Below are 144,179 nucleotides of genomic sequence, written 5' to 3' on the forward strand. Positions count from 1 at the left end.
ATCCTTGCGGGGAGTCTGTGTAGCATGCCTGTGTGTGTGTGTGTGTGTGTGTGTCGAGTGTGTGGGTGTGAACACATATGCATGTCCATGAAGTACATGTATCCATGTGTGTGTGTGCAGGTGGTGCAACATGGTAGGAGTCAGGTGGCTGGGGCTGTCATCCCAGCACCTCTGCTGGCTCTGCCTGTGGATGTGACAACAGTGACATTACAGTGACTCCCCACCCTCATCCTTGAGAAGGACGGGTGGTGTTGACTGTTCCAGGGGCCTGGGTCCCTTGCAGTCCACAGGGGCTTCCCATTCCCAAGATCCGAAGGCCTGGTGTCAGGTGGGACACTTCAGCCTGGCCCAAAGCAATGCTTGCAAGGAAGGGACACCTGGTAGAGGGAGGGGCGGCGCTGCTTGGAGATGGCCAAACCTTCCTTCTATCAAGCCACCACCCCCAGACCTCTAATACGACCTTCACTCAGGGCCCAAGTTGAAAGAGTGCCCCATGGGTCCACATGCAAACCAAGCTCCAAGCCAGCTGCATTCCCTGGGCCCAGCTTGCCCCGGCAGATCTGCAGGTGGGCACCACGTGGCCCACACACAGTGGAGCAGGTGCAGGTGCCTACTGTTGGCACCAACCTGAGCCAGACCCCTGACATCACCGCATGTCATTCAAGTCCATCCAGGTACTCGGAGCATGGAGTTTCACTGTCCCCTGTCTGATGAGGGACCTGACGCCCACACCCTGCTCAAGGTCACCCAGTGTGGAGCGGCAGGTGGAGTCACAGCAGCAGGCTCCTCGGGGTGGAAAAGTCACTCCGACAGCAACACCTTTCCTAAGACCCCTCCCCAGAACACAATCCAAGCTCCCTATGAGCAATGAGATCTTGGAGAAGGTCCCCTGTCCCTGAGGTTTGCTGTGTCCTCCAGTGAAAAGCCAAGGGAGTGATGGGTCACAGAGTTGGGATTTGTGACGCTGTGTTGTAAATGATGACAATGCCCTTTAATAACCTTGACCTTGGGGAGAGAGAGCCAGAGCTCTGTGCTCTGAGGCGGAGAGAAGTCAGAGCAGGGGCCACATGTGATTCCTGAGCCCCTGCAGGACACCCAGGGCCCAGGCCTGGGCTGCTCTCCCTCTCACACCAACCTGGCCTCCAGCTCCCCTCCCAGAAGACCAAGGTCAACTGAGGTGCTGCTCACCTGTGACCCCTGAAGCCTGGTCTCTCCTGGCCGAGTTGGACCCGACCTTGACTGACACTCCTGCTCTGCACCCTGCTCACCCGCCTTGCTCTGGGACACCACATATACTCCCACCTTCCCCTCATCGTCTCTATTTCCTACTATAAAACTTTCCCAGTGTCTAGAATCTCTTTAGTCAGAACAGAAAAAGCAACTCTGCTGCCATTGAGCTCTTTCGATTCCGCTACTCAGCATAATCCTAAATTACTCTAATATTTTTCATCCGTGACGGAAAAATACAAAAGGTGACAGACGAAATGTAGGTCATGCCGACTTTTTTTTTTCTGGCCCAATAAAAGTGCAAGTCCTCTCAAAAAAATCTTCCTGGGCAATTATAAATAGGGAGAAATAATGTAAATGTGTTCTATTTGAGATTGGGCCATCGTAATCATTTTAAAGTGGTTACAAGCACATTTCTGAGTAAATCTACCATAAGCTGCCTGGAGTTGGTGTTGCCAAATACAATTCTGAGAAGCCCTTGGAGGGGAGAAGCATTGGCTGCTAAGCAAGTCATCGGCGTGAGATGAGTTCAGTTGGAGATATTCACATGGATGATGCGGGTCCCAAAGAGTGAGGAAGAGGTGGGGCCTGGGGAGGGTATCTCTTTTGATGGTAAACCCCGACTTTCTAACATGTGATACACAGTTCCAGCAGCAGTTGGATTTTCTACTCAGCATCCGTGTGGTCAAAGAAATTAGAACATTTAAACTAGGATTGAGGAAAAGACATTGTGCTTGTAGGTCAGTCCTTTGTTTAACAAGAGCTACGCATCTTGGCAACCCAAGGTCAGCAACCTGAGAAATCCCAAGGCCCACAGCTCAGCTGGATTCTGCCAGTGTCTTCTGTAAAGGGGCTGAGAGTAAATACCTGAGGATTTGCAAGCCAGGCACTTCCATGGCACCCAGCCTGCCCTGCACAGCACAGGGCGGTGGGAAGTCCCCAAATGCAATGCTGTACTCACCCAGCAGCCAGATGCTACCCCACCCGGGACTATGGCCCACTGACCCCGAGGTTGGGAACAGCCATCCATTTTTATCTGTCAATTCAGCATCTTTTACAAATGCATCTGGGAAGGAGAAGTGAATGCCACCTCTCTGCGCTGCTCCCAGGGAGAGACGGGAGAACAATCAAATCACCTTAGCAATTTAGTAAGAACCTGCTGGGAGTCGTTTTCCAAACTCAGTCCTGGTGGTCAGCGGACAGCATGGCCGAGCTGCAGGCAAAGGAGTTACCTCCGCTCCTCGGGGCAATGAGGATGTGGCTTGCCACACAGAGGTGCTGGTGACCCTCCTGGGGTTCAGAAGGCTGGAGCTGTCCCATTCAGGTGCCAGCTGGCCCAGGTCCTGCCAACTGGAACAGAGACACCTACCAGATGGTGCTCCTGGTCTGCAGACCCACGGCTCCATGCTCTCCTCCACCCCCACAGGGCCCTCCTCTGTCTCTGAGTCTCTTCTCTTCTTTTTTAGGTTCAATTAGCACGTAATAATTCTACATACGTGTGGGTACAGTGTGACAATTCGATGCATTTATAGTCTACAATATGTAATGCAAATCAGTGAAGCTGGAATTTCCATCTCTTTAAATACTGACCATTTCTTAGTGTTGGCGGTTCTTTACAGAATACATCATAAATTACTGTCAACGGTGGTCACCCCACTGTGCTGTAACAGTGCACAGTGACACCATTCCTCCTGTGTCCCCATTGTCCAAGCCCCTCAACCCCTCTTTTGTCTGTTCCTCTTCAGTCAGCTCCGAGTTCTCTCTCACACATGGGGGTGACAGCACACAGCATCGTCTCTGTGCCAGGCTTATTTCACTTGACATAATGTACACCGGTTCCATCTGTGCCATCGCAAGGCATGGGACTTCACTCTTTCTCATGGCCTAGTAATATTCCAGGGGGCCATGAAGTGACCCCGAATATAAACTCACATGCTGGAGATGGCAAATAAAAGCTCAGAAACACAAATCCCTGAGCAAACTATGGGGTCACCTTATCTTTCATGGATTTCTCTTATCTCCAGCATTTTTACACCTTGGAAAATAAATTTCCTTCCAATTTAAGCCATTCTTATTTTGCAGTCTATGTGTAAGCAATTAAAAAAAAAATCCTACTTGGTTCAAGGAAGAAGTGTTCCAAGCACATGGACCATCTATGCTGAACTGCAGGTGGGGACACTGTTGTCAACAGGGGTTGTGGGCCGCACGAGCACAGGAATGGTCAGCACCCAGAAGCCCCAGCCACACCCCGGAGAGAACGGAGATGGGGTGCTGCTTTTGTTTCATTCTCTGGGCACCATCTGCCTGATGGGCTGAGCTCTGGGCCTGGAGCTGTGGGTGGCCCACCCCCCCCCTGCACCCAGAGAGCAACCACAGACCAGGGCGCAGAGACGCACCCAGAGATACCTTGAGCCAGCGTGGGCATTTGTACCCCACCCGACTCCAGGCCTCCAGAGCACAGGGCAGCCTTGGCTTTGCCACGTCCCACTATCCTGGGGCTGGGCTTACCCAGAGCCCAAGAAAAAGGTGACATGTGAGAATGAGAAAAATATCATCTATGTCAGAACAAATAGGACACCCTGGTGCCTTCCAGAACAGGTCATTGTAACAGGTTAGAACAAAGCAAGAGAAATCCTGCTGTAGACCTATGTCACGACCCGGGACCAGAGCCCTCTGCTGTCCACCCAGAGCCCTCTGCCTCCCACTCAGAGCCCTCTGCCACCCACCCAGAGCCTTCTGCCTCCACCCAGAGCCCTCTGCCTCCCACCCAGGGCCCTCTGCCTCCCACCCAGAGCAGGGGTGAAGAGGAAAGCCACAGGATGGGCCCGGAGCTGGAGGGGCCCTTGCTTGTCCAGGTAATTGGCTCGCCTGAGAGAGAAGCACGGTGGGGGGGGGGGGGCTTCATTTTAATAGATGATTTTCATTTTAGCTATTTTTTCCCATTACTGATGGATGTTTCTAAATATTGGAACAAATGATGAGCAAGAACCATACTGGTTACTTTTAAAGGCACACGCAACCAAATGGGTAAAACCAATGGCCTTTATCCCAGATCCTGGGACATTAAAAGAAAAGAAGCTCTAAAGAAGGTTCCAAAGAATGGGACTGTTCAAATTGTTTATGGTTCACACTTGACTCTTGTGATAGAAAATAAAATGCTAAAATAACTAAAATCATATTAAAATATTTTTTAGCCAAAGTATCGGGGGAAGTTATTTATTGCACACCCAGGCAGGGTTTGGATTTGGGTCTAAAGTTTACTTTGGAAGGGTTTCTGTCAGCTTCTGTTGAGCCCCCCGTGAGACGAAAGGCCACCTACCCTGTGTCACATCTCCTGGGCCATATCTCCAGGCATCTACCAGTGAGGACCCCCCAGGGAAACGTCTCTTTCTCCTGTCTTCACTGGGTGACAAACTGCAAGAGGAATCTCTTCCACCTTTTGCAAATCTGGAAGGGAATCGGGCATCCTGGGGCGGCTGGGGCTGCCGGGACAAAGCACCCCAGACCGGGGCTCAGATGTCAGCAACGTGTTCCCTCAGTTCAGGAAGCCCTGCAGCCAAGGCCCAGGTTCTTCTGGGGGTGGCATCTGTGGAGGGTGCCCCTTCTGGCTTGTGGAGGACTCCCTCTCCCTGCTCCCTCTGGAGAGAGCAGCTGGTGACTCTGCCCCATCTCCTAGGGCCCCAGGGCCTACCAGTGGCCTCACTACCCTAAATTACTTCATGACATTCCTTCTTCTAGATACAGTCACATTGAGGGTGAGAGCTTTGTCATACAAACTTGGGGGTGGGACAACATTAAGTATATAACAGATTACATTTTTAAACTTCTGGTTTCCTTGGACTTTAAGGTAGACAGCAGGTGGGACAAGCTTTAGGCCTCCTTGCTTGGCACTCTGAGGATGAGCAGTATTCAGGTAGAGGCTACGTGTTAAAGCAAAGCGAGAATTTGTGCTGGGCAGAGCAGGCACGGGGCAGGCACACCCTGAGCAGCCTGCTAGGTGACCACCACGTGTGGACAGTCAGACTCCTGTCACTCAGTCATGATCTGAAATGCCTGCTGTGTCCCCCTAGTCAATACAGTACCCCAGCACTAAGCCCTGGGAGGACGGAAACAGACTCCACGGACCCCTCCCTTGAAACCATCTTGCCTTGGGGCAGGATGTGGCTCAGGGGTGGAGATACTGCCTCTCATGCAGGAGGCCTTGGGTTCAACCCCCAGCACAGCAATAATAATTATAGTAATAATAATAATCTTGCCTTACTCACTTTATATTTTATATTTTTTTATTTATGTCATTCTATCATCTTTTGTCTTTAATCACCCAGATATAAAACTAAGTCTGAAATCTTTGTGATCTTCAGCTCAGCAAATATTCCATAGGTAAGTTACCAAAGCATGATTCCTTAAAAGCAAAAAAAATGATACTCAGTTATAACATAAATTGTTTTGCTTTAAGAAGAACACTTTTAAGAGAAGGAAAAGACAAGCCACAGACTAGAAGAAAATATTTACCAAATGTATTTCTAAAAGATTGGTATAAAGACTACACTAAGAACATTTAAATAATAGGAAAAAAATTCCTACCCAAAATGTCTGGGTAAGGTGGTGCACACCTGTAATCCCAGTTTGGGGAGGCTGAGGCAGAAGGACCGTGTGTTCAAGGCCAGCCTCAGCAACTCAGCAAGGCCCTAAGCTGCTTAGCAAGACCCTGTCTCAAAATCAAAGCTAACAAACAAAAGTAAAAAGGGCTGGTGTTGTGGATCAGTGATTAAGTGCTCCTGGGTTCAAACCCTGGTACCCCTGTATTCCCCCAAAAAAGACTTGTAACAAAAATATGGACCAAATATTTCAATACTCTAATAAGAAGATGCAATTCTGCAGTGAAAAAGATGCTCGTCACCATTTAGGAAAAGCAAATTGAAAGCACAGAAGTGCTGCAGAAGCTCCTTTAGAATGTGGCTGTGACAGCAATGCCAAGTGCTGGGGTGACTGGGTGGCGGAGACCAGGGTCCTGTGAGTGATCGAGGGAGCTGTGGGCACCCCAGGGACGGCTGGCATTTCCCATCAAGCTCACAGGTTAGGGCGGGCCCTCTAACCCGGCAGTTCCACTTTAGACAGTCATGAAGACAAATGAAAACACGTGTTCCCACGAAAACCGTCGGTGGATGTCTACAGTGGCTCTATTCCTGGGAACCCCACAAGAGTTCTCTGTCTGCTGATGGACAAGTGGCAGTTTGTACAGACGACGGAACAGGACTTGGCAATCAGGAGAACCAAGGTCACCTAAGAACGCAGCTCAAGGTGCATTTAGACATAGGAAGAAAGTTAGAATAAAAAGGCCAGTACCCATGACCCCCTGTATGACATTCTGGAAAAGGTGCTGCCATAGGAAAGAGAAACTCAGTGGCTGCAGGGTCCGGGCAGTGGGCCAGAGGTGAGCAGGAATGGGTGGGGGAGGGGAGGGGAGCAATGGCTCTTACACCTTGGTGGCAGTGACCTCACACCTAGTCACATTGGCCAAAACCCAGAACTAGTGTGAACTGGACCACAAAAATAAAGTTACTGTCACCTCCAAAACAGAGCCAATAACAGAGGCCAGGCTACAGAGGAGGACCCTCTTGTGTTGGTCTTGTTGCCCCAACGGCAGCTTAGCCAGTCTCCCCAGAGCCCTTCCCGTCCCACACACAGGTCACTCATGGATGCAAAGCAAAGGGTCATGGTGCATGCTTGGTGCTGGTCCTGTCTCTGTCCTCACGCACGTCGGGACAACGGTGTGTCCTCCTTAAGACCTTCCCTGGGGAATCCATCCTCTTTCTCTACAGCTAGATTCCGGGCACCTCTTGGTTGGGGACTTACCGTCTCCCTCTTGGGTACCCTCAGTGCAACCTGGTAGCCCCCTGGACCTTGCAGCTGCTCTGTTCCACATTCCAGCTGGCTCTCCCACCCATGCTGTTTGCTCAGGCTGCTCTCCCAGGGGAAGGGGCTCAATTCAACCCAAATTTCCAGGGTACAAACAAAACGGAACCAGGAGAAGCCACCGAGTGACATTTTACCTACTAAGCCTATGGTCATAAATATCTTTTAAATATTGGAATATTCTTCCTCATTTCTAGTCTTCCCAGCAAAACCAAGAACTTAGGATTCATGTATAATCCCTGCTGTGTATAAAGCTTGGTTTAATGCAATTATTTTTTCAGTTCCTGTATGATCCACAGCAGAGGCAACACATTTCCCTTCCTTAAGATGCTGCCAGGTTGTGATTCCGTTTACCAAGTCATATTCCACATCAAATATTCACCTTTAGAAATCAGGGAACAAAAAGAACTGACTTTTCCAAGCTCATTAACCAATGCCAGTCTTCATGAATACTACATGTGAATCCAGGGAGGAGACGGCCGTTTGTATGGAAGGAGAGTAAATTTTGCATTCTCTGACATTTAAAAGAATAGTCACAGTATTTATGTCCATAGTGTGCTTCAAATCAGAATGCTTTTTGAGGATAACTCAGAAATGACATTTGCTTATTTGTACTTTTAGGTTTTGTGGCTTACGTGGGTGATGCATAATTCATGGCAGAAATCATTTGGCTTCAGAGAAAGTAATTTAGTTTATCCCTTCCAATGTCACTTCCAGCACACGCGTGGCCAGCTGTGTGGAACGGGGCTGGGGTGCGGATGTGTGTAGAGCACGGGAAAGTGGGACGGGACCTCAATATGATGCTCTTCGAGTGTTTCCATTAATCATTTTGCTCATTGTGGGAGATTCCTGATTCATATGCTCCAGATGACACTCGTTAGTCACAAGCAAATTGAGACACTGACATCACTGGCCACAGGAGAAAGGGGACCAGGATGTCTTTCTCATACTGAAATCTTCATGCTGGTCATAGCATGGAGTACTTGGTGTCCTCTTACCCAAGTGGCAGCTCTTGGAACTGTACTTCAGTTCTCCTGGAGTCAGTTACAGACAGGGAAACCTGCATTTCCAAAGCTGCAGCCTGATGGACAGCCCTCTGTGTCCAGCAGTGCCCAGCATGTGGACAAGGCCCAACACCCAAATGTTTAACAAGACCACACTTTGGAAGACTCCCAGACATGCTGACATGTGTCCCTGGCCCCAAATGACCCTCCCAAGAAGCCCAGTCTGTCAAACCCCACTGGCCGTAGTCACTGAGTTGACTGTGCCTAGAGAGGGGTGCCGATGGGTGGTGACGCAGGTTCCTGCTTCTTTCCTAGGGTTGAAAGACCTGGCATTTGGTGACCAAGGTGTGTCTTTGCCTCCTAATTCTTGCTGCTATCTGGTAAGGAAAGTTACGTCCCAGGAGAATGGCAGAGAAACGGGTTTGGTGGGGGACAGAAGAGGAGAAATCAGTGCTGCCAGGTACAGCGTTAAGCAGCCCCTGCTCTGAGCACAGTAGGGCTCCATAAACCCTGGGCTCGGGGCTGTCCGTGGGCGGTCCTCAGCTCAGCGTCACCAGGGAAGGCTTTGAACTATCTGAAGCCAGGCTGGGGTGTGGCTCACTGGTAAAGCACTCACCTAGCTTGCACGCCCCGCCCCCCAAAATTATTTGAATCCAGGGCTTTCCCTCCAGAGGGCCTCCATCATCCATCTGAACCAGAAGCAGAGCAGGGTGCCTATCACACTCCCCAAAATGGTCCATCCACAAGTATTTGCACTCCAAGTGCAACAGGTACCACATTTATTTTACTTCTTCAATACAACCCAGTCTGGCTCAGCATCACAACACCGGCTGGCAGGAAGTGCAGTCTAACCGTTGGGACGGTCTCCTCCCACCTTCAGGAAGATTGCGATGGCCCTGGGGTCGAGAACGGCTTCTGAAAGAGGATGCTGTGTATGCTCAGGTGACATGGTGGACAACATAGCCACCAGTTCACTTAACAGAAGGGAGAGCGAGACATCATCGCAAGGCCCTCTCAGGAAGGAACGTGGGCTGTGACTTTCTGTCAACTGTCCTTTCCTCTGGACATAATTAAGAGACTGGTTTCTAAAGAAGCAAAGCTGGGTTTTCCCAGAGAGAAAGAGTCCTGGTGCCCAGCTGGGGAGAAGCTCGATGGGAAGGAAGATGGTTCTTGATGAGAACATCCAGGGAGAGCTGTTGACCTCCTATTATGAATTAGATAGAAGGTGTCCCCTAAATTGCCTTTGTAATGCAGGAGGTGAAATGATTAGCTTATAGGAGCTGTGACCTGATCAATGGATTAATCCATTTGATGGGGTAATGATTTGAATGGACTAACTGGGTGCTAACTGTAGGCAGGTGGTGTTTGGCCGGAGGAAGTCAGGTCACTGGGTGTGTCTTTGGGCTTTATACCCATGCCACCGCGCCTCTCTCTCTCTCTTTCTCTCTCTCTCTCTCTCTCTCTCTCTCTCTCTCTCTCTCTCTCTCCCCCTCTCCCTCCCTCTCCCTCCCTCTCATCCCTCCCCACTCCTGCTGCCATGAGCTGACAGCTATCTTCTGCCATAGGCCCTTCCACTATGAAGTTCCACCTCACCAGGTCCCACAACAAGAGAATCCGTCAACCATCCACTGAGCCTCTGAAACCATGAGCCATTTTTCTCTTCTAAGTTGTTCTTCTCCGGTTTTTTGGTCACAGCAGTGAAAAGCTAACCCATCCCCTGACAAAGTAGGTGGCCGTCGGGTTCCTTGACCATGGTCTTAACAAGACAAGAGCTGATTGCCTCTGAGCAGATCCTCTCGCCCCATGACTGAGCAACTAGGAATGGCAGCCTTGGTGCACCAGAGGTGTCCTCAACCACGGTGGACAGTGTGAGGCCAGGGTGCTTCAAGCCCACAGCACTGAGGGAAGATGACCCTCCTAACCACCATGGTGGGACTTTCTGCCAACCAAGATCATGGGATGGACGCCATTTAAAAACATAGGTAAATGTGGCCTTTGTTGTCTGTTGAGTGTATATTCAGGCATCGAGCTGGCGGGGCAGTGCCATGGGCAGAACGTTTTCCCAACACCGCACGTTCATTCAGTAATCCCCAGGACACAAGGCAATACATCTAATGACAGGACCTTGTAGATGTAGTTGAGGGTACACACCCAGGTGGAGAGCTGATCTTCAACTCCCCAGGGGGGGATACACCCAGTCATATGACCCTGGAAGGCAAAGGGCTGTCTCCAGCTGGAGGCAGAACATGCCCAGGAGAGGTCCCATCCAAAGCACCATGGAGGCTCCTTGTGTCACCCAGATGTGTGATGAAGAGACAGGAAATGTGGGTGGCTGGGTAAGCTGAGGAGCTTCCCACGGACACCCCCAGGGAAGCGGGGATCTCAGCCCTGCAGCTCCAAAGATCCAGAATCTGCCAATATCCTGAGGGGCTGAGAAGTCAGCTCCCTCCAGGAGCGTCCAGAGGCAGTGAGCTCAGAGGAAGGAGGGGGGCCCTGGACTCCCAACCCGACAGAACAGCCAGACAATAACCTGTGCTGCTTGATGTGGCTCCATTCCAGCAGAGATGGAAGAGCCACGTAGGGAGGGACACTGAGCCTTAGAACCACCTGCAGGCAGCACAGGAGGGGTGGGCTGCACCCTCCAAGAGGGCACTGCTGCCCGCCTCAAGATCCTTCATCCCTTAGGGCATGTGGGCTGAGCTCTCCAAGCCCTGGAGAGTCATCCTGTAGGAGGCAGAGGGACATCAGCTCAGGAGGTCCCCACCTGGATGATTGGCCTCTGATTCAGAGGAGCGGAGGGGACAGTGGATACAAGTCCAAATCCTGAAATCCAGGGCAGAGGAGGCAAGCACCTTGCGGGCGTCTCCTTGTCTAGCACTTAGAAACAAAGGTTTCCCTTGGTCCACCTGTGTCATGCAGGTATTTCTTCAGAAAAAAATTCATTTTCATTGTTTAAATAGGAAGTAAAAAAAGTCAATTACATGACAAGGACATTTTTAAAGGCTAATTTAGTGAAAATTGTATGAAAAAAGTGTAGAAAATCATTTTTCCCTAGCAGTGTAGATTTGAGTTTTCTATTTATATGCAAATGTTGGATATCTGAGCCTATTTTATGTTTTACAATTTTGAAATATTACCTATTTCATAAACCTTAGATTAATGAAGTCCTGATAGGACAGTGAGGCTTTTGGAAAACAGTTTTAGGAGAAACATTCTGTAATGTAAATTTTTTAACAGATATTTCTTCACTCTGCAAACAGCCACAATGAACATTTTAATTTTTAGCTCTAATGTATTCTGGGTATTTTTTCCCCTTACATTACTCTAAAGATAGTTTTATCCTTTTTTTTAAGAAAAACAATTAAATTTTAAATAAGAATTTAAAAAGTAAGTCCAGTCACTTGGAAGCCAACATTCCAACTTTGCCTGGACAATCTATCAACTTCTACCCACGTAATGACCTTGGGTTTCGGAGGATTTTAGCAGCCCTTCAGTATTTCCCTGTGTTTTATTGGATTGGCTGCATTTTAACTGTATTTAATGGCTCCTGTAGAAAAAAAGTATATAACTCAGATTCTTCTTAATTTCTGGCTAATTGGCTGCTTCGGAGTGAGAAATGGCAAAGCACTTGGGCTGGTGTGTAGGGAAGCCCCAGGGCAGCTGCTGTTTGCAGAAAGTTCTCCTGTCCTTTCCCTCCTTGCTGAGGGGACACCCCAAGCTGGACATGGCCTAGCTCCGGGGGCTGAGTGCTGCTGTCAGGCAAGGCAGAGAGAACGGGCACAGAGACATCGCCTCTAGTTCCTCACATGTTTTCAAATTCTAGCAGAAACCCCAGGACAGCCCTGCTGCCAAGACTGGACCCAAGGACAGGCCACTGTGGCCAGTTAAAGGTGGGATTCTGCAGCCTCTCCAGACAGGGCCCTGCTGGGTTGAACTTGCTTCTTAGAAAGGTAAGAGCACACGTGGTGAGTTCTGATCCATTACTGTTCAATGTCCAGAGAAAAAGTGTCACCATCACTCCCTGGGCCCACGCACAGCCCTCCCAGGCCACCGGGGTCTCCCCAGGCCCTCTGCTGAGTTCGCCTGATGTGCCACCTGCTCAGACCCCTCCCCGTCCTCTCTACAGCTTCAGGCTTAGTGACACTTTGTGCTGGGACGTTCCTGTGTGAGACGGAGCAGAGAAGAGCCTTGGATAGACCTGGGTACCTGGATCAGACTTCAGCTGGTCTTTGCAGGAGGACGTTCCCTGGCCACCTCTAGGGACACCTACTCCTCTACATGCCCCAGCTTGTCTCCCAGGTCCCTTCTCCCTGCACCTGATAAGAAGCGGATCTGAGGTCTCACCAGCCGTGGGTCGGAGGATGCAAGCAGCGGGGTTGGAGTGCTGCCTGCCCTGGGTCCCCCTGTCCCCACAGGGTCTGCCTCAGACAGGCCACAGTGTCTTCCAGGCTGCCCTTTCTGGGGCTGTGCTTCCCTGGGCACTGGACCCCATGCTTTCTTCTTCTTTCCAGGCTTTGACAGAAGGTGACCCCCCGCCCAGAGCAGCCCCGTCCTCCCCACTCAACCTCGCCAAGGAGACCTACCAGATGTGGTCCTCTCTAGAGGAGGGCAGTAAAACAAGCCAGTCAGTTTGTCCTGCATTTTTAGTTATTCCTTAGCCTTTCCAGCAGGGTCTGCTTGTCCTCTAAACAGCAGTGATAGGGAGAAGAGGAGGAAGAGGCTCAGTGGCCACGCCCCCAGGGCCCGGGCAGGGCGATGGCCGGCAGGTGCAGGCTCTGTGCACAGCACACTCATTTTGGCCACCTGGGTGTTTCTGTGTATCCACCAACACCTTTGAAGTGTAAGAGTAAGGGACAACACAGACCCTGGATTTTAGAGCTATAACAGTTAATCGGGGGCTGGGGTATAGCTTGGTGGCAATTGCTTGCCTAGCATGCACGAGGCCCTGAGTTCAGACCCAAAACAACAACAACAACAACAAAACAAGACTTCTTCTGCAGAGGCTTGAAGATGCCCCAGGAGAGAAGATGGGCTTCATCATGTCCACCCAGGAGAGGGGCGCATCCCTGCTTGTCCTTTTAGCTAGGTCAGTTTGGGTGGGAGGATCAAGACACCCCTGTGTCTCTGGGTGCTGGGTGCACGTGGGACGTGGTGCCAGTACCAAGCACAGCCCAGAAGCTGGCCAGTCGATGATGTCTGGGCACGTGGTCCTGAGACAACTTCTCAGAACTTTCCAGAGCATGGTGGGGCATCAGCTGGCCCAGGCAGGCACCTCAGTGGCTTGGACAGTCCCATGGAGCTTTCTGAATGACGCTAACTTCCAAGCATTCAAGAACAAAACCAAAGGTACAAGAGAGTCACTCAACCTGAGGTGTCACTCACCAGTGACACAGCAACCAAAAGCATGAAGGGATGGGCTCTCAGAGAAGGCTGTGATAGACAGGCGGGGATAGAGGACATGCATAGACCTCCTACCACTATGTGAATATCTGAGAACTAAGATACAACCTCACGTTTATAGAAGGTATAGTCCAGCCTACAGTGACCAAGGTTTAGTTTTCCTGCCTCGCTGGAGTAGAGGAGCTTAAAACACCTGCTGAATGGCCTGAAAATAAGGAAGGCTGCCTGCCTCTGTGGGCGGAGTTAACGAAGCTTCAGGACCCCAGGGGCAGCCTCCAGGGGAGGCGGGTCTCCACCCTCCTGCTGGCAGAGTGGGCAGCTCCACCTCCTCCTGCTGGTGGGAGAAGACGGTTTTAAACTGTGTCACCTCCCTATTCTATACCATAACAGCATGATGACATTCGTTAACACCGTGTCAATGAAGCTCACCCAGTGGCCATGGGCTCCACACGCAGCTACCACCTCAGCTGACCCCAGGAGGCTGTGGAATGGCCACCTTGCTCTGTTCATGGAAATGTCATTTAATATTTTTTCTGCTCCAAGATTCAAGCTCTGGGCAAAGCATCAAAGCTGTGGTTGTGTTTATACAAGGAATGTAAATATTAATAAGCCCGAGAGAGAAGGTGGCCGGTGGCAGGTGGGAGGGAGCCCCGGTGCACAGGAAAGAGCAGGGATGTCGGCACCTTGTGGTCACCAGCGGGCCAGAGTGTTGTAGGACAAGAGGTGGCTGGAAGTCTGGTGTTTTAGGAGAACAGGAAAGGCCCAGTAGAAGGGTCAGTGGAGGTGATCCTGCCCTCAGCTCCCTTGTAGAGCTGGGTGGAAACTGGAGATACCCCGGAGAGGGACAACCTCATCCTTCACGGGAGAGTGGGTGGACATCTTAGGACGTCCACAAACGTGGAAGTGGCATCCTCAGCTCATCATTCCACCCAGAGGAGAGCCCCGGGGAACTGAAAGCTTCCGAATTTCAACAGCCATGCTCCAGAAGCAGGAGGTGGGTCCGCAGAGGCATGGACTGGAGCCTGATTTCCCCTGGGCCTCAAGGAGTTATCGTGAGCACTGGACCAACTCAGATGTGTTCGTCCTAAGTGGGGGGGGGGGGGCAGTCCTGCTCAGCTTGACAGGGATCAGCGTTCTTGGAAGCCAAATATGCGTTATTTTTAAAAATACAAAATATTTTAACATTTCTAAACCATGAAGTACCATAAACATTACAAGACTGTTGCCAGCTCTCTGTTTCTACCTCTCCTGTTTGTCGTGCGTGTATTTATTTTGGGTGCTATGGACCTGCATCCCAAATGTACTCACTTTCCATGGAGGAAAAGCTAATCTTCCGTGGTACGTTTCTTTCTTACACTACAGTGTAAAGTTTAGAGTCTGATTTGAAACGATCATCTCCTTCCTGGACGGTGACATTTGGTGCCCTGGGGAGGCCCCCCCCAGCACGTACCCCTCAGGTCTGTGCTCAGGGCAACCTGGAGTGACAAGACAGACTTCCAGGCCCTGAGTGTAACTTAGGTCTCTGCCGGTTCCTAGTTTTGCTGTGAACATTGTTGGGCGAGATTCCTCCCTAAGCACTGTGCATCCTTAGATCCTATGTAGAGAGGTGTTTTGATGCATGCAGACCTCCATGCTCACTGCTGGGGTGTAGGAGCTCCTGGTTTAGCCTGTCCCCTGGCACGCTGTGCCCTGCGGTTGGCATTTGTGTGTTGTGTATGGGGCAAGTCCCGCCATGGTCTTGCCTGCGTGTCCCTGGCCTGGTGAGCGAGCACCGCTCCTCCTCCTGCTTGTCCACCCGCCATCTTCTTGGTGAAGTGTCTGCTCAAGCTTTTTCTCATCATTTTCTTTTGCTTCTGCATGATGGGTGTTTTCAATCTATTTGATTTTTTTGTGTCAGTGTGTTTGAAAACAATCATATATTATGATTAATGTAAGTAATAGTTTTTGTGATACACGAGGTCGGATTCCTTCTTCCGTGTCTCTCAGCCACTTGACTGTGTCCTCTGTCTCTGGACCTGTAGACGTGGACAGGGCAGATGCAGTGGACACAGTGGTGCAGGGCTACAGGTGGCATGTGGCTTCATTTTGTAATATCCTTGCACCCTCTTCCTAAAGAACTCATTAAGGTGCCAGCAGCCCCAACTCTGTGCAAAGCACTTTGATGATTTTTCTCATGTACCATCCCTTCACCTGTTGTGACACTGGACTTCTCCTCATTGATTTACAAGTGTGTGCTATGTACAGGAACATCAGCCCTTTGTCTCGTCATTCTGGGGAGTGTCCCCTGGGGACTGGAGTCTGTCTTTGGGGTCTGCTTGCTTGGATGCTCCTTAACGAACACAGTGCACCTCAGGTGGGGCCCGAAGCCCACATCAAGTCCGAGATGTCAACCTGGCCATTCCTGCACTGGTGGGTCTCTGATAGCTGTGTTTCCCTGGTGACAATAATAACCTCATCCAACAGCAGAAATGGAAATGCAAGTGAACAGGACTTCACGGGGCTCTTTACATAATAGAAAACACTGGAGACCCAAATGAAGAAAGTACAGATGCCCTGGGTCTAGGCTGCTGTCCCTCGTTGAAGTGTGTGCATAAATATCAGAGAAGGAAGCGTGAAGTTGGAAATGAAAATAGATATTGAGCATAAAGTAGCCCCATATCCAGGCTGCTGAACAATCTAAACATTTCTGCATAATATTATCAAACATTGGCAGGAGGGAGCAAGAGGGTCTCGCCACCTCTTCCTGCCAGCCCAGGCCTCTGTGCCCACCACCTGCATTCAAGAGCTCCAAGTACAGGAGTGGTGCCTGAGGGGGCCTGCAGACCCGGAGGTTGGGGGGCCAGCCTGGGCCGGAAGATAAGCCTGGCAAAGGTGGCTGCAGGGGCGGGTCCAGGATGTGTCCTTCACACATACGGGCCCAGGCAATCCTACTGCAGTGGGCTCCAGGCTGGCCGGGCCTTCTCTGAACTTGACTGTGAAGCTGGGGAGGATGCCAGCAGAGGTAGAGCGTCCCTCGTCTGAAACGCTTGGGACCAGAAGTGTTTCTCTTTGGATTTTGGAGGATTTGGGGATTGTTGGGATAGTTACATAGACTTTACGGCTGAGCATCCCTAATCCACAGATCCACAATTAGAAATGCTCATTGTGTCTACCCCAGAAGGGTAACCAGCGGATGATGGAAGGGGATCCCAGGATGGGGAAGAACGAGGGAGAGACAGGAAAAGCCTGTGTCACCTGGATATAATTGACAACGGGTCCTTGCTGGTCCTTGCAATGATGAATGCTTTGCACCAATGGGTGACATTAACAATGGTTCAACTAAATGGGGGTGCATGGAACTTTCTAGTGTTCTCACAACTTTTCTATAAATAACATTATAAAATTATTATGAAATAAAGTTTATTTAAATTTTAAGTCATGTAAGTAACCCCAGGAGGCTTTTTTTATGTTGTTTTTAAGACTTTAATCACATTATTGGCTCATGATTTTTTGTAATGGTTTTAATAATGCACAAATTTAAGCCTGGGTATTATCCTCTGAAGACCTTCTTGGAAACACACCCCACACGTTTGGTAGAAGTTGTTATCATTCGTGTTATATTATGAAGAGTGCACGGTGGAAAACACTGCTAGTTAAACAGGAGGTGCTCAGCTCAGGCATTCACTGAAAAAAATTAAAACCAGCACAGAAAATTAGCAACATGGAAATGTGAAACAGCAAGAACACTTTATCTTATCCCATGGCTACTTGAAATTGGGAGAACCAGTCTTTCTTCAATTTTTGACACCTCTGCCTCCAGCACACAGGATGCATGTCCCTAAATGTAAATGTCACCTGCTGTCTGGCTGGGTGATGTGGAGGCCCTGGGGGAAGGGGAGGAGGCCAGCTCCTCCCTGCAGGGGGCAGGCCTGAGACAGTCCTGGTGCCTGTAGATCCCTGGACCACACTGCAAACACTGAGTAGGCACCTGCCACCTCCAGGCACCAGGTGAGAGGCTGAGAGAAAGCAAAAGTGAGCGGCCAACACCCTACTCTCCTTGCACAAAAACAGGGACAGATCATAGAAAATTGGTACTTCTAGCAAACATAAAGGTGCAGAAGAGATGCCGTGCCCGGGCACCACTGTTTCTGCCCAGCACCTAGTTCCTTGATGTCCCCTCTACTGCTCTTTGGGGACCCACCCCTCCCCACACTTAATTCTTGTGGCCTTAGCAGGCTTGTGACAGAGGTCTTCTAACCCTGAGGCCACAGTGATTGGATTCAGAGACAGGACTGTGACTCCAGATGGCCAGGAAGCTCTATTTCTGAATTTTGTCTGCAGTTATGCAGAAATAGGATGTTCTTTCCACTTGGTTTGCAAAGTCAGCGGGAGATAACCCTGACCAGTCTGGAGTTGTCAGAAGCCAGCATTTGGAGAGAACTTGGAAATAAACCAACAGAGAGACAAGCAGGTCCCAGAGATGGAGAGAGAGAGAGAGAGAGAGAGAGAGAGAGAGAGAGAGAGAGAGAGAGAACCCTGTTTTCATTTGAGTTTCTGGACCCAGCCATTCCTGCAACCAACTAGGACTTTATAAAGCCAGCAGCATCAGCTTGCAAATGCTGGTGTGACCGGCAAGCACAACCTCACAGCTTAAAACCACACGGACATGGCTTGAGCTTCTGGGGGCCAGAAGTCAGGTCAGTTTGGGGCTCAAGTCTGGACAGCCAGGCTGCTTCCCCTCAGAAGCCAAAGGGGAGCATCTGTGTCCTGGCCCTTTTCCTGCTTCCAAAGGCCACCTGTCCTTGGCTGTGGCCCCTCCCCCACCTTCAGAGCACTTCACTCTGGCCTCAGCTTGCACCCTGGCCTCTCCTTTCCTTTGTATTTTAAGTGGACACTCCTGTCTCCTCCCATCAGGATCCAGTGGTTTCACTGGGTCCCCCCAGATCTTCCAAGCCAGCTTCCCCCTGCTGAGAGATTTAACTTGATCCTATCTGCACAGTCTTCCTGGCATCCTCTCAGATCCCAGGAAGTGGGCTGTGGACATGTTTGGGCAGCCTTGACTCTGACTGTTCCACTATTCATGTACCCCTTTTTTTCCTTCTGGTATGAAGCTGGTTGAGTTTAGTTTCCTTGTGCACAACCAAAAAAATAGTGACACATGTTTTAGAGAAAGAAATCACTGAAACCGTGCTGATCCAGGGAGGTCTTTATAGAAGAGCTGGCCCTGAGCTGAATGAAGTATGTGGCAAAGGAGGAGAGTAGATACGTGAGCGTGGATGTGGCAGTGGAAGCTCCACTTAGGTAGGACCTACACCTACCCCGGGGTTCACCTGGCTTCACGCCTCCTTGAAGCCTATGTGTGGATGGTGCTCGTCTTCCGCTCACGTCTACCCTGCTCCAAACACTAATTTAAGCCAGCACTCTTTGCTTGGGGGCCTCTGAAAGAGCCATACTCCTGACTCCCTCATTCCCAGGCATTCTGACTACACAGCTTGGCTTCCAGCTATGGGTCCTTCAATGACTCTGACTGAATCCTCCAGAGCCATCCTCCAGGTAGCCAGGAGTGAGCAGGGTGATGCACAGCTGAACCTGTCTTGCTATCAACACCAGCATGAGGGAGAAGGTTGAGGGTGGAGGGGAGGACTCGGGCCTCTACGGACAAATGGCTGTCAATAAATGTCAGGGATGTAAACTCAGTCCCAAGGCACACATCAGAATGGGCTGCTTAATATTCCAAAAGAGCCACCCATTCAGGAGGTTCTGGGAAAAACCTTCTCTTACAAATGCATAATCATCACAGGCCCCTTCAAAGCAAGGATAGAAGAGATTCATCCACTGATGGACAGTGGGGTACCAGACAGCAATGAGCCCCAAACAGAGTGCATCACAGAGACCAGGGTCAGCATTGGGGGGCATCTGGTGCTCTAAACTAGGTCTTTGCTCACCTTGAGTGTGTGCGTGTGTGCATGCATGTGTGCACGCATGTGTAGACTCATGCTCACCCATTTGACACCACCTGTGTGTGCCTGTCATCCCATGCTGATGTCATTTTCTTCTGCAGGAAATACAGGATAAATTGACAAGGAACACTTCCTACTTGAAAGACAAAGCTTGTCTCAGGGTTTAATGTCTCCTGGGTATTTCCAGAAAGTGTGTTCTTAACACAAAATGCTCTTGAAGAGACACAGTCTGTCACTTGCTGAAGTTACATTTTTTTTGCCTTGGGTCCCTTCCGGGGGTTTGGAAGCAATGCTGGATATCCCACAGGAATCTGCACCTACCTTACCTAAAATTCCAATGCCACCCTTGGAGGGGGGTTCACAAGATGTGTACCTGGCCAATCAGCAGGAGCCATGCCGTTGGCCACAGTGACTGGCTGGAACGCTCATGCAAAAACCTGGTCATGTGCCCCAGTGCTAAGTTCTTCCAAGGGGGCTTTATGCACAGGAGATGTCGTGTGTCCCTTGCTGCAGCCTGCACAGGTTTGTGGACGAGCTTGCCCCCTCCCACACAGGACTTCCCAGAGCCTCCAGGTGCACAGAGGAGGCACCCAAAGTGACCATGTGCACATCTGAGGCAGGTATGCCTGGACTCCCGGGATGGTGGGAGCTGGACTGGGCCAGATGGGCAGGGAGTACCAACACAATGGCATCTCTGCCACTTCTTCTAAGGACCCTGTGCTCCCCACTCCTGCCTCAGGCCTTGAGTGTCCCATCGAGTTACAGCCCTGACTTGGCCATTTCCCACAAGCAGACCTGGCCTGTGAGGCATGCTCACAAGGTAGTGTTACTGTGTGGGCAGTCACCCACTGGCAGTACTGGCCCAGACACACGGCCACCTGAGCTACTCAATCTGTTGGAGATTGAGAGTCAGAAAGGCTCACAGACTAAATTAAGATGCTCAGATTGTGTGTCTTGTTAAAAACCTGTAGCAGGAGGTGAGGAGAGCATCACAGGGTCACTCAAATGCCCCACAGCCATGCTCAACTCAGGAGCAGACACCCAGGTGCCCATCACCTCAAGAACCAGGACTCAAGGATGATTGTGTCCATGTGACAGAGTGACATTCAGCAGTCCAGGAAGGCAGCACTGGAAAGCTCCCGCAGGGGTGAGCTACATGTCCCCAAGGCTGTGACAGAAGCCACGCAGGGTGACCAACTGAGAGGAGATGCTCAGAGCAGCCAAATCCATAAATATAGAAGATAGAACAGAAGTGTCTAGGCTGGAAGGATTGTGGGACATGAGAGTGACTCACGCAGGGAGTGACCAATGTGCCTTATAGTCACATGATGGTGCTGCTCGCTGTTCTGTGAATGTGCCAAATCCCTGGATCCTGCACAACCATTGGCCACTACTGTGGAACCAGAGGGTACATCCACAAGGATGCCCTTATAAGAAAGCAAGAAAGAGAGAAGGTTGACATTGCTGGTGACGGGATGCAAGGGAGAGCCTGCCTGCCTTGGTGTTGAGCAAGAGGCACAGCAGAGGAAAGGGTTCAGGTGAGGGGACACGTGAGCTAGTGCGTGGCCATGTCCTCTCGTGTCCTAGGAGTTTCATAGATGGACATGTTTTTTCTCGGGTATTCGGCAGTGTGCACTTTGGTTGTGTATTCAGAGTGTCACAAATGCCAGCATCCGTTGTGCCCTTGAGGGTTCAGCCTCTGCTCTCCACCACCGTCCATCCTGTGTAAGTGGTGGTCACCCGCGCTGCCTGTGGGACACGCCCACCCCACTTCCCTCCCTCCTCCTCATCTGTTCCCCTCTCTCATTTTCCACATCAGAGTTGAAAAGTCTCACACAGCACAGCCAACACAAGATGCCACTGCTCCTTCCTGAGCCGCAGGTGGGTCTTCAGTGTCTCTCTGATGGAGGGACATTCTGTCATCTGGAAGAGAAGGTGACCCTTGCCCCTGTCCCTTCTGTTGAAGAAGCCTCAAATATCCTTCATCCCTCTCTGTTGATTCTCCCTAAAACTGGAGAGTGGCCAGTGGCCTGAGGGAAACTATGTCCTTCAAATGACACCTGCCAAATGTGACTTCTTCATTGAAGGAGGCCCCACAGATTTCAAAGAGCTTCCTACAAGATCAGGGTCCGGCCACGTGGGCATCTTCTGGCTGGTTCTCTGACCTTGCTGGGTGTCCCTTAGCTTCCGACATGAGACACCAGGCTCTGAGGTGACTGAGGGTCCAATTCATGGGGTAGGCTTTAATGGAGCTGGGTTAGCTGAAAAGTGTTGAGCCCGCCCTGGGTCCAAGAGGGCCATCGTGACACTCAGAGGAATGGCCTTCTGAAGTCCTGACCAGGGAAGAAGCCTGGAACTCCCACCTCTGCTCACTTCCCTGGGAACCAGCACAGACCAGGAAGGCTCACAATGGAAAGGAGCCCACCACGGATGTGTCACGGTGACACCAGTAAAGGAGATGGCATAAGTGACAACCTGACTTGGTCACCATGGGATGGCCATGGAAGGCAGGGTTGTCCAGTGAGCCAAGAAATGCATTGTCTAACCACAGGCCACTCGGCTTCCTCTACGGACGGTCGCGTTTCCACACTGCAGAGGGCACCTGGGATGTTGGCTTGTCCATAAGAACTAGAAATAAGTCTCAGTCTGTGGTCTTCCCGTGGTGGAGACTGTGGAGGAGCGTGGAGGACAGGCACAGCATGGCCCTCTAGGGCCATGGAGTATGTGGACAGACCATCTGAGACCCCTCCCTCTCCTCACTCTCCTGCTGATCTGCCCTCTTCCCCTGGTCTCACCTGGACTCCTGGGTGACCACAAGAGGCCCTTTTTTGTCCTCCAATGCTAAGCTTTTTCTGAGTCAATGCAGAGGGAGGAAGTCTATCAGTTGACAAACTCCCAGCCCCATCCTTCTCTGAGCAGACACTGTCCCGAGGAATCTGCCCTCTTAGAATCCCTCTGAGCAGTTGTCCATGCTGCGTCAGCCACCAGGCGTGGTCCAGCAGCTGCAGGAATCTTCTGTGGCACTGGAGTTGAGGAGCCAGAGTGTGGGGAGTTGCCAGGGGATGAAGGGGGAAGGATGATCCTACTTCAAGAACCCACAGAAAGGCATGGAAGGTTCTGGGCTGCGAGAACCTCAGAATATCCACGCACTCTTCCTGCCTGCAGGAACTCTGTAGGATCTGCGAGGGATGCTTGAGGGACACTGCATCCTGGCCAGAACTCCATGCCCCACCCTCCCTGCCGGCCCTTTCTGGGCTTCCAAGGCTGCCTCCCTTGACCCTGACTTTGCAGAGACCCACACAGGAAGAATCAGCATTCTTCTTTCCTTTGGAAGCCCGGGCACCACTCTCCCAGTTGGAACGCTTGCTGGTCCCTCCCAGTGAACAGGGTTGGGGGACATTTAGGCTGATGGTAACTTTCCAGTAGATTCTAAAGACTGGGATTTTCCCAGTGGGTCCTGGGGTGGGGTGAGAGCAGGTTGTCTTTCAGGTCTGGCCTTCGGATTTGCACTTCTGAGCTCTGAGAATTCAGTTCATACACCAAGGAAAAGCCACAAAGTCTTAGGAATTGTAAGGAAAGGGAAGGTGACAGGAGAGAAAGGGAGGAAGAGGAGGAAGAGGAGAATAAGGAAGAGAAAGAGGAAGGGAAGGCCTTTGATGGGACTGCAGTGTTCTCCTCCTGGACTCCTTGTCCTCTGCTCCCGTCAGCCTCTTTCCCTGCTCTCCCTTCTCAGAACCTCGTGGACTGTGAGCAGGACACTCTGGGCCCAGCTAGCAGACTGTGTCAGCTGTGACACAGGGTCCATAGCTCTGTCTGTGGATGGTGGAAAAGCTGATTCTGGGACTACAAAGAATTTTTTTTTTTTTTGTACCTGGGATTGAACCCAGGAGGACTTCACCACTGAGCCCCATCCATAGCACCTTTTATTTTTAACTTGGAGACAGGGTGTCACTAAGTTGCCTAGGGCCTCAGTAAATTTCTGAGGCTAGCTTTGAACTTGAGTTCCTCCTGCCTCAGGACCCATTTTGGTTTGGTGACATTGCCTTTGTAGGTCCAGCCTCTCTCCTTCAAAGGAAGCTTGTGAGAGCCCTGAGCTTGTACGGCTTTTGTCCTTACATGAAAGGACTCCTGACCTCCAGAACCAAAAGATAATTAAGTTGTGTTGGTTTAAGACACCAGGAGCGTGGCAGTCTGCTACAAATGATAACAGGAGTTGAGCCGCACAGCACCTCACTGACTTGCCTAAAGCCACTCCACGGAGCAACCCCAGGTCCGGCTGGAAAGCCCTGCTCCAGAGGCCTCCCTCTGCACCCCATCCTCTCTGCTCCCACTTGCTACCTGCAGACTTCCCGTGCTAGAGCCAAGCACCGGATATAAGGAGCCCCTGGCTGGCTGGCATCCACCTACCCTGCCTTTGCACTCCGCGATAGGACCACCTACAATTGCCAGATGTGCACCTGACCTTCCCAAGCCCACCAGCTGCCCCAGTGCTGAAAACTTCAGCGCTTGCTTCACCTCTGCTTAGGGGGGAATCTCGATCACCAGGCTGCAGCTGTGACGGGCACCCAGAGACTTTCCCACTCCAAGTTTGACATCTTAAGCCGATAGTGGTCAACATGAAGTGCTTCGTAGCTTCATTTTAAGTCTAGAGCATGGCGTCTCTAACATCCAAGTAGGACGTTAGCCAAGTTCCTGATGCAGTTGTTCAAACATGTGGGACTGGTTAAATTTACAGTGGCCTCGAAGGAGGTCTGGTGTGTGTGGGGGGTAAGGGAGTGGCCATCTCAGGATGGACAGATCACAGCAGAGCTTGACACACATTGTTCAATACATGCCTGCAGACACACATCTGCAGACATTTATTGAACAATGTCATGGCAAAACTTCATGACAGCTTGCACATTCTGGGTTTCTTTGGGGTGAGAAGGGGAGGGTGAAGGGGCTTCCCATCACCCACCTATGTTTTTGGTGGGCAATGAATTAAATTGACATAAGGCAGGGTTGAAGCTTTATGATATCCTGAGCTACAGAAAGGAATAGGGATTGGGGCTTCTGGAGGGGGTGGAGACAAGTTCTCGAGGGTGAGAGAAGTTTATGGTGAATACAGTTTGCCCTGTTGTGCAGATAAGACCTCTCAGGTGACAAACTTTCTCAGGGAAGCCCCTGCCCGACATGGGTACTTGGGCTAATGTAGATTTCCTTCCTAGACATAAATTTTTTTTTCTTTACCAAAAGGCAGCTTCTCAGAGTTACTCCTATGTCTTTAGTTTCTCAAAAGAATTATCTCAAAATAAGCACAGACATTCCTATGTGGCAGCATGTCCTGTCTGTAGCCATGTGGGGGAGTGCGTCCTGCGTCCCACCCCGAGTAAGGAGGAAGCTCTGGAACCAGGCAGTGGTCATGATCACAGCACACTGACCCTGTCCTTTATGCCTTTGAGTTGCTCACTTTAAAATGGTTAAATCAGGAAATTTTACATCATGTGTATTTTACCACAATCAAAATAAACCCAGGAAACCTCAGGTTCTAAACAGAGCGGCAGCTTCTTTTGACTCAGATGATAGGTCTTTCTCCCATCCTGGGTCCCTCACCGTGCACCTGCTACAGGCCAGCCAGTTAGAGACATCTGGGGTACAGAGAAGGGCAGGTCTCTGTTGGGGAGTCCTTCACACCCCAATGGAGGAGAGAGACCATGTCTAGTGGCCACAGAAATGGAGACTTCAGAGAGCGAGTGTTGGAATGACCATAAAACCAGGTGCGTGAGGTAATGTGAGGTGGACAGAGAGGCCTTAGGGCAGAAGGAGAGTGATGGTCCTCCTGGAGACCACAGGCGTCCAGCCCCTCCCAGCCACCTACCCCAGCCCAGGGAAGCTTCAGGTGGGGAGCTGAATTCTCCCTGGAGCCCCAAGAGGGAGGACTTCAGGTCCAGAAGTAGGGAGAAGGCCAGGGTGGCGGGGTGATGTGGAACGGAGCTGGAGAGTGGCTGGTCAGGGGCGTCTGGTCCAGGGGTCTTCCCTCTTTCCCTCTGAACAAGTCTGTCTGCATGAGCCCCTTTGGATAATGCACTTAACCCCAAAGAGTGAGTCTCATCCAGGGAACTTGAGGTTCAGTGACACCCAGTAAAGGGGAGGCTGGGAGGGGAGTGCAGATGTCCCCAAACAAGAGTCATTCATTAGTGGCACCAGCAACTAATGGAAAGAAGGGCTCCTTGTCCTGATGTAGGCCCAGGTGTCAAGGAGTGGCAGTTGGAACTGGCTTGTGGGACAGCCATTCCCTGGTTGCAGGCCTCTGGAGGGAGCAGAATCCAGCAGTGCTCTCCATGCATGGGAGCACGTGACTTTGCCCCGCCCTGCCTTCTGAGGCACCACACATCTGGTCCACAGTGCTCCCTGCAGTGTGCGTCAGGGACTCTAGGGGACCCCATCAGGCCTTAGAGTCTCTCATCCTTTCCACCTCACAGCAGGGGACACAGGCTTAGGGAACCCCATCGCTTGCAAAGTCCAGGCAGCAGACCAGGCCTTGTTCCCAGGCAGGGTGGCCGAGGAGCCCATGGTCTAGGTCTCTGGGTGATGCGACACCCTCCTAATCACTCCCCGGACTCCCTGGAACGCAGGCCGGAAGCCAGGGATGGGGTGGTGTTTCCGTCTGAGCTGCTTCGACAAAGTGCTTTGGGTTCTGGGGGCTGGAAGTCCAAAGCAGTGGCACCTCCAGATTCAGGGACCAGAGAGGCCCCATTCCCAGTTCACAGGCCCGCCCTCTCGCTGTGTCCTCGTTGGTGGAGGGCCAGGGAGCTCCAGGGGCCCCTTTTATAAGGACACTAATTCCACCATGACTGCTCTGCCCTTATGACCCCGTCACCCCATGAAGGCCTCACCTCCACATGTCCTCACGCTGGGAGCTGGGCCTCCACAGGTGGACTTCAGGGGGCACAGACCTTCAGGGCTCAGCAGGTGGGCCCCTAGATCACCAGACTTAGGTGCTTCCCAGTGGGATTGAGGGAACCTAACAAAAGTCACATTTCTTGCTCGCTGACTAGGAATGAGACACCTTCATGTTTCCAAATGCGAATCACTGGGAAGCCGGGAAGAGGATCAGCGGCCAAGAACCTGGCCATGACACCTTCCTGCTGGACTCCTCCTCCTCCTGTCCTTCCTCTCCACTCCTCCCTCCACCCAGTGGTGGCCATTGGTCTAATGACCACTTGGACTCTCCCAGAGTCTGCGAATCCTCTGCACAGGGATGAGGGCAGAATTCTCACCTCCTCCATTCCAGAGGCGATCACTGAGGGCGAGAGTCGAGCGGAACCTGCCCACCTCTTCTAAGATCAGTCATTGGCCACGGTGGCCCTCAGCCCCCGTTGTTCTCCCTTTTCCCCCACTCGAACAATTCTGGATATTCTTGTTTTATCATAAGGAGAGATGAGGATTGGTTAGGGAAAGAAAAGGCGGCTACAAGGAGGAGGGAGGTGAAAATCACTCCTCGTTAGCTGATTACAGTCCTTCTGGATGTCCTGCAGCTGTGCTTCTGTACACAGCAGCTCCAGATTGCACAAGGTGAGAGGAAAGTTTAACAATCATCATAGAAAATCTATTTGTTCCCGGCTGTCAGTGCGGACACCACCCGCCCTCCTCATATCTACTTAACGGCAGGTACTGGGAGTACAGAGCTGCTCTCAGCAGAGGCTTGGAGGCTGTGACCCAGCTGTCCTGCTCCAGGGGTTGCCTGGTGTCTCTCAGGGTCCCCATACCATTTCTGAGAAGCTGACACTGGGATGGGAAATGCGCTGTTGGAGATGAATCTTGCCTCTCAGGACATGGTGGACACCTGCTGGTTTTGTCCCTCTGCCATTTTCCTTGAGGACGACCCCCTCTGCTGTGGTCAGTCCACAAGGGCCAGGAGGCTGATCCAGCATAGCTCCAGGGAAGAAGAAGATCCAGGACCCACAGCCCCAGCAGGGAAATGGATTCAGCAGCAGCAAACACTCAAAGGAGGCCCTTTGTCCTCCAGCTGCCCGGCTGCCAGGCCATCGGGCTGTGAGCCGTGGGTGAGATTTGCATCCTTCACCGAGAGTCTGCTCCCACAGGCCCAGCAGCTAAGCCCAGGCATGGGCAGGTAGTGGCTAAGGCCATCGTTTCTCCATGGTGGCACCTACAACTCGTCCTTTTGCCTTCTGTGTAAAAGCCAAGCCTCCTGCAAAGTCCTGTCCTCTTGGACAGCTGTCCCTCAAACCCCTTTTCTTTTTTTTTTTTTTTTTTTTTTGAGAGAGAGAGAGAGAGAGCATTTTTTAATATTTATTTTTTAGTTTTTGTCAGACACAACATCTTTGTTTGTATGTGGTGCTGAGGATCGAACCCAGGCCGCACGCATGCCAGGCGAGCATGCTATCACTTGAGCCACATCCCCAGCCCCTCTTTCTTTTTTTATTAACCTGTTTTCCCCTCACTGAGAGCAGCCAGGGATGCGGTGTACCCAGCAGTGCACAGGTGGAAGTGAGGTGCTCTTCAGGCGGCTCACCCCCGACTCTCACCCCACTCAGTGAGCACTGGTGCCAATGCCCAGGTGAGCTTGGGTATACATGTGCAAATGGCAGAGGCTCCATCAGCCTGGGTCCCTGAGTAACTGCCTAGAGTTGAGTCCCTGTCCTCCACCCCACACCCCTACACCAACCAGACTTGACCAACAAAATTATAGACATTGGGGAGACAACTGAAAGGACCTTTCAAATGCTACATCCCAGGGGTTGTAAAGAGCCGGGAAGTGTGTTCAGGTTTGCATCTGTGATAACGGCTGAACTCTGCCATTACAGGAAAACCCCACGGGCAAAGCACAAACCAATGGGCATGGCTGTGTGCCAATAAAACTTTATTCACAGAGTCAGGCCAAGGGCCGCAGCATTTTGCCCAGGAGTGCTGCTTGCCCATCCTTGCACATGATCCTCTGCTTTTGCCTCAACAGGGAGGCTGGGCAGGTATTGGCTAAGGCCAGGTCCTGTTCCTGCATGGGGATTGGGGCTTCCCTGTCTGCCCACACACCCAGTGGACAGGGCAGGCAGCTGCCTCCTGACCTCCCTGCCTCCTGCCTGGGGAGGAGGAATCTATCTGGTAGGTGCAATTGCCATTCAAAGCACCCCCCATCCCACCTCCTGCCTCCCCTCTGCTCTACTCTGAGCCCTGTAAGGAGAGCTGAGATCTGGGCAGGGGTTTCTTCCAGAGGGGATGAGAGCCCCTAATTTTCCCACAGATAGGGCCATGGCCTCTGGTCCAGTTTACCTCCTGAGAAAGCAAATTGCCTTTCCTCCCCTGTCAGGCTCCTGTATCCATCTCTCACTTGGTGCCCACGAGGGAGGCAGGGCAGGGGTCTTCTGCTCTCCTTGCTCCAGCTGGGTTTGGCTAACTGGAGGCACCAGTGGGAACAGGGTGTGAGAAGAGGGTAGGCTGGGCTTTCTGCCCTGGCTCACTCCTTGTGACAGCATTTGCCCACCAAAGGCCATAACCCCTCCCTGATGGCTCTGTCCTAGTGACCACTTGTCCCTGTTCCAAGAGCTCCCCTTGTCCTCCTCACTGTTGCTTTATTTCCTTAAACCCTGACCCCACCTGTGTAAGTGTCCCTTTATAACTGCCTCCAGGGTACCTGGCCACTGTGCATTTCTTGTCTGCCAAGAGGAGAAAGGGGACAGAGCATCCTCTCTAATGCCTGCCCCAGTCCCAGAGTGTGGCTTTATATGGATAGAGGATCTTTTTTGCAAGTGCAATTCAGGGAGGAATGGAGATAAGGTGTCCTGGGTTAGGAGGGGCCCTTCAGCCAGCGAGTGTCCCTGTGAGTAACTAAAAGGCACACAGATCCGGGGACAGGCTGTGTGAAGACAGATACCGAGATGGAAGCGTGCAGTCACAGGCAAGGCACATGGGAGCCACCAGGAGCTAGAAGGGGCAGGACAGGCCCCTCTTGAGACTTTGGAGGGAGCTCAGCCCTGCGGACCCCTGGCTACAGAGCTGTGAGGGGGTGCGTTGTGTTTCAAGCCACCTGATTTGTGGAAGCTTGTTGTAGGAATCCCCAAAACAGCAGAGCTCCCAGCCGACTGGGGTCACCTGGTATCTCTGGGCTGGGTTTCTCACCTACGGACGGCAGTGTCTTATCCATAGGTGACACTGATGAAGAGGGTCCCTTTTCTTCAGGATACTTAAGTGTTGTGCTCCTAGGAAAGACTTCTGTCCCCACGTCAGCCCCGCCATCATCCCGCAGCTGCTGAGCCCCCGCCCGGCCCGGCCCAGCCCTGCAGGGAGGACAGCTCTGCTGACAGCAGCAACTTCGCATCTGCTCCAAGACCCCAGTTGCCCCTGCTCCTGTTCTCCCCTGGTTCCAAAGTGTCCTTTTGCTTGCTTTTCATTTATGGTGGCATCTCAGGTGGCCTTGCTTCTGTTCAGAGCCCAAACCAGGGCAAGTCCCATCACAGGACTCTTGTCAGCAGAGCTCAGCCGCAGGGAAGAGCTTCTGAGAGTGCTTGAGACTGGCCCTTTACGGTGCCAGGGCGTCTCAGGGCTGTATGTCCTTCCATTTAGCAAGGACCCGAAGCAAGGAAAGAAGACTTGTAGCAAGTTTCCCAGGAGGAATTCTGTGGAAGAATATCTCCCCTAGGTTCCATGGGTTTAGGACAAAGATCACAATGTAGGAGCCAGGAAACCCACAGACACAGATGATTTTAAAGCTTGTTTCATATCTTACAGGAATTAGTAGCCCACATCTACGCATGGTCTGTTTTACATAAGAGTCAATTCATCTGTCCTGGCCCTTCACCCCGAGAACAGTTGGCCCAAGTTGACCTATTAACTGGGCTGGTGCATGCCATGTGCCACTGCCCCCTCCTCTCCCTACTGTCTGACACCTGTCCTACTGGAAACAGTCACCGAGCCCAGGGGCCTCTCTAGATTGGAGTCTCTGCTTCTCTAACACCTTATCCAGCAAATATATGCTGAGTATGTGAACCAGGCCATGTGCAGGGAATGGGGTGGTCAACCAGGCAGGCAGGGTCCCCGCCTCTGCCCTCGAGGGTTTTCCACTGTGTAGGAAACAGGGTCCTCATATAATGTGACAGGGGAGGGAACTTCAGCCTCTGGAATGCCATCTGGAAGACCCAGGATGGGCACTTGTGTCCTTCTGTGTGTCCACTTTTATTCTCGGTGGCATGGATCAGGTCCAAGTCTGCAGTAAGTTCCTGGCCCCACATTAGCTGTGCTTCATGTTCTTATGTTAAATGTGAAATGACCCTCCCAAGCTCCCAGCATCCTCTTGACCTCCTGACCTCCCAAGAACTAGCTCAGGTTGTTTGTACTGGAAACAGACCTCAGTTTTGGACTTGATGTGTGTAGTTACAATTCTCACCCAGCTGAAACCCTTTCGCAAGCCTCCAAGACCTGCAAACGTAGAGTCTGTTCCCTGAGTCATCCGAAGGCTAAGAAAAGTCCAGTGATTTTAAAGTAATTAATTGTCTGATGTATTTGAAGAAGTAAATTGTCTTAAAGGAACTGAGAGAGCCTTTTAATTAGGGGAGAGCCTGAGTTCACCTAGTGCAGGTTGATGTTCGCAGAACCACCCTGTTAAGTCCCATGTCTATTACTAGAACGGCGTAGTTCTGAAGAGCACCTCAGCCGGAGGACTTAGACTGGATATTCATCACCTGTGAATGCATTTTCCTCTCTTTTTCAGTGTGATCTTCAAGACAATCATGGGAAATAGCCATCTCCACAGCTTTTGGGCAGGTAACATCTTGCCCAGGAATTAGATGTGGCAGTGAGGCATGCCCCTCCCTGGTCCAGTATCAGGCAGAATCCCCACCATGGCCAGGAGGTGTGTTTTCCTCTTCTCATTCCCAAGCCTCCAGAGCTGTGCCAGCTCTTTTCCTCTCCTCCTGGCCCTTGTCTGTTTGGAGACCACAGGGTGGGAGACACCTACAGGTGCCCGGGCCTTGGCACAGAGAGGCCACCCAAGCCGGATTCTGCAGTGAGTCTTTCCACACTCTCACCTGGCTGGAGGACGTGTCCTGGAGCCCTGCCCAGCACTCCCCCTGTCCCTTCGGCTCATGTCCAGTCTCTGGGCTCACAAAGCCACTCCCCAGCTGACTTTGGGAATGTTCTCTCACACTCTGGGCTGCATCTTCTCTGAACTTTTACATCTGCTTTAAAATTGACTAGAAGATGTTCCCCCAGGGACACAATTTTGAGAGCCAACAGGAAAGGAAATACTCATAAGATACACTTTAAAACTCAGAGGTCTAACCTGCTGCATGCACAGGACCCCAAGGGGTACAGTAGGTGTGCTTCTCAGAGGTGGGGACTCCATCAGGTGGCCCAATGCTGTGAGACCAGGGCTGAGGATAAAGGGACCAAGGAAGCTCCCTAAGGTGAGGGAGGAGGAAACAGGAAATGAGGAAGATTCCCCCTGGGTTGTGACCAGGGAGACCACCCAGCCTCCTCTGCCATCTATCACTGTGCCAAAAAATGACCACCAAGTGACCCCCTGGCTGCAAGTCACTCACTCAGGAGTCACAGTCCCTCATAGCAGCCAAAAAGGTCCCTACTGTCCACAACTGGTGGATCAACAAGACACGGTCACCTGTAGCAGGGCGTTGCTCAGCCATGAAGAGAAAGAAGTGGGGCACGGAGGGTCACATGCCAGAGGATTCTTTTCATGTGAAAGTCCAGAAGAGGACAGTCCTTACAGATGCAAAGCAAATTAGTCCCCACCAGGGCCCAGGGCACTGGGGAGAATCGAGGAGTGACTGGGGGTGGATGTCCCTGGGTTTCCTCGGGGACATTAGGAATGTTTTGAAATCAGACGGTGGCAAGGGTGCACACAGCTTTGAGAATCAACCCATAACCAGAGAATCAAGCACTTAGAAAGGGTGAGTTTGGTGGGTATGCAAATTATATCTCAACTTAAGAACAAATTCCAAGCCCCAGGGTTGTGGGTTTGGGGTCCAACCCAGGTCACCTGCTGCCCCGTGGCTTGGGAGGAGAGGGGATGCCTCCTCCCTCACAGGCTTCCATGGAGGCACATTCTGGGGGGCTGGAGTCTGGGGTTGCACTCACCCCAGGAACCACACTCCTCCAGGCAAGGGCCCTTCCCTAGGTGCCATGAGGGAGGAGGGTGGTGGTTGCAGACAGAGACCTGGAGGAAGGCCCTCCAGCAGCAGGATGGGAGGGAAGGGTATTCACGGCCTTCTCTGTGTGTTTCCAGAGACTTTGATTTTTAAAGTAACAAACAGGCAATGCTTAAAAAAAAAAAAAAAACTTAAAAAAATAAAAATAAAAATATGCAGCCAGCCAGAGAAGGGTTCCATTTCCAAAGGGCTCATGTGGTCACCCTGGACCTCCCCGTACGCTGCTTCTGGATAAGCACAAAGACCACTGACTGGCAACCTAAGTCCATCTGCAAGGCTCCATCGGCCAGGGACGTGGCGGAATCCTGGGCAGATGTCTCAGCACACTGAGGACACCCGAGGTGAGGACAGGAGCCCTGGGCAGCTTGGTGCCCTGCCTACCTTTACTCTGCCTGCTGCCTTCTCGTCTCAGCCCCACCCTCCTGCTGGAGCAGGGACAGAACCGCTGGATATGCAGCTGCCACCCTCCTGTGACCTAATGTAGCCAAGTGCATGTGATGGTGGAGGCCGGAAAACAGAGCCTGCATCTGGGACAAAACTGAGCTCTGCAGGAAGCTGGCAGCCCCACCTCCTACTGCCACGTTTTCAGATCAACTCTCATTTGTTCAAGGGACAGCTAGCTGGTGTTCTGTGGAAGTCAGCCTTCTGTGGCTGTGACCAAAAGACCTGGCGGGAACAACGTAGAGGAGTGGGAGTTTATCTGGGGCTAGTGGTTTCAGAGATTCAGTCCGTGTGGGCCGACTCCATTGCTCAGAGCCCAAGGTGAGGCAGGGCTTCATGACAGGGCATCATGGTAGAAGAAAGCAGCTCAGGAAACCTCAACCAGGAAGCAGAGAGAGCCCTGCTCACCAGGGACAAAGTATGAACCCAAAGACATGCTTTGACCCCCCTAGCCACACCCTACAGCCTACACTATGGCCAGTTAATCCATTGGTGTATCAGTCCACTGACTAGGCTAAGGTCCTCATAACCCAATCATTTCACTCTGAAAATTCTCCCGTTGCCTAACAATGTGCTTTGGGGATACACCTCATTTCTAAACCATAAAACCTCCCAAACAGAATCCCCCCTGACAGACCAGGCCTGGCCCTTTCTGTCCTCCCTAGATGATCCAGGGTGCCCCAACCCCACTGAGGGTCTCCACCAGGGGTGTAGGACGTGGTATGAGCAGCTTCTGACCTGCTTGCTCCTGCTCTGGGCTGGGAGAGAGAGGGAGAGCCGCTTCTCCAGGACTGTGGCTGTGGCCACTGCTCCATCCCAGGCTGGACTGTCCTCTGGCCTCCCACTCTCCTCTGCCTGCACATCTGAATTCAAGACATCAACGCCCAGAACAAATCCCATCATCTGCTCTGTGCATCTGCTGGCGAGGCACCTAACCAGGGCAGACAGGTGATGTGATTCCCTGGTGCTCGCAGCCCTCTGAGCAAACCGGTGCTGGCCTCATGTTCATGTCGTAAAGTGGCCCAGCACCCTGACCGCATAGGAACTTGGCTTTCCCCCGGAGCAAGGCCTTTCCACCTTGTGTGTGTGTAATGAACTGGAAGCACTGGATGTGGTGACACAGTCTAGGGCAGGGACCTGGCAAGCCTCTGCCCCACTCCACAGTGCTGAGGAGAACAACCTGATGGCAGGTGGCCCTGGAAAACCCCAAATGGGAGGCTGGGAGCAGAAAAAGCGGCTGTCAGTCTTCTCAGTGGACAACCCTGGTTACTTCTGGATGAGTAGCAAGGTGCTTGGGTAGTCCTTGCCGTGAACTGAGAACCAAACAGACTGGATCTGTCTGGGGAACTGAGCCCACACCTGAGGTACTTAGCGCTCACATAAAGGGCCACCTTTAATTATGGGAAAATAAAAGACTGGAGCCATTTCCAAAGGCATAGATAGGATAAAGCATCTGTTACTCACTGATGGAATGAATGGAGCCAGAGTCAAATCTCTATGGCTTATCAATGGTGCTGCCTGGCAGCATTAATCAGACAGCTGATTAGCTGAATTCAGTGCTGATAAGTGATCATGAGATGCAGGCCAATTGAGAGCAGTGGGCGGGTGCTGCATGGTGTGAGCGGCTGCCTGGTGCTGGCTCTCCTGGTGGCCGGCTTGGCACGGGTCATGCTGTTGGCTCACCATGCTTTGACATGGCCATCAGGAGGCTGGCCAGAGGTTGAAGGCTCTGCTGGTTTAGGTCTCTTATGACACGCTCTAGGTGTGGAGGAACTGTACCAGTGGGTGTGACCCACAAATGCCCGCTAGGTGTAAAACATTCCCCAGGAGGGTCTCAGCAAATGATGCTTCCTCCCCTCTCCTTGGGAGAGGAAAACGGCAGATCACAGGCACTGAATTTGGGGTACAACAGGAGTCCAAGGCCTGCTCTGTTACTCTGATAGCCAATGGCTATCCTCCTCTGGGACCTGGTTTTATCATCTGTGCAGTGAGACAAGCGATCACACCTTGCTGGGCTAAGGTGCTGGATTGAATGACCTGGTTTTCTTCAAGGGCCAGGTATGCACCCCTCTTCTCTCCCCTCCATCCCATCCAAGTTATTGCCTTGAAATAAAGTTGCTGCAGGGCAGCCCAGCTCACGAATACCTGCAGCTCCTGCAAACGAAACCAGAGGAAATTAAAGTCTCAGGCATCATGGCATTCCTGGGGCATCTCAGGCCTTCCTTACTTGTAGATGCAATTAAAACGAAACCAGATAAATCAAGTGGCTGCTCAGGGGCACAGCAGGTCAGCAGCAGAGCAGGGCTCCAGAGCCTGAGGCTTCCAGGTGCTATGTGTGGGTGTCGTAACAGAAAACAAGTGACGTGGCTTAAGTGGCACTGGGATTTACCATCTCATTCATAGAAGGGCATCAGTGCCAGGGCTTAGCCCTTTATGTACGTGGCATCTACAGGGGCCGGAACCAGTCTAGGTGATATGAGCCTAGCTAGCTATCTGCTACAGGGCAGGAGCACACAGAAAATTACTGGAGTGGCCACAGGAGGAAGCTTTGAGCTATATTTCCAGGAATGGAGCCCAAGCCACTCAGAGCCCACCTGTGGGACTGCCCCCCTTCACCCCACCACATCAGAGCTGCTGCCTCTCCTGCCAGGAAGTGGGGGATGGCAGGTGGGCCAGATATGGAGAGATTCATCAGAAGGGGCAAGAGATGAGGCCCTCAGTCTAGCTTCCTAGCGTCCAGCCAGAGCCTCTCCCTGGCAGGGGCTGGGTCTCCTCTTTCTTATCCAGACCCCTGGTGGAGCCTCCCCTGGGACAAGGAGGGTGGAGGGTGGTGGATGTTACTGAATGGCACCAGCACACCCTTCCCAAGATGAAGCAAGCAAACTCTGTGGGTTGAATATGGTCGTCTCCTCCAAACCAGTTTAACCCCCACTGCAGGTATGAGGAGTGTAGGGACTCAATCTGGCTGTAGTGCTGAGGGGTGGGGCCCTGGGAGGTAAGTGGGACTCCATAAGGCCTGATCCACGTTATTCAGAACACACATCATTGTCTTTGGGGATGAATTGACTTATACATTTCTTGAGAGTCTATCTCCTCGACCAGAATGCAGGATCTATAAATGCAGGGCCTGTGTTTTTGTTCAAGCTGGAATCTGGGCTGACAAATGGGTAAGAAATGACAAATGCTTGTTGAATGAATGAATGAACTGTCAAAGGGCAAAACTAATGTTCCCCACTAGAGCTGCTACCAGGAGAAATGATTCAGTGTTGAGAACAACGCCAGCCCAAGAACTTAAAACTTCCTTTTGTGTTCCATTCTTTGCTTTTACCTCTAGTAGGAAGCAGCAGAGTCAGACCTTGCTGTTGAATTTGTAGGATGACCAAAGCTGTTTTATGAGCCCAACATATAGCCCTCATTTCCATGTGTTCAGTAATTTATTATGTATAGGTCTTATTATGTGTAAGGAAATCCTGAGCCAAATTAGTAAGTTCTGTCTTTCATTTTATGTAATATTAGCAATTTGGAATTTAAGCACAAACAAACAAACAAACAAACAAAAGATCTTAAATTGACTCTTTGACTTAGGAAGGAACCCAACACATGTGGAAGCAGCAGGTTTCCTTTTTCCAATAACTCTCCTCTCCTATAAATCATGCTAATTGTCTCCTTGTGCCCACAGCTTGCGAGGAGCTTTGCAATAGCCTTTGAGGAGATTAGTGGTCTCTGATGTTCCTTATGAAATTCAGAAAAGCATCTGGAAGTAATTTAAGTTAAGGAATTAATGATTTTGAGGTTAAATAATACACGACTTAAAACACAGGAAACTCTATTAGCCCATGAACCTTTAGGTTCGCACCTCCATTCCTGTGGATTTACCTAACCAAGATAAATGACCACGTCATCCCTCAGATTTGTTGGATCTGTATTTTGTTTGATTGATTTTTAGAAGACAAATTAAATGAGGTCCCACAGTTAGACTAGCAGAGGGGGAGCTCCCTGTTTCCTAGGTCTACTTCTGCAGGGATGAGAAAGACAGCCTCTGGGATGCTGGGAGGCCTTGGCCCAGTGTGCAGGGCTTTGTTACAAAGCAGAATGGCCACACAGTCAGGTGGGCTTACCAGATTGAAGGTCATCTTCCCTTTTTAAAAATTTCCCCTTCATTTTGAGTGGCTACATATTGTGTTGTGTTGGGTTCAATTTCCTCTTGTTTTGTTTATTTGCAGGGTGGAGTCCTTAATCCAGGGACCACATCTGGCTTTGCACAAGAAGAGCAATGTTCTGTGCCAAAAGGAAAGTCAGAGAGCAGGGGAGGGGCAGTTGTTGGTCTGCAAGGGAGAGCATGGGAGGGGAGGCCCCAATCCAGGGCTTTTATTTTTTGTTCCTATTATGGGATAGGAGGGAGAGAGGATGAAGCAGATTCCAATCCCTCCGTCAGAAATAATGGGAGATGTTGAATTTCTCCCTGATGGCGGGAGGCTAGGAACATCTAAATGAAAAATATTTATTCTCCAATGACTTCCAGGCAGAAGAAGAAGAAGGAGAAGGAGAAGAAGAAAATGTGCCTTTCATTTTAGGAGCCCTATGTCTACTCCACGACTGCTCCCCACTAGCTAGGCACTGATTTGGGCAATTACCAGCATAATCCACTTAAAAAATCAAGTCGCTACTCCCCAGGCCTATGAGAACAGACCTATTGGGCATGGCCCGGCTCCCCAAGCTAAAAGAGAAACAATGAAGCATCATATGCTGCAGCCTGGGACATAGAATCTCCAGCCCCACAACCCTGCCCCCAGCAGGGAGAGGCTCCAGGGCTAGGGGTGCTCCAAACACCTGGCTCCATCCCCAATTTCTCAGTGTGTGAGACTCATATTCCCTTGAAGCTGATTTGAAGGACCTTTCTCCTTTATCAATCAAGGACTTCTTTCTTTCATTTCAAAATTCTTTCCTCGAGGGCGGGCGAAACATAACACAGTCGTCTTTCCTTCTGAGGTTGGTCTGAGCTCACCTAGGGTGAAAGCCAGGAGCCCAGGGTAGGTGGGGACCACCCGGACCAGGGTGCTTTAGCTGGTGCAGGACTGGGCCAGGTTTCCAGTCTCAGAACCCATCGCCTTTAGCCCCAGACACCAGAGGGAGCCAGGGTCCCGCCCTCTCTTTGCTTGCACCTGGTGGAGGGGGAAGCCCCAGAGTCCATAACTTGGCAGAGACTGCTCCAGGGTCCCACTATGCGCGAGGGGAGCGCTGGGAAAACCTGAGAGGATGGAGAACAGGTCTGGAAGCGGTGACGAGGACAGCCCTTCCAGGTCCGTATTCGCAGAGAAACTGTTCTTTCAGGACAAGCGTGGGGCACGCGTGTGGCGGCAGCAGCGAGCTGGGTTTTGTTTTGTTCCCCCCCTCCAACAGTTAATAAAAAACACATTCGGCGCGGTGTGCGAACCCAATGGCATGAAAGGATATGCAGTGAAATATGAGTCTTTCTTTCGACCCTTCGCCCAGTCCCCTTCCTGAGGCTGCCGGTGCCTGGTGTTCTCCACGCACCATGCTACACCTACGCGCATCTGTGCCCATCTGAGTTCCTGCCCTGCGCTTTGCTTTCCCACTAAATAATGCTTCTGGGAGATCCTCCTCGGCAGCCCCAGGTGACTTTTAAATCCAGATGGCTCCAGATCTCAGAGCTAAAGCGGGGAATAGCTTAAAGTTGACGTTGGGGTGTGACGACCACCGGCCCCGCAGTGATCACAGGAGGCGGCGACCGGAGGGTCCAGTTCCATCCTGCGTACAGGGTGTCTGGGCCGGACACTGCACGAAGGCAAGCGGCCGCGAACACGGTGTTTCGCGGTGATTGCGTCGCCCCCTGCCCTAGTCTCCTCTCGCTTTCCCTGCCTCCAGGGTCCTCCCCACCCGCAGACGCGCTCCTGGTCCCCGCCCCCCGCCCTCTCTATTCATCACGGGTCGTGGGCGGGGTGGGGGCGGCGGGGCCGGGGTGGCTGGGGCGGAGGGGCGGGGCCGGGGGGCGGGACCGCCGGGCAGCGGCGGTGGCGGCTGAGGCGGCTGCTATGGAAAAGTTGTCCCGACCCCAGCGCCAGCAGCCGCGGAAGCCGGAGCGCCGCGGCGTGAGTGGCCACGGGCATGGAGCAGCCGGCGGGGTCCGCGGGCGGGCGCTGCGCCCCGGGCTGGCAGCGGGCAGCTAGAGCTGCCGGGAGCAGGATGCTCTCCGAGGGCAAGGCCCCCGGGCCGGCGGCTCCGCTGTGCTGGGCGCTGAGCCTGGTGTTGAGCGCGCTGCTGGGCAAAGGTAAGAGACGGAGCAGGCCCCAGGCGCTGGCTCTGGGGCTGGGAAGAAGTGCAACCTCAAATCTACCCCATCGCAGATCAGAACTCTCCCGCCCAGCGTTCCCGGGCCAGGCTGGAAATGCATTGGTAGAGACAACTTGCCAAAGCAGGGTTTGTTTTTTTTTTTTTTTTTGTTTTTTGGTGCTGGGGTTTGAACCCAGGGTCTTGTGCATGCTAGGCAAGCACTCTACCAACTGAGCTATATCCCCAACCCAGGGTTTGCTTTTCAAAAGTCATTACTCACCACACTGTCTGAAATTCCAGAGGAAGCTGCTTTCCTGGAGGGGACAATTTCCCAGACCCGCCAACTGGGTGTGTTTGTGTTTTACTTGTGGTTCCTTTCTCCAGACTGCTCCAGGTGAATGCAGTGGTGCACATGGAGGGTGTGTGTGTGTGTGTGTGTGTGTGTGTTTGGGGGGAGGGACTTTTTTGTTTTATTTGCAAGAGCCAACACCCAGAAGCCTGCCCTGAATTCTGCTATTAGCTTGAGGTCCCTACGTTTCTAGGACTCAGTTTCCCCAAATGTAAAGTGGTCATTGGAAATGCCCTTCTCTGCATTTCTGACCGGGGTCTTTGGGATCAAAGGACCTAATGCACAGAAGGTGCTTCCTGGAGGGCTCTGTCTGGCTGGGTTGAGCCAGAGCAGAGCCCTCTTTCCCTTTTCTTCCCTATGTCCTTGAGAGGTCTGAATCAGGTGAGGACTTCATTTGTGTTTTTAAAACAAGTTGTGGGCTTTTCCTATTTAAAGCCTGCATTCTTGGTGTGTGTGTGTGTGTGTGTGTGTGTGTGTGTGTGTGTGTATCTGTGTCTTTTACAGGATTTCACTTTTGATTTGGAGTAGCAATTGCTACCGACATGCATGTAGAGGGGTTAGGAGCAGCTATTTAGTGGGCATACAGAGCCAGAACCAGCAGTGGATGGGGGTGGGGTGATGAACATCACAAGCCAGGGAAGTGAGGATCTACTTGCTGATTTCTGGAATCCTTGAGACCCACTGGTCAATGTTTAATACCAACTATATGTTTATTTTCAACTATGGATTAAGAAGCTTTGCAATTTGTCAGAGCTCAGAAAATACATAGTGGTTCTTAGAAGTTTCCATAATTAGGACAGTTTTGAAAGAAAGGAATCTCTTCTTAAGATTTAAGACGAGTGAGTTGAGGCAAAGTATCTTTGAGCTGGGGGGTTTGATACCTGGGGCCCTAAAAAGCAGGTGGAAGGGCAGGTGGCCTGGGGGTACTCAGAAGCTCGTGAAGGTGGTTGGTCACCTGTGAGGCACTGTCAATGTTATACAGGACCACAGTCTGTTTTCTGAAATCCGGGGACTAAAAATGTTTCAAGAGCTAGGATTATGGATTTCTTTGAATGGCAAGATACAGAGTAGAGACCAGGCTGCACATTCCTAGCAGATGCCTTCCTGTGCTTGGCTCGCAGTGGTGCCCTTCTGTGGTGCCCATGGGTAAGCTGCAGGAAACACGAGTCTCTGTCACAGATCAGGGTGAAGTCCCCGCAGAGCTGAGATGCACTTTGGAGCTGGCCATCCAGGGAATTAAACACCCACTGCCAGCCAGACCCTTGCTTCGTCAGCACTTTGGGAATTGGGGGTTTCTGAAAAGGGATTTGGGACCTGTTGCAGGTGTGAGAAGGACAAGGAGGTTGCTGGGGTGGGAGGTCCTCCTCAGCTTGCCCAGGGTCCCACTGGCACCAGGGAACGAGCTCACCTTGCCCTGCCCACACTTGATGTGTGCGCAGGACACCAAGCACACCCTTCAATCCCTTCCCATCCCTCATGGTGGAACTCCTGTGGCGTTCCAGCTTCCTGGAGCTTATTTTGTCTTCCTGGAAGCCATTCTGATTAACTGTCCTGCTCCGGCGGGTGCCAGATCTCTCTTCTAATCCGCATCCCTTGACTAGTGCTCCCAGGTTCCACAGCCTGCAGACAAATTCCATTTTGCCCCCATAATATTTGCAAACACTAAAATAGGCTCCTGACATTTGAAAACAGGGGAAGTCACATATACAAATCAGGATTTCCACCATATATACATCTATCAAGGCATCTTGTTGCGCTCCGTAACTACTTGCAATTTTATGTATCAATAGAAAAGATTGGATTCTTAGTTCACTAGAAGTTGCATGCAAAAATGCCATCAGATACTCTTTTGGCTTCTGCCAAGGTGGTCACATAAATGATATTCTTGATCCTGAAAAAATAATCAGCAATTCCAGCTTCCCTTGAAAGTGCACGTACCCTGCTATCCCCAGCAACGTTCCCATGTAGCTTCTTTGCATCCGTGTGAGCAGGTATGTCCCTTTCTGAAGGTGCTTATGCATGCTTCTCTTCCCCCACTCACCTGCCTGGTCCTCATGACCCACTGTACACTTGATCACGAGAGTAGCCAGAGTCAGGCAGGGAAGAGCCTAAACTCTCTAGTTATCACCGGCAACAGCTTAAGTGGAAAAGAAAGCCTCTGGATATTAGAAGTTGCACACATCTGCAGGCCTGAAGAGCAAGGTTAATAAAAATGAGTCCTTTCTGTATTAATTGGAGTAAAGGGAAATATTACTGAATTAATGGAATAAAGGAATGGCTGATTGACAGACATTTTTACAACCATCTACTTTGTTTAAAAGCTGGGTTTATTAAAGTGTGACTGCATAGGGTGAAATTCACCCTTTCAAGTGAGTTTTGACAAATGTACCATCCTTGTGCATTGCACAGAGTGTAAATGTGGCACAATGGAGATATAATGCATTTCCATCAGCCTCAGAAGCTCCTCTGCTCCTGGGTAGTCACCTCCCTCCTCTACCACAGCCCCCAGCAAACCCCCATCTCTTTTTGCCCCTAGACTTTGGCCTATTCCTTCAAGCCAAAAAAGGGGTGGTGCAGTAAACATGCTGTGAACATTCACAAACAGGTTTTTAACATTAATGTGTTTTCATTTTTCTTGGAATTTCTAGGCAGTTTGGTGATTGCACTGCAAACTCATTTTAAAATGTGGTTTGAATGTTTTTCATTCTTTCTAGGCTGTGAATAAATGTCACAGCTGTTTTGTATCTTCATCAGCACTTGATATCATCATTTTGTTTGCTTGATTTTGGTAGATGGGCAGTGGGTATTTTGTTGAGATTTTTAACTTCACTCCTGACAGTGGTGAGTATTCTGACTTGTGTTTAATTGCCATTCTTATTATTGGCAAAATGTGTTTTTCAAACATTGTGCCCATATTTTATTGGTTGTTTATTTTCTTATTATTGACCTTTGAGGGTATTTTGTATATTATGGCTGCAAGCTCTTTATCAGATTGTGTTTTACAGACATTTTCTCCCATTGCATCTTTGGAGGAGCAGAGATTTTAAATTTTAATGAATCTAGTTGATTGATCTTTTCTCTTAATGATTGTGTTTTTGGTGTCCCATCTAAGCAGTCTTTGCCTAACTCAAGGTCAAAAGGATTCTATATATTCCAATTGATATGTTTGTTCTCTTAGTTACTGAGAATGCTTATATCTCTGAGTTTGGCTTTGTCTATTTAAATTTTATTCTGCTAACTTTTGCTTTGATTATTTTGAAGCACTGTACCCTCTGCATTATTATGTCCTTTGGTTGAATCACATCCATCAGTATAACATAATGCCTCTCTTTATTCTTGGACATATTCCTTGCTCTGAAGTCCATTTCAGATATTAATGTGGCTGCCTCAGCTTTCTTTTAAGTAGCGTTTATGTTTCCTTTTTTTGTTTTAGTGTTTAGCATCGACCTTTGCAGAAAGCACACAGTCCCAATGGAAACCCATTCACTTGTTCCTTCAGTCTGATGGTCTTTGTCTTTTAATCATTGTGTTTAGACCATTTATATTTAATGTGATTATCCATAGATTTACATTAAGACCCAACATTTTGGTCATGGGTTTCTTCATGTCCCATCTGTTCTGTATTCTTTGCCCCTCCTTCTTCTGCCTGATTTTGGACTAGGTGTTTTTGTGATTCTATTTTATCTCCATGATTGGCTCATTACTTAGAGTTCTTTTTAAGTTTTAGTCATTGCCCTAAGGTTTACAAAGTGCAGTTTTAATTAATCAAAGCTTATATTTGAGTTATGTTATATACAGGAACCTTGAAAGTGTATATTCCCAGGGCTTTTTCCTGTTCATGTGATTCTTTTCAAGCACAAACCTTCTTACATCATAGGCGCGGCTACAAGAATTGTAAATTAGAGATTATTTGTGCATAATTATAAAAAAATTAAAATCACAGTTACTTGGCTTGCACTTGTTTATGAGTGGGCACTTCTGATATCCTTGGAATCATTTTCCCTGCAGGATTTTATTCTCTCTTCTACCTGCATAGTGAGTTCTCTCGATTATGTACCCTAGGGATTGAGAAGTTGATGCTTTCAAGAAGAGAAGACAGGTGATGTCCACCCCAGCTATCATGGGAGTTAGCAAAGTCTCCGAGACAATGAGTTCCAGCTACTCTCCAATGGGGTGATTTCTCTTCTTCTGCAGTACACATACATTCTTTAATTAATGATCTTCATATAGGTGTGTTCAGACCGGCACACTTGCAGATGGCTGGCTCCCTAGAGCAGCCCCAAGGTTCTGTGTAGAAGACCCTTTCTTCTCTCTGTAAAACACTTCTTTCTTTCTCAGCAAACTTTGTGCGCTCAGCAGTGGGGTGAGGGTTTGCTCATGAACGAATGGGGTGGGGGGACCACAGTCTGTGTCAGAGAAGCAGAGACTTCATTTTGAGTCTCTGTTCTGCCGGTTCCTGGGTGAGTTGGTCAGAAGTCTTTGGTTGTTAGCAGCCAAAACGTCGGAGGGCCACCTAGGAAGGAAGTCCTCAGGGATGGGGATCTCACCATCACACTGCAGGCTGGAGGGCCAGGTTTCCTGAGAGGAGAGTCTGCCTGCTGGGGGTTGCTGATGCCTGCCTTCTGCAGGGCACCCTGACTGATATGGGGCTTCAGTAATTTTATTCACTTTTATGCTCAGTTTGTAGATTCCAGAGAGAAGGAAGCTCACAACCTTGCTGAACCTCAGAAGCATCTGGAGAATTAAAAAAATAAAAATAAAAATAAAAAACACCAATCCTTAGACCTGCCCCAATGTGGTTGAGTGGGGATCTTGGTAGCAAAGCAGGGAGTGGGCGAGGGGAGAGTGGATCACTTTTGATCCTTTTAAAGATCTGGGAGTGCTTCTAAGGAACAGTCGGGTATGACCAGGTCACAGGTTCTTCTCTGTCTAGAAGAGACAGCTTGATAGACAGTCCCCCCCATTTCCTATCCAAGGAAAAAGGAGAAGTGCTCTTACCTAAGAGGCCGGGTGGTCGCTGGAGGCAAAGCCCAGGATGCCCTTCCCACTGCCCCGGGCCTGCTGGACAGTGGGGACCGTGGTGGGGGGCATCTCTGCTGAGCCCCAGGTGCCCTTCGGTCAGGTGAGGCAGCTCACAGTGAGCGGGTGGGCTCGCGCTCCTGGTGCAGTGTGTGGGTTTTCCAGGGCTGTGGCGCCTGGCAGGGACCACATCAGGGCAGCTGCATGCAACAGCGAGGCCCAGGCTCCAGACTTGGCAGGCCCTGTGTCTCCCAGGGGGATCCGCACTGCCTCCTCCAGCTCCGGGGCTCCAGGGGCCTTTGGCGTCTGGCTGCATCTCCCCAGCTGGTCTTCTCCACATGTCCCTCCCCTCTGTCTTATAAGGACACCTGTCATTGGATGTGAGGCCCCCTCTCCTCCAGAAAACTCTCTTCTCCATAAAAGTCACAAGGAAACTGGCAAACACTGTCAAAATAATGTTTCCTGGGCTCTGGAGATGCCCCAAACACTTGTATGACTGGGAGAGCATTTATACAAGAAATAGAGGGCCAGGTCCTGGTCAAACATAGAGACCTTGGAGGGGCGCAGCATTGGACCTGGGGCTTCCACAGACTTGAGCAGAAAAAACTTGTTCTGTTTTTGATGGTGGATATTTAGCAGTTTCCACGATCAGATCATTGTTTTGATGTAATATTGGACGTGGTAATTGCTCTCTCTGTGTGCCAACAGTACATATGTACCTACTTTAGGATTTTAGAGAGGCTTAACTTATTTACATTATTTTGAAATTATCTTTTCAAGACCCCATCCCAGGCTGGGTGTGGTGGCACACACCTGCAATCCCTGTGGCTCAGGAGGATCACAAGTTCAAAGCCAGCCTCAGCAATTTAATGAGATTGGAGGCAACCTTATGAAACTCTCTGTCTCAAAATAAAAAATAAAAAGAAAGAGTTGGGGATGTGACTCAGTGGTTAAGCACCTCAGAGTGGAATCCCTTGCACCAAAAAAAAAAAAAAAAAATCCCACATCGAGGAAAGAACACATGTCTAAACAAGAGGTTGACTTACCACCCTATTGGATTGGGCTGTCACCTTTCCCACGTGTTCCTTATAAATTTGATATTTTCTCTTGAAAATTAGCTATTATTTGCAGGTTTGATATCACTTCAAAGAAAATCATGTATAAAATGGTACTAAAACTCGAACTATCTTGGGAGGGTTGTTGGGGAAGCACAGAGGATGATTATTTGCATGCCAGTCATTTAGAACACCGCCCGTCTCCTAGTAGCTCAGTCTCAGTGGCAGCTGTGGCTGTCATTCAAGGCCCGCCCCCTCTCTTGCCCCTCTCCTGGTTTGGAATGGAGAGTGGGGGGCCAACTGAGGACACGGAGTGTGGGACCTGCCTAGTGCATGGCCTGAAGCAGGGACTGAGGAGAGGAGTGATGGGTGAGGGCCTGTTGGACCCTCCTTGGGAGCTGAGCCGATGCGGTGGACTTCCACTGCTGAGCTGAGTTGTGCAGCCATGGCTGGCTGTCTGCTTGGCCTTCCTCTCCAGCCTGGTGTGGAAGTAGCTTCTCCACCGTGGTCCCTGCGTTAGCCTTGAGGTGGCTTTTTAGCTCATTCGTCGAGTGAACATTCTGAGCTCCACTGTAGCAGCTGCATGGAGGGCTGTGCTCATGGCACCTTCTGCCCTGAGGTGGGCACAGATGGTCTGTTCAATGTCCATAAGCTCCTTGTGGAGTAGGGGCTTGTTTGTCCCTGTTTGCAGACCAGGGAACCTCTGCATGGGAGGTAACGTGGGGCAGAGGCTTCCCAGACTGTGAGAAGGCTGGATTGTGCAGGGGACAGAGAGAAGGGGACAGGAGAAGGACAGGGAGGTGGGCAAGGCCCAGGTGACCCTCCTCAGTGAGTGGGACCTTACCTTAAGAACAGTAGGGCACTTTCCAGGAGTTTTGATCTGGCAGAGAGATAGTCTGGGTTGGAGATCTTGAGCCCTGTGAAGAGAGACCCAGGGAGAACCCCGGGGCCAGCGTAGCTGTCCAGGCCAGAGGCGCTGGGACGGCAGGGGAGCTGGGAGAGGTGACAGCAGGAAGTTGACAGATGGAGATGAATTAGGAAGACAGAACCCATGAGCCCCCAGGGGTCATCAGGGTTTGCAGGGGAATCTCTGAGGTCGCGAGAGGTGAGGGAGGGGCCACGGTGCCCAGCCCAGGTGTGCAGAGGTTTATGATGTGATGAGTTCTCCTTTGCTCTTTGTGCTGTTGTCTTTCTTCATTTGAAACAAAAATGAAGCATGTGCTCCCTGTGTACTAAGCGTGTACTAAGCCCAGAACAGGCAGTCACTGCCCAAAGGACTATCAGACAGAGCCCTGGAGAATGCTGGGGAGAAATCCTGTGCCGGTGTGAGCCTGACAGATGCAGGAGGTACAGGGTGTGGGAGGAGGTGGAGGAGGGAGCAGCTCAGTTCTCCTGGAGAGGCTGGGTGCCAGGAGAGGGTCTGGCTGCCAGATGTGGCCCTCAGTCTGGCTGGACCCCACTCTCACATGGCTGCATCCCTGCAGGCTCTCAGGGCAGAGGCTGTGCTGGCCAGCCTCACCCCGCTCCCTGTTATCCAAGCTCACTCACCGGCACCTCTTCTCTCCTTCAGGACACGGAGGTTTTGAACACCGCCATTCTCACCGGAAAGCCCGACTCGGTCCCTGTCAAAGTCATGGGGATTCAAGAGGACGGTTCCGTGGTGGATGTGTCAGAGGCTGTGGAGTGCAGGTTGGCCGATGAGGACATCGTGAAGGTACGTGAAGGCTTCACCTGTCTCCCAAGTGCACGTGGCTATCATGGCTCACTGTGCCCAGCCTCCCAGATCTGGTGAGCTCCCTGTGCTCCTAGGGTTGTGGGCCAGAGTGACCTCACTAAGCAGCAAACAGCTGAATCAGAGACACCTGGGTCAGACAGCATCTGTGGGTGACCGAGCTGCTCCCCTCTGCCAAGCCTGAATCTCAAGGGCAAATCTGTGCCCACGCTCAGTTCTATCTCCCTCCCCCTCCTCCCTCTCTTTCTTCGTAGGGTGCTGTTGTTCTCTTAGCATCAACAGTCCCCATACCATCTCAATTGGTACCAACTCTCTGTGCCCAATCATTTTATTTACTAAATATATTTTCTTTAACTGCCTTGCTGTTTTGGAGTGGCTGGTTGGCGTGTGGTGTTAATAAATGCCTCCCTGTTTCAAACTTAAAAGCAGATTTGGTCTCATTACAGGATGATAAAACGCATGAGCCTGATGTTCTAAATTTTTGTTAGTAACATTAAAATAAGTGGCTATTAAATTTTTTAATAGCTCATCCTGTGCTACCTGCCTTAATTTGAATATAACCTGAGGCATATAGCTCAGTTGGGGAGTCTGTCCAAGGGACATTTTTACTGTGTGCTTCATTCTAATAGCTACACTTCTGACTCCAAATTCTGCCGGGAAGTAGCCCATGTTTTCAGTTTTCCACGGTCTTCACAGGGTTCTCTTTGAACTGCTAAATTGGGTGTTTCTGCCCATTTTTTCTGAGTACGTTGGTTGCTGCTTCTTTTTGCAGCAGAGACCTGGGGAGAAGGGACTTCAGTCTTGAGGACAACCCTTCCTCCTCTGAGTGCAGAGAGAGGCCTCGGACCCACTCTGTCCCCATGTTTTAGGAGAAGACGTCAATGCCCAGCCCTGCCCTTCCTCGCCTTCTCCCAACGCTGGTTCAGACATTCAGCAAAACTGTTCATGGCCAACAGGAAGGCCTTCCGTGGTTCCCCAGGGAGAAAGGGTCACGGAAGGGTTTATTTCTCCTCAGTGCGACCTGCGGGAGGCTGTGTCTTGGTCTAGAGACAGTTTAGTAAAGAAGAAATGGTGTATTTGTGAGATCTAGTGAAAAACAAGGAGTCTGTAGGAAACTCAAGCTTGGTGTCGGTGGTTTCCTGCGCTTGGAATGTTAATTCTCCATGAGAAGAAAGCTGGACCAGCTTAAGACCTGGACACACGGCCCTGCCTGGTGCCTGGAGATGGAATAAGCCCAGGCCTTACCTTCTCAGCTCAGGGGACGAAGTACTCGCAGGAGATCATGTGCATGGATGAAAACATGGTCCATGTGCCTTTGGCCACACACACTCCTCACCCTCCCCTGCCTTCCAGAAAGCAGGAGCAGACACTGGCAAATGGAGATGGCTCCGTGTGCTTATGCCATCATGGACCCAGACAAGTGACTTCCCTCAGTGGGTTCCTTAAGTCCTCAGTCCCCTCCTGAGAGACTCCTGTGGAGCCCCACACAGGATCCTTGTTCTCCTGCCTGGGGAGCTCCAGTCGAGGGAGGCCAGTTCAAGTTCAAGTTCATGGATCCCACTAAAAATATCCTCTGTCCCTCCTCATAGATACAGTTTTGGAAGAGGACAGATTTTGCCTATTGCAGCCTCATGAAAAAGCAAGTTCTTTAGCAAACAATTGTTTACTCTTGGTGTGAAATGGAGCCCACAGATCACCAAACTCAGCCCTGCAGTAGGACAGGTCCTCTGGCCGTCCCTGCTGCCCGTGTCAGTGGGCCAGACTTAATTAGACAGCTGTGATGCACAGGCTGTGGCTTTACTCTTAATGTACGTAGTCATTTTGCTGTGACTCCAAGATGGATGGAGGTGTACACAGAGCCCTGTGCTGGCCTCAGCCTCAAACCAGGGACAGCCCTGGACATTGGCACAGTTGTTAATACTCTCAGGACAGCCCCTCAATCTGTGGGGCTGCTGCTCATCCGCTCCTTCACATCACAGGGAACACCATGGGGCCCTAAGGATGAGTTCGCTGGGTCCCCAAAAATCTTCATGCACTGGGAGTTCAGTGGCCTGAGTCTGGGATTGAGATGGCAAGGAAGTGGGTATCCAGGAAGATGCAAATTATGGCAGTCTATAAATTAGCTTCTTCAACCTGGGATGGAATGACTTTCAAAGGACAGAATCTGAAGGCATAAATATTTTAAAAACCTGGGACCTGACCCTAATTGGGCAAGATTGGAGGGTATAAATGTCAAGTTTTAAGTCACCAATTACTCTGAAGTTAAAAATAAAGAAAAGTAGGGGATGCATCTTGAGAGTGTGTGTGTGTGCGTGTGCATGCGCACCTGTGTGTACGTGCATTGTGTACGTACATGTGGCTGGCTAGCTTTTATTCTTTAATCATTATGGTCATGTAAAAGTGGACAAATTGGCACAGAAATTTGGATTTCTAGTTTCTAATGAAACTAGAGATCATGTGGTCCTGGGCCTTGGGTCCACATAGGCCGCACCTAGAGTTGAGTAGAGGAGAACCTTTGTGTAAGGCCTGCATGCCCCTCAGCTCACCACAGTCCCCACTACTCCCTCTTGTCTTCCCCAAGGAGGTGGAGGGACATTTGCCACCTCAAGTCATACTTAGGAGGCTGGCTTTCTGAACTTAGATTTTAGATGAAAGTGAGTTTTTTTCTCATACTGTGGTCTCAAAAAAAAAAAAAAAAAAAAGAGAAAGGAGCAACACATGATCTACTTCATTCTGTCATCCTTCAGGCCCTAAGAGGGCACCGGAAAATTGGATTGTGTTCTGCCAAAGAATGTCTGAGTGGCCAAGGGTTCTTGAAATCAAATCACAGGAGGAAAGACTACAGCAAGGGCGAGTGTTTAGCCTGGTGATGAGAAGAAGAGGCCCCAGGGTGAGGTGGTGACAGCCCTTTTATGTCTTTCAAGGGCCATCATGTGGAAGAGGGAGATTTGTGCTTTTTGTATTCCTAAAGTGGAAGTTAAAAAAGACCATTTTCAGTTCAGTGTAAAGGAAGAACTGCAGAGGTGGTGAGTTCTTTGGTTAGAAGCATTCAGACAAACAATAGGGTTCAGATCTTAACTCCACCTTCCTTACCAGACCTTTGGCAAATCTCTTAACTCCTGTGAACTCAGATCCTTATCTACAAATGGGGATGATAAAGATATGGTGGAAAGTTACCTTCTATAGAGATTTGTTTTAACATCATTGTGTAAGTAGAATGAACCACAATCAAAATAGTACTGGAAAGCCCCTTAGAGGAGACCTGGGCTTTTGGAAGTTGAAAAGACAGTTGATTAAAAAAATGTTTTCCTTGCTTTAAGCCACAGGCAAAGGGCAAAGGTTAGTTTAAAGGAAATGCTGGGTGAGGGGTGTGCCCAGGTAAGCTGGCCTTGGGCAGCTGCCTTTTACTCTCTGTGTCTTCTGGTGGAGGTTTCATCTGGTGGCAGCCCAGCTGTTCTGAGCATGTCTAATTGGATTGCTATTTGTTAGATCTGTGTGATGAATTTGGGGAATAATTGAATGAGAATGTATGTCTACAGGAAGTCACAAAGTATTTGAGCCATCATGTGTCAATGTTGCACTGATAGATGTGCAAATTTAGATCCATGCGCATATGCACGTCCATGATCACATCTACAAATCTTAACCTCTACTTGGTTGTAGGGCCACAGTATCTATGGCTGTGTGTATGCTGTTCCCAGCCCTGAGCACAGTGTCTGGAACAAGTAAATGTTGGTTGAATATTCAAACAAATGAATGCTAGGGATTACTGGAGGTGGGAAGAGATACCATGCATGAGTGGCTTTCTCGTCTTTTGGGGGCATCTCCATCGAATTTCCTGTTAAGTGCGTATAGAGCCCCAGGAGCTACCAAGGTGAAGTGCATGTAATGTGTTCCCTTAGCAGTTTTCAACAGCTCATGAGTATTAAGAGGCACCATTGGTTGAGAATTTATTAAGTGCCAGGTACTACACAATAAGGACATTAGTACTGTTGACTCACTTCATTTTCACACGGACCTTTAAGCTAGGAACTATCAGGGCCTGGAGTTTGAACACGAGGAAACAGCAAGTAGAAGGGCAATGCCACTCCTTGCGCTCTAGTGGATATGGGGGTAGATCCCTTCCAGGACCCTCAGACCCACGCATCCTGAGTGTCACTCTAATGTCATGTACCACACTGTGTGGGTGAGGTGGCAGGGACAGTCAGGGAGTCACTTGATGATGGCTTACTCTGGATCTATGAAGGACCTGTTTCCACCCACAGCACCTGGAAGGTGTGTGTGTTAGTCCCTGTGGTTGCTGTAGCAGGTCACCATGAACTTGGTGACTACCCATGGTTCTGGAGGTGGGAAGCCTGCGAGAGGCTGGTAGAGCCACCTCCTCCTCCAGCTTCAGAGGCAGGCTGCCTTCCCAGCTCCTGTCCTCCTCCATCTCAAAGTCAGCAGTGTGACGCCTTCACCTCTCCCCATGGCCCCTGATCCCATCACCACGTCCTCTTCTCTGACTGCAGCCCTCCTCTGCCCCTCACGAAGACCTGCCCAACAACCGCCCCAGTCTAGGTCCTTAAAGGCATCTGTGACATTCCTTTGCTACACATGTTGCATTCTTAGGGCTGGTGTCACAAGTTATACAAATGCGGTGACTTAACACATAGAAATTGTTCTCTTGGAGGCTGGAAGTCTGAAATGAGGGTATTGGCAGCCCCACTCCCCCATCGACTCTGGAGAGGGTCCATCCTTGCCTTGCACAGCTTCTGGGGGCTCTGGGCATTCCTGGGATTATGGCCTCCTCAGTTTAATCTCTGCTTCCCTTGTCACCTCTTACCTGTGTCTCTGAATGACCTTACTTTCTCATACTGGTGCTTGTCATTGAATTTGGGGTTACCTTAATTCAGGATGATTTCTTCTTGAGATCCTTTAAGTTTACCTCTGCAAACCCCTTTTTCAAAACAAGGTTGTGTTTCTCTGAACTTGCAGTTGTTTTGTGTCAGTGGATTGTGGCTTCCAGAGTCACTAAGGCCAGTCGAGTTTCTCAGCAGGAGATGAACTTGTACATGCTCCCAGAGAAATAAATATAAGTTCATGCAGATCTCAAAATGGTGCCTCCAGCCTGTGGCTGCTATGAGTAAGTGTCTGGCCTTCAGGTATCAGCTGGACTCATAATAAGGAGATATTAAAAGGCCAATAACAGAGCACTAACACGTGAGAGCCTTACCTGCCCAGGAAAGGTCTCGTCTCCACAGGTGACCTGGGAGGGGTCAGGTCAGGCAGCGGGTGTCAGAAGAAACAAAGTCTGCTGCTGAGCAGCCTGTGGGCTGCTGGTCACCAGACAACCTGGAGGGCCTGGTCAGCACCTTGGAGAGCAGCCTCACTCTGGGGATCACTGTATCCCTCTGAGGGCTTCCAGGAGTTTCTCTAAAAGGCTGGACTTTCAGACAGGATGGGCTGAATGATGGTGTGTTCTCAGGGGGACCCTTACAGAGATGACATCACTGACAGACATCTCACCCTTCAGGTGTGAGGGGTGCTAGTCAGGGCGGTAGGTCTTGGGCTCAGGCAGAGCTAAACTGTAGGCTTGGGTTGGTGTGGATTGTTTCTGTTGTTGTTGCAGATAAAAGAACGCCCGAACCAATGGCCCCCGGCTAATGCTAATTCTACTTGGAAGAACACAGAGAAAAATTCCAAAAGAGGTTGCAGGCCATCCTTTCTCCTTTAGCAATGCTTCACAAAAATTCCTCCCAGATCCGTGGTTACTCTATTTCTGGCATGAATTTCCCTCCTTCACATGCTGCCAGGAGCCATGCAGCTCAGAAGAAGTTGTCAGGTGGTTTGGATGTTATTGCCTAATTTTGTCCTTCTTTATGCTGGTAATTTGGACTTTCATTGTTCCATTCTAATTGGAGATGTGTCATATATTTCCTGTTGGCCAGGGATGGGCACTGCTGTGTGGGGAGCCATTCTGACACGTGATTGGGTGACTCCCGTTAAGGGCCTGAGGCGCTCTGGCTGTGTCGGAGCTATCCCGACCCTTTCCTGATGAGAGAGCCCATCCGTGTGGGGGTGTGCGTGACCACTGACCCTGGAGACCCAATCACTGACCCTGACCTTGGAGTGCAGCCCCCCCTCAACCTTCATTGGATGGAATTCTCCCCTGAATCTCTTGTCCCCCAAATAAAAGGCTACTCCCCGGCGTGTTCGCTCTCTCTCTCTCCTGCTAGCCCAGAGTAATCCTCGCTGCCCTGCTGGGCGGCTGGAGGCGGGAACCAGGGAGGCGAGCCGTCTCGGACCTAGCAATGTAAAATAAGATACTGGTTTGTGTGTTTTATTTTGATCTCTTCTAACTAACTTAATGCCTAGAACCTCATTAATGAAACCACTGCGCAGGCCGCGTGGTAGAATTGGCGCCCAACGTGGGGCATTCTGAATTAGTTAGATTGAGTGGGAGCGCGCGCTAAAAGGATAAGTGAAAGAATAGAAAAGGAAAATAAGGAATAAAGATAATGATAAGGAAGAGGTGACATTTGGGTCACAAAAGTACCGGGAGATATTGAAGGAAAGAGACGTTAAATTACTTAAAATGGGAAATTCTACTTCTTCGGATAAGGAAATGTATCTGACTATTTTAGACAGTATAATTAATCAGAAAGGAAAACAGATAAAGAAAACTCAGTTATTACAATTCTTAAAGATTGTAGGTGAATATTGTCCTTGGTTTTGTGACCAAGAGTCTCCAAATTTACTTACTTGGGAGAAATTAAGAAGGAAAAAAGTTTGTCTTTTGCCAGAGTTCGCAGCCCCCTGAAGACCTTTTAAAAGCCATTCAAGGAGCTGTTAAGTCTATTCAAATGGAAAATCAGCCTGAGGCTAAGTTAATTTCCTTTCGTTTGAAAGCAAAGGCACTAAGGACCAAGGTTAGAAATGTGAACTTAGACTCGCAGCCCCATGCGGAGAATTCAGATGGCACAGATCAGCCCGCTTTCTCGCCGCCGCCGGCATTTCCTCCTAGCGGGAGCCCAGGAATTCCAGGGGAGGTCGCACAGTGTGACGTCATCACGCCGGCCATGGGGGCCGCCATCTTTAGATTTACCGAAACAAAACAAACAGTTTCCATGCCCACCATGGGGGCCGCCATCTTTAATTTTACTGGAGCGGAACCACAGTTTCCGTACAAACACCTAATGATTTTCAAGGCTTTTAAGAGAGATATTTCAGCCTATGGGATCATTACAGCCAGGACTTCCCTCCCCCACAGCCATTCCTTTAGATTATAGCTTGATGGTAATAGATTTAAAAGACTGTTTTTTCTCTATAAGGTTACATCCTGAAGATTGTGAAAGATTTGCTTTCATTGTCCCAGCAATTAATTTTAAGGAACCTGTTAAAAGATACTGCTGGAGGGTGCTTCCTCAGGGAAGCTACACTGTGCCAAAAATATGTTGACCAGGCAATAGATCCCATTAGAAATAGCTTCCCTGATGCATACATTATTCATTTTATGGATGATATACTATTGGCTCATATTAATCCAGAAGTACTTTCAGAAATTTTTACTTAGTTAGAGACTTCACTTACAGCAATGGGTTTATGTATAGCTCCTCAAAAAATTCAAAAGGTATCTCCTTTTCAATATCTAGGTCAGATAATTCAGGGAAGTACAATCCGTCCTCAAAATCTTCAGATAAGAGTTAAGGAGTTACGTACCCTTAATGATTTTCAAAAACTATTAGGAGATATTAACTGGCTAAGACCATCCTTAAAGTTAACTACTTCTGAGTTAAGTCCTTTATTTCAGATATTACAAGGACATCCTTCTCCAACCTCTCCACGTCAACTAACTTTAGAGGCCAAGGCAGCCTTAAGGAAAGTGGAAATTGCAATTAAAAATGCACAGCTTACTAGAATAGATCCTAAAGAAATAATGTATTTATTAATATTTCCAACCGAGCATACCCCAACAGGAGCCATATGGCAAAGATTAGGAGTTATTGAATGGATTTATTTATCCCATTCCCCTCAAAAAACATTAATTCCTTTTCATGATTCTACAGCTCAATTAGTAATTAAAGGTAGAAATAGAATTTTACAATTAATTGGATCTGAGCCTGATATCATAATTATTCCATTTTCTGTTCAACAGACTAATTGGCTTTTTCAAACTTCTAGTTCATGGCAGATAGCTTTTGCAGATTTTCCTGGCCAAATAGATAGCCATTATCCTCGTGATAAGATTGTACAATTTGCATCATTAACATCACTTATTTTTCCAAAGATTGTACGTTCTTATCCAATAGAGGAAGCTTTATCGGTGTTCACAGATGGTTCCAACTCTGGTAAGGCAGGTTTCTTCAGCCGTGTTCACACAGAGGTAATACAAACTTCTTATACTTCTGCCCAAAGGGCAGAGATTCAAGCTCTGATTTGTGCCTTAGATTATTTTTCAAATGAGCCTATTAATATCTATTCTGACAGCTTATATGCAGTCAGAGTTACCAAAAATATTGAAACCTCAATTATTGGGTTTACTTCATCACAGGAGTTATTTGAATTATTTCATAATTTACAAAAGACAGTGCTAATGCGAAAGTTCCCATGTTTCATTGGACACATCCGTGCTCATACTAACCTTCCCGGACCCCTAATTGCAGGTAATGACAAAATTGATAAATTAGTAGCTTTTTGTCAACAGATGTCTTCGTATGACTGTGCACTAGCTTCCCATTCCTTGCATCATCAAAATGCTTCTAGCTTACGTAAAAAATTTAGTATTACCAGAGAACAAGCTCGTCAGATTGTAAGCCAATGTTCTAAGTGTGTTATTCACACTCCATCTCTGCCATCAGGGGTAAATCCCCGTGGATTAAAACCAAATCAGATATGGCAAATGGATGTAACTCATATTCCTCAATTTGGTAAGCAATGTTATGTGCATGTCATAGTGGACACTTATTCTAGATTTATTTTTGCCACAGCACGTACTAAGGAAAATACTCAACATGTAATTTCTCATTGCTTAGCAGCTTTTTCCGTTTTAGGGTGCCCTATACAGATTAAAACAGATAATGCTCCAGCTTATGTAAGCTCTTCTTTTCAACAATTTTGCCAAGAGTTTAAAATTAATCATAAAACAGGAATTCCTTATAACCCCCAAGGTCAAGCCATTGTAGAACGAGCTCATTTATCTATTAAGCTTCAATTACAAAAATTAAAAAGGGGGAATAAGATAGTGACTCCCCAAAATAGCCTTAATCATGCCTTGTTTGTTTTAAATTTTATAAACTGTGACACAGAAGGTCACACTGCTGCTGAGAGGCAAATGTCTCCCTCCGTGACAGGCCCCTTAGGCAGAGTTCTGTGGAAAGATTTACAGACTGGTCAATGGAAGGGTCCAAACCCGGTAATAATGCGGGAAAAAGGCCATGCTTGTATTTTTCCAGAAGGTGCTTTCCGTCCTATTTGGGTACCTGAACGTGCTATCAGACATGGAGGAAATAGAACCCAGACTCAAGCGACTGAGGATCGACCCGGAGGAGCCACAACCCAGAAGGAGGAGATATCGGAAAAGGACGAAGAAAGACCAGATTGAACCAGCCAAGAAGCTGATTTCGTGGAAAGATGTAAAGAAATTGACAACCCAGGCTTCCCAAATACTTCGACGCCTAGGAAAGAACAGGACCCCAGTCTTGATGGTAGCAACAGTAATTGCCCTACTGGGCTGTCAGGTAAAAGGGAATCAAGTAGACACTTATTGGACATATTTCCCAGATCCACCCCTGGTACACCCAGCTGTGTGGACTGGAGAATCTATTCCAGTATTTACTAATGACTCATTCATGATGGGAGGATTTACAGATACTCATATTACTCCCAATCATGTGACTAGATTTAATTATTCTGGCTACAGTGCCCAATTACCTTTGTGTTGGTCACATGATAAACATGCTGGCTGTCTGAAAGTATCATTTGAAGAAAAGACAGCGATTGGTAAACCTAGACTGACAAATAATTCTATAATTGAGATTGACACCTTTCCTAAATGGATGGATTGTGTAAATACCTTTCCTGTACAACATAAGGTGTCTAAAGCTAGTGGGCATATTTTAGACTGGTCTCCAATAATTGATAAGAGACAATTACGAAGAAATTCTGCTATGACACCTGCAGGATTTGTTAGTAATATTTTGACTTATAGTGAAGGAGGTATTCAAAAAGATATTTGGTGTTTAATTGCTGCCTCAAAATATTTACATTTTACAGATAAGCCTTTACCAAAATTTGTCGGCAAGAACTGTAAAGAGGGATCTTGCTATGGCCTAAGAGCCTGTGTCCAATCTCCTTATGTTTTAATTATTGGAAATGTAAAAGTTAAATGGATAGATGATAGATATATTGTTACTTGTAATAAGTGCAACCTAACCAATTGTATTTCTAGGTATAATGGAGGAAAAGGAGTGCTGATACTTCATCAGCCCTCTTTTGTTTTATTACCTGCTAATATTTCAGAGCCATGGTATGCTGATGCTGGTTTACAAGTCCTGCAGCAAATTCATGCCCAGCTAACAAGACCTAAACATGCTATTGGAGTCATAATTGTTGGAGTTTTAGCACTGGTCTCATTTATTGCCTCAACTGTCTCTGCATCTCTGACATTGTCTCAGAATATTCAGCATGCAAAATTTCTTAATAATTTAGCTCAAAATACTTCCAAGGCTCTGCGTAATCAAGTAAATATTGATGAAAGGATTGAGACTAAATTAAACGCCTTAGAGGCGACTATCATAAACATTGGTAATGAACTTTCAGCCTTAAAATTTAAGGAAAGGCTTAAATGCCATGCTAATTATAAGTATGTATGTGTTACAGCTGCCAAGTACAATGCTTCTCTCTGGGATTGGGAGAAGGTTAAAAACCATTTATTACGTATTTGGCAAAATAGTAATAATAGCTTGGATATTCTGGAACTTCATCACCATATCCAAGACATTCAAAATAATAGAGCTGATTTTTCAGATCCTTCTTCCTTGGCTAACCAAATATTGAAGGAGTTAAATGGATTCAACCCTGGAAATATTCTTAAACACTCCGCTTGGTACATTATTGGATTATTCTCTTTGCTGTTAATTCTCTTTTGTATTGTAACTATAGGATGGCGAGTCTTCCAATCAAGAATCCAGGGACTCCAGAGAGTGAACCGCCACCTCATTGTTAAGAAAAGAAAGGGGGAATATGTGGGGAGCCATTCTGACACGTGATTGGGTGACTCCCGTTAAGGGCCTGAGGTGTTCTGGCTGTGTCGGAGCTATCCCGACCCTTTCCTGATGAGAGAGCCCATCCGTGTGGGGGTGTGCGTGACCACTGACCCTGGAGACCCAATCACTGACCCTGACCTTGGAGTGCGAGTGCAGCCCCCCCTCAACCTTCATTAGATGGAATTCTCCCCTGAATCTCTTGTCCCCCAAATAAAAGGCTACTCCCCGGCGTGTTCGCTCTCTCTCTCTCCTGCTAGCCCAGAGTAATCCTCGCTGCCCTGCTGGGCGGCTGGAGGCGGGAACCAGTGATGCGAGCCGTCTCGGACCTAGCAATGTAAAATAAGGTACTGGTTTGTGTGTTTTATTTTGATCTCTTCTAACTAACTTAATGCCTAGAACCTCATTAATGAAACCACTGCGCAGGCCGCGTGGTAGACTGCTGCCTTCTCAACCTTTTGTTCCTGTCAGCTTAATTATGATTTCAATATTAATTAGATCATTTGTTCTTCTCTGTCTTTGGCATCTCTAATTAAGAGCTAACATCCTGGAATTGTTTCTGCGTAATTCAAAGAGATCTTGGACAATCCCGCATAAACCTGCACACCTCTGCCTTCACTTGCCAGGACGTATGCCTGTGCCCCCTTTCCCTCCTGGGGACCCTCATCTGCTCTTCCCTGGCCAGGCCTGCTTGCTACAGGGTTAGGGTTTGCTGGAGACGTGGGGCTGTGACTGTGCTACAGATTTCAGGCCTGGTCAGGTACAATACCTAGTGTCTGGTGTCTCCTGGGGACATATTTATTCTGTGTTCAGTAGGAAGGAAGGGAGCCCTCCATTGTGCTATGGTTCTTGATTCACAATTTAAATCTGCATCATGCAGCTTTGGTGGTAGGGAGGGTGTGTCGGCTTCACTGAGCTTCCAGAAGAAACTCAGAGGAGCTAAACAAAGTTCATAAATTAACTGGATCACAGAGCCGTGAGACCCAGACACAGACAGGCATGGTCCAGGCACAGAGGCCATGTGTTGAGGCTGCGGCCTCCCTCTGCCATTTTCCTGTCTAACAGCTTCATGACCACACAGCTGACACTCAATGAGCTGCCCATGTTTAAATGGAGAGTTTGGTACATTTTGATGGTTTTGTGGGTGCAAAATCACCACCCAAATTGGGGCAGTGATATCTTTAGCCTTTGATCTTTCTTCTTGCTTCTTTATAATCCCTTCTCTCTCGCCCCTCTCCATTTGTCCCGTGTAATCACTCCCTGACAGTTAATTTTTATTTTCTGGAGTTTCATATAAATGAAACAGTAAAGTATGTTTGTTATCTCCGTCTTCATTGCCCCTCTTATCTCTCTCTCTCTTCTTTCCCTCAGTGTATTTACTTGAGATGTATCCTTGCTGGTATGTGTCTCCATAATTCTTCTTTACTGCTGAGCTGTATTCCACTGTGTGAATATATCACAGTTTGTCCCCGTGGATGGACATTTGGGTTGCTCCTGGTTGGGTTTAATGCTGCTGGGAGCATTCATGCAAGCTTTTGTCTGTCATTTCTGTCACTTCAAGCAGTCATTTCTCTAGGAATAGAAGAGTCGCACAATACACAGAAGCACATGTTGAACTCCTTAGGAAGCTGCCAAATTGTTTGCTGAAGTGGGCGTGGCATTTGCTTTCCTGCCATGGGTATCTGAGAGTCCTGTTACCTCCACAGTTGTGCCAGCACTTGGTGTCACCGTCCTGTTAATTTTTGCTATTCTGATGGGTTCAGAGAGGTGGGCCATATTGGTTTCAGTTTGCATTTCCGGAATGATTAGTGCTATGGAATGTCTTCCCACATGCTATTTGACACCTACAGATATTTGGTAGAGTGCTGCTCAAATTTTTTGCCCATTACAAATTTTTAAAAATGCTTGTGATTGACGTTATAAGGTATGATTTGAGAGACTTCATCCCAGACTTTGACCTGTCTTTCATGATCTTTCATCTTTTGAAGAGCATAAAATTTTCACTTGGTGAGATCCAATGTATAATTTTTTCTTTTATGAATTAAGCTTTTGCTGTAGAACCTAAGAAATAATTGCCTCATCCATGTTCACAAGATTTTTCTCACATATTTTTCTAAATTTTTTAAATAGTTCAGCTGGTACATTTAGGTCTGTGATCCATTTTTTGAGTTAATTTTCGTGAATGTGAGGAAAGGGTCTAAATTCTTCTGTTTAGCATGGATTTTCTGGTCGTCTCAGCACCATTTGTTCTCTGTCATTGAAGACATTCTTTCCGGGTTGAATTATCCTGGAGTCCTGTTCTCTGTAAAGAGAGCTTTATTTCTGCCTTTCTTGTCTGGGTGGCTTATTGTCTTGCTTAATCACCCTGCTAGGCTTGCCTGTAAAGAATCCCTCACAAAGCCATGACCAAGTGCATGAGTGGGTGTCCTCCCTCAGCCCTGATCCTGGGGAGAGGACGCTCTCCTGGCTCCAGTAAGTTTAACTCTAGCAGTTTCTGTTGCTCTGCACACGACTTTCATCGAGTGTGAGGAATTTTCCTTCCAATCCTGTTTGTTTGTTTCTGTGTCTGTTCAGATGACTGCATGGGTTTTGTCCTTTGTTCTATGTGGGGTTATAAGGCTATTTCTCAGATAAAAAGAGCTTTGAAGTATTTCAAAATTCTTTTTTCTTGATAAAGTGGGAGATGACAGCACCATGGGCCAGCTCTTTTTGGGTTGTGTTTTAATTTTTATATCTAAGTTAAATTCTTGTTTGTTTGTTCCTAATTCCATAGGCGGGTGGGGGTGTTGCACCAGTACTGTCTTTGGTTATTTAACAACACTGAGAAGGAAACGCTCTGGGAGCCGGTTCTTTGGTGAGCTGACGAGCTCCGAGTTCCCAGGGCAGCAGACTTGTTCAGCGGTCACCCCCAGCTCCAGCTCCTCCCTGTCACCTGGGGAGCAAGCGCGGCTGGGGGAGTGCTCAGATGGCACCATGGATGTGCCAGAGGGAAGGCGCAGCAGGAGCTTGGTGTGGCCCTCTCCTGAGATGCAGGGCTCCCTGCTTGGCTCTCTCCCGTGGTCGGCGTCCAGTGGCCCTGCTCCTGGTGGACTGGCTGTGCAGCTCCTCCCCTCAGCCCTCCGATGGGGCAGGACACTATCCATCCAGCTCCTCAGTGCATCCTGGTCACCTGCCACTGATCCTGGCACCAAGCAGCTGCTCCACAAACAGATGCTGAGTACAGCCTCTGGCCACTCCCTGGGGCCCGAAGAGGACAGCACTGCTGTGGAAGAGGGGGGGCTGTGTAGGTCTAGACCTACTCAGCCTTCACTCTCAGGGGATCGTGGGAAGGCTGCTCTTTTAAAAAATTGGTTCTTTTTAGTTGAACACAACAACAGAATCCATTCTGCATAATTATACAAACACAGAATGTATCTTATTCTAGTAAGGAACCCAATTCTTGTGGATGTGTGTGACAGTGGAGTCCACGGTAGTGATTTCATACACGGACACAGGAGAATCATGTCACACCCATCCCACTGCCTTTCCTTTTCCCGCGCCCCTTCCCTTGCCTCCACTCCCCTTTGTGTAATCTACAGACTTCTATTTTCCCTGCCCTTTATTGTGGTTTACCTTTCACATATCAGAAAAAAACTTTCAACCTGTTTTTTTTTTTTGGGGGGGGATTGGCTTATTTCACTTAGCATGATATTCTCCAGCTCCATCTATTTACCAGCAAATGCCATCATTTCATTCTTCTTTATGGCTAAGTAATACTCCATTGTGTATATGTACCACACTTTGTTTATCCATTCATCCATTGATGGACACCTAGGTTGGTTCCATAGCTTAGCTATTGTGAATTGAGCTGCTCTAATCATTGATGTGACTGCATCACTGTAGTATGCTGATTTTAGGTCCTTTGGGTATAGACCGAGGAGTGGGTCAAATGGTGGTTCCTTTCCAAGTTTTCTAAGGAATCTCCATACTGCTTTCCAGAGTGGTTGCACCAGTTTGCAGTCCCACCAGCTGTGTATGAGAGTACCTTTTCCCCCATATCCTTGCCAAAATTTATTGCTTGTGTTCTTGATAATCTCCATTCTGACTGGAGTGAGATGAAATCTCAGTGTGGCTTTAATTTGTGTTTCTCTACTTGCTAGAGATGTTGAACATTTTAAGTGAGCTTCAGAGCCTGACTCTGTAAAGCCTCGTAGGTACTGGGCACCCACACATTTCTTGTGCATGAGTTCATGCAATACCGTGCTCACAGTACCTGAACCCCACAGTCAGTCACCCCACCTGAAGTGAGCACAGGGAGCCATCTTGCCTCTGAGCAGGGCTCTCAGGCTGCTTTCTTTGGTGCTCCTTGACTTCACCCTGAGCACGCCCTGCTGATCTCCAGGGTGGGCTCTTCTCTCCCCCCTCTTAGACTGCACATTGGCCATTTTAAACATACCAATGAGATTGTATGATTCTTACCTTCTGCAGATAAAGATGTGTCCTCTTTTTCTCTTAAATATCTCAAAGGTCTACAGAGAAATTCACTCATGTGAGGAACTAACAAACCTAAAAAGAATGAAAGACTGGAACTCCTTTTGCAGCCAAGGTCCTGGCACCAAGGAGATGCGAGGAACATAGATGAGAGATTCTGAGACTCTCACATGCTTTCCCCAAATACTCAGGGAGTTTGGCTCAAGCAATTTATTAGTGCTTTATTGATGTTTATCACTAGACTGTTATGGACTCCTGGAGGTGATTGCTGCCCATTCAGCTGGTGAAATATGACTTCTATCTCAGTGGGAATCAAGGGTATGTGCTTCCTCCAGGAGCAGGTGGAGTGGATTATGTGATCTCCTGTTCACAGACCCAGGCTTCTTGCCTACATCCCATTGTTGAGAGGAATGGGCTGTCAGTAGTAAGAGACCACTTCTCACACACACAATCTTCTTATCTTTCTCTGATTATATTGTCTCTCCCCTGCTCTTGGTTTGTCTTCTAGTTATAATAATGAAAGACCTGAGGCCAGGTAACTTTATAAAGAGAAGAGGTTTAATTTTGCCTCATGGTTCTGGAGGTCCAAGGTCAAGGGGCTCTATCTGGTGATGATCTTCTTTTCAGCAGAGTTCTGAGGTCATGTGGTCAGAGACAAAAAGCACACATAGAAAAGTTGCTATTTCAAGTAGAGGTCACAGTAACCCCTTTGGATAACAGGAATTGTGCCTCTATGAGAAACATGCTCTCCTGTCCAAACCCAAAGAACAGACCAAGAGACACAAAGTATCACAAACAGTGAGGCTTTACTGACAGTCCTGCAAGCCTGGGTGTCTGGGGGCGCAGGCACACCCCTGACTGTTCCAACCAGCATTTTGTCTCCTCGAGGTGCAAGAGCCCTCCCCAGCTCCTCAGTGTCTGAGAACTATGGGGTGCACAGTCTTCCTGAATGTCACCTAGGTTTTACTGTCCCCTATTGGTTATTTTAAGGGATGTACCTGGAGTTTCCACACCTCCCTTTGCTTTCCTGGGCAGGAAGGCCTTTCCGGGATTGATCTGTCCCATGTGGGGTTTATCCCTGTTGGTCAGCCAGGCCTCCCTCCACCTCCTGTGAGTCGATTTGTCTTGTCTCCTCACTCAGGCATCAACTGCTGGTTTAATCATTTGCTCTGTTTCCTCTTTGGCTGGTTTTCTTATATCCTCAGTAATTTTGCGTTGAAGGCTAAATCCTGCATTCTGATAATGGACCGTGGGACTCTCTGCTTCTACCTCCACTGCAGAGATGAGGAGACCAGTGCTCACAGAGGTCAAGTGTCCAGGCCCTGCAGGTTGAAGGAAGGCACGGGAAGCTGGAGCCCAGGTTCGCCTCACTCCAGAATCCGCACTTCACCTGTGTGCTGCCCACACAGATGTGATCTGTAGAATTTAGGGAAGATTTAGTGAATCCGGAGGATGCTAAATTGGGAGGGGGGTGTCTGGGGTGCAGGGCGTGGGAGGGCACAGGTGAGGCTGGAGGACATCGTGGTGAAGGGTGGTGAAGGGTACTGAGTGAGTCAGAGCCCTAGAGAGAGATGTCGGCAGCATCGAGTGATCAGACTGCAGTCCTGCATGGAACCCGGACCCCTGGTCTGCTGAAGGTGGAGAGAGCGTGAGGCTGCACAGGTGGGTGGCATAGGGAGGGCCACTGCTATTGAGGTGGAATTACCTGAGGCTGGACTCAGAGGTGACACCTCGTCATTGAAATCCAGAACATGGATCATTAATAAATCAATGACCGTCCCCAACCCATGACAGTTCAGGGCCCAGGCCCATCGACAGCAGAGCATGGCTGTGGTGTCCTGGCCAGAGGAGGCCCTTCTGAGGCTGCCAACAGGCGCCACCCACAGCCTGCCTGAGTGGGATTCTGTACGGAATCTTCTGAGTGAGTCAGGGCAGATGGGCGCGGGAGCTCGCCAAGAGTCACATCTATAAGAATAGAACCAAAATAGTGCAGGAGAAGTGTCCATGAAAAGCTTCCTTTGAGATGTGCGCTCTGCCTTGGTAGGCATGCCGTGGGGAGGCCTGGTCCACCGTCTCCTGAGAAGGAGCTGAGCTCTGTGTCTCAGGAGGCGGAGGCAAAGGTGTGTTAATCAGGACTGTGGCTCCGAGTGGCTCTGAGTGGCTACGTCCAACTTAGTTCCCCCAGTAGAGGGGTGTGTTGGTGTCCCAGCAGACAGTGGGAGGCCTGGGTCTTGGTGATGGCAGCATCCAGAGAACAGAGCTGCTCACTATGCCTTCTGTCCCTATTACCATGCAGGGACTTTCTCCTTCCAGAGCAGCTTGTCCACAGCCGTTGTAGCCTCAGGTCACATCTGTATAGCCTTGTAAGGAGGGAGGAGAAGAATCTTTCACCCTCCCTGTTCAAAACTTTTGAGGAAGTGTCCTGGCCAGTTGAGAATGATCCAACTCCTCAGCTTTGTGCTAGGGCCAGTGGTGGGAACCGGGCTGGGGTGGGATTGGGGGCCAAGTGGTGTGGGCATCCTCAGGGAGCCGGATGGACGTGCCTGGGTCACCTGCTCATCTTGCAGGCAGGATCTTAGGACAAAGGAAGGGGCTGGGGTTGCTGGGTACATCAACAAGACAAGAGCCCCTCTGCAAACATTTTTGTTTTAGAAATTAGAAATTCAAATGTGTTTCCAGACCTAACTGATGAGTCTGGGAAATCTGGAAATACAGGCAATAGTCTAAGTTACCAATGGCTCCCCTCAGCACTCACGTGTGGGGGACAAGCAAGCTCAGACAGGGGCTTGAGCCTCCTTGTGAGCAGGGGGAAGCTTACCTTTGTTCTTGATGGTGATGGAGGGCTTTACCAGGTAGTCTGAGAACAGCCAGGTCCTCTTGGCAGGAGAAGGCAGCAAAGGCAGAGATGCAGGGGAGTAGGAGACCAGATGGCCGTGAGCCTGGGAGGCAGGTGGGGGCTGGGTCGGGGTGGCCACTCCAGCCACGGCAAGGAGCCTAGGACTCTATCCTGTCACCGATGGAGGACGTTATTTTATTAAGTGAGAATTTTAGAAATTAACTGAAAATGAGGTGATTTTGGCAACAGAGAGAGGGATGAGTGAAAGGGAGGAAGGGTCCTTGAAGAATCCCCTTCATTTCTCCAATAAGAACCCTGGAATGGTTCAGACCAGTGAGAGACTGGGCAACGAGGCTGAGCGGATTCAGGGTGAAGAGGACCTTGCCATCCTCGTGGTCCACACTTTTCTTCACCCCTGCCCAGTCCTGCCCAGTCCCTCTCTGCCATCTCCTTATTGTCACCCATACCTTTAGCTCTGGTTGACATTGTGATGTTTATGTGCTGACTTATTTATTGTTGGTGTTTGGGTATTTGCTGTTCCATGTCCCACATCATTCTGTGAAAGGACAAAGTATCAAACATCTGATCAGGTGCTTATGGGGCAGGGTTTTCATCTTGCCGGGAACTGGTGATGTGAGGGGACATCTCCCAGGAGCACCCACTCCCAGAGGAGGCAAGGTTCCCTCCCTGAAGTGGGTGCCGTGAACAGGGAAGAGCACTGTGGAATGTCATGCCTGGCCCTTGGGGGGCAAGCTTTGCTTCCTAATCATGACTGTGGTCTCATGAGCTCATAACCAGGTCACAGGAGAGAGGCTCGGTGACAGATGCTCCTGAGCCTGTCATGCCTTCTGACCCCCTTGGACCATAAGGACAAAGGCACATGTGCAGATCTGTTTGAGGGGTGGGGAGAGGTGGTCAGCCACTTGAGGGAGAGTACAGTTTGGCCTACAGATGACACAGTGGGAAACACTGCTTGGGTGGTCTTTGGCTCCCTTGAACAAGGTGTCAATCACCGTGATAAGGAAGCGGCCAGTGTGCCAACTGCGTTCACTTAATTAGACCAACACAGGAGACACCTTTGGGCATCTTCCCAGGGTGATATTATCTTTCCCCCTTTCTTTCTGGTAATTGCTTCCCTCACTTCTCCTTGCACTTGTGGGCTGGCTGATCGCCATGCCTACCCTGTGTGACCTGTCCCTGAGGAGCCAGCCTAAGGGCCGCTCACCCCCTGAGCAGGACCCAGCACACTCTCCCTCCCAGGAATTGAAGTAGTCAGCCTGGGCTTCGCTCTAACAGGTGAGGTCCCCATAAAGTGTCTGCCAGTGCCTGGAAGGACACGGCCAGTCCTGCCACAGAGTGAGAAGGGGCAGCTGAGAAGCCAAGAGGCAGAGAGACGGGCCAGGGATGTTTCCTGGTTGCAGCTGAGGCTCTGCCACTTTCCCGCCTTAATATGACCCACCCCCTCCCTTCTCTTCTCAGTGGAGCCTGTGCCTTGTAACCTGTGTGTCCTCACTCACGTGGTCAGAATGCCTAGTGGTCACTGAGCCCTCCACTGCCCAAGCACTTTCCAGGCAAGACAAGCTTTGAGGTCAGTGCTGATTCCCTTCAAGGTGTGCAAACTGGGGACAAAGGCAGAGGACTTGCTGGCCTCACACCCCTCCACCTCCACCCTCAGGAAGAGGCTTCTCCATGGCTCTCTCCCCTGCCCAGGTGGCTTCCCAACACTTGGTCAAAAGCCCGCTGCAGCTCGTCCTGCCCCAGGTCCCAGGACCACAGACACTAGAGCAGCAGGAACTCTTAGAGGTCACAGGAGGGCCGGGGGACCTCATTTCCCAGAAGCCCTCAGCAAACGCCTTTGCATGCCATTGGCTAGCACTGAACCAATCACGAGGCAGGAGGGTGCCCCCAGGAAACCAGCATCCTGTGTTGTGTGTTACTATGGCCAAGGTCACCACAAAGTTTGATGTTAGCTGTGGGTTTTGGCAGGTGTCCTCATCTGGGCCAGGAAGCCCCTTCTGTCCCTAGCTTGTCATCCCTGACACAGTTGCTTTTAGGTGTTGTCAAGTGCCTTTTTTTTTTTTTTTTTTGACTGAGATGCTGGTGCGCTTCTGTTCCTTATTGGTATGGGGCACTCCCTCAGTCAGTTTTCTGATGTCACTCCAGTCCTGCGTTTCTGACAAATCTGACCTGGCCATGGTGCACAGTCTTCATATAGATTGCTATATATTCCTGGATCCTGTTGGCTATTTTCTTGAATACTTTTAGTTTTCTTTGGTTTTGGTATCAGGCTAAAAGTGGCCCCATGAAATGAATTGGGAAAGATTTTTCTCTTGTATTATTTGAAAGAGTTTGCCAAAGGTTGGTGTCAGTTCTTTAAACATTTGGTGAATTCGCTGAGATGCCACCTGGGCGTGGGCTTTTCTTCCTGTGATCACCAATACCACCTGTGCTTATCACAGGACTGTTCAGGTTTTAGGTTCCTCCCCAAGTCAGCTGTAGAACTTGTCCATTTTTTCAAGTTTTTCTGATTTGTTAACACACAACCATTCATAGTGTTCATCTGTATCCCTTTTTCTTTCTTTAAATGTCGTAATAATGTTCTCTCTTTCACTCCTGGTTTTAGTTATTTAGGTCTTCTTTTCCTTTTCCTTTGTCAGTCTAACTAAATGTCTATTTTTTATTTTTAGTTGTCAATGGACCTTTATTTTTATTTATTTATATGTGGTGCTGAGAATTGAACCCAGGGCCTCACACATGCTAGGCAAGCATTCTACCACTGAGCCACCACCCCAGCCCACCTAATGTCTATTTTGTTATTTTTAATGTACCAATTCTTTTCTGTGTGTATTTTCTCTATGTTTTTCTATGATAAGTTTCACTAATTCAGATCTAATGTTTATAATTGCTATTTCTTCCTAATATATTGACAGTTTTACTAATAACAATGTCCTTTCTTGTTAGAATCGACTTGTCTCCCGTTGATAGCTGCTGTAGGCTTCATAGAGTGGTGTGTACAGAGCTCCTTCCTTTGCCCTTTTCCCCTCCACCTGGTTCATCTCTGGACATAGGTGCCTCTGCTGCAGGCATCACATAGTGGGACCTCCTGTTTCTGTCATGTCTGATGATCTCTCTCTGTTGGGCTTTCAAACCAACTCACAGGAACATTCTATTGATATATTTGATCACCTCTTCTGTACACTTTTTGCATATTATTTTCCTATTGTTTTTCTCTCTTCCACTTTTACCAATTTCTTTTGCACTAGCTGAACACTTTCTAGTGTGATATTTTAATTCTTTTAATGATTTTTTAAAACTACTTTAGGGTTAATTTCTTAGAAGTTGCTACAGGATTTCCGTACACATCTTACCAGATCAAGTTGAGATTTTTGTAGTAATAATTCCTTTGAGATACAGAAGGATTACTTCCGTATAACTCTTATCCCTCTTTGTGATATTATTATTTTGTATATTAAATATGTCATAAGCATACCAGTGCATTGTTACTACCATGTAATTTATGACTCATATAGAAGCTTAGAGCAGGAGAGCAGGTCCATAATTAGATAATTTTAAAATTAACCTCCTTATTTGCCATCTTGGCTTGCTCCTTTGGTTTGTTTCTGTGGCTCCAGCCTTTGGTGTCAGACTCCCACTCCGTGCAGCTTTGCTCATGCCTACCTCCTTTTTCCTGTTATTGTTCATCATATTACATTTCTACATGGTTTGGGCCCAACAGTACAATTATATACATACTGCTTGAGGTAACTGCTTTTAAAATCAGTTTAAAGTAGGAAAACAAATACGCATTTATAGTCTTTTATAATTAGGCAATTACTTTCAATAGTATTTTTAATGTGGATTCAAAGTACCATATAGCTAACTTGCTCTCAGCTTGAAGAACTTTCAGAAATGTATTTATTTTGCATTCATTTTGAAATAATCTTGCTGCCTATAGGATTCTTGATTGACAGTCCCTTTTGAACCTTTTGGATGGTGTTCCTCAGCCTCTGGTTCCATTATGTCTGATAAGTCAGGTGTTAATTTGAGTTTCCTTTTTGCATAATGAATAACTTTTCTTTTGATGTTTGTATTATTTTCTCTTTGTCTTTCAAAAATTTTACTGAGATGTGTCTGAAGGTGACTGTCTCACTGTTTACCCTGCTTGTTGTCGAGTTCTTGGATGTGTGGTGTTTTCATCATGTTTGGATGGTTTTAATCATTATTTCCTCAACACTTCCTGCTCCTCCCCTTCTCTTCGTCTAGCATCTTGGTCCACGTCTGTGGGTGAGCTCAGTGTTTCTCTTCCACTGTGTTCACTTTTCTCATCATCTTTTCCTTTGTTCTTTGGGGTATAATCTCTATCAATCTCTCAGCTTGGCTGCTTCTTTCTGTCTACCTCATCCTAATTTTGATCTTCTCTAAAAGATTTTTTGTTTCAATTTTTGTGCTTCTTTTAATCTCTGGAATTTATTTTTCCAAAAAATATTTTTGATTTCTGATATTTTCTACTTGTTATGACATTGTCATATTACTATCCTTTTACTATTTAAAAAATATGATATTTTATATGTATTATTTATAATATGCAATATATATGTTTATATATTGTATGATATACATTTTCCGTATTTTTAAATCTTAGCTAAGATCGACATGTGAGCTCTTATAGGAAGTTTCTGGCACCTGCCTTTCCCCCTGTGGGTGGGTAACAGTTTTCTGTTCACTGTGGACTGTATGTTTGAGTCCTTCCATCAAATCCACGTGGCGATGCCCCAACCTCTGGGGCATAATTAGGTTTAGATGAAGTCATACAGGTGGGACCTTCATGATGGGGCTCATTCCCTCCAGCAGAGGAGGAGGACAGACCCTCCTCTCCTCTCTGCATGCCCCAAGGCCCTGCCTTGGGAGGAAGGTGTGCGCACAGTGGGAGGCAGGGCTGGGCAGGCTGGGAACACTCTTTCCACCCCTGCAGTCCCCACGTGTGCCAGCACTGTGGTCTCAAGCTTCTCACCCTCCAGAATGGTTAGAAGACAGTGAGGCTGAAGTTTCCCAGTGGGTCGTATTTCCTTGTGGCAGTCTCAGATAAGACATGCTTCTTTTCATGTCTTGTGGTTTTTCTTGTTGTTACTGAAAACCTGCTGTTTGGGGTGATACCCTTGATGGAGCCCTAATCCAGGCTTTGTTGTTGTTTGCTTGTTTGTTTATTTAGGACCTGTAATTAGGGCCTCTCTTCCCTCCCGTGTGGGGCTCCTGCTGCTCCTCAGAGGGCACAGCCCTGGTCATGCTCAGAGCCTTCTGGTAGGACAGTGGGCTCAGTGTGCTCTTCCACTGTCTAGTACTTGAAGTCTCTGCTAAGCTGTCTGAAATTCAAATTGTGGCCTTGCAAATCTATCTATAGATGTTGCTTCAGCATTTCTTCAAGCCTGGCACATGTGCCACTTCTGGTATGGAACATGAGACTTGGTAGGACATAAAATAAATAGCTATCGGATTGTTTCTAAAGTACCTCAGGAAATGATGCATTTAGTGCAAGGAGACCACCCCTCACAGACACCTGCCTGCTGGGGGCCAAACTGGGTGGGCAGAACTGAACTATTACTGGTCGTTCCCAAACTGAGTGAGCTGGGGAGACAGAACCAAGCTGTGTCTGTGAAAGTTATGAACCTACAGCAAGTGACTTCCTTCTGGGATCCTTGGAGGGACGGGGAGGTTGAGGGTATGGGTCACCAGCAGACTTCCTCCTGCTCTCACTTCAAAGCCTCGCTGTCTGTCTTTCCCAGTGGGAAATCAAGTTGTTTATGATGTGGAGACATGGCCGAGTGGGTGACCCCACCACACAGACAACCGAACTTTGGGAGACATGGCCTGAGAAGCCATTGGCTCAAACCTCACAGGAACTTAAGTTTCCCTTAATCTTGAGACTTTACAAACACACACTCTGCTGCCAGGTGCTACAGCTGCATAGATGGTTTGGGCCTGACCCTTAGCCTCAATGGTCACGATTTAGAAATGTTCCTTTAAACGTGTGTGCAAAGTGGAATGGGGACAGGAGAGTGAGGGCTGACAGGCCATAGTGACTTCCTGGAGCAGGTGGTGTTGGAGCTGTGTCTCAAGGGATGTGTAGGAGGCTTGCAAGTCATTTACAGTAAGAATCCCTGTAGTTTCACCCCAGGGGCTTCTTCTCAGACCAGCCAGAACCAGGATTATATCCAGGATTCAACCAGCACTTCCCATGCCAGAAAGGGCTCAGAGTCAATTAAGGGGTGGATTCTGATGACTGACTGGGCCATCTGGCCAGCCCGAGCACCAGGCTTTCCTCTCTGACCCTGGTTGGGGTCTGTTTTCCTGGACCTCCCCAGAAATCTTCACTGTGAGTGTGAACGTGGGTGTCCAGACTTCTCTTGGCCCTTCCAGGTGTCTAGCGTGGGCCTTTCTATGACCTGGAGTAGAGGGTATGAGGCTACGTTCCCCCTTTTCCTAAAATCTCAGAGATAAAAATTCTTAGCTTCTGATTTTTACAAGTTCACAGTTCACACTATTCTTTTTGCAAAAGTTTCTTTTCTTAAAAAACAAAACAAAAAAAAAAAAACAACTTTCAGTTAGTTGTCGTGGCACACACCTGTAATCCCAATGGCTTGGGAGGCAGAAGCAGGGGGACCACAAGTTCAAGGGTAGCCTTGGCAACTTGGCAAGACCCATCTCAAAAAATAAAAAAAAAAACAAGCTAGGGCCCTGGTCACAACTGTGCAGGATGCTAGCAGCACCATGTGCTGCTGGGCTTAGCAGGTGGACACTGTCTTTCCAGGCACGGAGGGATGCATGTGAATATGGGGCTCTCATACAAACCTATATTGGCACTGCATTTTAACTATTCCCTGTGAAGGGATAAAGTGCTTAAATGAAGACATCCCATAGACAAGTACATGCTAAGCTTTGTACCAAATCCTAACCTTGGGCCTTGGTTGTTGGCATAGTCTTGATAAGGGGCACCATTTTGGTAGTGCTTGTTTAAAAAGGTAGAACTAAGCTTTGCTGAATGCAATTTGAGTAGCTTTTTTATTTCTTCCTTTTTTTTCCTCTATAGAGGTGGTCCAGTGGTGGGGGATGAGGGACAGAGAGTCTCTTTGGGCAGGAGATGTCATGGGCATCTCAAATTAATGTGAGCAGCAGCCCCTTCTTGTTGTTTGGATGGACCGAATGCAGCCAGCAAGACCTGGGCATCTCCTAAGCACAGAGTGCACATGTGATTCTACAGTGAATAAAGCTCATCAGCAGTTACACAGAGCCAGGAACTCAGGGAGTGATGGATGGAAAAGAGGCATTCAGGGTGACAGGAATATTCTGAGTGTAGGGTGGGTTCATAGGTATATACAGAATCAAATTCATAGGACTGTACCCTTTAAACATATGCACCATATTAATTATAAATTATATCTCAGCAAGGTTGGTTAAAGGTCCCCATGTGTGCATTTAGGTCTTGCCTTTTCCCATCAGCTTATGGTCCTCTGGAGGCAAGGCCACATTTTCCTTGTGTGGGGTGCAGCAAGGCAGCAACACACTGTACCTAGGAGGCCTCTGATACAGACCCCAGTGTGAACCCACACTCTGCATCTGCCTGTTGTGATCACTGGAGAAGCAGCCTAACCTGGGCCTCAGTTTTTCCATCTGTAACATAGGGACAAAACACCTCATATACAGAATATTTGGAGAGTCTAATTGGTATGATTCTAAGTAAATCTTTGAAAATAATTGTTATGTAATAAAAAATTCATGATAGCTACTATTATTCCTTTTTATTTTTTGGCAAAAATTCAAGGTAAATTAAATAGTTTGGGATCTATTGTACCTTAGATTATACTTTGCTAAACAGTAGTATATACAAAGTGTTTGGTTCAGATTTCAATTGACTAGGTTTTTCTTTTTGTCTGTTTTGGTATAAAATTTCAATATATTCTGTGAATTTGGTGAGCAACATACTACCTGATTCTGTAGTATTCTTTCCTTCTAACTTAGTGGCACAGTTCTTGGGTTGGGGGAGGTGTCATAAGGAAGAGGTTTAATGCACAGTCTCCCATCTCTAACCAATGGGTCGACAATTTGGCAAACACAGAGGACTGGTAATGCAGATGAAATTCCTGCTGCTTTCCTAAACAGAAAATGAAGGAAATTATGTCTTACAAGATTCCCAAGGAGATATCTTTACATCTGGAGAGTCCCCTTTGGTCTCTTTTATTCATGACTAATGTAGTTGCAAAAGTGTAATTTGACAGTAAAAATATTAACCTCTAAAGGCAAGTTTCCTAAGATGACATTTACAAGCCATTTTACACATGCTTATAGATTAATGTGACACAAGTTGTCTGTTTCCAATCCTGTCCTCAGTTCTTCTTATATTAGGATTGATAGCATTTGGTTTTCAATGTTCCTCTTGGGGCTCAGACAGCCTTGAAGGTATCATTTAGAAAAAAAATGATGGAAATCTGACTGATTTTTATCTCATCATAAATTTCTCATCAGTTATCTCCTAAAATTCGTCTGCCCCAATACACATATACTCTGTGTAATTTCATATATAGGGATCTCAGTTCCTAGTAAAAAGGCCAAATTGACCCCTGGGACTCCAAGGTCATACACGTAACAGCTTTGTGTTTTCTTACCTACTTTGTGTCTTCTCACCATGTTTTCTCTAATGACCTTTGAAATTACTTTCATTTTTCTTTATGCCATCAGCATGAGATCTTTTTAAGTGCCCCTGTTTCCCTTTCACCAAGACACACACTGCTTTTGGTGATGCCTGGGAGGAACAGGTCCCAGAAGAACCGGTTGTGACCTGGTCACACATTCAGCATCTACTTATTGAATGCTTTCTAAGCGCCCTGCACTGTGCCAGAGGAGTGAAGAGGAGACAGGTCCACGTCCACAGGCAGATTACCTTCAGGTGGAGTCCAGGGATAAGAATCAACCAGGAGCATTCCAAGAATACCTACTGAGAAGGAAATGATGTAGCATAACAGAGCAATCTGGTGCAGTCTACATAATGTAAATCATGCAACAATACCAAGCTTAAAGAAATCCAGTAGTGTGTACTCAGGGGCACGCACAGCAAATTAGAGGAATGTGGAGTAACATAGATGGAGAGGGACACCAGAAGGGTACAGGAAGTTTGGAGTGGACAAGCCTAAAGGGAGGCCCTCTGAGCAGTGGCCCTTGAGCTGGGGTCTTTGGCATGATCTTAGTGGTGACCATGAACATGGTCTTCACAACGGTGAAGGTCTTCAAGTCTGCCCTTCCGGCAGAGCCGGTACAGCAGCCTCTCCGGGTCAGGGCCCAGGCAGCACCTGGGTTCCTTCCATCCTTCCCAGCTCACAGTGCCAGGCCCTGGCCAGCTCCCAGGAGGTTCTTGGAGCCTGGGGCAATCCTCCTGCATTTCCATGAGACAACATCCGGTCGAAGGATGGGTCACTTCCTGAGTGCCTTTGTGAAGGAGCCCTTTCCCAGAATCCCTAGCGGGCTTCTCACACGACATTGGCCAGGGTCGTACCACGTGCCCCTTCCTAGCCAATCAGTGGATGGGGCAGCGAGCCCGAGGTGGGCGGAGCGCCGTGGTCTCCTGAAGAGAAAGGAAGCCATAGCGGTGTTAGAACTCAGGAGGTGCAGGCCGAGGGCTGCTGTGTGGTGAGTGGCCTGCGGGGTCCTGCCTGTGTGACCCCGAGGTCTGCGGACAAGGTCCACATGGGAAAAGCGGTGGAAGGACGCAGGGGAGATCGTTGCCTGTGAGTGGGGAAGCGGCCCTATGCCTCAGGGGATCAGCTGACTCTGTGTGGCCTCAGCCCTGGGCAGCACTGGGCGTGGTCCTCCCCGACCCCCTCATGAAACTGAGCATATGGCAGCCTTTTCGTGCCTGGATTCTGGACAGGTGAAGTGAGCATCCAGACCCCTCAGGGAGTAACGGTGGGGCTTGTTGTGTGGAGCGGCAGGAAGGGCCCACAGTGATGCCCTGGGCAAAGGCGAGCTGCCCCGCAGGCGGTGGTCCTGTTGGAAGTGGTGGTGAAGTGACAGGGAGCACTCAGCTGGGGGTGTGTGCGTGGGACAGGTGACTCAAGAGTTTTCAGTGCAGTCTATGTTTCCACCAGTCACCACAAAAGTCCTCTGAATGTTGCTTTTGGGGTTACAAATAATTTTTAGAAAGCGTGAATTTACAGATACAGAACCCATAAGTAACAGGGCCAGCTGTAAATTGGTGATTCCCTGGAGTGGGGAACTCTGTTTTTTGTATATCTGATATGGCCCCTGTATGTTTTCACGTATTCAGATGTTAGCACTCAATATGATAAGCCATATTAAATGAGCTGTTTTAGTTGAATCACACAAGGATGGAGAACATACATTTTTAAAGGGTATTTATATCCTTGGAGAGAAAAATGATAATAACATACAGAACTGCTAAATTCTTTTACTCTTTTACATTTTTAAATAATTAATTATTTTGTCCATTTCAGTTGTACATCGATTCCTGAAATACAAGGCAGGGTTAAATCTGCACATGCTCTGAAAGTGTGCAGAATCACTGCATTATGATTTCAATTCTAATGACAGAAAAAAACTCTCATGGTTTCCAAAGATGAAGTGTTCCTGGCAGTGAGATGTGGTTCAGAGTGATCCAAAGTGGAATTAGTTGTGGGTGGGAAGTAGTTGACAAAGAAGAACCAGAATTTTTAATAATGTAGGAGAGTTGAGGTCTGTACTCTAAAAGGTAGATTGGGAAAGTCCTAGCAATCGGTGACAACTACTTGCATCAGGCAGAAGGTGAGGGCAGAAGGGAACCTCCTAATATGTGCACTGCAGCCTTCTGATTGGCAGGGAACCAATGGATTGGTCTGCAAGGCATGGGCAGACTACATTCTTTTGCTCCAGAGGAACTGTTCTTCTTGAACCTCCACTTGCCCCAGTGTAGTGCTCCCATGGGAAGAGGGTTTGCTTTGTAATAGGACTTCTGTTACCATTCCTAAGTATCTAAATGGATGGCAGCCAGGTTTAACTTTGAGTCAGCATCGTGGGATTTTAAAGTAAGAGCATGACCCTCCATTCCATTTTTCTGCTCTAAACAGAAATCATATTCTGATTGTTCCCTTTCCTGGGTACAATAATGCAGATTTAAGTTCTTCATTCATGCCCCCCAAAATAGCTGATTTTTTTTTTTTGCTCTTTATTTTCTCCCCTTTAAAAAAGTAAAACAGAGAAAATGGGAAAGTATTCTTTTTTCCTAAAATTTGAAGAAATGCCCTTTTCAGCTCAAACTATAATTATGGGGCCAAGAGACTTGTTAGCTCCACTGTCTACTATCATCTTTTAAAGAAATACTTAAAATTTGTTCTAATTAGTTATATATGATAGTAGAACACATCATACATAAATGGTTTATATCTTCTCATTCTTCTGGTTGAACATGATGTAGAGTTATATAGTCATGTAATCATATATGCACATAGGGTTATAATGTTTGATTCATTCTATTATCCTTCTTGCCCCTCCACTCTCCACCCTCTTCACTCCCCTCTGTACTATTCCAAGTACCTCCATTCTTCCTTAGCCCCCACATCCCCTTATTGTGAATTAGCATCCGAATATCAGAGAAAACATTCAACCTTTGGTTTTTTGGGATTGGCTTATTTTTCTTATCATGATATTCTCCAGTTCCATCCATTTACCAGCAAAGGCCATACTTTTATTACTCTTTAAGCTGAGTAATATTCCGTTGTGTTTCCATGCCCTTCTTTCTTTATCTGTTAATCTGTTGAAGGGTACCTAGGTTGGTTCCATAGTTTAACTATTATGAATTGTGCTGTTATAAACATTGATGTGACTGCATCATTGTAGTATGCTGATTTTAAGTCCTTTGGGTATAAACCAAAGAGTGGGATAGCTGGGTCAAATGGTGGTTCCATTTTAAGTTTTCTGAGGAATCTCCATACTGCTTTCTGTAGTGGTTGCACCAATTTGCAGACCCATTAGGAATGTATGAGTGCACCTTTTTCCCCACATTCTTGCCAACATTTATTGTTGCTTGTATTTTTGGTTATCGCCTGAATCATCTTTTAAAAACAGTATTATTTTAATTCTATAAATTCATGTGTACTGTGTGATAATTTATACTTTCATAGAGAACATAATGTTCAAATCAGGGTAGTTAACATTTTCATCTCAAACATTTCAAACTTTAAATGAACACAATAATTGTACATGTTTATGGGCCACAGTGTGATATTTCAATACATGTATACAGTGGGTACTGATCAAATCAGGACAATTAATATTTCCATTTTCTTCTCACTACCTTATAATTAGGGCCTTTGAGCTTTTCTCTCTGGTTAGACATAAAACATAGTAGGTCATTGCAAAGACTTGTCCCCCAACTCTTTTGTAGAGCGCCAGAATTTATTACTGCTATCTAACTCTTTTGGTACACATTATCCCATCTCCCACTACCCACCCCTCAACACTTCTCAGCCTCTAGTAATCACTGTTAAACATTTAGATTAACTTTTAAAAACATACATGTATAAAAACATGGAGCTTGACTTATTTCTCTTAATGTAATACCCTCTAATTCCACCCTCTTTGCTGTAAATGATGAAATATCATTCTTTTGTGGCTGAATAATATTCCATTATATACAACTGTGTGTATATAGCACAGCTTCTTTATCCTTTCATCCACTGATAGCATCTGGGTTGATTCCATATCAGCTGCTGTGAACAGTGCATCCATGAATGTGGGTGGCAGGTATCTCTTATATGCTGATATCATTTCCTTTGGAGATATACCCAGAAGTGGATTATGTAGTAGATCTACTTTTAGTGCCTCCATCTGTTCTCCATATGACTGTATTAGTTTGCATTCTCATCAATAATGTATGAGAATTTCCTCTCACTCACATCCTTGCCATCATTTGTTTTTTGTTTTCTTTTTGGTGATGACCACTCTAACTTTGGTGAGATAGTATTTTTTGAGTCTTATGGCCCTGATGGCTAATTAAGTTGAGGGATTTTTTTCCCATGAATTTGTTGGCCATTTGAATTTATCCCTTAAAAATGGACATGCAGCCCAGTGGAACAGAATAGATTCAGAAATAACCCTATGTACTTACAGGCAAATGATTCTCAACAAAGGTGCCAAAAACATATGTTGGAGAAAGGAGAATGTCTTCAATAAATAGTGCTGGAAAAACTGGATATTCACTAGGAGGAGATTTAAATTTGACCTCTATTTCTTGGTATGAAAATAAACTTGAGGACTGGGGTTGTAGCTCAGTGGTAAAGCACTTGCCTGGCATGTGGGAGGCCCTGGTTTCATCCCCCATAACACAAACAACCACAAAAAATGACAATGAGAACAGAATGGGTAAGAAACTCAAATGTAAGATCTGAAACTGTGAAACCACAAGAAGGAACCAGAGTAAACATCTTGTGGGGCAATGACATTTTTCATAAGACCCCAAAATACAGGGAATAAAAGTAAAAATAGACAAATAGGATTAGTCAAACTGAGAAGCTTCTATGCAGCAAACTTGCCATAGAGGGAAGAGACAGCCTTCAGAATGGGGGAAATTTTTTGCAAATGATTAATGTGACAGAAAGTTACTATGTGAAATATACAGGAACTTAAAATACTCAATAAGAATAGCCACATGAGCAACAACAACATCAACACAAAGTACTCCACAAATAACCCACTGTGATGCCAGGGCAGATTTGTTGCTCAGAAGAGCAGATTCTGAAGAGAAGGGGACTTTGGACTACTCCATTCTGACAGGGCAGAAGGGGACTCCAAAATGACCCAGTTGCTCTCTGGCTACCTCTGCATTGCTTTGTGGACCAGGGTTACTCAGTCAGGGTCACTGTGATTTCAGCTGATCTTCTAGTTAGTGGCCTAAGTGAAATACACTTATATATTCCCTAAGATGATGCTGATGTTGTGAAGTGGAAATGACAAGGTTCTTTCTCTGTGACTGGGATGAAGGGTGAGAATTTCGTTTTAATCTACGGTGAAGTATCACATACAGAAAGGTGATTGGTGGGTGGTTGGAGGCCTCCTCTTCCTCCTCAGGGAGCACATTTATATTAGTACCATTTTGCAGGGGAGGGTGGTAATTTGTCTCAAATAACTTGGAGGTTTTCCCTGGGTGTGGAAGTTGGTATTTCTGATGTCACTCTTGAGCCAATCACCTGATGATGCTTAGCAGGCAGTTGGGTTCCTGGTTCTGAGGCCTGGAGCAGAGGTCTGAGCTGCAGCTCCAGATTGAGGTGAAGAGAGGAGGAAGGGAAGTGTCAGGTTCTAGTTGGTGGCTTGTCAGACTGGCTGTGTGGTGCCATCACTGGTTGAGTTGTGAGCCTTGCCAGTGCCCAGTCGGATAAAGACTTTTAAGAAAAGAGCTCTGCTAAATTTTTTTTAAGTTTTTTTTTTTTTAGGTGGACACAATATATTTATTTTTTTTATGTGGTACTGAGAATCAAAACCAGTGGCTCATGCATGCTAGGCAAGTGCGCTACCATTGAGCCACATCCCCAGACCCAGGTCTGCTAATTTTAACCAAGATTGATTTTTGGACTTTGACTTCTGGAACTTCAAGATAATAAGCTTATTTTGTTAAGTTAAAAAAAGTTGTCAGACCTCTGGCCAGTTATGTTGTAGTCTCAGTTTCTTCATCTATAAAATGAGATTCTGGCCCCTTTGCAGTTTTGTTATTCTGTTGTGAATTGATGGTTTATTTTCTGTCTCTTCTTCATGACGTGATGCCTACTCCTTCCCCTTCCCTCATCTATATGTTTTTCCTGATGGGCCAGGAGAACGAGGCAGCAACATTTTATTTGCTTATCCTGAAGATGTGAATTGAAATGGAGCCTTAAATTGTCTAATTCTGAATCTGTGAGTGGATCAATTAAAGGGGGAGCCTCCAAACGCCGAGTCAAAAGACCATGCTAAAATGCTACATCCTTACCACTATTCTGCAAAATTATTGTTTAATGGGGCAAAAATAATTGCATCTATGTTTCTAGCACATTTCATGAGTGCTTTGCCTCATGGATTTATCAGGATTTTAAATCTAGTACAAAGCTCTCTTGATTTTTCAGAAGATCCTCTTTATGGCTTGAGTTAAGTATGTTTTTATGTAACAAAAACCTTTTGTGCATCTTCTAATATGGTGCCAGAGTGAAACAAATTGCACCTGGTGTTTTATTGGTAGTGGTTTGAGTTCATGAAAAAAGGTAAGATAAAGAAAAAGCACATCGCAAAAGCAACAGAGGTTGTGTAACTCCATTAAATTATGTTTACGGGTTTACTTATCAGAGTTTTGTAACAAAATGGTTTTTTTTGGAGTCTGTTTATCAGTATTTGTCACTAATTAGTGCCTACAAATTACCCTTTATGGGAGTCATGTTCTTGCGGTCATCCTGGTGTCTTAATAAATCAGAGCTGTCATTGCTCACGTGCTTTGCTATTGTTAGGTTTTGCTTATGCTTTTCTTTCTGGTGCATCTCATGGTTCTCTCTCTTCCCCAAAGGTTTCCAACAACTGTGACTCCATTTTCGTGAATGGGAAGGAAATGAAAAGTAAAGTGGACACGATAGTGAACTTCACCCACCAGCACTTCACCTCCCAGGTGGAAGTCACTGTCTGGGCGTCCCGACTCCCCTTGCAGATTGAGATCTCAGACACAGATCTAAGCCAGATCAAGGGTTGGAGGATCCCAGTGGCCTCCAACAGAAGGTGAGAACCATACCACAGTGGGTTACAGTGGTCTGTGCTTGGGGTTCAGATGAGTCTGACTTGGGACTCACTCACATTTTAGTATTAACACCTTTTAGAGTAGTTGTGAGGATTCAGTGAGATGATAGGTGTGCCTAGCATGGGCCCTGGCATGGGCTCAGCTGTTTTCCATCCCCATCTCACTCCCATTCATTCTTGTGTTCCTCTTCCTTAGTCTCCCTGCTCGTGGATGTTGGTCATTTCTCATGGACACAATGCAGGGATTAAGACTGTGAGCTCTGGAGTGAGGCTGTCTGAGTTTTAAACCCTGGTTTTCCCACTTAAAGCTCTGTGAACTTGTGTCTTCACCTGTCCATTCCTCAGTTTATTTATCTGAATTGAGAATAATATTACTGAAAAGTTGTTCCAAGAATTCAGTGATGTGATGCGTACTTCAGTAGACAGAATTCTAAAGATGAACTGCTTGCTCTCCAAGATTCCCATCACCAAACACTGATCTGATAGGGTGGTGAGGGGACTTCACAGAAATAGCTACAAACAACTGATCAATGGAGAGTACCTTGGTGGGCCAGACCCATCAGATAAGCCATTTGAGAGCAGAACATTCTCCATAGCCAATACATAGGGTAAGTGGGAGGGATTTGAAGGTGTGAACATTTGGACAGGGTGTTGCTGGCTTTGAAGATGGACTGAGCCACATTTCAAGGAGAGAGGGTGACAGTATTTAGGAGCTGGGAGTAGCCTGAGGATGCGCACCAGTCAGAAAATGGGGGCCCCAGTCCTTCAACAAAAGGATCCAAATAACCTGCAACAACCAGACAGATCCTAGAGGTGGGCTCTTCCCTCACATCTGCTCATCAGAGTCAAGGCCAGAAACAGGAAAGGAAAGGCCAAGGTTGGCCTGAGTGGCAACAGGGAAGGTGGTGATGGCACTTAGAATGTGAGAGGAGCATCCTGGGGAAATCATTCACTGCACAGACAACTGCAGGGCTGATAGAAATCTAGATTTCAGAATGCTGCCACTGAGGGCCTGGAGGTAATTGAGGAAGGCTGATCCTTGCTAGGAGGCCACAGAGTGCTCAGCAGAGCTGGGTACTGCCGGTATGTGGAAAGCAAGTGAGGCTGGCTGTGGCTGAGGAGTTGATGGGTGTGCACCTTGGAGTCTTCTTGCTACGTTTGGTAAAATGCAAGAGGAGAGGTAAATGGAGGCAGGACTGATAAAAAGGAACAGGACCTGAGGATGTTGAAGTTTTTAGCATCACTAGATGGCCAGCTATGGGAAAAGCAAGAGACTCCCTGTTGCAAAAGTGGACCCTTCAGCAGAGGCCGAGGATGGGACTCAAGACTCTTCCCTGAAACCCGAAGGACAGGCCCAGAGCTGACTGCCTGTGTGGCTTCTTGATTTTGGCCCACCCTCCACCTCTTCTAGGGCTGTGCATTCTGCCTTTTGGGCAAAACTAGCAGGGAAGGAGTGGGCACCCCATGGTATCTGAAACAGATCACCTGGGCTCCAAGCCCAAGTTGTCATTAGAGCCAAAGCTCAGAAAAGCCCATCAGCACTTGTTCTCTAAAACAGAACAAAGTTACTAAAACAGGTGTTAGTGGGATCCAGGGTTTTCTGTCATAATATTCAGAATGTGCAGAAGACAATTGAAAATCACTTGTTATACCAAGCAGGGAGAAAAAAAAAAACAAAGCTCTCAGTGAGGAATTTCAAATAGCCCCAAAACAAAACAAAACAAAACAATTAGAAAATCTCAGAAAGCACATGTACTCATCATAAAGAAGAAGATGTAAATCATAGGACTAAAAAAGAGAGTTACTGTCAGTGGGGCTGTAAGAGGATCAAGTCAGTGGAAGACAGACAAAAGAATTTACTCAATATGAGTAAGAGAGAAGTAGGCTGGGAACAAGCGAACAGAGCTTCAGGCACTTGTGAACAATTACAAAAGATCTAAATTTCTGTAATTAGAATCTGAGGACAGGAAAGGGTATAGGGATGAAACAGTATTTGAAGAAATAGTGGCTGAAAACTTCCCAAATTTGACAAAAGACACAGCTTATGGATTTGAAAAGTTGGGAAATCACAAAAGTGACAAATTCAAAGAAATCCATGCCAAGGCAAATCATAATTAAGCTTGTGAAACTTAGAAGACAAAGGAAGAATCTTAAAAACATCCAGATATTACACTAATTTGAATGAGGATGAATTTCTCACCTGAGACCAAGGAGGCCAGAAAGACGTGGCACATTTTTCCAATGGTGAAAGAAAAGAACTGTCAGTCCTGAATCTATATCTGAAAAAAGTATTCTTCAAGAATGAAGGGGAAATAAAGGCATTCTTACATGAAGAGAGACAGAATTTATTTCCAGGAGACCTACCCTCAAAGAAAGGCTGGCGGAGCTTCTCCAAAGAAAAAGAAAATGATAACTGAAAAAGATTTGGAACTTTGAAAAGGAAAAAGGAATGACAGAATCAGTAAAAGTTAAATAGGATAGAAGTCTTCCTGAATTCATGAATTTCTTAAATTATATTTGTCAATCATATTTGGTTGAAACAAAAACTTATGACCTCATCAATGTGGTGCTTAAAGTACATAGAGGAAGTCTTTAAAACAATTGTTTGTGAAAGCAGGGAGGCCAAGGAACCTAAACGGAATTAAGGTGCCTGCCTTCCAGGTGGTCAAACTTTGTTACCAGGCCAAAATAAGTTATGCATGGAGGTTATTGCTCACCCATGCATGCATACAGGCACAAGTGACTCTAAAGTTGGTGATATCTGAATGAGCTCTGTGTGTGCCAAGGCCAGTTGCTTGGTTTTGGTATTGTCTTCTCATTACAAAGATAGTCACTTTGCAGTACTGGGTAATGAGTGTATGGGATCTCTCCATACTTTTTTTTCTTTCAGTGAATTTGTGATTATTTTAAAATATTATTTAAAAGTTAAAAGAATTAATAGAATACAGTTTATCTTAACCTAATATAACTGTTTTGTTTCAATAATTCAGAACTTCTAAAAGTTCACGTATTTACTGATAACTTTTATCATACTGCCACCTTTTAATGAAGTGTAAAATATACTTTATAATGCACTTCTTTCAGTTTTATCCACTTAATTAAGGGGAACTTCTCATCACTAGCACAAAAAAGACAGCTGGTATCATTTATTATAAAATAAATTGTATCAAAAATTAATACAAAGAAAACAATGTTGTAAATTTCTGAGTAGATGCTGTCTCTCTGTGTGTCTTTGTTAAGTATCAGGACAGCATTTAAAGACTTTGTAGCACTGAACAGAAACAGTGCTGGTGATATATTCTGATGGACTCAAAAATAGAATGGGAATGACTTATCAGTATGTCACAATGTTTTTAATGCTGTGTCCCTTTCCTTCTGAAGGCATCTCTCTTACCCATAAAGATCTTTACTTCTCGCTTCAGGAAACTGGAATTGCTGGTCACAGTGCTGGTTCAAGGAGGCAGATTGACCTATTGTGAATAACACATATTTCAGAAATCAAATGGAACTGGATGCAAACCTGCTAGTTAGCAGTTGACACATGTTTTAGTCAGTTTGCGTCACTGAGATCAGAAGACCTGACAAGAACAACATAGAGCACAACAAGTGTATTTCAGCTCATGGTATCAGAGGTTCAGTCCATGGTCAGCTGACTCCATAGCTCTGGGCCAGAGGTGAGGCAGACCATCATGTCAGAAGGGCAGGGAGGAAGAAAGCAGCTCAGGACATGCTAACCAGGAAGCAGAGAGAGCACCACACTCAGAAGGGACAAAATATAAACCCCTAAAGCCTACTCCCAGTGACCTGCCTCCTACAACTATACCCCACTGCCTACAGTTACCACCAGTTAATATATATCAGTGGATTAATAGGTCACAGGTCTCATAATCTGATTTTTTCACCTCTGAACATTCTTTCATCGTTCTGTACATGAACTTTTGGGAATGCCTCAGATCTAAACTATAACACACATGTTAACCACCATGAGCCTTTTGTCACAGCCACAGTAAAGATGCGGTTAGTTGTAGAGCCAGTGAGGATGCACACAGGGACAACCAGATTGGGCTTGGCCCTGCCTCTGCACATGATCAGTTACGTGGCCCCTTTCTTATCCACATGATCAGGATAGCAGTCCAACTTCAGTCTTCAGGTTTTGTGAGGAATGAATGAGTTAAACGTGTGGCTGTTGTAAAGTCAGCTGTCATCGTGGGGAGACTAGGCCCATAGTAGGTGTAACAACAGTACATAGGAATTGCTGTCGTTTCATCCCCTGATGTATTCCTCCTCGCTGGTGGTCACAGACTAGGCAACAGCCATGAATCAAAGTCCTCTCCTATGAGGCCACAGGAGAGGTTCTTCTTTAGGGGAAGGTTCTGGAATTGCAGAACCAGAGGATTTCTCAGGGTGGGCTGTGGACAGATGGAGAGCATGTGCCAGGATTGGAGGAAGGGCCAGAGCCTTGGGGAAGGAAAGCAAAAGCCAGGATGGGCGAAAGGAGAGATCCACTCACAAGTTTTATCAGTAACAAACGAGCAGCTTTGCTCCCAGAGCAGTACTTGTGGGTGAGGGCAGGATGTGCCAGGGGAGAGCGCTCTGGCACCCCAAGGGCCTAAGCAGGAGGAAGCTGCTTCTGTGGAGTCCACTGGTCTAGGCCAGTGAGGAGTGGGATATGAGAGCAGGCCAAGCCCACTGGCTCCTGGTTTATCTTTGCAGTTCCTAAGGGGCTTTCCCAGTGTCTTCACACCTTGATGTCCTTGGTCCTTGATTTTTATACTCCCAAAGGGGAGGAACAGGCAGCCATTCTTATTTTCATTTCCAGCATGAGGTACCTGAGCCCATGGGAGAGCAGAGAACCTGGCTCAAGGCCCAACAGGGAGTGCAAGCAGGAATCCAGACAACTCCTCTGTCTCAGGACCTCGCATTTCTGCTTCAGAAGCCACAGTCTTACTTCATTCCCACATGGGGAATCGTATTTTGATGCCCAGTTTCCAGAAGACAAAGAGCAGAGGCTCCATTCCTGCCTGTCTGGTCTGGAGTCTCCTGTGGCAGTGGACCAGGGAAGTCAGGGTGCACTTGCTGTCCACCTTCTAAGTGTGAAGCAGCCTGTGTGGCTCACAGTGACTGCTGAGAAGGTATTGAATGATTTAACTGCTGAAAGTTGAGTGAATCGATGGATGAACAGATTTGGCCTGAGAAAAGCCATTTTATTTCACTCTGCAGAATCACTTGGACTCTAAACCAGAGGCACATGACACTCATTCCCGACAAGGACCCTTACTCTGTTGTGGTCTGTTTGTGTTCAGGCCCACCCGGGAAAGCGAAGACGAGGAGGACGAGGAGAAGAAGGGGCAAGGCTGCTCCCTGCAGTACCAGCATGCCCTGGTGTGCGTCCTCACCCAGTTTGTGACCAAGTCATCTGACTTGGGTCAGCTGACCTACATGTTGGGCCCAGACTGGCAGTTTGACATCACTGACCTTGTGACAGAGTTCTTGAAGGTGGAGGAGCCCAGAGTCGCCCAGTTACAGGATGGCAGGACCCTGGTTGGTCGGGAGCCGGGAATCACCACTGTTCAGGTACAGGGGGTTAATGTTTTGCCACCTCTCCAACACCACTCCCTGCTGATGATGCAGGCAAATGCTGCCATGGAGGGGTGTGCCCATGTGTGAGGGTGATTGTGCAAATGTGCAGATACCGAGTCTGCCTGTAACAGAATCATGAGAAGCAATAGAGTATTCACCAATTTTAATAACCTAAACACATTTTGTATTTTAGAGAGGGTTGAGAAAATGCCTGATCTGTTTTTACCAGAGAAAGCTAAATGAAACACATAGTGTAAGTCACCCTTTTCCAGATATGACACTGTGTTTTTTTTTTTTTTTAATCTGTACTAGGAGGTGGTAGAACCTCTGAAAGCAAATTTCTCCTGAACCTTGACATTTAACCATTTAGCTATATTATACCTTTAACAGTAGGCAAAGATTTTTTAAAGCATGTATTTGGCTATAAATCACAAAGAATCCATAGTTAAAAGCTCTCTATTTTCATCATACTAAGAGTAAAATAATTTCTGATTTTGGCAAGATTAAAAAAGAAAAAGTCACAGCTTGTTTTATTTTTGCAAATTTAAAATGTTACTGCTCATAGTTAATTATGTCTTATTTTAGGTGTTGCCAAAGTTAATTTTCGACAAAGTTGAAGTAAATATGTAACATTCTATATTTGTGTCTATTCTGTGTAATATATTACCACCAATTTAACATTTCAAGACAACAGTAGTTTATTAAGTTATATTTTGTGGGTACACAGTCCTGGTGGGTGGGCTGGTTCTATGCTCAGGGTTCCTAAGGCTGAGATTCAGGTGCTGGCTGGGCTTGGCCCTTAATCTTGGAGTTTTGGGAACTCATTGGCTTTTAATCTCATTCAGTTTCTTGGAAGAACTTAGCTCTCTTATAGTTATAGCACTGAGGTCACAGTTTCCTTACTGTCAGCCAGGTGTTGCCCTGTCCTTTAAGAGGACCCCTCCATTCCTTCTCACATGGTCCCTTTCTCATTAGTAATGGCTGGATTCAGTCTTTCTCACACTTAGAGTCTGAATTCTCTTGATACCAGCTGGGGAATGCACTCTGCTGTTAAGTGTTCCTGTATAATTCGGGGAGACCCTTGTTTTAGAGCCAGCTCTGCCATATAACAGTGTGCTTTCTCATTGTGTTTGAGAAACACACTTAGAGTGCTTTCTCATTGTGTTTGAAGGTTAAGGTCAACATTTAGGGGGACTGTTCTAGAAATTGTGCCTTTGACATATTCCTGTCCTGGTTTCAGTCTCCTATGGTTGCACATTAGATAGTAAAGTGGTAGGAATGGCTCCTTAGGACATGACTATTCTCTGCCCCACTTTAACTGTTCATCCAGTTATTCCACAGTGGTCCACACAATGATCATATTATCCCATGATTGTCATCTAACCTGCCCATTGGAAGGGATGTGAGCAGGAGAAGAGGGCTGAGCACCATTTCCTTCAAAAGAGTTGACCACAGGCCACTGCTTTCAAAGCCTGAATGTCAGTTGTTGGGAAAGCACTACTCTTTGAGTGCTGAGTACCAAGGCAGGCAATTTGAGTTATTGCCTCTAACTTAAAACAAACTTATCTCAGGAAATACACTGTTGTTATCATGGCATGAATCCCAAGAAAGGAAGTGGATTAAGGTGACCTTTATAAAACTCCTTCAAGTGCTAAGTTTAATTGGACAATGGCAGGATACCTACGTAAGCAGTCTTCCTGTGTGCGCTCTGTAGAGCACTGCAGAGTCTCCCGAGGCCCCGCCAGCTCCAGGACTTGAAATTGTCACGTGGGCAGAGACCGCGCTTTCTCACTTACTCCCCAGGTCCTCTTACCTCTCTCTGACTCCATCCTGGCTGAGAAGACAGTGATTGTCCTGGATGACCGTGTCACCATTGTGGAGCTGGGCGTGCAGCTGGTGGCTGGCTTGTCCCTCTCCCTGCAGCCTCACAGGGTGGACCGAAGGGTCATCGTCTCTACAGTGGCTGCCCAGGATGTCCTCCGGGCTCCACAGCAGGTGAGAGCCTGGAGGCCTGTGCCCTGGTCCATGGTCAACTCCTCTCCAGGTCGTTTTGTCCTACACAGAGGGTCAGCAGGGTCTCGCAGTCCCTTGCTGTTCTTGGAGCTGCTCTCTGCATCTCCCCCAGCACATTGGGTCTAGGAAAGTGTGTGGAGACGGAGGCTGATTTCCTCTGCCATTTGTTCTCCAGCAGGATAACCTGTGATAGGCACAGTCTGCTGTTGGACTGTGAGCTGAGGGCCATGTTTTTTTACCTTGGCCAAACCAAATGGGTAATTTTTGATACTGCATCTTGCTAAGTTGCTGAGACTGGCCCTGAACTCATGATCCTCCTGCCTCAACCTCCTGGTTGGCTAGGATTACAGGTGTGCATCATTGTGCCTGGCTGTTGCAAATCATTTATAAAGATAACCGAGGCACTGGGCCGTTCAAGCAGTCCAACTTCATAATCCATCGTTTACCAAGAAATTTACCAGAGTGTGTTTTGCTTCATCAGCATTGGCTTCCTAATAAAGAAGGTTCAAAGCGATATTATCTTTAGCAGTAGCCTGAGTAGTTGCACCTAAAATTGATTCAGATAAATTGCCTGATCTTTCAAAGTGTTATTAGAAAGGTCAAAGTCAAATTCTTTGATATGGCATGCAGTAAATTAATTTACACTTTAGTGCATTCATGAAAGCTTATTATTTATTTCTCATACCAGTGGAGCTCCTGCAGATTATTGATGCCAGTTCAAGGAATGACAAGAACTGGTAAAGATTATAAAACGGAAGATTTTTTTCTACATATACTTAAAAGCGTTTATATAGGAAATCTTGCTTATGTTGTAAATTTGAAGGGAGCTGATCATGCTTTGATTTCGTTTCCCTCAGGAAGCCATAGTCAGTTCTTGGATTTTGTTCAGTGATGGCTCCGTGACACCTTTAGACATTTATGATCCCAAGGATTTTTCCATAACTGTCTCATCATTGGATGAAATGGTGGTGTCTGTCCAGCCAAACTTGCAGTCCCAGTGGCCCGTTGTGGTTGCAGAGGGCAAAGGACAAGGGCCCCTGATAAAGTTGGAGATGATGATCAGTGAGCCTTGCCAGAAGACCAAGAGGAAGAGTGTTCTTGCTGTGGGTAAAGGAAGTGTTGAGGTCAGGTTTGCACCAGGCATGGAGGAGGAACACCGAGGAGGCAGCAATGACATTGAGGGCGTGAACCGGGAATACAAAGATCACCTGAGCAACTCCATAGAGCCGGAAGGGAGCCAGGAGCGAGTAGTCCAGGAGTGGCTCCAGCGTGGGGGCCCTGCTGGCCCAGAGGACAGGACCAACAGGAGCACAACCCTGCCACTGCCTGGGGAGGGGAAGGACAAGAAGCTATTCAAGAGTGGTGGTGCAGACGCCTTCTCCAGCTTCCCCACCCAGGGGAAGTTTCCAGAATCCAGTAACCCTAGTGACCTTACAGTGGCCTCCAGGGACTTGACAGACTTGGAGATCGGCATGTACGCCCTGCTCTGTGTCTTCTGCCTGGCCATCCTGGTCTTCCTGATCAACTGCGTGGCGTTTGCCTGGAAGTACAGACACAAAAGGCTTGAGGTGAGCGAGCAGGGCAACATCCCCCACTCCCACGACTGGGTCTGGCTTGGGAATGAGGTGGAGCTTTTGGAGAACCCAGTGGACATCCCGCTCCCCTCGGAGGAGTGCACGACCATGATAGACAGGGGGCTGCAGTTCGAGGAGAGGAACTTCCTGCTGAACGGAGGTTCCCAGAAGCCCTTCCACAGTCAGGTGCTCAGACCTTCTGACTATGTCTATGAGAAAGAGATGAAAAATGAACCTGTAAACTCTTCTGGCCCGAAGAGGAAGAGGGTCAAGTTTACTTCCTACACCACCATCCTCCCTGAGGATGGGGGCCCGTACACCAACTCCATCCTGTTTGACAGTGATGACAACATCAAGTGGGTCTGCCAGGACATGGGGCTGGGGGACTCACAGGACTTCAGAGACTATATGGAAAGACTGCAGGACCAGATGTAAACTCCTTTCTTATGTTGTATTCACCTTTATGCCTTCTGTTTTCTGATCGGTGGAGCAGTGAGTCTGATCAGCAATAGGGTGACTTCACAAAGCTGAGTTCGTGGAGGTCTGGAGGGAGCCCTTTCTAAGCATGTTTCAGAGGCCTGGAGAGTTACGTCAGCTGGGTTTTAAGCTGGGAAATGCCTCTAAAACAGCTACATGTAGGGACTGGAGGAATTCTAAGACAACAGTTTTGCCTGCAGCCTGGTACCAGCTCAGTGCAGGTAGAGTAAACCCAACCCCACAGACATTGTTAGTCATCTCATGGTGAATGGCTGTGTGTAGTGAGGAGAGATTTGGATGATGATTTTCCTGTTCCTAGACCTTTTAAAGAATAGTGGGCAGGTACAGCCTGTGGCCTGGGTTTGGACACACATGAGAGGTGACTGAATGTAGCTATCCTTATTTGTTAGGAGCGCTGCTCAGTATTTTTATATACATTTCCACCTGCACCTGTTCCTTTGACCTCTGGAATTTTTTTTGAAACACGAAGAGAAGAAATTTCAGTCTTTGAGATCTGTGTGATTTACAAATGAGTTTTATTCCCTGGGATTTACCCCGCGTCACGTCATTTCCTGGGTCTCCATACAGGATGTCAGGTTTTTCAAGTTTTGAGCACTTCTTTCTTTAGTGACAGCATCTAAGAAGCTTATTCTCACTTTCTTTTTCCTACCTTTTGCTGTTGAACTTTCTTGTGTATGACTGGGACAGGGGTTTTGCTTAAAATGTTGATATCCAGTGAGGGAGGGTCATCTCTTTACATTTTTCTATGTGAAGTTTAAAACAACTTGGAGGAAAGTTGTGAACACACACATTTATTTTTGTCTTCTGTTTGCTAAGAATCCTGGGGCGCTCCTGGGGTACACTGCTGAGGGCAGAAAGCCCCTAGGGAGCAGTGATTATGCAGGTTCTTTGTAGTCAACACAATGTACCATCCAAACTGAATCTAAAGGTAGAATCCATCTACATCTGCGCTGAAGGGAAATTGCCCAGGAAATAGCTTCCAATTAAACTTTCCATTTTACCAGAAAAAAAAGAAAATTAAATGATGTTTCAAGTTAGCAATACATATAAATTATCCATACAATAACTAACTTCACAGGTGTGCATTTGTGGGAAAAGCAATGGGTTCCCCCCAGAATTCACAAAAATAAATGACTGTTCCAAAGCCCAAGAAGCAGCTATTATGAACAAACTATAGCTATTGAAAAATCAAAGTGCTAAGAGGAAAAAAGTGATTCTTGTATAATTTTTAAATAAAAATATTTAGAATCATCATGAATCATCATCTCAAAGCAAGAATTTCAGATTATCAAAATGCGACATTTTTATTTATTAAGATGCTATAGGTGGAAAAGCAGACAGTGGACTAATCTGTCTCATTATGAGTTAACTGAGCCATTTGCATCCCCAAGAAATGGAATTTGAAAGGCCCAAAGTAGGAGGCACATGCAGCAAGTCACCCTTACTCCCAGTGGCTGACAACTGAGCTATTCAAAAGAGAATTGTTTTCATTCAATTGCTCTCTTATTTTAGATTCTCATGGATGGGAACTTGACAACTCAGCCTCTTCTAGCCATGAAGCAGCAGCCAGAAATTTCTCCTATATCTCTTGCATGCCACAGACAGGGCTGAAATTGCAGGTGGTATAGTGGTGACCTCAGAGGCTGGTATTGGATTGGTTTTATAAGTATTTAAAATGGCACTTAAGAGCTGAAGCCAGGGACTGCAGAGAGCTTCAACTTAACTGGAGAATGAAGCAGAATACCTAGGCCTTAACTGCAAAAGGAGTTTGCAGGACAGCTGGCGCCTTTTAGGAAGAGCTCCCTGGTTAGCCAGTGGCCTTTCAGAGGGCTTAGTGGGAAGGTAGCACAGAACAACTGTGAGGACAGAAGAGAGTTCATGCCTGATGGACGCACAGCCAAGCTATCCAGGAAGTCTGGCTCCTTCTAGGAGACGTTTTTAGTTCCATCTTCTTTTGGAGCTTCAATATCAAAGAAATAATGGAGGTCCTTTTCTGAAAGTGAGGAGTGTGAACTGAAGGGGAGGAGTTTACTCAGCAGGCTGCCTCCCAACCACTGGCACATCGAGACTTTGGTGGGGGCATAGTTTGGGAGGAATTGCCATTGTTGTGGGGAGCATCACTAAGGAACATACAAATCGGAACCTTTCCTGAGGTGGGGACATGGGGCAGGGACAGAGTGCAAACAGGGAGTATTGGGTTGTGCCAGATCAGCCTAAATGGAGCTGGAAGCTGACCATGATCGTGAAGAAGCTTCTGGTGGACAACACAGACTCACCCAGCATGAATCAGCACCCATATAGTCACCTGTGCTCCTTCACATTAGAGTTCAGTTAGTTCAACATGGAGGAAGTCAAATGGAAGGTCATGGGAAAGGGTCCCTTTTACTATATAATATCCACTCACAAACACACACACATATGTATACGTGTGTGTGCTTGAAGCTGAAGAGTCAAACGTAGACCATTTAGTGGGACTCAAGAGTGACAGTTGTTTTCAACTGTGGCATGGACACCTTTCATTGAAGTATTTTATGTTCCTATTTACTGCATAGTATAAACCATGGGTTAGATCACCTTGTTTTCCAGCTAGTCAGCCACAGCTATTAAGCACTACACCTCAAGGTACCTAAACCCAAACAGGAACAACATGAACTATTAAGCCTTGAACTCCAGTTTCCAGTCACCATGCTTTCACCTGTCTTCATTCTCTGGGTTTTCATGGTTGAGATATTCAGATCCTGGGGCTTGATGAATAACCTAGCCTCAGGTTGTCAAGGGCTGCCAAGTCCCCTTTTTCCCCATAGAGTGGCATGCTCAGACTCCTCCTGAGGGAGGAACCTGCAGGCTGTGGACATTGGTCGCAGGCAGGGAGCTTGAGATGTGAGCTGAGGACTACGGGGCTTGGAGCAGTTGAAGATGTGCAGCCACTGTCTCCAGGTCCCAGTGTTCCTCTTTCAAGTTCAGAGTACAGGGACCAAGAAGCAGCTGCCAGACCAAAAAGCCTGCTTTTAAACATAGGTGTGCTGCATTTGAGAGAGCAAGAAGAGGAAGAAAAAGATCCAGCAAACCCCAGAATACTCTGTGTACCAAGAGAAGGAACATCACCTTCCTAGCTGGTGCACACACTTGCCAGGGTAAATTCCCAGCCTACAATAATCCTCCATATCTACACAGAAAGTTTCGTTTTATGCACATGAATGCAGTGAAAACATGGATTGGTGTTTCTGTTCCATCGCCATATCTGGAGATATGTACTTGCTGATTTTTAAGTTTTAAGAAGTCCATCTTTGTATAAATTGATCAGCTTTTTAGAAAGGGATCTTTCTAATATTGGCAAATTGAGACCATAGTAAAAGTTTTGTCAACAAAGATCCATTCAGTCCACTGAGGGTGGCTTCATCTGAATCCTTCATGCCACTGGCACCATTGGGCTTTCTACTCTAATCATCTTAAAAACGATCTTAATTCTCCATTCTGGTCTCTGTAAATTACACCTCAGATGGTTTATAAACTTAGTAACCTTCCTCTCAATTAAAATTATATATGTGTCCTGTGATGTACATCACCTGTATGTAAAGGGACAGGTTGGATGGTGGAAAAGCTATGCTGAAATGTGGATATCAGATATTTTTGTATGTAATATAGACATTACACTGAAACTCTGAGAGGTGTATCAGAATGAACACATTTTAAAATAAAAGCATGCACAACTGTAGAATTTAAATGTATAGACCTCCAACTCAAAAATATCTCAACTGATGATGGGAAAAACATTAGGACCTGACATTGTGAAATGCATTGAGTTAGGAATTCTGGCCTTGAAAGGACGTGGCTCATGTTGGCAATATTGATGAAAATTGCTGGAATATTTTGATTTTACTCTTCATTACTTTTGGATCTTTCCTTTTTTCCTGGAAATATTTCAGAAATAAAGTGACTTCACTTTTCCAGCATAATGGTATATTCTAACCACAGGGTAATTCATCGTTTTTAACATGAAAATAAACATTTAAACATTCTTCAATTGTTTCATTATTTTACCTACATGTTCCTTTTCTAATTTCAACTTCTATATGATTGGCTATATTTATAGATACATATATTTTTCTTTTCAGCCAGAGATTGTAACATCCTTGATGATGTAATGAATGGACACCAAATCGAAATATTCCCTAAAAGTCAAAGATGACTTTGAGATTTAAAATTTTTCCCATTTGTTTTCCTGACAGGCTGGGGAAACTTTCCAGATGTCTTACAAAGAGGACTCATTTCTCATGTCTCTGTTGAGGGTCAGACCACCTTGAAATCAGGGCTAAAGTGCAAGGTGCAGTGGGTGTTTGGTAGTGTGATAACTGGCCACCCTCTGGCTTTCCCTGGTCAGTGACTTGGTTTTGTGGATGTATTTGGGCAGTAGCTTTGCATGGGCTTGAGCCTGGATGCTGAGGATCCAGACAGAAGCTCTAGAGATGCAAATGAGACATAGGACAGCAGGGGCCTCTGCTTCGAAGATGAGGTAGCTGGTTCATTTGAGGGACTGGCGGGTGTGTTGGCCAAGTACCTAAGGCTGCAAGTGCATTTCTTGAAACTGCCAGTGTTATCTTTGGCACTTTGGCAAATACTACCCATTGTTCTCAGGGTGCATTTGAGTGTCTCAGGCAATAACTTGGCATGCCGTAAATGTTTCATGCCATACCTGGTCTCTCATCAGACCCTTCAGACCCCCCTGTAAATGCAGGCTTGTGAAATCTAGGCTGTGAGGTAGCTGGCTTGTGAAATCTAGGCTGTGAGGTAGCAGGCTTTCTTGCTTATTTATAAAATGTTTGGCTCATTTGGCAGCAGATGAGCCAAAAAACTTTGCTAGATGTACAAACCTACCCCCATCAGGATTACTTTTCAGCACTTGGGTAATTGTTACCCACTAACAGCTTTCAGAGCCTCTTTCTCCTTGAAACATGGGAAGACTAAGCCACAGAACCCAGATATCTTGTCCTAGATCTCAGTGTGTCCGTTCACAGTTTATATCTCAAAAAGAGAAGGAACAAAAAGAAAGTTTGAAATGAGATATGTAATACAGGGATCACTTTGTATTTAATTTTTTGTGCATATGAGCACAAAATACAAAAATGTATTTCAGTTTTTTAAAATATTAAAGTCCTTAATACTTGTTAGTTTCATTATGTCTTTATACAATTTGGATAGGTAATGGAGTGTTTTTGTTGTTTGCTTTTAGACATTTCTAAAAGTATAAAATTAGAGACATCTAACCTGTGGGTTACAGTGTTTACAGACTGTTCCATGGTTCAAACAAGTAGGACACCAACGCTTTCCAGGTGGAAATTCAAGTTCATTCAGGGACATTATCTTCCCAGTTTAAGGAAGCAATAATGTTGTCAACTCAATGCTGAACAACCTTTGTGTTCTATGAAACGTCTTCAAAATTTCTTTGGCTTTAATTGCTCCTCTTGGTCAGTCGTCCAGATGAAACATTGTCATTGTATGTTAAAGACTGAATCTCGTTAAGATGCTGCAGAAACTGAGAAGACAATGGCTTTTTCATACATCTCCACCACCCTCTGCAGTGATACACTTTAGAGTTGAATGCTGCTTTGGAATTTGGGGTCTGTGTGATGCTGAATTTTTTTACCTGTTCGAAAATATTATGGTCCCTTCTTCATATCTGTAGTACTTGATCCCAGGTCCCTGCGAAGTTACAAAAATCTGAGGATGCTCAAGTTCTTTATGTAAAAAAAGGTATAGGTATAGTAGGATTTGCCTAGAACCTATACAACCCTCCTGTAGAGTTGAAATGATTTCTAGATTACTTATGATTCCTAACACAATGTCAATGCTATGTAAATAGTTTTTAAACTGTACTGTTTAGGGAATAATTACCAGGAATAAGTATTCATGTTTAGTACAGATGTATTTTTTTCTGAATGGGTTGATCTGGGTTGAATCAGTGGATGTAGAAGTTGTGGATATGGAGGGCCATTGCACTTCTTCAGGATGGCAGAACTCACTTTTGACTTGGCACTTCTTTTTCACTTCCTTCTACCAAAAGAGCACATGGGGTTTTCTACTTTCCATTCGAAGGTTGGAGCTGAAAGACCTACTACTTTACTGTTACCTCTCCTGTAGGAATCTGACTCACTGAATGAAATAGCTTATGTTGTATTCACTTCACTCCAAGATGCTTCCTTAGAGAATGTCTCTTTTCTCCTGATCACAATCACTTAGGGTCTCCATTTTTCCCGTGTATATTCCTAAATGGTACAAGCATTTCCATTCCATGAACATCGTGGGCTGACAGGAAGCACACCACTCCTGCACTCAGCATCCATATTGCCAGTCTCCATGGGACACATCTGGAAACGTGCAGTAGACCTTCCACTATCCCAGTTCTCCTGTGCAGTGAAGTGTTCCACAGTCACCAGTTAAGACACCAGAAGATGCCAGGACTGGCAGATGTCCCTCCTCTTAGCACAGATCCAGTGGCTTCCTTCCTTAGTTGTCCTTCTCTGGAGCCTTGCTTTGGACTTACAGCAAGTGCGACAATTCAGAATTCAGAGTGGATTCTGAGAACAAACCCGTTGTCCAGGGCTCCATTACGAGATATTCTAGGCCTTCTCCACACATCGTTGTTGGTTTAAGCAAACATCAAAACTGAAAGGCAGGATCTGAGAGTGGAGAAGTAAGGAAAGAAATGCTTGAGCTCAGAGGAAAAGACGTGAGATCCAGTGAGAAGCAGCACACCCACACGCTGAGCACCATCCTGCAGGGCCACGCTCTCAGGGGGCAGCCACATGTCTTCTGTGGCCAATCATTTTTACAGTGCTGCTTCTCTGTGATAGAGGTCTAGAGAGCATGGTGTTACCTAGAGATTTAAACCTGTGTCCCCCTTGTCAGGCCCAGCCTCAGATGCCTCTTGTACAGGTGGACCCTTGACTGTAGACCATAGTGAGTGGCCAGACACATTGGGCCCAGTCAACTGTACATTCTGGGTGGTTTCCAGGCAGCAAACAGAAGAAATAATTTTTATCTGGCATTTGGAAGAAAAGGGTGTTATCCCTTACTTTTCACTTTTCTGAAATTGGATTCTTCATGCCAGATATTTATGAACAGAGCACGCTGTTATCACCCTGTGCTTCTCTGACTCTTGGTTGTGTAATGTATTTATCCATTTCAATACCCATGGCTTTCAGTACAACCTGTTGTGTATGTTCCACAGTGTACCTCACCATACCTGTAAAGGCACTTCCAAACATTTTAAAAAGAAGAAATAAAACATGTTGGATGATTTCTTCTTATAGTAAGACAATTAATTGGTATGTTCCAGGAAAGGATCTCTTCAAAAAGACATTCCAAGGAAGATACTGAGAAATCCTCAAGTTGTACATAGAGGTGGCCATAACTACATTGTCATAGCTGTCATTGTCATGGACATCTATTGTCTGAGACCCTAAGAGTTAGAGAAAATAATGACTTATTTAAGTCTGAGAGAAAGATTCCAGGAGAAACAGGCTGCCCTTGAGCTCCAGAGAAAGTCTCAGGAACTTGTTGAGTCCAAGTCTTGCTCATCACTGACATTCCCAAGTGGCCCTGAGTGTCTATAGCTAAGACAGGCAAATTCAGTTCTTGGAGAAGGCCAAGAAAAGTCCCTATTTCCATAAAGCTTACAAAGTTGAATTTTAATGAGAGAAAAACTTTATTCAAATGTGTCCCTGCCAGACAGGGGCTGTTAGTTCTATGTATAAATCTGGAGACACTGGAAAACTCACGCAGGTGTCAATTGCATTTAACTCAGGAACAACTAAAATACTTCTGTACATCGTGCCTCCAGGGCTCCACACATGTAGCCAGGGAAGGCACCCTGCTGTGCCACACTCCTGCCCTGTATTGACAGTTGGTTCCAATGTCTGTTGCCTGAGCTGGAGTCTGTAGAGAGGACCAACTGTGTGGGAATTCATTCAGCTTTAGAAATACCCTCCACGACAGGGTAAGGTTGATGTCAGGCAGCTGTGGCATGAGCACTGTGATGTTCGCAGGTTCTACAGCACTTGTCAACAGCAGCATGATGAGCAGTACTCTACTGTTAGAGAGGAATTTACCGAACACCTGTGTGGTCGTGCCAAGGACAGTAACTTCCAGCACCGAGAAGGGCTGGCCAGCATACGCATGCTCTGGGCCCAGCTCTCCTTCGTAGAGGTGAATAAACTTAAGAAGGCAACATCTTCAAAAAGTTTGGTGCCACTTTGGAGCAAGGGTAATGTGCAAGTGAGTGTCCCTGGGGTCCTGAACTTCCCATGAGCACTCTTCTTGGCATCGGAGGTCACATGGGTCCCTGCTGCTGACAATGTGGCATCATTGTCAGGTCTGCTGCATTTAATTATATAACTGGCCCAGGTATAGAACACTCATGTGGCATTATACAATTGATTTTTAAAGCAGTTAAAATTGGAGAAGAGATATGCATTATACTATGTTTATAAGCACCTGATCACCTTTTCCAATGCCACCTGTCACCTGTCACCATCTGCTTTCATCCTGAAGGACTTACTTTAGTATTTCTAATAAGGAAAATCTCCAGCAACAAATGCTCTCAGTGTTAGTTTCCTGGGCTGGCTTTATTTAGTTTTCATTCTTGATATTTTTTCTAGCTGTGGCATTTTGGGGTGATAGTTTTTCTCATTAGTTTACACGCCATTCCACTCCCTCTTGGCCTCCACAGTTTCTGATGCAATAGAGCGTGACCTTGTTGTTGTTCCCTGGTATATGAGGAGTCATTCTTCTCTTGATAACATTTTTATTTTTATGTCAGAGTGTGGATCTCTTTGCATTTACCTTATCTGAAGTGTTTTGAGCTTATCAGGGGTTTAGATGAATGTTTTCTATTTTTTTTTTTAAAGAGAGAGTGAGAGAGGATAGAGAGAGAGAATTTTTAATATTTATTTTTTAGTTCTCGGCGGACACAACATCTTTGTTGGTATGTGGTGCTGAGGATCGAACCCGGGCCGCACGCATGCCAGGCGAGCGCGCCACCGCCTGAGCCACGTCCCCAGCCCCCGAATGTTTTCTATTAAATTTGGGAAGTTTTCAACTGTTGTTCTCTTAAAACTTTTCCCTTTCCTGCCTATACTCTCTTTGTATATTGGTGTATTTAATGGTTTCATACAAGCCTCAGAGGCTTTCTTTTTCTCTATTATTTTTTCCTCTGTGTTCCTTGTATTTCTTGGATTACATAATCTCTATCAATATATCTTTTTCACTGAGTCTGTCTTCTGCCAATTTCAACCTGTGGTTGGGCCTGTTTCATATATATATATATCTCCATGTATAATAAGTGATATGAATAGCAGCACAAGGAGGGTTAAATGAAGGGACACTGCTAACAGTTCTGCATCATACATGAAGTGCTCTATATCTGTGCTATTAGGTGATAAATAGTGATCTAGGATAACACTGAAAATGCAGCAAGGTATATTGAATAAGGTCATAGAAGAGAAAAATTGGAACGCCAAATAATACTTGATTAATATGAAGAGTTGTTTGACAGAAGGGGAAAAAAAGAAGAGGTGACAACTAGAAATCAAATGACTGAGGCCCACTCTGTCAGCATGTCAGGATTAATAGGAAGAGAGCCATCTGAAGTTCATAAGAGACATACTTTATTTTTAACATTTGTTCTTTTTATATATACATGACAATCAAGTGTGTTTTGACATATTATACATTTATGAATATAACTTATCCTAATTAGGATCTCATTCTTGTGTGTTGTACATGATGTGGAGTTTCACTGGTCATGTATTCACATATGAACATAGGAAAGTCATGTCTGATTCATTCTACTGTCTTTCCTAATCCCATTCCCCCTCCCTTCCCTTTATTCCCCTTTGTCTAATCCAATGAATTTCTACTTCCCATGCACTTATTGTGTTAGCATTTACATTTACATAGCAGAGAGAACATTTGGCCTTTGGCTTTTTTGGATTGGTTTATTTCACTTAGCATGATAATCTCTAGTTCCATTTATTTACCAGCAAATGTCATAATTTCCCAGCACCGTTTGTTGAAGAGTCTATCTTTTCTCCAATGTATGTTTCTGGCACCTTTGTCTAGCATGAGATAGCTGTGTATATGTGGGTTTGAAGAGACATCCTTTAAATGTGAAGAAACAAAAAATAAAAGTTTGAAAGAAGATATAATACTCAACACAAATAAGTTTTCCAGTGTGACTAGTCATATATCAGATAAAATAGACTTTAAAAAAGAAAGGTCATTACCTCAGATGGATACCATCATCATCATCATCTTTTCCCTCCTCCCCTCCTGCTCGTCGTCCTCCTCCTCCTTCTTCACTATCACCACCACAACATCATGGTCAGCTTATTGATATGAAAATCCTAAGTGGACATGCACTAAAAATAGAACTTCAAATTAAATGAAGCAAAAATAGCAGAACTGAAGGGAAATTTGAGAAATCTATCTATCTATCTGTTTGGAGATTTCAACACTCTTATCTCAGAACTGATAAAAATACGAAAAAATAAAAATATAGTTAAGTGGAACTATGCCAATCATTTAAATTAAAATATATAAGACTGTATCCAATAACTGAACACAGAAGCACCCATAGAAAAAAATTCTCCCAGATAGAAAATACATTGGGGCATGAAACCAGTCTCAGTATAACATAGAAGGTTACATTCCCCTGGCATCTGTTCTCTGATCCCATTAAAAGTAGATTAGAAATCAACTGAATAAGACAGGTGCGTGGCACATGACTGATCCAGTGGCTTGGGAGGCTGAGGTAGGAGGATCACCAGTTCAAAGCCAGCCTCAGCAATTTAGTGAGGCCCTAAGCAACTTAATGAGACCCAGTCTCAAAAAGTAAAAAGGTCTGGGGATGTGGCTCAGTTGTTAAGTGACTCTGGGTTCAATCCCTGATTCAACAACAATAAAAACTGAATAAGAAAGCTATTTAGCAAATTTCCAAATATTAGAAATTAATCTGCACAATTCTATGGAACCCATGGGTCAAAGAGGAGAATAAAAAGAATCTTTAGAAAACTTTTTGTACTGAATCAAATTGAAAAATCAGAGTATATCAAACTTTTGTAAGATGGCTAAATATTCATGACATATTTTCATTAATTATGAATGAAAAGCTTATTAAAGCTGATAATCTATATAGGAAACAGTAAACTATAGCTCACAAGACAAACCTGCCAGATGCCTGTTTTTGCCAATAAAGTTTTATTGACACAGAACCATTGTCACACATTATATAATGTCCATGTCTGTTCTTGCACACAATGGCAGAGGTGAGTCATTGCCTTAGAGATTGTGTTGTCCACAAAATCTAAAATATTTATTATTGGGCCTTTTTTAGAAACAGGGTTTGATCTTGATCTAAGCCATCACCTAAGGAGTGTGTAGAAGAAGAGCAAATTAATACTGAATTGGGTGAAAATAAGGCATAGATAATGAGTGGGCACACATGGCCAAAGTTTATTTCCCCAAAAGAAGTCATAAAATCAACAAATACCTAGTAAGACCAATGAAATAAAATGCACATTATGAATAGCATTACAAGAAGAAATTACTACAGCTCTATAAGCATTCATAAGAAAATTTTATGAGTAGCTTTATGCAATAAAATGTGCACTTCAGATAAAATGGACAGATTCTTTGGAAGATGCAACTTAGCATCAAACTTGTCAAAACTGAGACAAGAAGGGATCAAGGTCTGCATGGACCCAATCAATTAAATAAAATATTGCTCACAAAGAAACTTAAGGGCTTGATGTCTTCACTCATGAATTCTGTCAAATATGTAAGGAAGAAATAGTCTTCTTAGGGTTGGGAGTGTTGCTAACTAGTAAAATGCTTGCCTAGCACACAGGAGGACATGGCATTCATTCCCAGCACTTAAAAAAACAAAACAAAATGGAAAACTATTATCCTTAAAGACATGCTGTGAAAATGCAGAGGAGGAGATACAGTTAGGAAGCCAGTCTTAATGCTAATATCTGAACCAGACCCTATAATATAAGCAATGAGATACAAGACTAATGCATAATGAAGCAATTTCCATATTCTAGAAATAAAAAAAGGAAAAGAAATTTAATGAATATCATTTACTGTATCATTCAAAAACAAAAAAAAAAATACTCTATAATAAATATAAGAAAGTAAATATCTGCCAGTCATTAGAACAGGACAGTGTCTTGAAATAGATCCACTCCTCTTTTATGATTGTTTGATTTTGGAATACAGGAGTCCTGACAATTCCATGGGTGTTAAGGAAGCTTTTTTATGATATGATGCTGAAAAAGTTGATATGCATGTGGAGAAAAATGAAATTTCACCCTTAAGTCCCACCATACATCATGTCATAATGAATCACAGACTTAAATGTAAAATGAGATTTATAACCTTTTGAAGACAACATAGGAGAATGCATATTTTTTAATCATGGGGCAAGAAAAAGTTTCTTAAGACAAAGTCAATTAGCATAAAGAAAAATTAATAAATTAGACTTCACAAATTAAAAATCTATGATTTAAAACATCCTTAAGAAAACACATGGGCAATCCACAGAAGGGGAGAAACTATTCTTAATTCAATACTGTTATCTAAAATGAAAGAACTACTGCATTTCAATAAAAAGGCAAGCAGCACTTTGAAAAGTGACAGAAGAGTTGAATAGAAAGTTCCCAAACGAATAAAGAAAGAAAAAGTGTCCCACTGTCTTTGTCATCGGGGAATGGAAATTAAAGCCCTGGCAAAGTCCCGCCACACACCTCTATTGTGCATAACACCCAACGCTGGTGAGGGCATGGGGGACCAGCACTGAGGCACTGTGGGAGGCTCTACAGTACTGTCGCCATCTGGGAAAGGTGCTGTCACTTCCTGGCTCAGTTAAACAGATACCATGTTACCTAGGACAACACTCTTTGGCTTTCAGCCAGGGGAGTAAAACCACAATGGAGACGTGAGCAACGTGTTCCCAGAAGCTTTATTCATAGTGGACAGAAAAGGAAGGAGCCACCCAGATGGCATTAGGAGAACGACAGACAGGAGCCATCCTCAAGTGGTGAGAGGAAGCTGGCTGCCCCATGCAGCTTCGCAAACTGCAGGAGGGTGGGTGGCCCTGGTAGTTTTCATGGCAGCTGCGGGCAAACCAGTCTCCAAGAATGAACAGCGAGCATGCCTGCCTCCACCAGGGCCTGTGCTGACCAGGAAAGGTGCCTTCATCTAGACCTGGGACTCACTGTGTAGGTGAAGGCTTTTTAAAAGCCCTCAGAGCTGTGCCCTTAAGATGTGTCCATCCACTGAAAGTTGCACTCAGCATAAGTCATGTCACAAGGAAAACAATCCTGGAAGGTACCTGGAAGATACCCTGGAAGGCCCACCCTGTTTCTCTCCCTGCACTTGGGGCAGAGTCCTGTACCTGGAGGATCAGCTCCCCCTGCCTGCCCCCAAGGACACTAAGCAATCAACAGGAAGACTCTGAGGGGAGGTTCCTGTGACCTTGGGCCAGAGGACTGTTGCTGGGCTACTGCAGGAAGAGTCTACATGGAGAAGCAGAGGAGCCACAGGCAGTGACGAGACACACACGCCCCCCTCCAGACACCCCGACCTTCTTGCCCTGGACCATGGGTGCAGAATGTGGGTGACTGGCTTAGCTTCCATCCTCTGGGGTCCAAATTGCCAGTTCCAGCTTGTGACCTCTGCCCTTAAGCATCCTTACCCATTTGTACCTCATGCTCTTCACATAGAAGTGGTTGGACAATAAGTGACACCTCCTTATTGAACCTGGCGCCCTCTCTCAGTCCGCTGACAATGCTCCCCTGGTCCCCTTGGTCAGATTCCAAGCAGCACAATCCACAGGGTTCCATGTAGCCCCAGCAGGGGACTGGCAAGCAGAGGCAGATCCACAGGGCCCCTCAGTGCTGGCCGCCTCCCCATCACTTCCAGCTCCTGGAGAGTTGGGCAGGTGCTCCTGGTGGTGCCTGAAGCTAGTGACCAGGCCAGTGTTGCTCTGCAGAGGGTGGCAGGGCCTGATGTCATGGTCTCTACAGTAAACATTCATTTTAAGGTGGCAAAAATGGTAGCCCAGTGATTTGTGCATGAGTTAAAAGATTTCATGAAATTCAAGACCAGCGTCACCTGCTTGCAGAGCTTGTAGAGACCAAGTCTCCCTCCACCGAAGTCACCACTCTCAGCCAGCCAGAGACTCTGTGTTTGATGGAAAGTAATACAAATCTGAAAAAGTCCATCTCTGAGAATAAAGCAGACCTTCTCCAAATAAGAGAATGCCGCACTTGCACTTTTCATTTTAACTGTTGATGGCTCATTTGAGGATGGCTGTCATCCCAAGAAACAAAAGCCCCCAACCCTAAGGGGTCCAAGCCCAAAGGGGCCTCAGAGCCCCGGAGGGTGTTAGGGGACACTGGCCTGCTTTCACAGGAGCCGAGGGGGAGAAGGAGAGGATCTGGGTGAATAGAAGATGGGTCTGCCCAGCTTCTACTAGGGACTCTGCTGAAGACGTCACCTGCCCTCCTTGGGGAAGGTCCCCAGAGGGTGACAACTGGGAGTTGGACAGAAATGAGTCCAGAAATGGAGACCACCTGGGCCACATGGAAAAGCTTCTTCATAGGAATGGAAGTGACAGCCAGGCTGAGGGGTTTCCTGTAGAAAATCCGATGAAGGAAGCACTCAGCGACCCAAACTCTCCCAGCTGGGCTTGCCTCTCTGTAGTCAGAAGATGCAGGGCAAGATGAGCATTGAAACCAGCTGAGGAAAAGGAGCAGGAAGTGCAGGGACAGCACTTGGTGAAGCTTCCCGGGAGAGTGCACGGGGAGGTGCACCATTTGGGGATAGAGATGAACCTTGCATGTACATGAAAACATCAGTTCCTGAGAAACTGATGTGACTCCATTTTTGAGAAACCAGCCTCTACCTCAGAGCAAAGCCTGTCCAAGGAAGCGGGTGTGACCCTTGTCCTTGGAAAAACCCACAGAGCACTCCTAGGCACATACCCACCCTGCTGAGTTGTTTGTCTGCAAATAACAGGAGAGATCTGCCACACCAGGTGTCCCTGACTCAGTCAAGCTAGGAGAGGACCCATAGCAACCCCCTAGCAACCACCAATTAGCATGAGACAGGGAAAATACCTGGGATGCCAGATGACCCCCCAGTAATTTATGGTGGTTGATAACGTGTTGGGAAACCATGTAGTTCAGCATGTACACCCCTCGTGGCCTAAACCAATCAGTTCAAACGAATCCCCCTCTTGTACTAACCAATCACCCCTACCCAACTAGTTCCCGCCAGTGAATGTGCTAATCAGTGTTCAGAGTTGTTGTTTGACTTTCCCATGGTCTGTGATGATTTGCTGTGTGATGTTGTGACTCATAGAGTATCCCCCCAAACCTATAAAATCTCACAGAGCAAAGGACCGGGGCTCACTCCCTGGGACCACTGCATCAGGAACGGTTGTGAGTCCAGGCTCAAGCTTGCAATTAAGACTCTTGTGTGATTGTATCGGATTCAGCTCCTGGAGGTCTATTGGGGTCCCACGAACCTGGCATTACATCCCCACCTCCAGCAGGTGCAGAGGTCTTAGGAAGGGAGGAGTCCCTCTTCCCAAAGCCAGATCCTCTAAGAGGAAAGAGGCGGCTGGGGCGGGCCCGCGGCTCCATGCCGTCAGGCGCTGTGTGACATGGGTGAGCAAACACACACACTGGAGGTGAGTGAGTGGCTTAAATCTGAGCTTTCATCAAAGCCACTTATGCCCCTGCTGTTCCCAGTACAGGGCTCAGCAGAGGCCAGGCAGGGGACCAGGGCATCCCTCGTATATTCACACACAATGAAAGAGGAGGGAGAGACAACGAGGAAAACTCAGCATGGTGACTGCTGGGTCTGTTCTTCCATTGCCCACATTCAGTAGAAAGATGTTATCTTTCATGAAAATAATCTGTAGACACATGATCTTCTTTCTTTTGTAAAAATTCAAGGTTGGGTTTGGCAGTAGGGAAACCAACACTTTAAGAACATGGTGACCATCTGTGTTGAAGTATACTGCCGCCCTCTCTCTAAAACCAGGTTTCCAGAAATTGACACTCACAGGAGGGTGGCGTGGCTACTGTCCAAGGAGTTCATATCGTGTCCAGATTCTCAGGAGCATGAGGTTAGTACTTCCAGATGGTTGCTTAGTGTCCTCTCTCTCTGGGTTGGGAGCTTCAAGAAACCAAGGCAGTGAGTGTCTGGTGCTGAAGAGCTCTTTTTATTGTCCTTTATTTTGATTGACAATAACTGAAATCCATCAACAAGCAAAAAACCAGCGTTTATGGATAACTTGTAATAGAAAAGTCAGAATTGTGCAGGGGACGGTGGTGCACCCCTAAACTTCCAGCAGCTCAAGAGGCTGAGGCAGGAGGATCCCAAGTTTAAACCAGCCTCAGCAGCTTAGTGAGGTACAAAGCACCTCAGTGATTCCCTTTCTCTAAATAAAATACAAAATATAGCTGAGGAGATTGCTCGGTGGTCAAGTGCCCCTGAGTTCAATCCTTGGTACCCATCCCCCACAAAAAAGTCAGGGTTGTAATTTCAGTTATAGTTTGATCCAGCTGTTTAGACAATACTTTTAGCCATTCTCTTGCACTTTCTCTGTGCCTGAGATATGTTATTCTCTGCATTGACTTCATTTTTCAGATAACCTTTGTGCACATGGTAGCACATAAAAGATACAAGTTGATTTAGACTTACAGTCTGTTAGCTCATAACCACACATACCTGGAAAAAGAGATGAATGAGGAAGCTTGTGTGCCTGGGAGTTTCTGGCAGCCATCTTGTGATCATGAGGCATACTTGGGATATAGTCACTGCAAAGAAGAAGACAAGAAACAAACACACCAGGTCTGTGGAAGTACTGTCAAACTGGGACAAAATGTTGTGATTCTTTAAGTGAAGCAATAAATTGCCTTTAGTTTTTAAAGCCATTTTGATTCCAGTTTTCTATTATTAGACATTGAAAAATTTCAAACTGAGACTAATGAGCCTGTTTTTATGTACAGCTGAGAGGATTTTAAAGAGTACATTTATTTGTAAGGAAGAAACATAAGAAGTGCAAACAAATTTTTATTGTTACTTTCATCAGCAGCTTGATTAACTTCCTTCTTAATGTCTTTCATTGCACTGATGAAAACTCCTACTCCTCCCGCCTCAGACTAAAGTCTCATTTAAAACACTCCCTGGAACACCCCCCGGGGCTTGATCCTTGTTGTGACCAGGGGGTGCAGCATTCTGTAAGGTACCGGCTTTACATCCAAGGAGGATGTCATTAAAACAGGGTGGAAATCATGAGCATGGTTGAGACCCCCCCAGAGCCTGGGGGCAGAGGCAGGTGCACCCCCTGCAGGGCACAGCAATGCTTGTGCAGCCCCTGTTCAAAGGGATGAGAAGACCTTAGGTGTGGAAGGAGAAGTGGTGCCTTTCTCCTGTGGCCTCTCAATTTTTCATGGTGGTTTTTTTAGCTTGCTGTTTAGTGTTTTTCTGAGTCAAGAAAACTCAAAATCTCCAAGTTATTGGCATGAATCTTGCAGTCGTCTTGAAGCAGTTGATGCCAGTTTTAAACGCAGCGCCCGCACACGAGCCTGGGTGCAGAACCCCGACGTCTGAAAGTCCCCATTTCCTAGCTGGGAAGGCGCGTGTCCTCTGTTCTCACTGGAATGGTGTCAGCACTGCACAAATGGACTCCCCCGTTTCTTTCACTTCCTGGTGTGACGCCACCTGCCGGCCAGCTCGGCCCCAGCCTGCCAGTGAGCAAGGGGGGCTGTCCAGAGAAGCACCTGGCATCGTCCTCTCCGTCTCCTCCCTGGCCTCACGGCAGCCTGAACAGTGACCGATGCTCCAGGAGAGCCCAAGGCAGGAACGGGCCAGGCAGCTCTTTGGCTGTCATGGCTCCTAGGATGCTGCTGCCTTCTTTTTGCATTCAAAGCAGCTGCGATTAGGTGTCAGCGCCTGTTGGGGCAGCTGAAGCATCCCCTCCTGGGATGCACCTGAAGTACTCACTACCCATCCTGCTGGTCCCCGAGGCACCCTGCCAGCCTACCGTGTGTGCTGCAGGCCCTGCAGGTGACAGGAAGCCAGGAGGCCACCTGCTGTGGCACTCTGTGCTCCTGCACTGCCCTCTGCCCCCAGACTACGCTTCCAGAGCACAGGTCCAAGTATTTCAAGATGGTGAGCGCAGCGCAGCGGAACAACTGGGGGACCCTCTGGGCACAGGATCTCGGGTACCTGTGAGGCTGGCACTATCTGCCCAGAGTCAGAGGACAGGAGGCTGCTGGGATTTCATGGACACATGGACACAGTTCACAGGACTGGAGGGAGGCTGTGTGGGGACTCAGGGGACAGAGAGCTGTTGGTAGGGTCACCAAACCAGTGCTTGTCTGCACCCTCCTGGAAAAGGTGAGGGAGGCATCTTTGATGTTCTGTGGACTGTGGGTAGAAGCAGGATTCTCAATCCAGACTTGGTCCTTACTTGGTGCTGCGTGTGGGGGGTAGGGGACTGACCTCTTGGACTCCTGTCTCCATCTGTATCTGGAGAGAGCAGGTCAGACTGTGCAGCTGCAGCTGAGAGCGGAATGAGGCAGGACCAGGCGGTGGCGAGATGAGCTGGTCCTTCTTGGTCCTGTGCTCAGTGTCAGCCAAGGCAGGGACTTGAAGCAGGGTCCTTAGGCAGGTCAAGGTAAGTCCACCTGCCACTGGTGGCATCCTGGCTGACCACATGCTTGAGACCCAGGGCCTCAATGCTGCAGAGCCATGGACCAACTTTGGGCCTTCAACTTCACCCGAGGACCTGCGTCTCGCACTGCCACACCTGGGAGGGCATTTTCAGCTTTGAACATCTGAACACGCAAGATAAATTGTCCTGGAAAAGCTGCGCTGCCAGCGTCAACGGCACCATCCCGGCTGTTGGGTCCTCTTCTCATTTTGAGTTTGAGGAGAGTGAGGCCTGGACACTAGAATAAAACGTAAAGGCCAGGTGGCAAGATAGTCGGGATTTGAGCCCATAAAGGACATGCAGCCACTCTTCTTGCCCCGTGTCACTATGTCACCATGTTCCCCTTGGTTTCTGGAAAGTCTACTTATTGCAGAGTGTATCAGAGGGTGGAGTGACATGTGGTGGTCTCACAAAGCATTTCACATGATGTCCCTTTCTGCAGATTCAGGGGTGCAAAGCCAACTTCCTGACAACAGGGAGAGGATGCACTTCATGCTGACTTGGTAGGAGGCCAAGGAGAGATGAAGGGCAGCAACTTGAAAGTCACGAGTGATCTCTCCTCAGACTATGGCCCATTTGGGGGATTCTCCGGGCTGCACCTTTGAGGAGCACCTCTGTTTTGTACAGTGAGTCCAATTCTGCTTTGGGTCCACAGACATCTGATGTCCCATTATCCCTTCCCCTGACCACCCACCCCCCTGACTCACTACTGGGCATCTCCTCCAAGCCAGCTACTTGTGGGCAATAACTCATCCCCATTAGAAAATGTGAGACACCAAAAAGATCAAAGCAATAAATTAGTGAAGAAACTACAAGTATAAATAAAACAGATGGCCCTTATTGACTTTAACAAACTGATGAATTTCTTTCCCCTTGAAACAAGGGCAGTCCATATGGATTACCTGGCAAGTTTTGAAATAGAAAACACGGTCATTATTCCAGAATATCAGGTTAAAAACATTCTTAGGAAACATGCAACCTTGTTAATTATATGTTATGTTTTTCTTCAAACTGGAGTGAATAACAGAGTGACATTCACTGTCTCACACTAGATTTGTTACTGCGCTGCTCTTAACAATCACACGTTTGTGTTTTATCTGTAATGTGCTTTGATCTGCCTCAGGCTGGTTGGTTTCTGTGTGAGGAAGATACCTGCCACAGCAGGCACAGCAGGTCACGCTCAGGCTTTATCATGAGGAGCTCACCAGGCCCTCACGTGCTGACACCCAGGAGCTTCTCTCGGTCTTTCCTGGAGGTACAAACCACACCATCACTGCATTCTTACCATGGAAATTTCTTGTGCCACCTTTGCTTTTGAGCTTGATGGAAGGCACTGACCCTACGCATTGTAGTCTCTGCCTCAGAGGTCCTGGTGATGCCCTCTATCTGGGGATGATGATGATGATGACAGCAATGGTGATGATGACAATGATGGCGATGGTGATGGTGGTGATGGTGGATATGATGGACATGGTGAAGGTGGTGATGGTGGTGATGATGGTGGTGATGATGGTGGTGATGGTGGATATGATGGACATGGTGAAGGTGGTGATGGTGATGATGATGGTGGTGATGGTGATGATGATGATGATGATGATGATGGTGGTGATGGTGGTGATGGTGGTAGTGATGATGATGATGGTGACGATGATGATGATGATGGTGATGGTGGTGATGGTAGAAATGGTGGGTGGTGGTGCTGATGATGGTGGTGATGATGATGACAATGATGGTGATGGTGGTGGTGATGGTGATAATGATGACAGTGACTATGATGGTGATGACAATGATAGTGACATGATGGCGATTAGGATGATGGCATGATGATGATGATGACCATGTGGTGATGATGAGTGGCAGCAGCTGAGACGGAGGAGGTCATTTGCTCTCTCTCATTGGGCAGAGTCCAGCCTCGATTCTGTGGCCCTCAGCCTTGGTCATGTGACCTGTTTCACCAGTGGGAGGAGAGTGGACAGACAGAGGATTCTTTGGGAGGCACGAGGGGACTCCACTTATACCCGTGGTTTCTGTTGGAAACATACCCTCGCATCTCAGCTCTCCAGAAACAGGTTTGAGTGGAGGGAGGGTCTGTGTCACTGGATGGCGTGTGCTGAGTTCCTGTGCTAGATGTTGATTCAGGATTTGTCCCAACAAGCATTTATTGAGCATCTCTGTTCTAGGCATTGGGCATAGAATGTACATGGAGCTTGTAATTTTGAGGAGGGAGAGAGTAAATATAGGGTAGGCCAAGAGGGGTAAAGGGCAATGTGTGGTCACAGGAGTGCCCGGTGGAGCCAGGGCTGGGAGGGGGAAACCACCAGACTATTGAGCAGCTGGTCCAAGCAGGACCCAGGAGGAGTGAGTGGGCAGTCCATGGGGTAAGTGGGGAAGGGAAGGTTCTAGAGAGGGAGAAGAGGAATGGCAAGGGCCCTGAGGGACATAGCAAGCTGACCACGGGGGACAGTCATGAGTGAGGAGGCCAGGAACTCCAGGCAGGGGCTCTTGGTCAGCCATGGCAGCCATGGTGGCTTGGGAGGGCTGCAGATGACACTGGCCATTCTGAGTATATCTGCCCACCATGGGTGTCCCTTCCTTATAGCACCTGCCACTTCTGCTCAGGGTCAATCATCTGATTTATTAAGATGAGTGGCTCTTCAGTTACAATCCTGTGGTATTTCTGGTGAGATGTAAACTGGAGTGTTCGGCAGGTAGGACTGATAGCTACTGGACTAATTACTTTATGGATGTGTGTGTGAGTACTTATTGATAAAAGTGTACATCAAGACTCCCTGGAGAACATTATCCTAGAGAACTAATGTAGACATTGAAGTCTGAGCACTTTGCAGCTGGATAGTGACCTCCAGAGCTCCCCGCCGCCCCCACCTCAATGATGGGGGACTTTGAGGAGTGTTGAAGTGACTTTCAGTCTGTTGGCTGGCTTGGCAGCAGAAAGGACGAGCATCACTGAACCCCTCTGAGGTGGATCTTGCCTCCCAGGTGAGGGACATGGTGCTCCTCTTGCATGGCTGCCCTTCCATTCTTTCCTCCGCATTGGGAGGCTTCAGTGCAGAAAACATGTCGTCTCTTTCCTAGTAGCTAGATGCCAGCTCAGGTCATAAGTCAAACCAACAGCCATTTGTGCCATGAAGAATAACAGTGATGGATTCTTTACACATGTAAATATATGCTGAGCAATACGTTGGAGTTATAATTATAAGATGCTAGAAGAAAATGAAATTAATATTTTAAATATCATGCCCTGTTTAAATGGCAGTTAAGCTTGTGGCTGGATTGGGAATCAGCACATTATTTCCTTCTGTTGTGTAAACACTCATCAGCCTGTGATGACATGCTGTAATTAGTGAGGACTTGAGGAAAATGAGATTTTCTTCACTACCTGTAGCTTTAGCTCATGGGATCCTTGAGGCCGATTGGGGCAAATCTTTGACTACAGGTGTCCCTTTACCACCAGGTAAGTTGTTGGAGCAGCTGGGAACAGCTCTCCCTAGCTCGGGGGTAGAGTCTAATTCTAGACCTGGATAATTAGGTCAACAGCCAGATCTAATTGCCACCAAATAGCAGAATCAAGTTCAGGCTGATTAGCGGTGCAAAGCCATTATTTGGTTCAATGAAAAGTGCACCTTTTTTTTTTTCAAGAGCAGCAGTGGCACACCAGAACAGTGCGTGGGTGCTCGCTGTCCAAATGCTGTGTCCTGACCCACTGTCCTCTGCCCCGAGTCTGGACGTGAGCATCACGCTCAGCACCTCTGTGAACCCTCACACCCCCGCCAAAAGGAACTGCCACAGCTAGAGCCATGCTGCTCCAGCAGGGAGTCAGATGTCTCTGAAGGAATGCTTCAGGCAGGTCGATGAGCCCTGCACAGGTGGAAGGTGTGACACAGTGACTAGTGACCATGCTTTTGGCGCTGTCCCTCACCAGTGGGGTTCTATTGCATGCCCCAAGTCATAGGTGAGGTGGCCTGGCAGCATCCTTTGAAAGATGGGAGCAGTGTCCCCAGGATGGAGCCTGAGCTGCAGAGGCACTCAGACCCTAGGTGGCACCCACCCCTGCCTCAGTGCACACCGGCAGCCACTTGGGGGCCCCTGAGAGGCAAGAGAAAGGGCAACCTTCCAGCTTCATCTAAGGATAGACACTGGCACTCACGGCAGCGCCAAAGCCATGCAGAGACCTCTGTCCTGCGCAGAGCCCACCCTGGAGCCACAGGACGCTGAGCTGAAGGTCACTCCTGAGGACCCCAGGCAGGGCCAGCTTGCCTCTGGATTCACCCATCTGAGGGTGTGGGAGCCATGAGCAAGTAGGATGGGGTACTGGGGAGAAGCAGCCCCTTTAGTAAATTCTCTCCAACTTCTCCATCCAGGGTCTGTTGTTTGTTTTGGTGCTTGTGGTTGGACAGAGAGAGACTGATGGAGGGAAGGAAGGAAAGAAGGAGAGTGACCCAAGGAGAGGCCACCACCACAGAGACCTCTTCGCCATTGGCCACAACATCGCCTTTTGCTGATGGTGCTGCCTTTGCCCTCCTCCCGTCCCGAGAGACTGAAGAGCATGGGCCCCTGCAGGTGGCTCTGTCTATCTGCTCAGGGCAGCCCTGACTGGCCCCGGGGAGCTCTGTAGCATTGTAGGGAGACATCGGCCCCTGCCCCCATTTTCCCACGCCCCTGAGTGAGCCGAGAGGCTGAGTCTTCCAACCGGGGGCAGCTGGCACTGCAGATGGGCAAGCAGAGGGCAGCACTCTAAACAGGGGACAGTAACCCAGGGCTCCTGGGGACCCATAGCAGGGAGTGAGCCCAGGAAGCCCACGGCGATGGCAGGGAAAGTTGATTAAGTGACAGCTCCTTTGCCACATTGAGCTGCTGAGCTGGGTCCCGCAGCAGATTGCATGGCCAGCATGTCTGGGAGCCCAAGGTCTTCTTCAGTGTTTGCATCTGGGGACATTTTGTTTTCCTCCAGTTGCTCTTGAAAACTGCGGGCTTGGTGTGAGGAGTACTACTCCAGTCTGCCTGTCCTGATTTCAGCCGGTGCGGCCCGATGCTGTGTGGACTGGCATTCACCTCTCTGCACCATTCGGGAATGCTTTCCTGTAATGAGGCATTTAATGATGAGCACAGTAGCAATCCCAGTGTTTGGCTCCGACTGCGGTGTCTTCCAGTAAATAGCCAGAATAATAATAAGGAGCATTTTATTCAGGGGTTCCAGGGCCAGCCATGACCCTGAAGATGTGCCGAGTGTTTCTTCGGGTTTCCTAATGACCATCTTCCATCTCCACAGGGTACAGGAAGCAGAATGACCCCCCCTCCCCCTTGAACGCTACTGTTGCTTGCTCTGTGACATTGGGCAGGTCAAGGACCTCTCTGTGCTTTGGTTTCATAACCTCTGAAAGGAGCAGTCAGTCCAAACCAGAGGTGAATCGTGATCATGAGCTGAATATCTTTTGCAATTCTCCATTTCCGCTTTCTTCTTTAGGGCAGAGAGACTGGCCCAGTGAAATCCATGTCACACAGCCTGGGTTCTGCAACCGTGACCCCGCGGCCAGTTTCCTTTCTACTCGTTCTGCCCTCTCCCCACCTCTTGCTCGATTGTGTGAAGCAAAGTATAGACATTGTATGGCTTTGTTTGTAAATACTTACTTAGGCCTTGGAAATATTCTACATATTGTCAAAGATCATTTAACTGCTCAGATGTACCTGTACTCTCAAAAAGCAGTCGGCACTGCAATTTTCCCAAATGCATCTCAAGAATCCCCTTTCCCAGCTCTTCCTCCCATCAGGGACACCAGGAAGCCCCTGTTTCCCCACAGCCTGGTCCTAGAGCACCCTGCTAGGGAAGCCCCTGAGTGTAGTGTCAGCTGCCGGGAGGGAGCATCTTGCACATGTAGCATCCATTTATTTTTTGGTCAGTTCTTGTGCATAACTCTTGCCCATTTTCCCACGTGGGCCTTGGTGTCTTTCTCCTCTTCTTTTAGAAATTCTTTATGTGCTGAGATGAACCCTCTTCTCTGATGAAAGTTGTGTCTTCTCTCAGTTTGCATTTCTGATTATCTTAGTTTCAGAGGAAATTTTAATTATCCTTAAATTTTGTGTAGTTGTCAGTCTTTTCGTCTTACTGCCTGTGGAGTCGAATGGAGAATATTTTACCTTTTCCTAAATGGTAAAGAATTCACCCTGGTCTGGGGATTAGTTCCCTTGGAAGGGTGCCTGCCTTGCATGACAAGGCCCTGGGTTCAATCCCCAGCACCTGCCTCCTCAAAAAAAGAAACTTCACGGTATTTTGTTTAAATACCTGCATCACCACCACCTTTCCAATCCTTATTTCCACTTTATGTTGTCTTTTTAAATTCTCTGAGCCCGGACACCACCCCAGACCCAACAGCAGAGCAGAGCAGAGTGGACAGGCCTCAGGGCTTTCCCCTTAAGGAAGCTCCCATTCCTGTCCTTGGCACAGTGTCCCTGCGGAAGGGGCTCCTGCCCTGTGCATGAAGCCCAGCAGATGATTTCAAATGCTCAGGCTGCCAGGACGCCCAACACAGGACAAAGAAGGGCCACAGGTGTGTGGACTTTGATCTCGGGTGGCTGGGACGCCTGGCGGTGGAATGTCACTGATGAGGAGGTGGGCAGGTGACCTTGGGGAAGTGCATTACTTAACAGTGCATGGGAAGGCCAGAGGATCCACTGGAGATTTCAGGCAAACAGGAGGGAGATGTCCAATTATTGAAGGCCAGAGGGACAGGAGAGTCGTATGTGCTGCGTGTCACACACCTGTGGAAATGGAGAAGACGAGGTGCTCTGCTGTGCCTGAGGCACAGTCGCAGAGTTGAGGACAGGGTTTTGTCCTCGATCACATCTGCCTCAGTGCCCAGTGCCTGTGAGGCTGCGGCTGTGCTGAGCTGGGCTGTCTTCTCTGTGGCCTTCCACTGTGGTGGCCACGGGGGTGGGTAGGAGGGTCGGGTGGCCTCAGGCGTGGGTGTCTCTGAGAGCACTTCCTCCCTCCCTGCTGTCGCTCTTTGCAGGACCCTGGGCAGCAGCTGGGAAGATGCCCTTGCCTTTGTTTCCCAGGTGGGGGTCCAGCAGGTGACGGCTATGCAGCATGAGCTTGCACCCCAGGGACATGCTGCTCCTCTAGGGCTCAGGAGGACAGGGACCCCTCTGCCCTGGGTGCAGGAGCGCCAGGCTGGAGGCTCGGGGCAAGGAGGGGGGATTTAGCTGCTCCTTCTGTGTCATTCTGAGGTGCTTTAGCTGGCCTGGGGGCTGGGGGAGGGTTCGGGTATGTAAATTAAAGAAGCCCAGAGCCTTCTCTGTGTGACACCAGGGCCTCATACTGAAAGCTCTTGTAAAAGCCACCAGCACCCTGGGCTTCACCCCCAGCCGCAGGGGGAGGAGGAGAGGCCCCAGGGCTGGAGGGCTGGAGCGGGAGTGGAGACCAGCAGACTCCCAGGCAGGGCAGGGTCCAGCATGCACAGATGTCCCCCAGCAGTGCCCTTAGACAGTCCCCTTAGCAGGATGCCACAAGCTGGAGGAAGAAGGGCCCCAGAGCACGATACCATGAGGCTTCTTGGGAGGTTTGGGAAGGAGTTCTGAATTAATTCCAATTCCACTTGAATGACGAGCACTTGCTATTTATTTTATCCTCAAGCTGCTCGTCCATGAGCAAGTGGCTCCTCCTGCAGGACGCCGGGTGGCAGCGGGGTCTGTGGGGGGAAGGGGCAGCAAGAATGTTATTTTTAGCTCCCATTATTGGAGGGGACACTGTAACAGGAACACTGGGTAGTTGTCGGCTACTCCGGTGAAGAATGGCCGGGTGGCCTTCAGCTCTTCCCCGTCCATGGTGATTCACTGCTGTGACAGGAGAGCCGCTAAAACCTGGTCTGTTTAACCTCCCAGATGATTTGACCTCAGTCCGTCATGGGGCTGTGCTTTAATGCCATCTCTACTGCCACCTATTTTAGAGAGGAGGAGGAATGAGGGGGAGGGCAGAGGTGAAAAGTAGCTGCCAGATGACTTCTCTGTTTCTGTGACCATGCTAGGACACCATGCCCAGTGGCCTCTGTCCACTTCTCATCCCTGGGGACTGCAGGACATGGCTGTTCTTAACTGTTCTTAACTGCAAGAAAGACTGGGAGGGGTCTGTGCCATCAGCTTGAGCAGAACTCAGGTGTTGTCATTGGAAAGAAGGGAAGAGCTGCTATAGGGAGAGTGACCGGCTGCATCTGCCAGTATCCCCATCACATAGATGAGGGGACTGAGCTTTGGGGACTTCAGCTATTTTTCAAAGCCACATAGGGCAACTGGATCTGAGTTTTTGTGGGCCTTAGGGATGGCCTCACCCAACTAATAGGCTGGGCCCAGTGAGCAGGTCCAGGTGGCTGGAGCAAGGTGGGGGATGGTAGGGCCCTGAGGGTAGAGGAGGGGCTGGGGACAAGTTCCTCATGGCAGCGGGACTGCAGGCTTGGGTGTCCCCCAGCAAGGGGCAGCCAACTGCTTCTCACAGATTGTCCAGCTGGGGTCAGAGAGGATGCAGGGGTGCGGTCTGAAGGCCTCTGTGGGCAACACGGAAGCGCAGTTGGGTCTTCATTAAGAGTTTGTGTGACTCCTTTCAGAGTCCCTGCTGGGAAGCCTGGGGATAGGGCAGAGGAGAAGACTGCTCTGCCTCTGTCCACCGGGCGGGAATCCCGGTGCCCCCAGCAGGTCTGCTCTGGAGGGCCAAGGCTGGGGGTCGGCATGTGGCTGGAGAGTGAGGGGCATCCAGCATCTCCTGGCCAGGGGTGGCCACTGTGGAGGGGCCTGGTGGTGCCACCTGTAGTGACCACGAGCCAGTGTCCAGAAGGTCCCAGCACAGCGTGGTCATGATAGCCTGCCGGCTCAACATCTCTCTAACACAATGAGGGACATTCTTTTCCCACAATTTCCTGTCAACACAGAATCCCACAAACCCCAGCGGTTCACTTGTCCTGATTTTGAAAGTCATTATGGTTGAGACGGGGCAATATGAGAGTTGATTAAGAAAATATTTGTGACCCAAGAAGGAGTGCCCAAGTGAACGTCACAAATGGGACCAGTGGGCAGCTGCTGCCAGCCCTTCAGGAGGAACAGTGACTCGGCCTGACAGAGAGGGACAGTTGCTGAGTTCACAGCTGAGGCTTGGTGTTTGTCCCGTGCTTAGATGGCCTCTGCGTGAGTCCGGCAGTGATACTCTGTATGGATTTCACCACCTCCAACGCCTCAGTCTGCTTAACAACCATGGAGGTGGGCAGAAGGGAAATTGCCACCAGAAAAGGAAACTGGAGGTTGTCTCCTCAGTGGGCACCTGTCTCATGTGGCTCTCTCGAGACCTGCCGACTCTTCTGGAAGACTCTATCCTCCTCCTTTGGCTCGGAGCCTTGGGTCTGAGATGGAGAGGACCAGGAGGCATGCCCAGCCCGAGGGGCAGACTTGTGCTGTTGCCTGTCCTGTGCTCTTGCTGGTCCTGGGCTCAGCTTCGGATGCACTTCGTGAGTCCATTTCTCCCTGGCTACTACCCATGGCCATACCTGGGGCCTCTGTCTCAGTCCTTCAGGCTGCCATAATCCTTCAGGATTCAGAAACAACAGAAGTGTGTTTCTCAGAGCTTTGGAGGCTGGAAGTCCGAGGTCAAGGCCATGGCAGATTTGGTGTCAGGTGAGAGCCACGGACAGCTCATGGATGGTGCCCGCTCCCTGTATCCTCACTCAGTGGGAGGCTGGACAAGTGCTCTGGAGCCTCTTTCATAAGGCACGACTCCCGTTTGTGAGGGCTCTACCCTCCTGATTTGGGTCACCTCCCAGAGTTCCTCCTCCTGATGCCACCATCAGAGGAATGAAGATTTCAAAATCTTAATATTACGGGCACGAACATTCAGATCTCTGTGGCCTCCAAACACCAAGGAAGTTCTCCTCCATAGTGGAGGAATGCAGAGGGCCACTCACATAGGTCTCCTTGGCCCTGGAGCTGTGCAGACAGATGCATGGCCCTGCGGCAAGGCCTGATGTGCACCAGAACTGGGCCCCGGGGCCAATCACCCAGGGCCCACAGTTTTCTAAATATACAGCGTCTTACACTGACTTTTTACAAGTTAGCATTTGTCTTTTACTTAATTTACCGCTTTTCCTTAAGAAACATCTCAAGATGAATCACACATCACAGACATAAATGTATTAGCTTATGGCTTTATCTGTCATTATAATTCTATATTTCAAGACAAAAATCGATGTGCCTTGAATCATGACCTTGCATACTTCAGCTGGCTTTCAGAACCAGCAGGGACGGTGGCAGCGATCAATGTGACATGTTGACGTGGCACTGGAGTGCCGCAGTCTTGGCTGGGCACAGAATCACGAGCCACCACACAGCTTTGTAGATTCAAACAGCAATTCTTTATTCCCGAACTCACACCGGCCTCCACACACGTTCTGGGGCAATCCCAGTTCTGCTGCCACCCAAATCAACTACTCCATGAGGCTTTCTTCCCAAAATGCTCTCTGAATCTCAGGAGAACTCAATGGGAGCTCAGGCAGCAGGAACGCCCTAATTCTAGCAGCAATAATCCTCAACATCGAACTTCCCTAAAATCCAAGGTCTTAAACTGGGAACGCCCTTAACCCAAGGACCGGGATACTTCCTCAAACCTGAACAGCTCTAAACCCGGATCCGCCTTGGTCTTTGAGCAAGGTCACCTTACATGCAATGTCAACAGCGAAATCATTAACATGGGGTACGCTAGCAAGGAAATTTTGATGCGTCATTTCTACTTGGTAATGGCCCTCAGCACTGGAGCACGGGCAGACGTGGGGTCATTGCATCGCTCACTGTCCACATGCCAGTGCACATGCCTGGGAACATGCGGGGATTGTCTGGGGGTGCAGGCAGGCTGCAGAGGGAAACAGGCCTGATTTCCAAATATGAAATAAGCTGAGGGTGTTTCTTGGGAAACAGGATGATTTTGTGTGACTTTGCCTTACTCTGGTGCCACCATTCTCAGGCTTCACTGCTAGGATCTGGGTTGTCCTGGAGACTTTTAAAAGTCCCAGATCTTCTCTCTTAACACTCCCCTTGAGTTTCCAAGTTCTCAGTCTTTGGTGCAACACCCCTTTGTGGCCACAGCATTTGTTGACTATTTAATGTTTTTCTTTAAAATATGCTGCTTAAATCCATGTTTTAAATGGGTACCACTTGGACACTAGGAATGCAAAACAGTATAATTTCCTATCAGTAGAAGATAACTGCTACCAGGGAGCATCACACTAAGGAAGGCCTGATGCCACCAGGTCCATTCTGAGGGATGTTGGTGTGAGTGGGGAAGGGGCTGAAGGTCCTTGCGAGCTGAGACTCCCCTTAAAGTATCAGAAAGTCTGCGAGAGATGTGCTCAGGGAAACTCCCCTCCCTGCACCATGCAATGGTATTTACAACCTAATAAAATGACACCAAAACCATCTGGACTGTCACCTAAAATTCTGTCTTTTGTCACCAGGTGATGTGCTGCACAATTTGTGGCTGACATTGGATCTGTGTTCAGTGGCCAATTCTGGATTTGCTCAGATATTAAGCAGCCACATTTTGCCCAACCCTCAGTCCGGGGCATGGATCACAATTGGTTTAACCCACAATTGGTCTCATTACAACTTAGCTCCAAGATGCTGGTGTCAGGGGCTCTTGAGGGCTGCAATCTTCTTAAGGGAGATATAGAGTAAGTGAAGCAGGTGCCAGAGCCATCACAACATGGAGGAGGGGGATGGACCAAAAGGAGGGAAAACAAAATAAATTTTAGGTGACTTTTCCTTCCTTTTTTCTTCATTCGTCTGTTAAATATTTAATGATCACCTGCTAAGTACCAGGCACTTTGCAATCCCAATCTGGATGGACGGCTCCCTTGTTTTCATCTTTCGGTGGTGTTTAATTCTGCTCAGTGATGCTTTGCTGCCTAAGGTCACTTGCTCTCTGGAACCTGAAGCCTGGGCTCTCTGGTTGATGCTTCACGCTCTTCATATGGGAAATACCGTCGGCGCCAAGTGGAGTCTTGGACAGAATGAAATGACAGAAAGGAAGGAAATGGACATCCCCTCCCTCCTCATCTCTGTTAGTTCAACCCAGCCTGTTGTCCCTTTCCTAGAAATTAGACCTCAGTGGCACCAAGTCCTCTTGCGTCAATGATGCCTCCCGAAGATGGTACCAGGATCAGGTGGTTATGGACCTGTTATGATGGGTGGTCATGCGCAGGGGAAGGGGTAGCCTCTTCTGAGAATTTTTCTTTTCTATTTGGGTGTCACTTCCCACTGCTAATTAGCAAAGTGACCCAGCAAACAAGTTTCTATGGCTTAAATATGATGTGTTGCCCCAAAATCATACAGTTTAACCTCAAAAATCTTATATCAGTGGTAAGGAGAGGTAGAGACTGGATCTAGCTGTGGTGTCTAGAGGTGGGACCTTTGAAAAATGACTGCATTACATAGGTCATCAGGGTGGAGTCCCCATCATTGGATGCTAGTGGCTGTATAAGTAGGGGGTAGGCCACAGACCCAGGGATGCAAGCAAGCTCCTGCCATGACCATGTGCAGCCACAGGGCCCTTGGAAGCACTTGAGCCATGCTGGTGGGACTTCCAGCCTCCAAATTGCAAGCTAAATAAAAAACTCTGTTTTTAAAAATAAAGTAGCTGCCTCACATATTTTGGTACAGTACTTGTTTATTTTCCATGAGCAAATGCCTTGTTGATTAAGGTTTCCATTCTGGTTTAGAGGATGAGAGTGAAGAGCTGCGTGTGCCCAGCTCTTCTCTACATGCTCATGGAGGAGGTGAGCACCATGCCAGGATCTCCACGTTTTCTAGGATGGTTATCCTGCTCAGTTTACTGACTTTGCTGCAGAGACTTGTGTTTGAATGCAGCACACACACTGTAGAGATTTTAACATCATGGGGTTGGCCTCTTAAAGTCTCTCATTTTAAAAGATTAATGATACACAGAATTAGAGAGGGAAACATACTGAAGACAAATATGTCCTGATTAAAACTGCCCAGAATTCGTGGCTGGGTCACATACTAGGCTCTCAACAGAGCCCAGTGCAAACCTGTGATGCTGGCTCTGTGCTCAGGCGTGTGGGGAGGCTCTGTGCAGGGAGGGCTCCTCTTATCCTGCTGGAGGGGATGGGGCTCTGCAGGCCTAACTGCACATCAGCCCCACATGAGCCCCGACTTCCAGTGTTGCAAGGGAAACAGGGCGAGCTCAGGATGGAGAGCGACCCTGGGACAGAGAGTGACCCCAGGACGGAGAGCGACCCTACCAGTGGAATTAGATGTTAGTTCACGGCTCCAGCGCACCATGGAGGCAGGCATGGGGGGGGGGGGGGCTGGGAAGAGAAAGAGAGAAAGGAGCTACAACTTCCTGGTTCATCTGCAGAGGTCACAGACATAGGTGGCCCTTGATGGACTGAGGTGGGTGTGTTTCTGGCTGAGGGACAGGGAGTGTTCCAGAGATACCACGGGAATCCGTGACTGAAGCCAGTGCCCCTCAGGCCTCAGTGCCAGCCACACCATCCACAGTTCTTCCTACATACTTGATTTGAAGTAGTCCTCAATTCCCTGGAAGTTGGAAAGAATCACGGGTCCTGTGGACACTTGGCTCAGCCTCCCAGAGCTGGCATCTGGAATGACCGTGCAGAACACCAACCAGGTGGTCAACGTCAATGTCATCTGGCAGCTCGTTCCCTGTCACCAGTTGGGTGTGCACGCTGCATGTGCTTAACTTAGCTTCACAGTCCAATTGGATGTCCCCATGGATCTTGCTGTGGCGGCCACACCAAGGTGTCTGACCTGTCTGACGTTCCTTTGAGTCACCCCCTAGAGTCTCAGCCCCTCTCCACCTACCCGGATCCCTGGTAGCCGCCGGATCTGTCCCTACCCCTCCAAGCTATGTCAGTGGGTAAATATGTTATGTAATGGAGCCACATAAAGTGTGCCCTCTGAGACGCCTCGTTGTCATGCGCCCTGGATGTTGAGCTCGTCTTGAGGATCAGCAACTCCTTGGTCCCCCAACTTACATGAACCCCAGCTTCTTAAATCCTTCTTAAATCCTCATTAGAGGAGTGCAGGTGGCTGCCTGGGGTGCATTTTGAGGCTGTTTGCTGAGCCTCCAGATCTCTCCACAGCACTTGAGATCTGGCATTGGCCACTGCAGCAGGACGGGCCCGCGGCCTGCAGAGGGATTGCAGAACTCGGCTAAATGGGAATTTTAGCAGATGAAGACATGAAGAGCCACCACGTGGTGGTCTAAAGTGAGAGAGGAGTGGACACGAGGACATGACATGTAGAGTCAAGAAAAATAGGCAAGCGCCCCCGTGAGCCCCAGCTGTGCCCAGAGACCACTTGCTTCCCCCGCCACCAGAACAAGCTGGAAACCACCCCAGGGTGTCCCCTGCCCACACCCCGTGGAGTCTCTCAAGTGCAAACTCATAAGCTGACATTATTTGCCTGAAGCCTTTATTCCATGGGATGTATCGATGAGCATTAAACAGGAAAATAAAATTAAAATTGTGTGAAAGATTGAAGCCATCGGCTACTAATGAGAGACATCTGCCTCTTCCTGGTTGTGCCTTTACCCAGTAGGCAGATTTTTTTTTTTTAAATAAGTTAGTAACAAGGTTAAAAAAAAGGGGGGGAGGGAGCAAAACAAACCAGAAATGGTTGCCGGTGCTCTAGGAAAATGGACAGAAGAAGGCAAAATTTTGTCTTAGAAAATTTGTGCTGAGGGAAAAGATCTGCAGTTCTTTCCGTTTCCCGTGGACATCTTTGCATTTTAGTCTTGCAGACGCTCCGCTTGACTCGCCTGGGCTGCCCTTCCTTCACCCGACAGGTATAAATTGAGCTTCTCCATGAGCTGGCGCCATGTTGCTGCTGAGCCACCTGGGTGACCAAGCCAGACGCGGCCCTGGCCCTGGGGAGGCAGTGCGAGAGGCTGAGACAGGCAGGAATTACTAAGGGCCACCGGTCCTCACTGGGCACAGGCACCTTTCTAAGGGCTTTTCAAACACAAACACTTTTTAAATTCCCTTGATAATTCTAAGAGTTAGTGACTGTCATTATTTTTGTCCACAGAGCATGCATGAGTGACGAGGCACTCAAGCATGTTGGCTACCTGCCTACACCACCTGGTTTTGTGCTGGGTGCTGGGATGCAGTGATGACAAGTCACTGCTGTGGGCTGAATTGTGACCCCTCCCTTCCCTCTGCTTATTACCCTCCAAAACCTCCATGTGGCTGTGTGTGTGAGACAGTGGAATTACGGTCCAGGGACCGGCAAGCCTCTGTCCCCTCTGCCTTCTCAGAAGTTCAATGGCCAGCACATGGGCAGCCCCTTAATGAACCTTTGGGAACTTGCCAGAGCTGCTTAAAGGGACACTTAGAGAGCTGTCAACTCATAAGTGTCAAGAAGCGGCCACTTAAAGAAGGAGGAAGACACTGGCCTGCAGCTCGGGCTGGGCATGATTCTGCCCTGTGGGTTTTATTCAGTGGTTTTTTTTAATTAAGGTGTTTTCTGTATACAGGGCAGTTTCTTTGTACGGGCTGTGTTCTGTTTCAGTTAAGGACAAACCTGGGCCTCCATCACCTGCCTCTTTGTCACAGGTCCCCAGGGACATCCTGAGAGCTGAGCTTTCAACACAGGGACCCTAGGGGACAGGCAACACCCAAGCTCCTGCCTGTGACAGGATCAGGATCATTTCAGCTTCGTTGATTGGATGAATCTGGTTTTAGGACCATGGGAAATTATATGAAGTAGGGGTCTCTGGTTTAAAGTTACAGAAGTGACCCTGAGTCAGCTTAACTGAGCTGCATGTCTATCAAAGGAGCAGGCTTGTCTGCTGGGCTACAGGGGGGAGCTGTGCCCATGTGAGAAGTGAGGCTCTTGGCAGACATGGGGCCAAGAGGTGTCCTTCTCTGTGCCTCTCATCCCCCCCTCCAGTGGTCATGGCCAGACCACCTCGGGGTCACCTCCACACAGCAGATGGAAGGTGATTTCCTGCAATGTCCACCTTTGTACTGATGACCTTGCCTGGAGCAGTTCCGGGCTGGAAAGCTGAGCCATGGTGGTGTTTTCCTGGTTGCGTGAAGATGACACCATGGATGAAATGTTGTCTCCAGTCTTGAAGTCAACAGCTGTCATCAGAGTGGGGACAGGAGCTGTCCATGATTCAGACACCCTGACTATTGCCCAGGGCCTCCCAGGATCACAGGCCCTATCTCAAAGCTCAGAAAAATTAGGGTCAAATGACACCTTTTAGTCACTGCCCCTGCACCTGCACATTAGTCATGTGATGCTCTTTTCTTTTCTGCCACTCCCATGCCACTCTCCACAATGGCATTCCTAATGCCATCACACTGTCCCCACCTGTGAAAGGGTGTGGGGGACAGAATACTGTCCTGTGTCTCTGCCATGATGTCAGGTTCTTCTCCCGTGGGGAACCCACAAGCACCCCCTTATAGGCTCCAATGTGATAGAGAAGGGGTCCCTGGCTTTGCTGGTTGTGTGCACTCCAGACGCAGCGGGTGGCTTCTGGGGTGGGGAGCAAAGTGCTGATGGTCCCAGGCCTGGGCACACACTTGCACCATCTTTAAGAGACACTTTCAATAGACCTCCAATTCAGAGTTTGATACCTACCAGTGAGACAGAAAGGGAACCGAGGCTGAGCACAGGAGAGAGGGACAAACCCAGCCTGGAAGGCTGAGAAGGGACGGTGGGAGGGAGGCTAGTGTGGCTGAGGTACACTGTGGCCATGCTGAGGGGTCCGTCTGCAGAGAGGGCTGGGTATTTCTGGCAGGTTCCCAGCACAGGTTCAGATCCTGGGAGAGTGCAAAGCAGCACCTTACTTGGAGGTGTGACACCACTGCTTTCCATGGGACCAGGGAAACCCTCTCACCTCCTCTGCCTTGGCTGCCTTCTGTCCAGTCCCCTGGCTGTGCTCCTTGGAGACAGTGCTCAATGTCACAGAGATAAACCTGCTCCTGAGTGAGCTGGTGGGCAGCAGTATGTGCCTGTGGGTCCTGGCACCCAGGTGGACTTGGGGACTTCTGCTGGTCACTGAACAACACTGTACCGTCGTCTATTTGGGACGTGATCTATCACTTGCATCCAACTTTAGAAAGCCGAGGCCATTATCTTTCTGTAGTAGCCTTCAGATAATGGCTGTACAATGATTTCTGTTCCTGCATTGCTCTGGGAGAGGAAAATTTCTCAGCAGACATTATTAAAAGGCTTTTAATCCATGAAAGCTTAACCAGCCAAACTTGTTAAGAGCACCAGGGCCACCGCTCGGCCGCCGTGCCCGGCATCTTTATCCAATAGCCGCCATCCACTGCAATGAAGGTTGCAGATCAAAGCTGATCAATCAAAATTTTTTCAAATCTGTTTCTGCCAATACCTCTGGACGTTCATAACCTCTTTATTGCCTTCTCCTCCTTTGAGAGCTGAACGAGGGGATGGATGTTCTTTTCCCTCCAGAGTCCCTGAGTCCTCGGAGTCGAATGCTTTGTGTTCTCCCTCCACACACAAGGGTACCTTCAGCAGACCCCACAGGGCTGGTCAGGAGCTGTGGGAAACACGAAGCTCCTTTGTGTGTTCAGAGCTTTTCACATAATAGAGTTTCTTATCCGGGTCTCCAGTTTTGTACCTGGTTTCTTATCAGGAAGAGGAATTTCACCCCACTTTTGGCTCTGAATTACAGACAGGGGTTCACACACAGGTTCCCAAGATAATGACAGAATGACAATAATGGTGGGCACCTGAGAGTGTTTTTCCATCTAATTTGCACACCCGTCATGCCACAGGCCGGATGCAGAGCCAAGTGCTATCCTTGCACTGTCTCCTCCAGGGTCAAGGGTGCCCAGGAGAGGTCACATCACTGTGGCGGGGACTGGCCTTTTGGCCGTCAGAGGCAGCAGGCCCAGCTCTGGGGGTCAGTCTGCATTTCACAGGCTGAAGTGCTTCCTCTGAGAACTGGTCAGCCCCAGAGGGGCAGCCTCTCTTCAGCTGGAAGGTGGGATTTCAGGATGGTGACACCACAGTACGCAGTCCACTTATGCAGCACCTCAACAGCAGTGTACAGAAACCCTTGATAGGTAGGGTCAGTGAGCAGAGAGTTCAAGAAAGTCAGATATAGTGGCTTCCGGGTTAGCTGGGACCCATTCTTATAAGTGACAATATTAACTCCATCAGCAGTGTGACCAATTTTTCTTTAATTTTTTTTTTTTGTGGCCAATATTTCAATCTTTCAATATATTTATTTCAGTTAATGCCATTGGAGGAAGTGGTAGGAGATTAAACTCTGGATTAAAATGAGAATTAAATTAGGAATTTTATCCACAGGAAGGATCCATTATAAAGCCATTTAACAACCTTTCCTGCAGCCGTGGGAGGAAAGCACTCTGCTGCAGGGGTAGAGGAACTCTCTAGACTCACACACATGCACATTCAATCACATATTAGAATCAATGTCAGATTGATTTTCCGCTTGTTGGCTTAATACAGGATAAAGCAAATGGCCCATAAAGAAGAAGGAAAAGGTATTGTTCAACAAGAAAGTATTTAAATATGCAAACATTTTGATAGTTAATAGGGAAGGTGATAAAATGGATTTGATGCATATCTTGACTGAGGGTTCACAAGACTTTTGTAAGAATTTGGGTTAGTGCTGGTGTTTAGTAGTTTCTTCTCTTGCCTCTGGGGCCTGTTTCCCTGAGGACTCTCATGAATTAGCACCAACATTCTTACAGATATTAGAGGATGTTGTGGCTGAGATGAAACACCAGAACTGTAGATACCTAGTGCCCTGAGGTGGGGATGGTGAGCCTTTTCATGATTCCAGGGTTTTTCTCTTAAATATTTTCCTTTTCTTTTTGTAGCCAGGAACAGCATTTTGTATAGAGCACGTTGCTTCTGGAGGCCAGGTGCCTGGGAGTCTCAGGTAAAACCCCCTTGCTGGAGCCAAGGATGATGTCCAGGTCTTGGTAGCCGTGGCCAATGGAAGTGAGTCATAGTGCAGTTTCTCACTTAAACCAGGGGAAGCCAGTCGGCTGGGACAGGCTGGGCAGGAGGCAGCTCCTTGGGGACTGGGGCAGTCAGCTGTCTGGGAGAGGCTAGGCAGCAGGCAGCTTCGCAGGGATCAGGTTCCTTCCATTTTAAGGCCCTGCCCTTTCCCAGGGACCCGGAGCTTTCGGCTGGGCTTGCAGGGCCGGAGGTCAGTGCTGATGGGTCACCTTTGGCCCTGCAGTGGGGTCTGCTAATGCTCAGCCATTATCCGTTCCCTCCTCTTCCTGGGGAACCTGCTTGGCCCCTTTGCAGCTGCCCACTAGGACCAGGGCCTGCTTCTTGCACCTGAGGTGAAGGCAGAAGTGATGCGTGTCCCCTTCTGATGAGGTGGCCCTTCCCTTGCTCCTTTGGAGGGGGACCGCAGGGGAGTGTGAGGGTTCTGAGGTGGAAGAGCCAGAAGCCACCCAGAGCTTAGGCTGCTGTGACAGGGCCTGCAGCTCGCCAGGTGGCGTGCTGGCCAGGTGCACAGGTCACAGAAGGGAGGAGATTCACCCAAGTCCCACCCAGTGCTGTCTCAGATGAAGCTCCCAGAGCTGGAGTGAATTGACACTTTGAGGGGGGTGGGCCCGGGTGTGGGGCTGGAAGGGACGTGCATTCTGGGGGCTGGGGTAGAGCTCTGTGATGGCTGTGTCTTTGCCCAAAAGTAAGCTGACATCCTGCCCCTGAGGACAGGACATGAGCTGATTTGGAATCGTGTTTTTGCAGAGTTCATTAGTCAAGGTGAGGTCACAGTACAGCAGGGAGTGCCCAGATGCAGGGTGACCATGTCCTTACGAGGGGCTGGTGGGTGAGGAAGGACACACGGGGCCCTCTGAGGATAAAGGAGGAGGCTGGAGCCAGGCGGCTGGGAGGGAAAGGCTTCCGGGTCTGTGGGTGCCATTGGAGCTGGGAGGGCACAGGAAGGTGCCTGGAGATGTCCCAGAGCATGGCCTAGGCACCTGGCTTAGTCTTTCGGCCTCCAGGACACAAACGATGGGTCTTTAAGTCACCCAGAGTGTCCAGCTTTGCTCCAGCAGTCACAGGGAGCAGAGGCTGCCAGTGTGGCCATTTACAGGTGCCCAGGCTGGCCAAAGGTGGAGGTATGGCCACCCGGGGGTGGACCCCAAGGATTACCTGCAAGAAAATCACCTATGGGAAACTGGGAGCTGCTAGGATTCTGAACCGATGACCTGAGGCTTTCATGAAAACCGCCCCCAGCCAGCCCTACCAAGTGGCGCCCAGCGGTAGCTGAGAAGAGCCTGGATATGGAGGAAGGAGTGGAGGGTCATACTGAGGTCTGCAGGCGCTAAGCACTGTGGCCTTGTCCTTTGTCTTCCCTGCCTGTCCCTTTGGCATGCAGGACCTCTGCCTGGCTGAGTGTTTGGCTCAGTAGTTTCCAGGGCAATCTGCAGCCATGTTCTTGGGGTTCCTTTGCCTGCACACCTCGGCCACATGGGTTGGCCCTTGAGGAATCCCCTGGCGCCTGCCACAGTGGCTGTGGCACTTCCAGGTCTGCAGATCCCCGTGAGCGATGCAGGTGGAAATCAAGGAAGAGATGCTCTGTTTTGGGTTTTGCTTTGAAGTTTGAATTTTGCTTTTTAAATTTTTTCTTTATTAGTGAATCAGAGTTAAAAACAATAGTGGGCTTCGTTTTGCAATAATCCCACAAGCAAGGAAGATAATCTGCTCCACCTCAGGCCCCCAGCCTCCCCTCTCCTCCCTCCTCCCACCCAGTCCCTCCCTGCTTCTCTTCCATCTGTTTATTTATAGTTTATTTATAGTTTGTTTCAACCTTTAATAGGAAGCGGCACATGCTCATATTTAGAAATCGCTTTCTTCATCCCCTTCCCACATCTTTATTTCTGAATATTGGCCTTTTCAAAAGTAAAGGATGCTCAAACATTTCAGATTTTTTTTTTTTTTTTTATAAAAGAGTTCCCCCTCCTGCTCTGTGCTTTCTCTGTTCTCTCCTCTGTGGCCAGAAGGTCAGGGTCCTCCAAGGCCACCAGGGCATCCTCTGTGGACCTGAGGGGCCGGAGCTTTGGGTTTGTCTCTGCACCTGCAGCTGCTGTACATTTCCTGGGAGAAGCAGGATCTGGCAGGGGCCCTATGGTGGCTTTTCTGTGTCCAAACCCTTGAAAAGCCCAGTTCTCAGGGGTAAGTCATGGCCACAGCCCTTGCCTTCAGGCTTGGTCTCCTCGTGGCTGGAGAGTTCCCCCGTGCTGGGTGGCAGCCCTCCGTCCTGGACCACAGGTGGCATGTTAGATGTTCTAGAAAGGGGTTTCCAGTGAAGCAGTTTGGAACAGCCTGGTTTATCAAAGACCACTGGTCCCTGTAATTTCCCCTCTAACTAAAATGATTTAAATTACTGTCTTTCAAACTAGTAAGATTTTTAAAGGTAGTTTTTTAATTAGAGTGCCGTGAGAGAGACAGATGAGCCTAATAGCCCACTGTATTTCATGAGTGATCCCACCTGGAGAGCAGGCGGCCATTCTTTGTGGCACGGTGAGACCATCGATGTCTGTCCTTCCCTTCTCAGGCTGAGTGCTCAGCTAGAACCTTCCATCCAATACTCACTCTCCATTCTTCTTCCTCCCTTCCCTCCTTTTCTTCCAGGAGAGAGATGCTATTCTACATAGTAGAAAAACCAAATATTGCAATAAAAATGGTCCTGAGTTTATGAAATGTATCAGTTTGTTATCTTCCTTTTGCAAATCACAGAGTATCCAATTAAAACAGGTTTAAACAAACAAGCTGAAGCATTCAGGGGAAGAGTGGACTGCAGGTGCAGTAGCATCCAGGGGTTCATCAGGTACAGTCCATCGTATTTCATTTTTGCCTTCTGCCATGTGTGTCCCATGGTCAGACAGGCTCTTCCTTCACGGAAGCGGCTCCAGCCTCACGTCCCTCAAGGTTTATAGCCAGAAGAACAGAACTGTCCTCAGGGAGTCCTCAAGCCCTGGATGTGTTCTAATCACAACCTGGGTGGAAGTGGAGGGGCCTGGGTCTTCTGGACTCAGTTTCTCTTATGCCTTGATCTGCCGAAATGGCAGTGCACACAGCTGCAGGCGGCCAGCAGGTCCAGTGCAGTACTCGTGGACACGGGCAGGCTGTCCCTGCCAGCCTGGGAAGCAGCGGGTGGGGGGAGGAGGCGCTGTGTCCAGCTGACGGCAGGTTTTTCAAATGTCACAGGAAACCATTTCAGGGCTTTAGACTGACAGCACTGGGGAGAACAGGAACGGGGTGAAGCCTCATTCACAGACCCTCGGGCGACGGGCAGAGCCAGCACCAGACCCCCAGCCTCACGTCTCGTCTCCCGAAGCACATGTGCTGTGTGCTCCTGCCGTGAGCCTCACCTTCCATAGGACTTGGACATGGCAGTGCCACTCTCCCAGGCCACTGAGCTTATTTTCTGTGGGCTCCAAGGTCGCACGCCCATTCCCCTAACAACTCCTCTGGTTGGAAGCGTGTGGCTGACTCACAGCCTTCCCCCTCCTGGAATCCCATGAAGCATTACTCACTGAGGATTTGCAAATGTGCAAATGTGTGCAGACACCATGGAGAGCAGTGTGGAGGTTCCTTGGAAGAATAAAAATAGAGCAACCATATGGCCCAGCAAGCCCTCTTCTGTGTATATTCAAAAGAAATGAAATCAGCATGTGGAAGAGACGTCTGGACTCATGGGTTTTGCTGCAATACCCTTCACAACAGCCAAGGGACGGATGGAATCCTTTTTAATGTCCTGTGGATGGATGGATGGATGAATGGATGGATGCCTAAGCAAATTGGCAGGTGTACTGTGGAATATTTTTCAACCCTGAAAAGGAAGGAGATGCCGGCACTTGCATCAACTTGGATGAACCTAGAGGACGTTGTGCTGAATTCCATAAGCCAGGCACAGAAAAATCCGGCACGACCTCACTTACATGGGCAATCTAAAAGCATGAACTTACAGAGGCTGAGAATAAACAATGGTCACCAGGGGTGAGGGGCGAGGAATAGGTGTTGGTCAAAGCTACACGGGCACGTGTATGCCAGGTGAGTGAGACCTGGAGATCTGCACCCTAACTGCCTGTAGTGAGGAATGTGGTATTTTGCCCTTTAAATCATGTTAAGAGGACAGCATTCTCTGGTTAAGTATTTTTGTAAAACAAAGCAAAGCACACAGGGGAGCCCAAGGGACTGTCAGTAGGTGGTGAGGGGGGCCAGGGTGTTCCAGGTGTGTGCAGTGGCCAGCCCACTGAGCTGTGTCGTCAGATAAGAGCAATTATTTGCTTAAATTGTGCCTCGAAGCTAGGGGGAAAGGCTGTGTTCCAGAGACTACTGCACCTGGGAGGGAGTCCATCCATGAAGGCAGGGGTCATGAAGTGGCAGTGCAGGTGGCTTTTCCGGGGGCCAGGAGGCATGGCTTGGGCCTGAGCTCGTAAGTGGACTCAGCTGCTCAGGCCCTAGCCTTTCCATGGGCCTACATGGCCTGCAGCTGTGGGAGATGTGCTGTGCATATGCACAGAGACCTCTGGCCACATGGTGAGAGCTGGGAATGCGCCCCGCCCTGCCCCTCAGGCCCAATATAAGGTGCAAGGAGGGCTGGTGGCTCTCCTCTTTGCTCTGCTCAACTTGTTTTTATGGTAAGTAGATTAGTAACAAATCCCCTGGGTTTTTTTTTTTTGGGGGGGGCGCGGTACTGGGGATTGAGCCCTGGGGTGCTTAACCCCTGAGGCACATCCCTGGACCTTTTTACTTTTTTTTATTTTGAGACAGGGTCTTGCTAAGTTGTTTAGGTCTCCCTAAATTGCTGAGGCTCACTTTGAAATTGTGATCCTGCCTCAGCCTCCCGAGTCTCTGTGACTATAGCATGACTCTCTTTCTCATTAAGAGGGCTAGAAAGTTGATTGTGGTGGTTTCCTTTTCATTTGTATCTTCGCTATCGAGATCTCTCTTTTTACCACAAACTGTTTTCTCCAAGACACCCCCACTGGGCATAGGCATGGATCAGAGCCTTAGGTACTTTGGGGATGGTGGAGACAGCCCAGGGGGTGTTTCTGCAGAGCTGTGCTGTGAGCTCCATCCCCCTCCACACAAGGGGCAAGTGTAAGGAGGAGGATGTGACCTGCCAGGGCCACCAGCAGAGCTCCAGGTGAATCTGCCCATTAGGTGGGCATGGCCACAGGGCTGCTGGCCTGGATTCACCCTGCAGTCAGCGAGGCCTTGGTGGCCGCACAGTGGGCGGCTGCGCTGGAGGGGCAGTGGAATGAGGCATCCCACCACTGCACCCACAGGGGACGTGTTGGCCTAGATGGGGAGCTGACCTAGCAAGAAGACCTGAGTAGTGTGAGGTCCTGCTCTTCTGCAAGGACAGATGCCAAGGGAATTGGAGCAGGAAGCAGGAGAGGTGGCCTTCTCTGAGCAAGGCTGTGCTGTTTGGATGGTCACTGAAATGTCCACTAGAGAGCCACCTTCGCATACCCGTCAGGCCCTCCGAGAGAGAGCCATGAGCCATCGAGCATCAGTGGCGATCAGGTGAGACCCACTGCTTCCCTTACTGCCCTGGGGTCAGGACACTAGGGATGGGGGAAAACTGCTCAAGGTGGGGGACAGAGGATTTAGAGTCTGACCCCTTGCAGGGCCCATGAGGACGGCCAGCCCCACCAGGTCCTCAGCCGCACCAGGCGGACTGTGCGTCAAATCAATGTGAATATTTAGGATGTTGGCAGTTGTTTAAATTTATTTTTCTTTCTTTTTCTTTTTTTTATTGGTTGTTCACAACACTACAAAGCTCTTGACATATCATATTTCATACATTAGAATCAAGTGGGTTATGAACTCCCATTTTGACCCCAAATACAGATTGTAGAATCACATCGGTTACACATCCACATTTTTACATACTGCCATATTAGTGACTGTTGTATTCTGCTACCTTTCCTATCCTCTACTATCCCCCCTCCCCTCCCCTCCCATCTTCTCTCTCTACCCCATCTACTGTAATTCATTTCCCTCCATGTTTATTATCCCGTTCCCCTAAATTTATTTTTAAAAGCAGCTTTACTGAGGTAAAATTGATATACAAGGAGCTGCACATGTTGAATACACACAGTTTGGGGAGTTCGGGTGTGCCAAGCACCTGTTGACGCCATCCCCACCTCCAAGCAACAGACGCATCTCCAGCACCTGTGCAGGTGTGGGTGTTGAAGGGTACTCAACAGGAGAGGAACACTCCTGAAGGTTTCTAAGTGAATGATCCCCTCTTGTTAACTGCAGGCACGATCCTGTGGGGTGGATCTCTAGAACTTGGCCATCTAAGTTAGCTGAAACTTTGTACATTGGTAGGCTTTATTTTTACAGAAGTTTTGGATTTATGGGAAAAGGGAGCCGACTCCACCATTCTGATAGAGTCACTTCCCCTGCAGTTTCCCCCGTTATTAACATTTTGCTTGGCTGTGGTACATTTGATCCAAGTAATGGACCAATATTGACACTTTATTGTTAGCTAAAGTACATAATCTATTCAGGTTCCCTTAGGTTTTACCTAATGCCCTTTTTCTGTTCTGGGATCCCATCCGGGAGACTGCCTTACATTGATTTGTCATGTCTAGTCAATGTAATTTTGAATTCCAAATTGAGACTGATTATCTTGAAGATATCATAAGATTATACATTATCTCGCTGTTAAGGTAACGGTAGTTATTGTCATGAAGAAATCCCAGATCTCAAGAGTAGCACAAGGTAATTAGTGTCAGCAGACTTATTTCCTTGTGGTGCCAGGGTCTGGCTCTCTTTCCTGGTCCCTGGGAGCCCTTGGCATCCAGCCAAAAGAGCAGGAAGCACAGGAAGGCGCTTTGATCCCCAGTCACCCAGGCCAGGGCACGACAGCTGTCCACTCCTTCACTCACTTGCACGCATGAGAGAACCAGTGCATGGTGGAGCCTGGCAGTGGGGAGCCATGTACCCCAGAGTGGGGAATGGGCCCGTGGGAAGTCCTCTCTGACACATAGTGTGGGTTAAAAGTCCAAGGGGCTGGCTGAGCTTTTACTCAGAGGAGAGCACAGGGAAGGGGTTAGACAAATCTAGGCAGGCTCCTGGAAATCTTGAAAGGGGGAGAGCATGGTGCATTGTGAGCACAGTGAGTGGATGGGCCATGGGTTTGGGCAGGGTTGACATGGCGCCTGGTAGGACTGGAGAATTGGCCAGATTCCAAATCATGGTGTCTTGTTTCCATGGAGTTTCCAATTTAACCTCAGGGTGATAAAGTGACACTGGAGTGTTTTAACCTGTGAGTGATGTCATTAGCTTCATAATTAAGAAATATACTGACCAGGTATAAGATAAACACGTACTGGGGACCTCATGTCCAGCAATGTGGCTGTAGCATTGATATTGTCCCTGTTTGTCTGAAATAAACTGAATAGTTCCCAAGTACTCTCACCACCCCTCAGAAAAGAGGAAGTGATGGGTGTGCTAATTAGTTTGATCACAGAAATCATTCCACAGTGGAAACTTCTAGGATGTAATTTCTATTTGTCCTTCATACTCAATAAATATGGACAAACATGCAGAATATGAGGGTCACAGGGTGGAGAATAGACTGGGCAGAAAGGGCTGGACGAGCTCAGCCGGGCAGCGCAGGACATCTAGGAAGGAAGAGGTGGCAGAGAACAGATTAGACGCCATGGCTGTGGAGGGAAGGGGGGGAGGCGAATGTGCTCCTCTATCCCAGCACCAGGGAGGCACTGGCCCAAGTCCCACCCCTCAAGGAGCCTCTCCCTTTGTGCTCCCAGGGATTGGGATGGACTAATTCAGCCTTCCATCCCCCTCTCCATGGAAGCTAAAAGCCCCTCAATGAACAATGCACCACTGTTACCTTGCACCACTGAGAAAGAATGATGCCAATTGCAATTTTGAAACCCCATCAAATGCATGACACATCCCATTCTCAGTAACATTGGAAAGTGAAGGAATTCTCGCTAGGTAACTTACTAGAATGGAGAATGAAATTCCCTGGTCATTGTGTCGTTGGCTGTGTCTCTGTAGCTAGCCTGTGAGTTCTGCAAGGGCGCAGACCACGCCTTCATACTTCTGTAAACATCTCGGGCCAGCTTTAAACTGGGAGCATGATAGTTGTTGCATGAAGATAAACTGAGCTACAAGGAGACAGTGTGGTGGGGAGGAGCTACTGTTTCAGTGTTAGGAGGGCATTTTATATTTTGGAAATGAGGAATCTGTATATTGTGGAGAAAAAGTGGCAAAAATATCAGTACCAACTTGCGTTTAAAAATAAAATTGAGATGACTTTAGAATTCTGGAAGAGTTGCCATGTTCCCATACATCCCACACACAGCTTGCTATGTTAGCAGCTTATAAAACCAGAGAACAATAGTCAAAGAAATTCATCGAGGTGCTCTAATAGTGACTGAATGACAAGGTTTATTTGGAATTGCTTTTCCAATTGTGTGCCTTTACGTTCTAGTAGGAGCCGAGTCTCCTTAGGCTTCTGTGATATAATGTGCCATACTTCTGCTATTCTCATTCTGGGAGGGACTGAGTGCAGAGCTTTCCTGGGCCTTTGACAGTTCCTGATTTTGCAGCTGGGTGGCTGGTGGTCACCCCTCTTGGTCTACTGCAACTCTGCGTCCAGAAGTTCCTGTCCTCGGTGGGTCTCATGAGTGCTGGATGAATTTGTGCTTTGTTAGCTCTGTCTTAGGAAGGAGTCAAAATCCCTGCTTCTGAGCAACCTGTGAAATTAACAGATAAAGATTCACTGAATTTTCAAATGTTTCTTTGAAAACTTCCATTTTATATAGATAATATCAGAATCTTGGATGAAATCTAAACTTGGGCGCTAATGGATTAAATTTAGAGTTTTGCTTCACTCCTTCAATTATTCTCTGGCTTTTGATGCCTCTCATCACTTCAGGCAAAGAAATGTGAATTGTAAAGACAAACGTCCCCCTCCCCCCATGTTATTCTAGTTTGAGGGAAAGCTAAGTACCTTATGGAATCAGAAGGGTGGAGAAAGCAAGCAAGACAGCAAGGAACTGTCTGGTGCTTCTTCATTTGCTGCTTTTGGCCATTCAATATTTCAAATTAACAGAGCAAAACAAATAGAAGCTCAAGGCTGGTGCACACCCTGGTACCCTGGGGAGCAGGCAAAGGTGCCAACATATTTGTAAGTTTGTTTCCTTTTTAAAGCGACATGTATTGAACCAGTGGATTTCTGAGCCACAAATATTGATGACCATTCCAGGTTTTAGATTCAGGACACCATAGTTAATGACCCCAATGATCAATAGGCATTACTTGCATTTTTATTTTCCTATAAAGTCAACCCAGGAGGGAAATAATAGAAGAAGCCTCCTGTTTAGCCTGACCAGTGAATACAAGGGTCTTTTTACATTGACAACTCAAATGATTACTCTGTGCCTAAATTCTCTTTGCATTTGATCTTTATTACAATGATGATCAGATTAGCTGACAGTCACTGCATAGAAAATGATAGATTCTCTGCAAAGAGGCGGGATTTGGGGTGCAATTTGCAACTCAAAAACTAAATCAATTCATCCTAAAGGATTATATCCTTTCTATTTACAAAATTGAGATGAAAATATTTTCATAAAGTAGTTCTCACTTGCCTGGTTTAGTGTACACTTCCAAATTTGTGCTCTTTGGTAATGAGAAAGGGTAAAGAGGAGGAAGAGAACAGAGTGAAACTGAAGCTCTGAGTGTGGGTCCCTCACCCTTGAGTTGCAGGCGCCCCTGGGCTTACCTCCATCTCCTGTATTTTAACCCTTTCGGGTTGTGCAGAGCATTGCAGTCTCCATTTGAACCTCTCCCTGCTGTTAATAACCTAAACTCCATTTTTTAAAAATTCACATTTTGTGTTTTACTGGAAAGTCAAACTTTTTCCTACTTTTACAGTGATTGTCCATAAAGACAAAGGGATGAAAGAGATCACCAGATGTCTAAGAAAAGATGAAGGATTTAGGTAATGAGATTGAGAACAGAGAGTGACTGTCAGGCTGCAGAGCTTGGGTGGCCTGTGAGACCCTCTCAGCCTCCAGAATGCAGGGGCCAGAAACAGCCCCGCTGGCCCCTGTCTCCAGGGTGTTGGTCAGCACCCTCGCTGTTGCAGGTGGTGAGGTGCAGACCCACCCCGTGGACCTCTGGCTGAAATGTGCACTTTTTATGTGGATGTTGAAGTGTGCTTGGAGGAGACCTCATTCCCTCTCACTCCATGATTTTTAGGAGCAGGAGATGTTGAGGAAGCTCCGTGGTGATGGTGTGGTATAAATCGCGGTGGTGGGTCTTGTCCTGCTCCATCACTGTCCGTGGGTCTTAGGCCCAGAACTCATTCATGGACTTTAAATGTTGACATTTAAGTCTAGGCTGATAGTTTTTTTTTTTTTTTAATAAAGATTTCATGCTGTAAAGCAATGATTCATTCTTAGAAATATAGTGATCTCAGTTTCCAAACAGATCCCTTGGCTGCAAAGGTCATGAGAGCTTCGGTACAATTTTAGGGAGAGGATGCTTCCAAATGCATCTTCCTCTGAGGACAGAGGAAAGGTGATGTGTGGGTGGGAATGGTGGATTCTGTTTGTCAGGGCAAAATGCGGTGTAAACCTCCCTGTGTTGCCTCTGAGGGCAGGCACAGCTCAGGGACCAAGAAGAAAGGTGGGTGGTAGCAGAGGGTTCATGCAGGTTTATTGAAACCTAGTTCCTCTGGCCCACATAGAGCTCTCATATTTAAGCATCAAAACTTAAGTCATGTTTAACAGGAACCTTCTATAAACCTACCTCATCTGAGCAGAACACCGTACGTTCTTGTGTATATGTGTGTGTGTGTGGGGGGCGTTCAGTGGTCACTGGTGATTTTACTGTGAAAGTACTGGACACATCCATGGCTGCCTTTCTAAGTATCTGGCCTCCTGTGAGCAAGTCTTTTGAAAGCTCCTTTTTCCATTTTTACAGATCTCCCCCTTCACAGTTTCTACTCTCCATGCTCATGGAGGGGCTTCTGCTGGGACAGTGCCTCAGGTAGCTTCCTGGGGAAGGCAGGAGCAAACCTCTGCCTGAGAAACGGTGTAATCTCTGTGCCCGAGTAGTCACAGCCACCTGTGGCCTTTAAATCCAAATTAATGAAAATTAAAAATCTGTCCCTCATTTGCACCAGTGCCCCCCCCCCAGTGCTGAGTGGCACAGGTGAGGAGCCGTGATTCCTGGAGGGGCCAGAAGCTCGGCCAGGGGAGAAGGCTCTGCTCACCTGGCTCTGTGACTGGCATCCGCTGCCAAGCTGGCGAATAATCAAGCAATTTGCACTTGTCAGTGTGTCCATAGAAGTAAAAATTGGTTCTGAGGCTTAAAGGATTGCTTGTTTTGTTTTATCCAAAGTGTGTGAGAGTGAATCCTCAGGCCCGGTAAGTCTGTTCTGGCTTCTAGGTTTTGAAAAAACAGCTTTTAGTCATATTATTGCATAGAGTGGTCCATCTCTTCTCACTGGATGTCCTCCTCCTCCTCCTCTTCCCTTTTCCTCCTCCTCATTCCCCTGCCTCTTCTTCCTCCTTTTCTTCCTTCTCCACCCTCCCCCTCCTTCATCTTCCTCTTCTCCTCTTCTTTGTCCTCTTCCTCCTCCTCCATTCTTTAGTCATACATGACAGTAGAATCCATGTTGGTAGAATTCACAAGCATGGAATGTGTCGTCTTCTAATCAGGAGCCTGTTCTTGAGGATGTGCAGAATGGTGGGGTTCCCGTGGTGTGTTCATGGCTGGATCTTCTGAGGAACACTGCTTCCTCCCCCAACAACCCTGTGTTCTGGAGGTTTCAGGAGGCCTCCTCTCGAGACATCCCAAGTCGGGGCCTTCCCTGAGTTCTGCTGTGTGGCCAGGCCAGGGGCCACAGGCTCTGGAGCAATTCATAGCCACTTCTCTCTGGGCTTCTGTTTCCTTGACCTTCTTACTTCTCCTGTCTTGGAATTCTGTGAGCACCATCCTGACACTTGGCGGCACCATGCAAATCTCTCCAAACCTATAGCCCACTTGTGTCTCCTGGGCAGTTGGCAGATGAGGATGTTCTCACGTGGGGGATTCCCTTGAAGAACCCATGTAGCGCTGCTTTCTCTTTCATATTTTGGGGAGGAATTTGTTGGGTAAAATTTTTAATTCTGCTCATTTTGTTAAAAAAAAAACCCACATTTTATGTTCTTAATATTATGATGGGAATGTTCCTGTAATCCACACCTTGACTTTAATGATACAAACTACTTTATTTCCATTGCTAATGAGAAGGCCATTTAGAAAATATTTTTGCTTAATATGTCTAATTATTTCTCTGGTTGAATGGGAATGTTGCTGTTCTAGAAACCTTTTAAGACTAACAAGAGCCTGACTGTTCCTCAGAGGTTCCCTTGCCTTCCACAACCTTTGTTCTTTCCAACAGCCTAGAGAGTACCGGACATGCCTCCTCCTCAAATGCTTCTGAGTCTACGTCTCCACACAAGAAGTCTCCCTTTTGTCTTTCTCTATTAGCATTTCATTTCTTAAGACTGGAAATATCAAACACTGCATATGATTATTAGAGTCTTTAACAATGTCTTACCTCCTCATAAATTCTAATTTTCATACCTGGCCTTTATTAAGGGCCAGGCCTGTGGTTTGGCCATGGCATTTGGACTGTGCACTGACTTTTATTGAGGGTTTTTCTTTGTGATGTGAGGCGCTATGATCAATGGAAAAGTGAATTATTTAACATATTGCCCTGCATCATGCTCATTGTCAGTTGAGACTCCCCGAGGTGACAAAGTGGGAACAAAGTGAGACGGGGACGGCTCTGCACACACTGTACATGCACTTCACAGAAGGAGGAGGGGAGGGGTGCTGTGGTAGGGTCATCAGATTTGCCAAATAGAAATGCAGGACCCCGGTTAAATCTGGAACTCGGGTAGATATGAAAAGGGCTAGTGCAGCGCTCTCCTCCGGGATACCTGGGGTGAACTTATAGAAACATTCCTGCTTTATCTGAAATTCAAATTCAGCCGGATGCTCGGGATGTCAGCTAGAAACCCTATTTATGGTGAAGAAAGTCTTTGGAAAAGAAAATAATAGCTTAATAAATATATTTCACATCTACAGGGTCTCGGAAGATATTTTAGGAACATAAAATGACTCTGCAGAAGTGAGAATGAGGAACAGCTGTGAAACCAGAATAGATGAGATACAGAGCTAAGGTTCCGGGTGATGGCGACCCGTCCTTCCCAACTCCCTCCCTGAGGGTGGGAGGTTCTGGACTCTTGGATGTGTAGCACCTCCTGTGCCATGAGACCTGCGGGTGGTAAGCGAGGGCAGTGGTGGCCTCAGCCCCGGCGCAGTGTCCTCTTAGTGCCTTGCAGACCACGTGCCCTAACCTGCTGGCCCTTGGCCTTGTGCCTGAAAATGGATGGAGGGGCCCACAACCGCTTCCAGGCACATCCTGGGGGTCCAGCGACTTGGTGCACATTCCCCAGAGCTACAAGGGAGCGCACCGATGTGTCTTTTACACTGTATCTTTCAAGTTCTAGGTCAGAGCCTGTCTCGTGTTCTAGTTCATCCACAGCTCCTAGCAAGTGCCTTGCCCATGCTCAGGTGGAAGAACAGAAGTGTTTGTTGGGGGAAGTGGTGGATGCCAGTATGTGCACTGGTAGACTTAATTGTTGAGTATAATATAGGGATGTGAGATGTGTGTGTCTGCGAGTGCACAGATGCATGCACACATCACTTAGCACAATGACGGCTGTTGCAACAAACTCCTGAGCACACAGGTGCCACCATGACTGAAGACGGGTCCTGGCTTCAACAGGTCTCATGTGCTGGTTCAGGGTGTGGGGTGGCTCTCTTCTGAGCAGTGAGTACAGGGGTTCAGGCCCTTCTGCCTGTGGCTTTTGCAGGTTCACCACGTGGCCTCCAAGGTGGGCAGGATGATCAAGATGGAGAAAAGGAGTGAGCAAGTGTGGGAAGCTGAGTGGGCCCCATCATGGGTGCTCACCACACCACAGGCAAGATCTGCTGTGTGGCATCCAGGGAATAGGGCCTTGGGCGGGTGCTGCCTTCCAGCCTCTAGGAATAGGAAGCGGCATCTTTGGGTGAATGGCCACCCCGCCCTACTGTGCCTGTCTACTTTTCAAGCCAGGGAGGTGGATGGCTCTTGACAGGAATGCCCATGACCCTGCCTCTTGACATTCATGCTGTTGGGGCTCAGAAGATGGCACCCCGAAGCATGGCACTTTGGGAACAGAGGCAGCTTCAGATGTCTTTCTCTGCCCTCCATCCTCATGCCCCACCCCAAGCCCCCAGGAAAGCCCTGGAACCTAGAATTCCTCTTCCTCAAGGCAGTTTATGGACCTGGAGCCCCCTGCCCCAGACAAGCCACAAAGTCCCACCTCTGTGTCTCGGAGCTGGTTACAAAGAAACGCTCTGACTTCCCTTGTCTGGTGGTAGATCCTAAGATCCCCATTTTGGAAGAGGTCCTGCCTGCCCCTGGAAGGTGAGGAGGCTGCACAGAAAGGCCAAGAAGAGCCAAGGGCTGTGCTGCCCAATCACCCTCTGACTGCCCTGCTCCATGGGATCCTCTGTCTTCCTCATGCTGATCTTGTTGAGGGCCACAGCCGAGTCGGGATGACGCATGGCATTTTTGCCAGAACTGAGTGATTGAGAGGTGACGCCAGCAAGCCGTTTAGATGATAATGGTTATGTTAAGCTGTGTATATTAGAGCCCTGCTGTCCGCCTCGGCCTGCTACTTTGGAGTTC

General features: G+C 47.9%; 1 protein-coding gene across 1 annotated transcript; it reads left to right on the top strand.

Annotated features, from left to right (window-relative positions):
• The first annotated feature begins 39,258 nt into the window (after positions 1-39,258).
• On the top strand, positions 39,259-91,735 carry LOC308645871 (transmembrane protein 132B-like). Its single transcript, XM_081288296.1, has 6 exons — positions 39,259-39,373; positions 47,369-47,512; positions 81,642-81,847; positions 87,169-87,439; positions 89,249-89,440; positions 90,316-91,735. The coding sequence occupies exons 2-6, from the start codon at positions 47,432-47,434 to the stop codon at positions 91,465-91,467; spliced, it is 1,902 nt and encodes a 633-aa protein (XP_081144422.1). The 5' UTR covers positions 39,259-39,373; positions 47,369-47,431; the 3' UTR covers positions 91,468-91,735.
• Positions 91,736-144,179: the final 52,444 nt, after the last annotated feature.

This window comes from Spermophilus citellus, assembly GCF_964194105.1.
Source record: "Spermophilus citellus genome assembly, chromosome: 3".
Lineage (NCBI taxonomy): Eukaryota > Metazoa > Chordata > Mammalia > Rodentia > Sciuridae > Spermophilus > Spermophilus citellus.

Coding starts and splice junctions, on each gene's coding strand:
- LOC308645871 (XM_081288296.1), top strand. CDS start 47,432: ATGGGGATTCAAGAGGACGGTTCCGTGGTGGATGTGTCAGAGGCTGTG. Junction 47,513..81,641: donor CCGATGAGGACATCGTGAAG/GTACGTGAAGGC, acceptor TCTTCCCCAAAG/GTTTCCAACAACTGTGACTC. Junction 89,441..90,315: donor TCCTCCGGGCTCCACAGCAG/GTGAGAGCCTGG, acceptor CGTTTCCCTCAG/GAAGCCATAGTCAGTTCTTG.